Source organism: Adiantum capillus-veneris, chromosome 14 (assembly GCF_014529385.1).
Source record: "Adiantum capillus-veneris isolate H3 chromosome 14, ASM1452938v2, whole genome shotgun sequence".
In the NCBI taxonomy this organism is placed as follows: Eukaryota; Viridiplantae; Streptophyta; class Polypodiopsida; order Polypodiales; family Pteridaceae; genus Adiantum; species Adiantum capillus-veneris.
In genome coordinates, this window is record NC_140944.1 from 57,561,555 (window position 1) to 57,705,733 (window position 144,179).

The following is a 144,179-nucleotide window of genomic DNA, read 5'->3' on the forward strand; positions in this document are numbered from 1 at the left end:
GAAATAGTCTTTGAGAACCCATGTCTTTTCCTGTGAATGACTAGGAAACAATGCTCCCTTCATGAAAAGGTGCCCAGAGAGTGAAAAGAACCAAGCCAGATGAAGTGAAAACCCATTGGAAAGGTCGTGTTCCGACCTTCAAAGTGACCATTCCATTCTCCATTCTCACTGTAAGGAACACAAACGCTTATATATTTGATATAGCCAATCTTTATCCCATTGCTCTCTCATTTTATTTATTTTTTTCTTTAATTTCTGTTATCTTTTCATCAACAGCTATGGAGTAGCAGCCTATTGAGAGCTTAAGTGGTGCATTCAAAGCTATTCACAAAGGGATTGTAGATGTTATGGATGTTGAAAAATCATTCTCTCTTTACAAAACATTTGGTATGTTTGTGTATTTTACGGAGTACAAGGTTTCATCAAGAGAAGGTGCACATGAAGAACTACATAAGTTTCCTATTCCCACCATACAATCACTAGAATGGGAAGCCCCTGATCCAAGTATACAAGATCAAAGAATGGCTCCGAGCATGATTTCAACAAGGATGAAGATTTAATGGTTCTTGCCTATACATGTCTTGTGGCATGTTTCAAAACAATGGATTTGTAGAGGACAAGAATGATGTGGCTCAATAGAATACTGTATATAATTAAATTAGACACTGTACTTGGAGAAGACTGGGGTACCAAGGAGACTTTCCATATTGGCGACAATATCAATCGTAGAGTAAGCCCAAACTCTATGTCTATCTCATATGAGCTATGCCGTCAGTTATGACTTTTGGGCAATGACTACAAGGGATGGAGAATCAGGCTAGGTAGTTGGGTCCCTCTAGATTCTCAGGAGAATTGCCCAGAGTTTGAATTGAAAATCATAGTCCATCCATTCACTAATCCTAGAAACCTTATAGTAACATCAAACTAGAGACTACGATATGTCAAAGAATCTCTCATGTTTCTGGATGAAACATCTAGAAACATCCCCTGAGCATAAATTCAAAGTTGATGACATTGCTGTGAGTACAAGGATGGAGAATGCAACCTCATGCATCACATGTCTTCCCCCAAAAAGAGTTGTATTTGAGCCACTTGAAAGGACTTTATAAGCTGAAGTAAATTTCTCAAATATTGTAATGACTACATTTTGTAAAAATGCATGTCTTTTCTACATTGTTGATTGAACATTTAATGTACATTTAAATATAAATGACACAATGATACACAGTTGAGAATTGAATTGTTGATATTAAATATTTAAGTACAAAAATATAATCTAAAAAAGGGTGTTTGTTCATATGGACAAAATGAACAAAATTATATACAACTCTTGTGGAATAATGTAATCAGCCAGCCAAATCAACTTTTCTTTTTGTATGGGATGATTCAGGATCTTCAGAGACCCTTTGCCTTTTTTGTTTGTTGTGATTGAATGTTACTGAAAGAGGTTCACGAGGGTTTTGGTAACTTGAGCTCCTGAGGGGTTGGCATGGGAGACTGGGGGTGGTGAGTTGGGCTCCTAAGGGGTTGGATTGTTAGACTTGGAAATGGGTTCCCTGGGGGGTGGTGAGTTGGGTTTCTGAGGAGTTGGCTTGGGAGACTTGGCAACCATCTTCGCAGACATGAATGGAAGATTGAAAGGGGATCCAAGATTGGCCCCCTTACTTTCTGAGATGATCGATGCTTCTGAACTTTGAATTTTAGTGGTGAGTGGAATGAATGGCCGTGTGTCATCGAGAAGAGTTTAGTAGCCCAAAAAACATATGGGGGGGGCTTCTTGGATTCACAAACACCCGTTATCATTGTGTGGGGATGGGGGGAGAAAACTGAATGAGAAACATATGCTAAGTAGCCCACAGTGTCACAAAAAAGAGTGCATAAGCCTGAATAGCGCGATGACAGAGCTTCCAAGAGTCACAAATAAGTGCTATCACGTCGTACAGGGAACAAGGAATGTAGCCCAAACAGAGCAAATGGGAGGGGTTTAAAAATTTACGAGATGGTCCTATCACTTTGTTCGGACTATGATGAGAGAATGAAGCAATGCTTGAAAATCAAGGGTGAGAGTTTGTGGTCGGTGGAAAATGAGCACTTATAGAGGTTTTCATTTGCTGGTAAATTTTGAAACCCCTCCATTCGCTTTGTTCTTGGGCTACATTCCTTATTCCTTGTACGACGCGATAGCACTCATTTGTGACTCTTGGAAGCTCTACCATCGCATCATTCAGGCTTATGGACTCTTTTCGATGACATTGTAGGCTACTTAGCACATGTTTTGTTAGATGGCCCTATCGCTTTGCGTCGGACTACGATGAGAGACTGAAGCAATGCTTTAAAATCAAGGGGAGATTTCTCTGGTCGGTGGAAAATGAGCACATGCAGAGGTTTTCATTTGCTAACAAAAGATGTGCTAAGTAGCCCGCAGTGTCATTGAAAAGAGTCCATAAGCCTGAACAGCGCGATGACAGAGCTTCCACGAGTCACAAATGAGTGCTATCACGCCGTACAACATGGAATAAGGAATGTAGCCCAAACAAAGCGAATGGAGGGGTTTAAAAATTTACGAGATGGCCCTATTGCTTTGTGTCGAACTACGATGAGAGAATGAAGCAATACTTGAAAATCAAGGGTGAGAGCTTTGTGGTCGGTGGAAAATGAGCACATGAAGAGGTTTTCATTTGCTAAAAAACAAGAAAAAAATTTTATCCCAAAAATCATGATTGTCTAGTTCATAAACATGAAATCTAGATTACCTCACAATATATAAAACTATAAATTTCAAATAAAACAAAATTTGCTATTTTTGACATCATCGATGCATCTGGAGCGCCCAAAAACCTCGAGAACGACTAGCTACATGCCCCGTTTGGACATCATGAGAGGCCGTTTGGGCCTAATGCTAAGAATTTTAAAAGCTAGAATTTTACTTTGAGTCATTCAGAAGAGTTACAATGACATGAACGAGTAAATAGTGAGAGTGACGTCACCCATGTCATCTACATGGAGGTATTCACCTGCACTTTGGCTTTGTATAACAGAGCCAAAGGGGATATTGTTTTGCAAAAAGAGCCATACAAGGTATAATAGAGCTAGCAACACTAGAATTAGACGAGCGGAGGGAAGGTGAGAAGAGCCAAACAAAGGGTCATGAGAGAGAGAGAGAGAGAGAGAGAGAGAGAGAGAAGGGAATGAAGTAATTCAAAAGTGAAGAAATAACTTTTGTATTTGCCACCAAGTCACTTGAATGAGAACAAACTTCGAGGTGTACCACAAATAAATAGTGTGAAAATGATATCTTTTTTAAATTTGGAGCTGTTTTGACCATCAATGGCTCCGCTAATTAGCAAGTTAACCAATTTCTTACACAATCCTTTTTGAATCGTTTTTGGCCCTAATGCTATGATACCATGCATGTTCCAAATATTGTATACTACTCCAAAATGAGTATGAGCTCTTGGATAAGTTCTCCAAATGTGGCTCACAAAGTTTTAGAGAGGATGTACTTTATAAAAGGTTTCCCTACAAAGATTCTACGATACTTCTTTATCACTACACATATATAGAGCATGTTTATATCAAAATCTATAACAAGCTTGATGAGATGGCATCAAGTAACTAGAACAAAAAATGATGTGATGTGGGTTGTTTTTGAATCACTGGCAATGAAACAAATAAGAGATGTAGCACAAGCATTGAAGGAAGAGCCTCGTTGCCCCCGTCTCCTAGGGATTGTCACATACTAAGCCCATTTAAATTGTAGAGGTCAAATGGAGCACATGGTCAATCTACTTGGTGAACATCTTCTGCCATTGTTAGCCATCAAGGACAGTCATTTTCTTTTTTCATTAATTGTGCCAAGGAAATAGAAGCAAAGAACATGGATGTTTATCTATTAATACTCATAAAGGAGCTTCAAATCTTGTGGACAGAAATTGCGCAACTCTCAATTTCTACAAGATTTGAGTGCCACCCAAATTTACTTTTTGGCCCAATGACATATTTGCAGTGCCCAGCCCTCGTGGCCCCAACCGTTGATCCCCTCTCACCATCTGTGTCACTTAGAGAGGAGGTCAACCAGCTCCACATAAAACTTGCGACTCGAGAATGTGGGGTTCAAGTGCTCTTGAACTATGAGAGAGAGAGAGAGAGAGAGAGAGAGAGAGAGAGATGTGAAGTAAAATGTTATATTAACATCTTCATAAGGCCAAAATGATAGTATGAAACCATAAGGCTGCATCCATGTGTGACTCTAGTACAATGTTTGGGGAACATACAAATGAAAATACACAAGAGTACCTAGAGTGGGCAGCTTTGTAAGCCTACCCTTCATCCTCATCATCATCATCACATAATACATCATCTCAAAACATATGGGGAGGGGTACAATCATGTGAGGGTTAATGAGGTGTACAATGGTGATCATCCCACAGACTCTCTTGTGGTTTCTACAATATGGCTTTAGTGTCCTCCATAGTCAGCTCTTTGGGGCATGCTTGATGTCACTCAACGACAGAAATGAGATGTTATATTAACATCTTCAAGAGGCCAAAATGACCTATAAGACCAAAAGGTTACATCCATGTGTGTGACTCTATTATAGTGTCTGGGGAACATAAACATAAAAATAAATGAGGCCTAGAGTTGGTAGACATGTAAGCCTAACCTACATCCTCATCATCTTCAACATCCTCTCATATTATGCATCACCTCAAAACGTGTGAGTGTTGTTTGGGGGGGGGGGGGGGGGGGGGGGGGGGGGGGGGGGGGGGGGGGGGGGGGGGGGGTTATAATCACGTGAGGGCTAATGAGGTGCACAGTGGAGCAGACAATGGTGATGTCACGTAGGTTGTAATTCTAACGAAGGACCGATCGGATGGTTGGGGCCATGGCTGGAGGTCCACGACAAAATGCCATCCAGGGTTCACTGGGTGAGGATGCCCGTGCCAGAGTGCACAGGGGGCTTGGCTAGTGTGGACGGAAAGCCACACACTATAAATCTTGGAAATGAGGAAGTCTTCTTCTACAACTGGGTGGTGAACTAGGGTCATCACCCTCCTTGTGCATACTCGGAACAATGCCAGTTTACAAGGTTATAACATTGGTATCAAAGTCGAACATAGGTCTATGTGTGAATGGGTTCACATATACCTTAATCCACCAATGATTGGATAATAAGGGATTGAGAGGATAAGGAGAGTAAAGTTTTATGGGAAGAAAAATGAGGAAGCCTTCCTTGTTCCCGGGCTTTATAGTGTATGGCATGTCGTCCACACTAGCCCTGCCGTAGTGGCATGGGCGTCCTCACCCACTGAACCCCGGATGGCACTTCATCATGGCGCTCTGACCACGGTCTTGGCCATCCGATAGGTCTTCCATCACAACATTACACCCTATGTGACATTACCCCCCAAACCCCCCCCCCCCCCCCCCCCCCCCCCCCCAAAAAAGAGTTTTTGTCCTCCAAAAAAAAATCTCTTGGCAATCGCACTTCAGCGTTTCTAAGTTGCCACTTCTTCATCTAAGACTACAAAGAGCTTGAAGGCCATCGATGCGTAGAGAAGGGCTCTCCCATACTCTCTCTCTCTCTCTCTCTCTCTCTCTCTCTCTCCATTGTCAATCTCTCGCTCTCTTTCTTATCGCTTGCCTTGCATTGCCTTGGCGCTACTCTTGGGCATTGCCCCCATTCGTCGTCGTTTTTGCATTATTGCCCGCTTCTCACAATGCTGCCGCATGCCACTAGAGTAGCCCATGGCAGCCATAGCCACCATCAATGCTCCTCGATGTTGTAGGAACCTACACCTATCCCCTAGCCAACTACGCCACCACCTTTGTTTTTTGCCGCTAGTGCCCGCTACAACCTGCTACCATTTGTATGAACAAAGATCATTGCAATTCAAAGTTTCAAAATACTAAGCTCAATAAGAGGCTCTTCACACACATGGGCAGGGAGGTTTTCCAAGGAAATTTTTAGCAAGAAAACTTCGGCTACGAAGTCCACAACGGCATAGCAATATGAAGACATAGCTCTTGGCACAACCGACTCCCACATTGGATACTACAATGCATCGTCAACTTTGACACTGGTTTGTGACTCTCGCAAGAGAGGGGGTGAAAATAATTCTCTATTGCTCATTTGTTAGTGTGCGTTTGTGAAAATCTTCATTATTTCTGTTTTCCTCTCATTTCATTTGCTAGAAAATTGACAAAAAATGTATGTCTGTCACATTGTGTCCTCATTACCCTCTAATTCTTTAGGGTTTTTGAGTTTTCTCTCATCAGTAGTTGCGAGCCTAACTCCAATCAAATTGTCTGGCTATAGATGCCAGGTTCTCACCCTTTCTAGAGCGTGCTCGTGGGTTACATCACTTGACCCGCAAATGTCCTCCATGTTTGTAGATCTTGTCCTTGGACCAAGCGTGATTGTAGACGCTACCAACCCCGATGACCCTTCTTTGGACAATGAGCCAAACTTTATGGACACTAACGTTGCAGAGGGGGACGATGAGGATCCCTTGGATGACGAGGATGAGGACTACGACTGATCCTATCAATGTCCTGACAGAGATGGAGCTCTCTAGCAGGATGTTTAATATTTTAATTCAAAATTGATCACCTTACAGAAAGTCCAGGTTGATGTAGTCACGATCTTACATCGCATACCCACATGCCTAAATGCGTTGATAGCTGCTTAGTCTTGTAGTAGCAGGACGCTCGCGACACGACTGAGCGTAGCCTCACCCAAAGTCTCAAGAGCCCAAGCCGATGTGCCTATGAGGCCGTCCACCGTAGAGACAACCTCGTCCCTAAAGGATTTGTAATTGCATAGATTTGGAGGCGAGGAAAGAGAGGAACAAAGATTCAGTGAATATGTTCCTAATGAAATGGTCGAATACCCGTCTTTCCACTTGGGTGGAGTTCGAAACAATGTTCGAAGATAATTCTTGCCAAGTAACAAAAAAGAGAGAAGTTGGGAGTTATGGGATAAGTACTCGATATATAACAAGTCCCTAGCTCAATACATCTCAGATTATAGAGAAATAGTACTCAAGTTGAAAGAGATCGATGCATTCTAAACATTACAGGGCTTTAAGAGAGGCCTCACAACTGATTATGTTGAGTACGTTGAGCTTCTTCAGCCGAAAGAATTATCCGCAGCAATCAAATATGAGCAAATTTATGATGATATCAAGCGTCGTAGTGCACGAGATGAAGCGAGTAGGGCTCAAAATAAAGAGAGAAAGGGGTCGGAGTTTAAAAGAAAAGGGTTCTATAGTGAGAGGTAGCGGGAGAGGACGGATGAGGGGAGTCAAGGTGGTTGTTGGACTAAAAACCCACAACCATTCAAAAAGAAAAGAGGGTCCAAAATTCAGGAAAAAAAAGAATTATGTAAAGAGAAACAAAAGTTGATGCTTTAGCTGCAATGAGCTAGGGCACACCAAGGTCGAATGCCCAAAGCTCAAAGCTAGCACTAGTGGCAATGAGCCTCAGAGATATAGTAAAGTCCCTAAGTAGTTACATATGGTGCAGAGGCTTCCTCTGTGTTCCGCAAAGTTTACAGAGGTGATTGTGTGCCACTGTGGCAATGTGCCCAAGAGATATAGTAAATTCTCTAAGTAATTGCATACAATGTAGAGGCCTCCTCTGTGTTTTGAAGAGTTCAGGGAGGTGACTGTGTGCCACTGTGATGAGTGTCATTCTTGTTCGGTGGCACCAACCATGTGACAGCCTAGTATAGGTCCTCATGACATGGTGCACATGTATGTATGGCACCTTAGGTGGGCGTAGAGTTACTATTCTCATAGACAATGGAGCTAGCTATAACTTCTTGAACTACTCGTTAGTTAAGAAGTTAACACTAGGTTGGTAATGGGACACTTTTATGTCCTGTTAAGTGACCATTTTCCTTGAATTATGTCAAGAGTTTCAAAATGGATTTTGAGGTGCTATCTATCTAGAAAGTTGTCTCATGAGCTGAAAAAAACTCGACATTTTTTTGGAATATCAATTCCATCTTTAACCTTGTCCTTGCACAACATTTCACAACCTAAACTGTGTGAAAAAACGGGTCCTGTTTTTGGCTTTTTTCAACTTTTTGCAACTATACCACTCTAGAATTCATGTTTGTGAGGTTTATAATGCTAGAGAACTATCTTTAGTAGTCCTCAACATGTCCTGATGCTTCTAGGGAGAAATAAATGTTAAAGTTGTAAGTTATGACCAAATTACAAAAATTGTCAAATCCTGTTTTTTAGCCAATTTTAGCTCTTCTATGATTTTTTTGGTGGCTTTCATAATATCCAAATATAGTTTTGATTTTCTATGTCGCATATTGTAACATAAAGCTAATATTCCTTAAGTTTTAGGGCATCTAATACCCTATTTTGCATAGTAAACAACGATGGTTGATTTTTTCAATTATAGAAGAAAATGAAACATTCTAGTATATCAAGTATAGCTTTTTCAATATTGTTAGTTTCTTGTGACAACTACATGCATTTTGTAGGTAGTAACCATATCTAGTCATGAGGATCAAATTTGGCTAGATATTGAATAGTTTCTATGGGATTCCACAACTCATAATGTTGAACCCAGTTTTTTCATGTTTGCTGTATTTAGCACTTCATATTTGTCCCCAAGGTTCCCCTTGGTAAGAGATGTATTATTATTTTGACATGATCCATGGCTCCTTATGAACCTAAAGGACAATAAGGAACTAAGAAAACATGCATATATTATTTGTATTGAGTGTGGCTATAGAAACTTTGATGATAGGTTTGCAGAATGGTAAAAATTCAACTTTTTTGTACCTATTTCTTTTGGTAAAACAAAAAATAGTGAGTGAGAAGCAATCATATGTTCTGATCACCAACCCATTGAAGTTAACTAGGGAATTTATCTCAAGTCCTACAAAAATCCCTAATCTTATTTTTATGCAACAAAACGTAAGAAATGACTGTTTTCATGAAAATGTACTGGTCCATCAACTTTGGAGACTTGGTGTGACCAAAAGATGAGAAATTTTACAAGTTTCTTATTTTTTCCATGTGTAGTAGGCCTTGAACTATAACCTCATGAAAGGATTTTACAAAATGAGTGGATCTACTATGGTTTTGGAGGTTTTTTTCAAAACCCTGAAAGGACACTTTTATGTCCTGTTAGGTTACCAACCTAGTGTTAAGATTGATGCAGGCCGCGAGCCATGTAGGACTACGAGGATTTGCTTGATTTTTAGCTCATGCACTTGTTTACATGAGATGTGCATTTAGCTAGGGAGTGGCTGTATAGCATGAGCTCAAGTTTGCATAACATGCTATAGTTTGAGCACAGTGGTAGGGTCATCACCCTACATGATGACCGTAGTGTCCCCTCCGCCCCTCTCATTTCTTCCATGGAGCTACACAAAGCAGTCTGCAGAGGTAAGATAGCAGAGGTATTTGTTGTCAATTAAAGTTATGTAAATATTTTCTTCGTTGAAACTATAAGTAATCTTTGCGTAAACAAGCACGGTAAAAAAATGGCTTTAGACGAGACCCGTAGTTTGAGAACCCTGTTTGGCATGCATGAAACAAAAAGTATCCAAAGCAAAAGAGACACTTAAGAAAAAGTACATAGATGCTTTAATGAATTTATTAGAGTAGTTTCAGCATGTATCTCTCAGTGATTTACTGAATGGCTTTCCGCCATCTCCAGAAGTAGAGCATGGCATCGATGTTATGCTATGTTCAAAACCTATAAGTAAACATGTTTACAGATTAAGCCACTCCAAAACACATGAATTGAAAAACGATTGACGAAATACTTGAACAAAGGCTTTATCAAACTTACTAGTCCGTAGAAGGACAGATCTATACGGATGTGCCTAGATTATTGAGCTCTTAATTAGATAACGATTAAGAACAAGTATTCGATGCCGCGTATGGATGAGTTGTTTGATCAACTCTTTGAGTCAAATTATTTTTCAAAATGAGATCTGAGATCTGGTTATCATTGGATTAAAATTAGACTAGAAGATGTTGCAAAGACAACATTTTTTTAGATATTTTGAGTTCTTGGTTATGTCATTTAGGCTAACCAATGCACCATCAACATTTATGATGTTTATGGACAATATTTACATTCATACTTAGAAAAAACCGTAGTAGTGTAAATCTCAAAAAGAACACTTACAACATTTGCATTTAGTGTTCGAGTTATTGAGAAAACATAAACTTTTTGTAAAGGAAAGCAAGAGTGATTTCTTTGAGACTGAGATACAGTATCTTGCTCAAATTATATCCACAAAGGGAACGCGGACAAAACTTGAGAAAGTGGAAGCTAATCTCAAGTGGCCAACGCCAAGAAATCTCAAAGAATTACAGATTTTTGTTGGTATATCGGGGTTCTATTGACAATATGTGAAGGACTTTGCAAAGATCGCAACCCCAATGATTGACAAATTGAGGTAAAAAAGAAAGAGCATAAATTGAGGGGAATCTCAACAAATGGCTATAGCAGTTGCACCATCATTGATTATAGTTAATCCGAATGAACAATTTTTCTAAGAGACAGATGCAAGTAATGAAGCCGTTGGGAACTTATGCAAAGGGGGTGTCTGATTGCATCTGCAAGTAGAAAGTTAGATTGTGCCATTGAAAAGACATATGCACTAGTTAAAGGATAACTTTTTTCGCATAGTTTATTTAAGGACGTCCAAACTTATGTGTTTAATTGGAATTAGTGTGAAGTCAATAAACATGAGCGTCTCAAGGTTGGGGGACTACTCCATCCTTTGCAGATTCCTCAAGGAAAATGGAAAAGCATTTCCATGGATTTCATTACTGGCTCAATGTGGATGGGTAGTGGATAGGTCAACCAAAATGGCAAAGTTTACTACCACAAAAAAAACGATTAAAACACCAGAGTTGGCAAAAGTCTTTAACATCTCTACAAGTTATATGGCTTGCCCACAAATTTAGTATCAGATAGAGATAGAAAATTTAGTAGCCACTTTTGAAGAGAAGTCTTCAAAAACCTAGATACTACTCTGAGTGTGAGTACAATGGATCATCCGCAGTCTTATGGTCAACTTAAAAGAGCTAACCAAATCCTAGAGGACATGTTGTGTTCGTATGTAAGTAAGAAGCAATCTAGCTCGAAAGAGTATTTACCTGTTTTGGAATTTTCTTATAGCAATTCTAAACGATCAACAATTGGATTTACACCATTCATGTTCATGTTCATGTATTGTTTCCAATGGAGATCCCCTATGGCTATAGGCCTAGAGAAAGAGAAGATTCAATCTGTCAAGGGTTTCTTTGAAGATATAAATGATATGATGAAGGCAAAAAAGGAAAGCATTCGTAGTGCATTGGATTGTGCTAAGACCTATACATACAAAGAAAACGAAAAAAAGTTACCTTTGTAGAAGGTGACTTTGTATTCCTAAAGGTTCCTACAAAGTCAGAACCTTGAAAACGAGAAAGAGTGAAAAACTTTCTCTCAAAATTTGTAGTCCCTTTCGAGTCCTTAAGAAGATGGGGACGTAGCATATAAAGTTAAGTTACCTGAGAGTTCTCAAGTTCACCCCATCTTCCACGTTGGTAAATTCAAGAAATCATTCATAGGTTGGAGAACGTAGTTTCTCCAAAGATTTTGGTCGACTTGATAGAGCCAACATAGATACCACATTAACCAGAAAAGATTCTAGGGTATCGAAATATACAAACCCATCGTAAAGTATACAAGGAGGTACTAGTTAAGTGGATAGACCTAGATGTAGAAGCGAAAACTTGAGAACTTCGTAGAGCGATTACCAAGAGGTTTCTTGAGGACGAAAACTCTTTATAAGGGGGGATAATGACACATAGGCTATAATGTTGTGACAAACGATCGACCAGATGGCCAGAGCGGCACTGTGAAGTGCCATTCAGGGTTCACTACACCAGTGTCGGAGTGCAAGGACAACCGGCTACTAGTGTGGACAGTGGGCCATGCACTATAAAGCTCGGGAATGAGGAAGGCTTCCTCATTATTCTCCTCTACGGCTAGGTGATGAATTGGGATCGTCATCCTCCTCGTGCATACTTGAAGCACTATCAGATTACATGGTTGTAACAGGTGATCATCTCATTCATGGGTCTCTATAATATGGCCTCAAATGTCCTCCATGGTCAACAGGGAGGGGATGTTGCTCAATGATGCTCCCTAGCCTCTGATACCTTGTCTACGATGTGAAGATCCTCACATTATCAGGGGTTGCGAGTGGTCAAGCTAGATGGTTCGATCAAGAAGGATGCCCCAATGAGGGTGTGACTCGGTAACCTATGATGGGCAATCTTGAGTAGTCCCTCTATAAAAACTAGTTATATGCTTCTATATGGATCCTTTGTGAGTAGGTTATTTGTTGAGAGAGAGAGAGAGAGAGAGAGAGAGAGAGAGACTCCACCACTCGATTGCCAATTGCCAGAGGTTTTGAATGTGGGGCACCTCCAAAAATAAAAACTAAAGAGCCCTTATAGGGTTTATGGGGGAGGCTCTAACCAAGGTACATTTTGGACAAATAAAACACTCCTTTTTTGGTACTTGGACCATTTTTACAAGTAAAAATGTCAAGTGCCCTTCGAAAATTACCCCAAAAAAAAATCATGAAAATTTGTGGATTTGAAGGGCGAGGACAAAAAAAAATCAACCTTGATTCTTATTATCAACCCTTTCGATTACAACATTTGGTAAATTATCCTTCGGCCTCAATCTACCCAACTATGAACTCACCCTTCAAGAAGTTCGTAGGCTGTCTACGTCCACTCAATACATAAGAAACCAACATGACTATGGAAGCTCCTCATTGGTTATCTTTTCTTTTCATATCAATTTCCAAAAAATTTGCACTATACCAACTATTGAATTAGTCACAAAATACAAGTATGCTATGCTTAATATGATTTCACATGTAAGGATTAAACATTGGTAGTCCTTGTGCTCGTGTATAGCTTGCTAAAAGCTTTACACTGATTTTGGGTCAAACCAGATCCTCAACTCAGATATGCTAAAAATCCAAACACCTCAAATATGACAGATGTATTTACTTGCCATTGAACTCCTTTTAAGTCATTTCATGTATGGCAGCAATGGGTGCATTATTGTAACATAGAACCTTTGCACAATTACACTATACTGTAGCATATTTTTCCCTCAAATATGTTGATAGCTTTGCATGTATGATGATTGATGTGTTGCACATTTAACCTTGCCTCCAATTGAAGTTGTCTCCATGGATCCCCACACATCTAAGTGTATAACAACTAAGGTGCTTTTCCTTACATGCACGATTACTTGTCTCTACAAGATCTAATTTTCTTCGTACATGCATCTCTTTGAACCAGTTTTTGTGAGGCGTCTTATGTCCAAAGCATACATTGCAATTCATTTACCCTGAATTGCATCATGGGTTGTATTCCTTGTAGGTTTTTCATGTGATGATATTGCAGGGTGGAGTAAATGGCCAACTTGTCAACATAAAGAATGAAGGTTTGGATCTTGCCCCACACTACATGTTCAAAAAACAAATATTCTTGTATAATAATCCATGCTTGAAAATGGAAAACATTTTTTTTGTATTGTCAATTTGCTATCATTTATGTTCTCAATTCATTCTCATTAGTGTTGTCAATGAAATGGTGCCATTTTCTCAAAATACCAATGTGAAAAAGTGTCTTCTTCTCACTCAAGGATGGAGTGAATACTTAATTTGAAAAAACAAGGCTTTGCCTAACTTATAGCCACATTACAAGGCATCTGGAGACAAATGCAAACACTCTTTCACTACACGTGGAGAGAGAGATGAAATGAAATGAAATGTTATATTAACATCTTCAAAAGGCCAAAGTGATCTCTGTGATCTCGCGGCTCATTAGAGCCAAGGCTTCAGTACCACGTGCTATTGTACGATCAGAGCTAGCTGCCCCCCCACTGGTGGTTGAGGCGCTCACTAGATCTGTCTCCTTCATACACCGCATGTAGGAACTTCCCAGCAACAGATATGCACGCCTTGCACTTGAGTCCTCTCCATACAGGGAGATACAACATGCTGGTATGGGAAGATGACGTCATGGTTTCAGGTGCATGGGTTCAGCAGACAGATTGCCTCCCTTCAGTACTCACTGGATGCACCCTCTCTGACTCTTACGCAGTCCGAGATCACCAAGCTCATTCGCCAGGACTTGACTCAGCTAGACATCACGAGGACATGGATACAGCCAGTACAAGAGTTGGACACGAAGATGGCTTTCTACAGAGAGCATCTCCTCCAGCTTACGGAGGATGGGTTCGTGACGAGGCCTAGATACATGGACATCCACTTGTCTCATGGGATACGATGTGCTATTGGCTAGATACGCACATCTTCACACCAACTGCGGATCGAGATTGGGAGATACAACGGAAGCAAAGGCCAAGACATGCCCTCGTGTGACAACGAGCCTGAGACAGAGTTGCACTACACATGCCATTGCCTTGTCTACTATGAGATACGAGGCCGCTTCTATTGCTTGTTCAGAGAGGGCTTTGGACCATTCTCTAGAGTCATGCGATACGAGGATCAGAGATGATCATCCGTACCTGCTCCTTGATGACCTTGATCTCATCTATCACCGAGGGCTGAAATTCTTTTTCTTCCAATCCATTGCTTACTCTATCCGCAAGCTCTCGCTTGAGGGCTGTGACCTCTTCTCTAAGTGCTTGTGAATCCGCCTTAAATGCTTGTAGCTCTGCGTGCAAGTCCTCTTTCTCCTTCCATTGCGCGCCTTCATTGAGAAACATTTGAAGAAGGTTGGCCTTCTCTTTCCACCATCTCTCCGTCTCTGCTTTCCATTCTTTCATCTCCCTTTCCAATTGTGTTATCCGCTTGTTTGTAAGCACAAAAGTTGCCTTCGTATGGGGCTTACATACTAGCGAAGCGCTCATGGCCTCCATTGGCGATGCGGGTATAGCTCGATACTTTGACTCGGTTGAGTCCATGCGGACAGGGCACACTAGAAACCAATCCAAAAACAAGGATAGGCGAGCGAGGGTATATCCTCCTCAGCTCGACAAGCCCACCACGACTTACAATACAAAATGGTGAGGGACCGGAGTACACTGGCTCACCCAACTACTAACATACAAAGATGTGGGTTCATGGTCCACTCAAGGAATCAGCATAACCTCCAAAACAGCTCGACGCTCTGGCTCGGTAGAGTCCAGGCGGAGAAACAAAATACCACAACCTGATGCGGGTGTATACATCAACTCAGCCCATTGCGGGCGCTCAGCCAGTACCACCAAAGTCACAGAGGCTCAGCCCCTTGGTATTATGCTGTTGTCACCTGTACCTGCCAATAGAAACCAAACCACGCAGTTCTTGTTCACATACCTGTAGCTATTAATAGCAAACAGCACTCGGCCCCCTTGTTGGGTCAGCCAACAGCGAGAAGACTTCCAACCTGCCCAAGCCTCGCTGGTTCCCTGCGGGTACCGAACCTGCTGTGCCTCACTGTATCCACGCAAAGCCCCTGCGCAGTAGCCTGCAAGTAGGCAGTGCCAACAAAGTGGATCTTCACTTCGTGCACAACAGGGATGGAACAACCATCAAGGTGCTGCAAAGCCCACTCATGTGCAGAAATGGAGGCCACAGTTGGAGACGCACACCAAGAAACAGCAGGGTTTCTTTGAAAACAGAGCAGCCCAGGGGTAGGCAATGACGTTCTGCAGCAAAACAGAGGACCTGTTGGCACTGAACTGACGGTTTGAGCTGAGCAAGGGTACTGGCGCCAGGCTGAAATACGAAGTAGCAGAGGCGGCCTTGTAGGATCCCCAGGTCACGGCTCACCAAACCTGAAACAGCGCTGCTGCAAGTGCTTAGAAACCCCAAGGAGAAACGCTACAAGGTACGCGCAGACTTCACGGAGTGTGCAGAAACCCTAAAACTCGTTCGAGAGAGAGAGGGAGAAATGAAATGAAATGAAATGTTATATTAACGTCTTCAAAAGGCCATAGTGACCTATGAGACCAGAAAGATACAAGGTGGTGGATCTGATACAAAGTCACAGTAACAAAATAACCTAACAACAGTACAAAACAAAGATATATACTATGGGATCCTAGATTGGTCGATGTGAGCTAAGCAAAAATGGGCGGCTTGTTGGGATAGTTGAATCACAAAAGATCTAGCATCGGTCGTTGGCGAATCTCATCAATTTCCTCCATGGTTAGTAGTTTGACCGGGCGTCGTGCATGCTTGGCCAGCGTGCTCCGAATCTTCTGACGCAGCCTCCGTCGATGCTGTGTAGTCCTTCGCAGTCGTGCGCGCCTGGATTTCCCCAGTTCAATCGATCGGTCGATCAGTGTGCCTCTGGTGTGAGACGAGGGGGAGCTCTGCTGTGGGAGTGACTCTTGCGGCTGTCCCGTGTCTGCTCTGAAGAAGTCTGTGATCCGTCTTTGAGACTGGCTAGCCTCGCCATTCATCAGGCTCTCTCTATGTCTGCGCAGCTCGAGCAAGAACAAACCCAGGCATCTCTGATCTTCGTATCCCATTACTCTTGAGAGTGGTCCAAACCCTCTCTGAACAAGCAATGGAAGCGGCCTCGTATCTCATAGTAGACGGGGCAGCGGCATGTATAATGTAGCTCTGTCTCAGGTTCCATGTCACACAAGGGGCATGTCCTGGCCTCTGTTGGTACTCCGCTGTATCTCCCAATCTCAATCCGCAACTGGTGAGACGATGTGCGTAACTGGCCAATAGCACATCGTATCCCATGAGACAAGTGGGTATCCATGTATCTGGGTCTCATCACAAAACCATCTTCCGTCAATTGGACAAGGTGGTCTCTGTAGAAAGCTATCTTCGTGCCCAATTCTTGTGCTGGTTGTATCCATGTCCTCCTGGTGTCTAGCTGGGTCAGGTCTTGGCGGATGAGCTTGGTGATCTCCTACTGTATAAGAATGAGAGATGGTGCATCCAATGAGTACTCGAATGGTGGCAGCCTATCTATGCTAAACCCATGCGCCTGAAACCATGATGTCATCTCCCCATACCAGCATGTTGTATCTCCTTGTATGGCTAACTGTCGAGAGGACTCAAGTGCTATGCGAGCATATCTGTCTCTAGGAAGTTCCCATGTGCGGTTTATGAAGGAGATTGATCTGATGAGCGCCTCCACCACTAGTGGGGAGACCGCTAGCTCTGCTCGGATAATGGCCCGTGGTACTGATGCCTTGGCTCTAATGAGTCGCGAGATCATGGAGACGAGAGGTTTCTCCATGTTCCCCCATCCGTCTGTGCGACCCGGCCTCCCGTGGTGATCCAATGAAGGTCCCCATATCTCAGCCCCGTAGAGCAATGTTGAAACCACCAAGGTGTCATAGAGCCAGAGCTTCGTCCGGGGCTCCTGAAACTGAACCTGCGAACACATCCTCTCCAATCCACCCAATGCTGCGTGGGCTCTAGTCAATCTAGTCTCTGCTGCTCTTCTGAGTGAGAATGTACGTCCGCTAAAAACCACTCCAAGGTAAGTGTAAGCGTCTGTGTACTCCACAGTCTCCTAGCCGTATGTGAATGTAGGTGCTGACCTCCTGATCCACTGTGGAGTGGTATTAAACACCATAACCTTGGTTTTACCAAGGTAGACAGACAAACCACTTTCGTGGGCAAACGTATGCAAAGCATCCAATTCACGTTGCATTCCCTCTGGGGATTCGGAGATCAACACAATCTCATCAGCATATAACAAAAGTGGAATCCATGTCCGTGTCAACTGTGCACCTTTATCCCCATCGCTGTCAATGTAGTCAAAAACCTCATCCACATACATACCGAAAAGAGTAGGAGAGAGAGGGCAGCCCTGCTTCACCCCAATAGTGGAGTGAACCGGTGTAAAAAATCCCTCCGGGGTGCGTACATGCCCTACTACTGATCTGTACAATGCCATGAGCCCCCAAATGAGCTTTGTGGGTACTCCCATCTCCTGTAATCTGTGCATCAATCTAGCTCTGGGTACTGTGTCAAAAGCGTTGCGGAAGTCCACAAAGCTACAATAGATCCGTCTCCCATGATATCTACCTTCCTCGATGATGGCCCTGAGTGTCAAGATATGGTCAAGAGTAGAGAAGCCTCTCCTGAACCGTGCCTGCCCGGTTGCACGCATTCCTTCCCTCTCTGCCCATCTACTCAGCTGTTGCTCAAGAATGGATGCATACAACCATGCCAGTGTGTGCCCAATCATAATAGTGCGATAATTCCCAGGCTCCATGGGGTCTTCTGACTTGAAGATAGGTACGATCGTAGATAGGCTCCAAGTGTTCGGTAGGCCCTCACACATGGCACGGTTAAACATAACTGCTAGAAGCTTTGCTAGTAGGTCTTTGGCATGCATGAAATGCTCAGCGACTAAGCCATCATAATCGTATGCTCTCCCAGTCCTCATCCTATCAATAGCTTTCTTCACCATCTCAACGGTGAAGAAAGCACATGTGTGTGGGCATGGGTCGGGGGGGTTGGGGAGGGGCAGTTGTCCACGTACTGTGTACAAAGATGATGCGTATTGACCCCAGGTCTCTGTGGAGGAAATAGCGGGGGGGGGGACTGCTCATGAAAGAGCCTCCACGCCTCACGCGAGTCCTAACTCAAGAATAGCTGATATAGATCCTGCTCAAGTTGAGCCAAAAAAGCCCTCTTCTTCCGCCGAACCAGGCGTCGAAAGTCAATCTGTGACTGTCTGTGAGTGACGTCCCCCAAAACAACCTCCCTTTGAAGTCTGGCTCTAGTCTGGTGGCACTCCTCATTGTACTAGCTGTTCTGAGCCATGCTCCCTGATCGGCGGCTTTTCTCAGCCTGGGTGTGTGGGTATGCTTATGTTGCTGCCTCATGTAATGTCTGTGTCAGTATAGTAGGTAGCTCCTCCAGAGGTCGCCCCAGGTCCTCAGTGCATAGGCGTCAGTAGATCCCGTCCATGTATACAAAATCCGTCTCCCATGTGAATGTGTAGCGAGTAGGGGCTGCTACCCATGTCCTGTGTGCTATACTGAACTGGAAAGAGATGGTCATCGACACCAGAGCATGATCTACTGCTACCCCGACCGGTCTAAGCCCAATTGTGAGATCCTGGATACTAGAGATGAGATTCGGCCGTGCCATGACATAGTCCATTGTGTTGGCTCCCAACCTGTGTGGGAAGCATGTAAAACCTCCCGCAGCAAGAAATCTTTGTAGGCCGTTCAAGATGGCCAATCCATGTGCAGTGCCCATGTCTATCAAGTGTCGCCCATACTCAATATATTCCACATCGTGTGATAATCTGGACAAGCCCGTCTCCACAACATCTAGCTCTCTTATCATCTCTTCTGAAGTATCATAAAACATTGCCTGGTGATGGACAGTCCTAGCATTGAAGTCCCCTAGGATGATAATGTCACCATCCCGAGAGAACTCCCATATGTCATCATCCAAAATAGAGAAAGGGGACTCTCCTCTGGGTCATACATAAACTGATGTACTCGGGGGATGTCTTTAAGACCGCAAATTCTCACATGTAAAGCGCGCACCCGTCTCCGTTGCTCCTCATCTAGTGTCTGATTAATGATAGTGGGTGTGGACGTGGGCGTTATCTCCTTGCCTTTTCCTTTCTTGGCCACCCTTGATCCATTTTTCGGCTTCATCCGCCTTCTGTTGAGTTTTCGTAAGAACATCCACCCAAGAAGTTGTCATTTCTTTGTGTTGCTCTTCTCCCTCTTTGATGGCCCGTACTTGCTCCTTGATTGTGTTGATTTCTTCGATTATTGAGGGTTGCAGTTTGCCCTCTTCCAGTGTGTTTCTTGATCGTGCTTCGGTGAGATCTTTCATTAGCGACGCAATCTCTTCCTCTTAAGTCGTCACTCGGTCTTCCAGCGTACTTATCTTGCTCTCTTGGATCAGCTCACGCCCTTCGAGCATGTTTATTGTGCCAAAGAGATTGCGGTTCATCTTGGTAATGATCTCTGTCATTTCCTCTTTGCACTTTTGAATGGCATTCTCTAGGGGGTCCGCTTTGTCGTTCAGCTTCCTCATGCTTGATCGCCGTCTACCAAGGAGTCACTAAACGTATGTGTGCACCCACACTAGCAACGGGGACAGTAGTTGGGCGAGTGGGGGAGCGTGAGGCGATATGGCAAGGGAGGGGGGAGCGATAGAGAGAGAGAGAGAGAGAGAGAGAGAGGGGGGGGGGGGGAGAGGGAGTATCAAAAAGAAATAAAATTATATATTAACTTCTTCAAAAGGCCAAAATGACCTATGAGACCAAGCTGATACAACATAGTGAATCTGATACCATGAAAAAAAAAAATTGACTTCCTACGCGTAGAAGAAGGGGGGGGGGGGGGGGGGGGGGGGGGGGGGGGGGGGATAATACGCATAGAAGCAGAGAGCAGGGCTAGAGGGGGGGCGGGGTTGCAAAGGCAGCGCGAGGGGATGCAAGGCAACGTAGGGGTAGAGAGAGCGGGAGCGAGAGGACAAGGCAGCGAGCAGGAGGAGGCGCGAGCAACACAACAAGGCGAGGGGGGAGGCACAGCAGCACGGGCGAGAGAGAGAGAGAGAGAGAGAGAGAGAGAGAGATTGAGATTTTTAGGCTGATATAGTTTGCTCCCACATATCACGACTATGTCCTCTACAGTGGTGGGAGTGCAGAGGTGTTACCAAATAACGAAGTGCAAACACTCGAATCCACAGGACGAGAGAGAGAGAGAGAGAGAGAGGTTCTCTCTATGTGTGTTTAGAGAAGAGAGAGGCGTTCTGTTGCCGCTGTTGCGCATTGGAGAAGTTGAGGACTCTAGGTAGCGGGAAAGGGGAAAAGGGGGGAGAGAGAGAGAGAGAGAGAGGCCATCAATTTAAAATTAGAAAAACCAAAGATTTTTCATTGTATATGGACTAAAATTTTCTCATCATGCACAATATTTTGGTTGATTTCTACCATAACACCTAACATTCAACTCATTATAACACCTTTTCATAAAACAAAAGACCCCAAACATGGTTAGAAAGAACTTTGAGAGAGATTTATAAACATCTTCAAAAGGTCTAACTCGGTATATGAGACAAATCAATGGACATGAGATATATTCAATCGTTCCAAGAAAGCAAAAGCTGAATTGAAGATAAAGACTAGCTGAAGCGAACTAATAAACTAATGCTAGGACTCGATGAGGGATGTATAGTGAGTGGTGACCATGGATGGAGGCAAGATGGAGCTCTATTGCTAGGTGCTCAAAATGAGAAAGGAATTTTTATATTAACGACTTCAAAAGGCCAAAATGACCTATGAGACCAAAAGGTTACATCCATGTGTGACTAGTGCAATGTTCAGGTAACTTGAAAATAAAAATAAATTAGGGTACCTAGAGTGATAGGTATGTTAGCGTACCCTACATCTTCATCATCATCATCCTTAACACATATGGAAAGAATGAACGATCCTGTGGAAGTAGAGATATCTAGGTCTCTTGGTAGTCGTGAACATCTCGCTCGATTGAGGTTGCTCTATCCAAAATGACTCCTGTGGATGATGAAGGCATATGGTGGTGTGCCACTGCTAATGACTTGATTTTAGCAACTCCTACTTTGTCCTAAGGATAGGAAAAAATCCATGTCTGTGCTTTGCCTAAGTGTGCCAAGTTGCTGAGGTCTCCTCTCTCGCAAGATGGTTGTCTGACATCGTTGGCGTTTTCAAAGAAAAAATCAACATGTTTGGTCCTCAAAATGCATAATCTGTCTCAACGGCCCAAAACCACCTCAAAAGACGCAATGATATCTTCCTCTGATGTCATAGTACACTGTACATCGGCAAATGTAGTGTTCCTCTGTCTCGAGCACCCTCACAAAGCTGGCAAACTCTATCCTCCATGTATTGGGAAAGGACAGAAGTACAAAGTAACATGTGGTCCTGTGGCAAGGGGTTATCCATGGGACACTAGGATACAAGATAATGGTATATGAAAGAAGGAGGGTGGGGGGGGGGGGGGGGGGGGGGGGGTTGGTTAAACATTTATATGCTACAATCACGAAGTGTGTCAAGCTGACTAGCTCCATCCTATGTCGAATTGGGGGTGTAAGATCGGGTTCATGGGTGGGTTTGGTGTAAGGGCTACACGTATGATCCACATAAACTCCTTGCCAGGAACCCATCGTATATATGAGGTCTTCACCAGATGAAAAGATAGAGCAGACTCCAAGGAACCAAATGAGCTCAAAGCTGGCTCTACATTTGCTTTGAATAAACTAGAGCATGGACACCTCCTGCCACTGAGATGATGTTACAAGCTGGATCTATTGCAATACATTTGACAGGTTCATCTGGCACAACAAGCTGGAATGAGTCATCTTGATGCATTCACTAACAACAAGAGAACACCAAGTACAATTCTACCTTTTGATTGCCTAAGAGTCCCCATAACTACGCCACTCATCGTATCCCATAGAAGAACATGGCCATCATTTGTTCCAGCCAATCCCAATCTCTCTGATATCTCCACAGTACAGATCCTGCAATGCTTGGTTTTAGGTTAATTTACACCACAAGAGATGAAAATAATATGATCGATTTGATCTTTTTTATGCTCAATAATATGCACAAGCAGAAAAGAAATGAAATGAAAGGAATTTTTTTATTTACGTCTTTGAAAGGCCTAAACGACATAAAACCAGAAAATTACATCCTTGTCAAATAATAAAACTCTCCAGTATATAAAATACAAAAGACTACGGTAACAAACACTAAAAGTAAACAAAGAAGTGAAATACTAGAGCCAGCCAGTAGCAATCTCTGAAAGTCTCATCTCCTAGTGGGCTCCACTGTAAGTACCATCACATAAACTCTCAGAGATCCAGCTGCGATCACTATAACAACAAACTCATGGCATCAACTCATCCTCTGTCAAAAAACTTTGTAGGAGCTGCCCTGTGCTTCTCAAAAAATGGCCTGATGCAGCGATGGTAAATATATCGGTGGTGTGATCTGCAAGAGGGATGACGGCACAGACCTACTAATCTCTGTAGCTGTGTCCAAAAGAGTCCCATGAGCTGAACAGTGGTGTCCTGGGGTCTTGCTGAGAGCTGTTGTTTTGGAAGAAGTCTGTTACCTGCCTTGGATGGTCCTCTGCTAGAGCATGTTGAACTCCATAACAAAACATGTATGTGCTTGCATAACTCCAGCCCAGCAAGAATAACATAAGGTATCTGCGATCACTATAATGTGTCACCATCGCAAAAGCCTGAACCCCTCCCTAGAGAGACAATGATCTTGTCCCCTTATCTCATAATATACAAGGTAATGACATATGTAATGCTCCTCCCTCTCTGGCTCTAAGCCGCATAGCAGGCATATCTGCTGCTTCGAAGGTGCCAATAATATCTACATGTCTCTATCTACAACTGACAGGAGGAGGTGTGAAGCTGACCTCTGTTAGAGTTAGGGCATCTCTCTGGATCCGTCTAGTCGGTCCCAACATCTCCTACGGGCAGGTGATAGGGAGGGAGTGAGAGCTGTTTTGTGGCTATGCCCAACTGGAGTGAGGTAGTTTCTCCAGCCACGTGTAGCTTGGGGTTTTTGGTTCTTGTAGCCATGTAGGCTCTTGCAACTCCAAAGGATTTTCCCTTGCCTTCCGGGTGGTTTGTGGGTTCCTTTTTTTAATCTTCCATATATATTGACCTATTCGTCGTCGAGGGGGCAGCTATCTGGGTCGGGCAACCAGGGCGTTACAGTCTACAGTGAGTAACCTCTTTGGAAATTCTAAATATAGTCCTTTCCAGCAGCCTCCATTTTCATAGTACAGAGAGAGATATCATGGAGGTTGATTATCTATACCCAATCCTTGATAGCCAATTTGTAGACAAGGTTGCATTCCAAACTCGTAATTATTATTCTTCCCATACCGTACGATAAATATGCGTACTGGTATTAGTACTTAACGTAATAGTTGTTACTTCTACGCACTCGTCAATACACATACATGCGTGTATACATGCATGTATATTAGATCGTAGACATGTATGTATATATGCATACGTATGCATGTATGTGGTGTGTATGCATGCATATTTACATGTATACAACCATGCCTAAGTAGACATGTACGTCTATTTATAATCAGTATGTCGGTGTGTATGCATGCATGTTTACATGTATGCAACCATGCCTAAGTAGACATGCACGTCTATTTATAATCAGTACTTAACATATTTTTCATACTGGTAGCGACTACCCATACTGTACAACGGTTTTTATCGTACCGTATTTATCATACCTATCCACCTTGTTTGTAGGCACCCCAATTTGGCACAAATAAAAATTATCGGCTAGCACTCATTGCATGAAGCTATACAGCATGAAATTCTGAGGTTGAAGCGCCAATAAGTGGAAACTCAATGATGCCATGCTGATCAAGATTATAAACTAAGACGTCTTATAGTTCTCATAACAGCATTTTCTTATATAACAAGAGACATTGGGAAAAAAATTGTTCTCACATCGACTATTGAAGACTCTTGTCGTGGCTTGACCTCTAGTGCTTTTAATTCATTTCAAACAGTTAAAACAAAGCAAACCTTTAGAAGTGCAATAAAGCTTACCTTTGCAGTCGATCAAGATTGAACATAACAGAATTGCCATCTCTTTTCAAGACCTTCAAACTCCAGCTTTTAGATACACTTTGCCCAGCATAATCTTGAGGTGCTACACCATGGCAACTCAAGGTGCTGATGAGAAAAGAAGCAGTCACGTGCTCAGTAACAATACTTCCAGCTTCTGCCTGGTCCAGCATCCGAGAAACTTCAGTTGATTCCTCACAGTCACTGTGGACAATCAAATCCATCTTTAATATGTGCAGCTGTGAAGGTGCCTCCACTGATAGCTTTAAGCTTTTGAGGAGTTGTCGACTAACAAAATTCCTAGCATAAAATAGGGCACCATCAATGAACCATCACCTTGAGAAAAGAAAAACAAACAGTTGACACCAATTTTAGAAATATGATTTGTTAGCTTGATACCAAATTATTTGACAAAGGGTGGTGAAATAACATACCAAATGGCTATCAAGCCTTGGTCATCACAGCCAACAATAATCGAAGGCAAGGTTGATACTATAGATAGTTGAATAATGCAGGAGGATGGATCTCTATCAATCACAGGTAATGGTAACATAAAACTCTCCTTCCATGATCTGCAAATAAGCATCATAAGTTAAAACCGAGTACAAACAGTAATGCAACAATGAAGTCATCTGATATGTCCAACCTTGGATAATTGCACTATTTCTTGATTTGGAAGTCTAGTCGTTTTCTATGGATTTTTTCCATCTTTCTCACAAGTTGAGAAGAATAGCCTGGAACATTATATGCACTTTTCTCTCATTCTATGGATTCCTAACTTAAAGTTGTAATGATCCTTGTGAGGTCAATGCTACAGAGTTCTGACAATTTGTTCATTCTCTACATGACTTGGTTAACACTTAAAGATACCCTCAATTTGCTATGTATTTCTAGATTCAGTTTTATGAGCAACCTCAGCAAGCACCTAAAAAAATACTTCACTATGTCACATCACTGAAATTTGACCAGGGTATATCTTTTGTTGGTGGTGATATTCTTGCTGGCTATGGTGGATTGGTTGTGTTCATGCTTGAAGATGCACTTCTACTTATTGTCTTCTCTATAGTTCTTAACTCATAGGATCTCAAAAGCAACAAACCACTACCTCTTCTTCTACTTAAGCTGAGTATCAATCTTATTTTGATACTACCAAGGAAATTTTTTTGCAGGCAATGGATTACCTTGCTATCCCACCATTATCTCCTACCCTTACCAATACTCCGATTCTCAGATTGCTATTACTTTAGCGCATATTCATATTGTTTGTGGACAAACTAAGCAAATCAGCATTCACTGCCACTTTGTAAGGAACTATGATGAGGATGATTATATCAACTCCAAAGACAATGTTATGAACCTTCTCCTTTGGCATTTTATGAGTTTGAGCCTATCTATTACACAGGCACCACTAGTTTTGGTGGTGCATTTATATTGTTTCATTGAGTCTGGAGACCCAAATTTGGCCTAGCACATTTCAGCCTTTCTAAATCTCTCCTGCCCCAAGTCAGTGTATAACTGACGTCTGACCCTAGGGCATTGTGCTGATTCTCATGATTACAAACTTGACGAGTGAGGAGTTGAGCTAGAGTTAATGCCCTCGCATTCACCATGTCTATCTCCCTTTGTGTTTGTTACCATATCTGCATGCTCCTCTCGCATCTCCTTCATAGACTTGGGACACGCTTCTACATTTTCACACCATTCTCCACTTGATTGATAAATTGCTCACTCCTATCGGCAAGCCTGTATAGTTTGATCTTCCTGTTCACATTCCCGGTATTGTACTATCCTTTAGAGTCAGGATCTTTTAGCTTTGGCATCTTGATGGACTTATAATATTTTTCCCAAGTCTAAAATGGCGAGAGAGGCCTGAAGCCAGATGCTGATCTCTGCTCTGAAAGGACTGGCCAACAATCACACAGTCATATACTATTATGCGGGACAAAATGCTCATGTTTGCCTATATTTTTTCCAAGGAAATAGGCTAACGGAGGTGAGGCCACTGCCATGGCAAGGCAGATGAAACTACCGGTTGTCATCGTAGATTACTCCTGCACCCGCAACCTGCTGACATAAGGAGTATGCCATTGCGGGCAGCAAGCAGATTGCCTTTCGGCTCAAGAAAATTCCCAGATCTTTACTTGATACATCTGCCCTCTGCCCTAACGTTTTTGCAAATAACTAAAACATTAAGGGAGCAGGCTCAAAATCATTGCCAACCCTTCTTATAAACGAACATCCAGATTCAGCTCTTCTTTCATTGCTTGACATACTATCTAAAAGCAGGGCAAGAGAGTGATGAGCAGGAGCAGCCAGCAAGCCGCCGCAACTCATCAGCAGATGAATGCTTGACTGTAGGTCAGAGGGCAGCAAACAGTAAGGTTGGTGTTTTGTATTCTACCTAACCAAGCTTTAGAGATAATTATTTCTTACTTTCCTCTCACAACAATTGGCTGAATGGTTTGCAGCATTAGCTTTCTAAGCCTGAGGATAAGGAAGCAGCACCTACAAAAGGCACCACCACCCAAAACGCATACCCTTCGCTGTGATTTAGAAGGTAGTTTCTATGCTGAATTATGATTAGAGTGGGTTCAGAGGTTGACCTCCATAATGTATCCATAATCCATCCAATGACTAAGCCATTCTCTCCTCCAGCAATCACCATGTGTGTATCAACAGGCAGCACACAATATAGTTGACCTCCAGAAGAACTGAGCCTGGAAGCGACATGGAGTTTACCAGGACTGTAAGCTACCAATTGTATGTCACAAGTACTATTGTCTTTTTGATCAAGTGCAGATGCCTGCTTTTCTTCTGTCAATTCCCTGCAAAATCATATGTTCAAATACCTATTGCAGTATAAGATACAATTGGCAAGAAGAAAAAGATGCTCTCTAGAATCTAACATATGATAAGGCAATAAGTCTTTTATTTGAAATGAACAGGCATACCTCATGATAAATATGCAGACCACCGTAAAACTCTTACCTTATCTTGAACCTGCCCAATAAAAGAAGCTCCGGCCTACCAGGTATAAAGTGTAGTCCATTGGATTCAACAAGCTTCAAAAAGTACAGTTGGATACTTAGAAATGAGTTTATGATCATGGAAAGACAACAGCATCTCAGGGCTGAAACTTACCCCTCTACATACTGCATTAGAATTACAGTGCAGAATATCAAATGTGGTACTGCTAAATATCGATGGCAGGAGCTCCTTGCCTGCCATTTGATATACTAGTAGTAATCGTGTTGCATCTTGATATCCGCAACAGATTAGGAGTCGGACCTGGTCATCCTGAATTGTTAACTTCATGGCCAAGATTGGCATGGGGTGCTCTAAGCAAACCTTAGGCACATATGTTCCATTTTGAGGAGCATAATCTTTTACTTCAAGTTCAGAAACATCTGCAGTCCTCTGCTCTACAAAGAGGTCATTTGCATTGCTTGGCTCTTGATAAGCCAACTGTCCCATTAGTTCAGTTGAGATAACGGAGTGCTTTGGCTGCAATTCATTATGCTTTACTGCAAGGTCCTTAGCTGACACTTCTTGTCCAATGGTGGGCTTCGATGCACTTTCCATTGCATCAAAACCAAGAATGTGATCTGATGGAACTCTCATATAAGACTTGCTCACCTTCAGTGGTGAGGTGCCTTTCTCTACTTCTATTTGCATTCCCTCTACAAACGTATCCTTCATCTCCATCATTGTCAGGGAATTGGCCACAGGTGAGCAGATTCCTTCAGTTTCTGGGCTTTGCAAGCAATCCTGATCAGCAGGACTTCTCTCTTTTTCCTCAGGGTGGGGTGGTTGGAAAATAATATTCGAAGAAGATACGTCTTTTCTGTCACTAATATTATACAGCTGTCCTTTACTCAAACCATTTTTTGGAGTAGAGCCTTCTGGTACAGGATTTGTAGAAGGGATAGCTGTACAGTTCATGGGCTGGTGGCTAAAATCTTTTGTAGCCTGATGCTCATCAACAAAAAATTCAATACAACTATTCAGGCTATTTGGTTGTTTAGATTTAGACTGATCGTAGTTAGCTTCCTGGTCACACTGTTGCTCAAGTTGATGAGAACTTTCCACATAAGCTTCATGAGAGTTGTTGTCACATCCACTATCATCATTCAAGGGCTTGTTGAATTGACCTATTTTAATACTGTTCAGCTGATTCATATCCGTTCCTGCACAAATGTCATCACATGGAGCAAAGAAACCCCTCTTATCTTCGTTTTGAGAACCCTGTTCTTCTGAAATCTGCCTGTTCACCTCTTTGGGATTGACAAAGGACTCTTTTTCGTCCAGCTCTGCTGCAAGACTAGGTAAATCTACTTTCTCCACCTCACTCACAATTCGAGTATTTGGTTTTTTCCTTTTCCTCCCTTTCTTATCGTATATCTGCAGAGCTTGTGGAAGTAGCAAACTGATCATTGACTTCGTAAGCTCCTGGCCTAAAGAGTCTGACTCTCCCTTTTGTGTATTTCCTTCACTCGATTGACTTTCCTCTTTGGCACTATGGCTAGGCAAGTTGTCAGACTTGTCAAATAGAGCAGAAGCCTGATCCAAGACAATTTGTGAATCAACTACAGCCCCCTGTGTGACTGAATGTGCTTCATTTAGACTCTCCATATCAAACGAGTCTGGAATAATGGCATTTTTTAGATGAATTTCTAGTGGGACTTTTGTCAGTAAACTTAAATCCTGACTTTTGATATCACAAGAGTCTGGAACCACAACATTATTAAGTTGAATGTCTGATGCAGTCTTCGGTGCTGAATTTAATCCCGAATTTTCGCTCTCAAATTTCTCATTACTCTCTTTGTAAAAACTGATATGCTTCAAAGTAAGAGGTTCCTCAAACTCTCCAGGCTCTGATAAACTTACAGCAATGCCCGGCATGCAAGCAATGTCACCGGAGATTGGCACTAGGCCCTGATTCTTACTTTCGCTGGAAGTATGCCTTGACGGAAGAAGTTTTGCTTGCATCCCTTCCTGCTCAGCATACATCTGAGAAGGAAAGTCATCATATGAGTCTGGAATTACAGTACCTGTACAAATTTTACTCCAACATCAGCTGTGTAACATTCTATAGAAGTCTCATCGTGTCTTATGTATCTAAACTATGAGATGCTCAGTGTTCATCAAATCCAAGAATTTTGCAGCTTCCTCGATTCAGCATGACATAATGGATGAATTGATGTCAATGATATAGCCATGTAGATAATTCCAACATGACATAGTGATGAATTGATGTTCAATGATATAGCGATGAAGATCTCCATGAAAATATCACAGCATTGACCATCTATAAACATGGTGTACCAAAATCATAACAGTAATTCCTCCTACGTGCACCAACACTCCCAGTTCAATGACAACCTCAACAAATCAAGCTAGGCTTGTGCAGTTTGAAGAAGTGCTCAGCGGGTGAGTTTTCATTGACTTTTAATACAAATTTACAACTTTAGAGAAGCAAAAACACACTTTGTGAGCATGGAGACTCGAGAAAAGCTTGCCAGTGATTAATATCGAACGACTGATCAGGATGTTGAATAGAGCCATGAGACATCGGCACTACCTTGGAGTTCAAATAGCACACCCTTAACCTAGATATACGTATTCATTCTGTGTGAGATGAAGCCAGAAATTCAACAACACAATTCCAGCTGTAAAATGCTGAAGCAAGACCACCGCTCTTTGGAAGGACCCCAAGACAGTTCTTCACCAGATTGGTCAGACCATCCTCTCGAATGCCCTAGCTAGGAGTCAATAAATTTAACCTCCCTTTATGATTGCTGAGAACTCCAGAAATTCCAAACAAACCACACAGCTTTTCCTACTTTTCCAATGCGACTGTTTTTGGCAACCAACTCTTTGATATAGATTGTTAAGACTTTTTCCGATCTATGATTCACATAACAGGATTAAGACATGATGCATGCTGATGTTTGATTTGCTTGATACCTTTTAAAATTTCCTCCTTTGGTATTTCCTGAAAATCAGCCTTCGTACTTCCACATAAATCTTCCTGCATCTGCTCTCCCTTTGTACCACCTTGTAAACACCCTTCTCTAGCCTGACTTGATTTTGGAGATAATATCTGCGGTAAAGAGTGCTCACAAGGGCCAGAAAGCTCAGTTTCTGAGTTCTCCCTCGTCCTCTTGGGAGGCTTCACTAGTTTCAAGCGTTTCCTGTGTCCTTTTACATAGCCTGATTGCTTCAAGCTGCTTTCACCAGACACGGTGCTTCCTTTTGCTGTCACTGACAGTAAGAATAACAAAAAGAAACATAAATATATGACAGCTTCAAGATCTAATTTGTAGAAGGTTGCATAACATTAGTTGAGAACAATCTAGCCTCAAACTGCAAAACTTGCTAGCATACAAACAACACTTTTTCGCAAGTAATTGGACTTCAGACTTGCTTATTTGTACAGTTTCTTCGCATTATCTTATTTAGTACAGTTCTCATTTCAGTTTTTTAAAGACTAAAGACATGTGTGTGCTGGTGCTTGTGCCTAAAGGTATGCACTTTGAGTGAATGAGTGATTGGATGTGTGTGTGTGTGTGTGTGTGTGTGTGTGTGTGTGTGTAGTTGTTTTACCTAAATAATACAACATAAATGAACATTACGGTTCAAAAAACAGCTGGCTTTAGGCAAGTGACAATAATTAGTACAAAAATAACTCAATCTTAGAACTATTTTTGTACATTGCTATCAGAATGAGGTCTCATTCTAGTGTAGAAGCAGAGTGGTCGATTTAAAGTATACATTCCAAGAAATGACAAGCGCATGGTATGTCAAGGACAAACATTTGCTTTAAACAAAAACAAATCCAAGAAAGGATAGAGTCCTCACTTGCATCCATTCAAAACAAGACAACAAATATGTTAGCTTTGAATGCGTTTTACAGGTTTCAACGGACTATATCAATTGTTATCCATGTCCAACTTACAACTTCTTTTACTTAAACAAACGTCCGAAGTGTACTATGTATTTCAATTTTGTAAAAAATTCTTTTTAAAGCTTCTAAAAAAGGCCATTACCTCCTTGAATTATGATAATTATTATATGTATGGTTTTTATATAGCCCAATTTTTAATAGACCTTAAATAGATATTTATATATGTATCATTTTGATAAGAAGGCCACCACCCCTTCTGATCCAAGTGACTTAATCCAACATCAGCTCAAAGTTACTTTGTGCCTACTCCTGAGCCACACACCATCAAAATTTACATGGCAATTTTGCCATGCTCTTACTTAATGTGGCAACATAAGTCAAACAATTCATCTAGACTAATCAAGTGTACGTGGTAACCCTCTTACCACCTCCATCTTTAAAACCATCAGTCAAAACATAGTAGCCTCGTCCTTAGCATCAGATACGACGCCAAAAAACCCCATGTTATACCTCAAACAGTTGTCTGCTGCTTGGCTTAGGCAAAAAAAACTCAGCTAAGCATGTCAAGCCAAACAAATCCACTAAGATTGAATTGAGTAAGAGGAACCAAAATTCAAAAATACCGAAACTGTACAAACAAGTGTAATGAGGCCAAGCCTTAAGTGAGAAAACCCATTAAATCCAATCTGATCAGTCACGGCATTGTTTATCAAAAAACCTCCATCATGGTATGCAGTACGACCCAAACCATAGTACGCAATACATCACAAATGTGACACACTGATTACGCTAGCAACCCAACAAAAACCAGGTATCAAAAGCAACAAAGGCCCATTGGACCTGGGCTCATTTTTTTACAATGATCCCAATATACCCAACCAGTGCGTAGTTAAATCACTTGCCCTTTAATGGCATCAGCGGCAAAAACCGCAGCCAATAGCCCAAATTAGCAACTCAATACGCAGAAATATGAGCCCAAAACCTAGGCCTCAGACATATTACCATGCTTACCTGTGAAGTGCATGGGTACGACCTAATGCCAATTATCACTATACATAAAAAAGATGGCCAAATCCCAGTTTTTTCAGAGTAAACGTCAGCCAAAGCCTTGGTGCAGAGATACCTACAACTGTGCAGTCATAAAACATAAGGCATGTAAAAAAAGCCCTTCTTGATTATGCAGAGCATAGTTCAAACCTGGAGTATAAACAAAATAAGGTGCAATAAACCTTAGGTATTTTAATAAATCCAAATCGCACAAGTACATAATGGGTAGCTGTTAAACCATGGTGTATTAACACCAAATATATAAAATTATATAAGGCAGCGTAATGATAAAAACCGAGCTCGATATAATGTACACTTCATCATCCAAGCAAGAGCAGAGTCAATGAGATGTTTCCGGTAGCGTACCGACCCGCGACGTGGCCCCTTTTTCCACCAACTCCATAGTTATACAGCAAACACTTGAGCAAAAGATGCCCTCACATACACACACAAAACGCAAAGGACAAGGCTAAGTGAGGAGCGTAGAGCAACCCTCACCTCGTTTAGATAGTGGAGCATATCCGGCTGATGAACTCAGTAGTGCCAACAGGGAGGATCCATTCCATGCTTGGCCGTTAGTAGGTTAGGATCCAGAGGCTCATGCTCCAAGCGATGGTTGCCATGAGAGCTCCAATGGGAGAGGGCTAAAGAACTCGACGCTCGCATGTCTAGCAAAGAGAAGTTTATGAGCATGAGATAAGGAGTGGGGCTTAATGTGCACAATAGCCAGCAGAGGTTTAAAGATGTAATAAGAACACGTCAGCGCCTAATTGGGGGTAGGTGAAAAAAGTAATTTAAATGTAGTTTTTACCAAAAGAAGACAAGCTCTCTAATGAAGGGATTTATCCCACAGACTAAGTGGATGTCCTAAGGGGGGGGGAGGGGGGAATTACTATTTTTGTCAAAAAGGGGTTATGTCAAACAACGAGATCTTGTTTGTATGATGATCTAGTCGGGTGTACAACTATAATTGTATCAGTATTCAAATGTGTGTGTGTGTGTGTGTGTGTGTCTCGTCTGCAACTCTGACGCAAGACTGCCTTGGGCGTCCCTGACTCCCTTGCAATCTACACGAACTGTGTTTGGCCCTTGGGTCAATAGTCAACCTCCTCCGTAGGTTCTGTACAGCTCGTCAAGTCTTCAGTTTAGGTTTGGTGTGTGTGTGTGTGTGAGGGAGCATTTGCAAAAGTCTCCAATTTAGTGACAATTTTTGTTCTCAACGTGCTAGCTACTGTACAGAAGGGTCATTTCTCGTATTCTACTATGGACAGTGTACAAAGCTTCGTTTGATTGAATTCCTAGGGTGAATCGGTATACAATAGTGAGCGAGGACATAAAAGCCAAGTTCTCGATGTATGTCAGATTTCAGTGCGACTTTTATCAACTCATACAAACGCAGAAAACAAAAGGCTCCTGAGTCTTCGAAAATGGGTGAAATCTAAGCCTGTTTATTAAAGGATTTTGAAGGTGCACGGAATGCTTGGGAGGGACAAGAACTCACTACTAAAGTGCTCATTCATGTTCAAGCTTTGATGGACCCAGTGACGCAATATGCTCTAAATGCAGTTATTTTGTTCTTCCCGGGCAAGATGCCTACTGAGCAAGACGTGACTCAGTGAGTAGACTTCCTTCTTAAACGCCAAGCAATCCGAGGCGTTTACTTTGACGCCTATGAAGTTTTGTTGGCAGACACTGATGCCCGTAATATGTTTCTTGAGTTGTCTCCTTTGTTTTTTGGTACTCAGATGACAAATGCATTGCCATGGGCCCTACCCAAGGACTATGCAAGCCTAATCATTCATAAGTGCCCGGTATGGGTGGAAATCCTAGCTTTTCCACGCACTTGGTGGCACTTTCTTCCTATGCTCGCCTTTCATTTGGAAAAAGTGATTTATCCTCCCAAACTTGATGCCAATACAAATTGCTTTGTGTGCTTTAGGATATAGATGTTCCCACCCTTGAAGGTAATACTGTCAAGTATTATTGTCAACTGGTCACTTGAACAAAGGCTCGCTGCTGCTCCCGCACGCCCCCCTCGCCTGCACCTGTCGCCCCCCTCTCGCCATCGCTAGCTCTCCCTCCCCCGCCCTTGCGCTGCCCCTCCCTGTCGCCAACCTCTCGCCCTCTGCACCCCACCCTCAACCTTGCCCCTCTACGCACTGCCCTCACGCCGTTTCCAGCCCGCACCCCCCCCCCCCCCCTCTTGCCATCCTTTCCCTGAAGGCTTCTTTCGACTTGCTCCGACAGTTCTGGATTCTTGACAATGCTAGTCGGGGTTTTTTGCAGAGAAACTTCTTCTTCCACTCCTTTTCCACCACAACAGCAGACAAGATGGAGGCTCAAGCTCCGCCACAAAGGGACTCCGATGAAGTCCCCTCGCTCGACCCCGCTGAGCCCACCATTCGACTTGCTCTCACTCCGAGAGAGCAAGCGAGCCTAGCCGCAGAGGTGGAACACCTTCAAGCGACCTCCGTCATCTGCAAAATTCTCGGCACCAGACCCAACAGAGGAGAGTTGCGTGATCTTCTCAAGGCTTGCCTTCTTGCGGAGGTGGGCAAGATCTTGGATGTTCAGTTTCTCGGACGCGGCTACTATCAGATAGAGTTTGAGACCTCCGAGATGGCGTCCAAGGTCATCACGATGAGCCCCTTGACCATCCGAGCAGTTCGAGCCCACTTTCGACAATGGAGACATGGTTTTGACCCAACTTCAAATGTTCTGGTAGAGGAGGCAAACATCCCCATCTCCGTCTGCTTTCCTGGTTTGAGGAGGGAGTACCTACCACTTTTGTCCAAGATAGACTCAGAAATTGGGACTGTCCTAGAGACACCTCGCAAGGCAACCTCAGTAGCTGCCAAGGCGGCCAACAATCCTTCACTACGGGTTCTACTGAGGGACACCCACACTCTCCCAAAGGTCATCCTACTTCTTCGGGTAAGTGCGGGTTGGTTCCGACAGAGCGTGGAGTATTCAGGTCTCTCGAATTAGTGTCTCATTTGTCAACAAATGGGCCATCTTACGAAGGCATGTCCATGGAGAAGACCTCGACCTACACCGCAGGCCCAACCCCAGCCCTCAAGGGCTGGCCAACAGCAGCAGGCAGAGTCACAGAGTACGCAAGCAGAGCCACCCTTGGGGCTCAAGCGGAGGAGGGCTGGCAACAGGTTCGTGGTCGACGTCGACAAGGGCTACCGCGCCAACCTGGCACTCAGAGTGGTCCTTAGGCTCCTGCCCAACAACAGTGGGTTCCTACGAGGAACCGTTTCGACCCTCTTCATCAGGACAAGGTCCCTGCTCCAACCCCCACCTAAGCCTCAGCCTCACCCTTGACAGCCCCTCCCCCCCACCTCCTCCTCCTCCCTCTGCCTCTCCATTTCTCCCTCCTAACTTTGCCGATCCCCCTCGCCCCCCCCCGGCCCAGTCCCGCAACCGTCCCAAAGGGCAGGGCCTTCCTCGACTGCTAGGAGATCTCTTGGCAACACCTTTGCCACGAGTTGCTTCGCGAGAGAGGGACGGCCTTTCTTGCGACCCCCTCTTATGGTGCAGACGTCTCCCTTTGCAATAGTTCCTCGTGGTCTGACGAGCATCGACATTGTAGCGCGGATAGTGTGTCGTGCTCTCTACAGTGGGTGCTCCTCAATGCAATGTGCGTGACAATCTCACTCAAAACAGACTGAAAACAAAGGAACAAATCGACAACAACTGAGCTCACAGAGACACGACAACAGACCATAACATATGACTCGACTATCTCAAAGAACTGATACGGACTCTGGCGTGGCAGCACACTCGGCTCCAGTCCAGGACTCACAAGTACAAAGGAGTAGCGAGGCTAAGATGTGCAGGGATGGTGAAGCAGTGTTGTGTGTATAGACTCGCTCCTCCTAACGACGACGTTGGACCATAGAGCTAGCAGATGATCCAATGACCCAACAGTTATATGTACAACCATAAAGAGCCACCAACAGCTCATAAATGTCAGCCATCTAGATCTATCCCAAACTGAGTGGTGGTGACCTGGCCACGATTCCCACTAGACCACAGTCCGTATCCTGCTGCTAAGTCACTATCCAACCAAGAGAGTCCGTCCAGTGTGAACCAGACCAGACCAACTGTACTAACTGTGTGTCCTATGAAAGTGACATTGTAGCCTGCTACAGGTTGCCCGCCACAAGACCGCTCACCGTCTCGGTGAGAGGGATACTGAAAAACTGTGGTAGAAAACCACTAGGCACCGCATCCGTACATCTTTTGTGAAGCAGGTGTGAGGCCCAACCATGACTTTACATGCCTCAAAAGTGGTGTTAAAAACACTGCACTGCTTGCAAATGCCTTAAGCCTTTGAATAGGCGGGAAGCCAAAAGTGGGATTAAAAACGCTGCACTGCTTGCAAATGCCTTAAGCCTTTGAATACGTGGGAAGCCAAAAGTGGGGTTAAAAACACTGCATTGCTTGCAAATGCCTTAAGCCTTTGAATAGGCGGGAACCAGTATGCTTGCATAGTCCAAGAATCCCAATTGGCACAACAAAATGAGGCTCCACAGCAAACAGATATGCTCACTAGGCAGGGTGAGGTAGGGGGGGAGGGGAGACTAGGTAGGGGCGAGTGGGGAAAGGGGTGGTTAGGGAGCTAGATAGGGGCGAGGGCAAAGAGGGGGTGGGTAGGGGCAAGGGCAAGACAAGGGTGAGTAGGGGCGAGTAGGGGGTGGGTAGGGGCGAGAGTGTGCGAGGGGGTGGGTAGGGGCGAGGGCAAGAAAGGGGGTCGGTAGGGACGAGTAGGGGGTAGGTAGGGGCGAGTGTGTGAGGGGGTGGGTAGGGGCGAGTTGGGGGAGGGCAGGGGGCGAGGGCAAGAGAGGGATGGGTAGGGATAGGGGCGAGGGGTAAGTGCGTAGGGTCGAGGGGGTGTGAGGGGGAGGGTAGGGGAGAAGGGTGAGTAGGGGGTAGGGACGAGGCCTAGGTAGGTAAGGGGTGGGTAGGGACGAGGGCAAGATGGAGCCAGGGTGAGTGGACAAAGGGCGAGTGAGTGTGAGGAATTGGGTAGGGTCGAGGGGATAGGAGACAACAAACATTCATCTTCAATGCAAGGTATAGCCGAAAGAGAGCGGATAGGAGACAACAAACATTCATCTTCAATGCAAGGTATAACCGGAAGAGTTCGTGTTCCATTGTAGATGAATTCCGTGGTCCGCTGGCTGAGAGAGGGGAGCGCAGCAGTTGATGGAGAGCATGAGGAGGTATCATGAGCAAAACAGCTATCATGAGCAGGGAATTCATAAAACTTGAAAGCAACATCCTTTTGGTTGTATCCCGCCTTGAGGAAGCTAGACACAGAGGAGAGCTTTGTTCTAGTCGGAGAAGCAGGCACAGGGGCTGATGGGGCTGATGGTGAAGGGTGGTGAACTCCCGTACAGGGGATTTCTTTCCGCTTCTATGATTCTTCATAGGCTCACCAAATTCAAAGGCTTCCACCAAGGGCGCATCAGGAGTATTCTCTGTGACCTGCAAACTTTGAGCTGGCTCAGGTGGCCCATTAGGTTTAGTTACTGTGGAAACATTGGAAGAGGGTGTAACTTCATGCAAAGAGTGTATAGAGACTCCATAACAAGGCATAGATTTGGTAGGCATTCAACCACTCCAACAGATCCTCATCTGACCCGTCAGGTGGAGTAGGCTGTTCATGTTCAGGGTTGGTTTCCATTGACAAAGAAACTTGCTGCACCACGGGATCCATACCTGCTTCTAAGAGAATGGGTTGCATCGAGGAGCCAGAAGTATGTATCCACATTGCATCGTTTCCCCAATCATGAATTGCTTCAGTGTGTCGCAGCCATGGTCTTCCAACAAGCAAGGGAAATCCACCCTCCACTTGGGGAAGACGAACCACAACAAAATCCAAGTTAAAAGTAAAGTCTTGTACCTGCAGAGGCACATTGTCCACTATGCCCATTGGGTAGACTGTCCGTTGGTCGGCCAATGTAACTGTGAAGGGAGCAGGGCAAGTAGGTTGTAGACCTAGAGCTAACATAGTGAACTGGGGCATCAAGTTGATGCTAGATCCACCATCCACTATCACTCCGGAGAATTGCCGACCCAAGACGGACACTGTCAGGCGAGGGCTTCTATAATCAGTGAGTGGAGCAGCGGGATTGGATATCCTATAGGACTCTGACGGTCGCACTGGGAGGTGCCCGCCACTAGGATCTGCTCCAGGGTAAAGTGACTAGATAACTGAAAGGGTGTCACTTCTGAAACTCCCATCTAGCCGCAACATCTCATAGAGGGACACTTGTTGGAAAATGTTCTTCAAGACTGTCTCTGTTGTAAGCTTTTCTTGTTCTACCAGTGGTTTCTCTGGTACCTTGATCTTGTGTAGATCTGAAACTGCTTCCAAGAAAGCTTCATCAATATCGGAGAGCAAAGATTTGGATTCCTTCATGGCACTGGGGGATGGCTTGTTAACAGCTGAAGGCACGGTATCCACTAGTGTGAGAATGTGTGGGGGAGTTGAACTTGCTCGAATGCTAAGACCGAGAACGGCTCTCTAGGCCCAGGTGAGGACGCCCCATGGCTCCTCTACCAACTGCGGCGGCTTATTTTGAGGGGTAACCACGTGGGTAGAAGGGGGCGGCTGAGAAATGGTGCTAACTGCTATCAAATTGAGCTTGGGAAAGGCAAACTCATTCTAGCTTTGACTTGGGTTCGAAGCCGTGGATGCACGAATTTTAGGGCAATCCTTACTGTAGTGATCCTTCGTTTCGGGGCAATGACGGCAGGGAGGGGACCCTTCGGGTAGAGGGAATTTGCTTTGGTAATGACCATATTCCCCGCATCTGTAGCACAAAATGGGCCGATTCAATGGGCGAGACGAAGGGCGAGGTGGTCCTTGCTCGTGGTGCATGGAGTTGGAGGTGGAGGCATAGAAGTTTTGAGGTGATGAGGGAGCGGGGTGATGAGGGAGCGGGGGTATGATAAAAGCTCTAAGACGGAAAAGTACTTTGCATACCTTGCATAGGAGGGGTTGTCAACAAAGGTGGCATATGGTGTGGATGGCCACAGGGAGAAACCATGTTGGATGCAAGTGTTGGCCCTTGTTGAAGAGTAGGACCAAGACTTTGTTGTATTTGTCGCAATCCCTTGAGGTAGTAACAGTCCTTGTCCTCATGTCCAGATTTTTCACAATAGTGGCAGTAAACCCGAAGGGGGCATTCCTCTGGAGGGTGCCCTGGAGAGCGGCATGAGCTACACCAAACCGTAGCCTTAGTCTCTTGCTGACACTTGAGCTCTTCTAGCTCGCGCTTGATCTGTTCCAATGCCTGGTGATGTGGAGGCTTCTCATGTCTAAGAGAGAAGGACCTCTCCTCTTGAATAGCTCGTTGTAACTTTAGGACTTCCAGTTCCCTGAGTAAATAAGTTAAAGGATCAGAAGGACTTTCTAAAGACACTGAGGGGGTCTCTACCCGAGGAGAGTTGGTGAACAGCTTCCTAGCTCCCTCTATCCTAGTAGCAGCCGCGACAAACTCCTCCAGAGTGGCATCAGGTCGGAGAGTCTCTCGGAGTTTTTGCTGGGAAGTTTCTGGAAGAGCCTTCTCCACCCACTTCTTAACCATAAATTCTCTTGGTTGTTCAACAAGCTTGGCAACCAGAGGCTTGGTTTTATTCATGAGTTCGGCAAAAGTCTCCTCTGGCTGGAGCACCATGTTGGCCAACTCATCCAAAACCTTCTCTTGGTAGTCACCTGGCCTGAATGCTGCACAGAACTATTGTCTTAAGGTTGCCCAAGTTGCAAAATGGTTCTCTGCAAACTGGCTGTACCAATTGTTTGCTAAGCCATCCAAGGTAGATGGAAAGAGTACCAAATAAGCATCTTCTCTGTTAAGACCACGACCTCTACAGAGAGAGATAAACTTCCTTGCATGGTCGTCAGCATCTTCTGAAGAGAGACCTTTGAAGGTAGGGAACTTGATGTTTACCTTGGCCAAAACACTAGCCAACGCCTCCATGGCCCCTTGCTCAGGAGCCCGTTGCTCCATAGCCTGCTGTAACAGAATAGGAGAGAGCTTTACTAGGGAAGTTGATCCGAAAGATGTGGAACCGGATGGAGGAATGGGTGATGTCGTCTGTGGAGGTATGGGTGATGAGGTTGATGGACTTCTACTAGGTACCAAGGGTCGTCTTCTGTTGTAGTACTTCAAAGGACTCAGTAGTGCGCTTTGACGCTCGACTGACCGCCTTGTATGTGTCATGCAGCGACCACCAATCCACCCAAGCTTTGGGCAAGAAACCTTGAATTGGCTGAAGACTGGTCTAGACTCAACTAGACCAGGCAAGTGACAGGCTGGACCAGAGACAAGGAGGACTAGACCAGGGTCGAGGAAGGACTAGTCTAGGGACGAGGGCTGGTTGGGCGAGTCCAGACTAGGGCGAGAGAAGACTAGACCAGTTGGACCAAGGCGAGAGGAGAACAGTGCAAGGCAAGGTAGGTGAAGCTAGGTAAAAACCACTAGCTTCACTATTTGTATTCTCAACAGAGAGTGAGACTTCAATTGAGGTCCCATCGTGATCGCCAAAAGGAGAGCACCTGTAGCGCAGATAGTGTGTCGTGCTCTCTACAGTGGGTGCTCCTCAATGCAATGTGCGTGGCAATCTCACTCAAAACAGACTGAAAACAAAGGAACAAATCGACAACAACTGAGCTCACAGAGACACGACAGCAGACCACAACATATGACTCGACTATCTCAAAGAACTGATACAGACTCTGGCGTGGCAGGACACTCGGCTCAAGCCAAGGACTCACAGGTACACTAACGACGACGCTGGACCATAGAGCTAGCAGATGATCCAATGACCCAACAGCTACTACTCATATGTACAACCATAAAGAGACACCAACGGCTCATAAATGTCAGCCATCTAGATCTATCCCAAACTGAGTGGTGGTGACCTGGCCACGATGCCCACTAGACCACCCTCTATATCTTGTTGCCACGTCAGTGTCCAGCCAAGAGAGTCCGTCCAATGTGAACCGGACCAGACCAACTGTACTAATTGTGTGTCTTGTGAAAGTGACACTGTAGCCTGCTACAGACATTCGTCGTCGTTGGGATTTCTTTGCCGCGACTTTACACGGTTTCTCGACGACCCCTCACCAGACCTTGAGGCAGCCTGCTTCAGAGTTCATGTATTGTTCATTGCAGTTAGGGGGATAGAGGCCTTGGACTCAACGGTTGGCTTCTCTTTTCCCCTATGCGGCAGGGACCTGGCTGAGTGGACTATAAACTTAGTGTTAAAGTGGCCGCAGACACAGGCCCTAGAGTTCTCTCATCACATGGAAGACCTAGGGCTTACAGACTTGCTTCAGACTCTATGGCCATTGGCCAAGTTTGTTGTGACACCTACAGACGCAGCAGGATGTAGACACATTGTGGTTCACTTTTTTGATGACACGCAAAGCCCGCCATGCTATGTACACATACATGAGGACTCTTAGACAGAGGAGGTTGCTTTACGCACGGCTCGGTCTACTTGGGCTTGGGCTAGATACTCTTTGCAATCACGCCTATCTCAAGGACGCTCGGATGCGGATTACTCCCCATCCAAGCCTGCCTCGAAGATAGCACGGTTAGCTGCTGCAGCAGCATCAGTTCTCTCTCGATCCCCATGAGGATCGTCTCATGGAACGTACACGGATTAGGTGGGCCCCAGTTTCAACGTCAAGAGGGGTCGATTGCGTCAGGAACTTCAACGATGCCTTGTGGGAGGAGAGATTGACCTTCTTATGCTACAAGAGCATCATCTGTGTGAGAGCTACAATAGACATTGTGGTCAGCTTTTGCGCGGACGATATGAGACTTTTTGGTCAACTGCATTTGGATCTGGAGGCATCCAGGGCGGGGTATGTATGACTATTGTGGATTCTCGGATTATTGTGCCAGGCAGGGCTCAGTGCATCACTATGCACGTTCAGGGTTGTCTCGTGGGCTTCCCGAACATCTATGCGCCCAATGCGGCGAGTGCACGTGCAGTGTTTTGGTCTCAGATTGTTGAGTCTCTACCGTAGGCAGAGCAATCATGCATAGGGGGTGACTTCAACATGTTGGAGGGCCCCTCTAACAGGATTGGTGGTAGCCATACTATTGTGCATGGAGTTGAGCTGGCAGCTTGGGAGAGGTTTTGTATGACTGCGTGTTTCACATGTGTGACAGCATTCTAGCTTTGTGAGGCCCCGAGACAGCCTGGCCTTCTCTCGTTTGAACCGTAGAGTGGGAGGCATGAATATATCTCGAATAGATCGCTTCTACACTAGCTACCACTATTGTGACTTGGGTGGGACAGTTGGCATTCTGGTAGAGACTTCCTTTTCGGACCATGCACCAATGATCCTTACAGTGATTGATAGGCAGAGGAGGGGGAGCACGATGCTCCCCTGAGAGGGTCTTGCTGGACTCTGCGCTCAGAGAGCGAGTGGAGGCTCTTTGGACAGAGAGCTTAGACATGCAGGATTCTCCTGCTGGCAGAGTAGCATGAGGACTTGCTCAGCTTAGTCGATTCTTTCTTCAGGAGTCTTCGACTCGCCTAGCTGCAACGAGAGAGGAGGAGCAACGTCTCCAACGGGGCGTTGCTTCCTTGCAAAGGATGCAAGAGCCAAACAGTCCTTGGTTGGAGTAGCAATTACAGCAGGCTCACCAACAGCTCGTCAACACACAGAGGAGAGGTGCCATGAGCTTGCTTTCCATCGACAGGCATCTCAGTGGACCCAGGTGGGTGACAAAGTGACAGGACCTTTCATTGAGGCAATGGGACCCCGGCATACGCATGCCAAGGTCAGCCAGTTGAGGAGTCCCGACGAGTCAATTGCTTTAGAGCCAGAGGACATGCGTGCAGTTGCTACTGACTTCTACCGTGATCTACTGTCTGCATAGCCTCAATCAGAGCGTCAAGACGCATGCAGAGAGCAGGTGTAGGCACAGATGCCTTTTCTTGTGACTGAGGAGATGCGCCAGAGGCTTGGGCTTCCTCTTCAGCTAGAGGAGCTACACATGGCTCTTAGAACACTCCCCTGTGGTAGTTGTCCAGGTGAGGACGGCTTGACTCCCATCTTTTTCTTGGAGTACTGGGACTTGCTTGGCACAAATCTCTACAGTGCTTTTCAATTCATCCTGCACACAGGAGAGAAGCTTGGCAACATGAGCGAGGGCCCGATTTACCTCATTCCCAAGGAGGGTGGCTCCTTGGATGAGATTCGACAATGGCGCCCCATCATCATCCTCAACTCAGCCTACAAAATTCTTGCCAAGGCTCTAAGTTTGAGGATTCAACCACTTCTAGAGAGCATTATACATGGGACACAGAAAGGTTTTGTCAAGGAGTGTAGTATCCTTGACATTATCTTTACTTTTTGGGAGGCTTCTACCCTCGCACGGCTCCGTGGTGAGGATCTGGTGATTCTTCTTCTTGATTTTGAGAAGGCCTACGACAGAGTTGACTATACTTTTTGGAGGGCACTCTACGCAAGATGGGCTTCTCAGATGCTTGGATCAAAGGGGTGTCAGCTTTGTACAGACGGGCACACAGTCAGGTACTTTTGTCAGGAGGTAGAGGGGATCGTTTCATGCTCACACACTCGGTCAGACAGGGCTGCCCTCTTGCCCCCTTCCTCTTTCTGTTCTATGTTGAGGCAATGAGCAGGTTTTTAGTTTCACAACAGGTTGGTTTACTTGGCTTAGCGTTCCCTATTCCGGGAGATAAGCTACTAGACGTTGAGTTTGCAGACGACTCAGCCTTGTACTTGGATGGCCAAGAGGCCAACCTTCACAGGTGTGAGCAGGCTCTTGAGACCTTTTGTTGTGCATAAGGCGCACTAATCAACTGGAGAAAGACAGTGGCTTTCTCGGTTGGTAGTGCTCCTACGCTTGATTGGATGCCAGGTGAGGGTTTCGGGTGGATTCCCCCAAGGACTACAATTCGGTACTTGGGCTGTTAGGTTGGTTTGGACTTGTCTCCCGAGCAGCAGATTGCTCCCCTCCTCCTGTCTATCAGGAGGAAGTTGTTACATTAGAGCTCCGCACGACTCTCTCTGGCAGGTAGAGTTGTAGTGGCAAACCAAGTGTTGTTGGCTACTATGCGGTACATCACTTCTTGTTGGATCTTTTCGAGTTCTTGTATAAGCAAGGTAGAGAGGCTGACCAGTAGAGACTGTTCGGGATCTTTGCCAAGAGCTGATCCATACTCTCAGAGGACATTTTGAGAGACTCTAGGGCAGCTCCGACCGCATGCGGGAGCGTAGAGAGGCTTTCCTTCAACTCTGGCGTCCTAGGCCTTTTTTCACCATGGTCCAGGGTGTGCTTAGATGGCACTACCGTCCACCTGTGTGGCTTTTCCCTCCTCCCATCTCTTGATTTAGCCTCATTGTACATATGTTGTTTTTTCATTCGGAGAGTCTCCCCATCGTGATTCTTGTAGCCCTCTCTTGTAGAGGTGGTTGTAGCCCTATGGGCAATTTCATTAACTAATAGAAGGATCTTTTTCTCGGAAAAAAAAAGTATTATTGTCAACTCCAAGGACATGCTTATTGGAAAACGCCCTTTTAAGCTCAAATGGGGAAAAATTGCAAATTCATGTTTTCGCTATGGAAAATTTGGACATGTGCAATCTGAACGTTCTGAGCCTATTTTGCAACCTCCTCCTTCAACTGTCCCTCAACTTACGGTTTCTAATGAGAAAGAAGCTAACGCTCTGTCTTAAGGACAATTAAGCCATAAAGAACCACACAAAAAAAAATGCGTGTTTGCGATCGCACGTAACCCAAGACCACTTGGACGTGTTGATCCCTAATCTGTGTTTTTGAAGAGTGACAGGTAACCCAAAAAAGAAGGCTTTGTCCAGTCTCCCTCGTTCCTCTTTTCCACTCATTGAGAGCAGACCTTTTGCACTTAGCGGCACGCCGATCAACGTGAGGTGGGAAAAAGAAACCTTGGTGTGAGCGCAAGGCCACCAAGGGGTGCACCCGTAGGAAGGAGTTGAGCTTGGGTAAGAGAAAAGCCTTCTTAAACGTAGATTGCAAGCAATACCGAGTACTCAGAACCCCTAGTATCCAATACCCCAAGTACCCCACAACCCAAGTTCCCCAAGTACCCAAGCACCCAAGTACCCAAGTACTCAGTGCATGGTCATCAGCCAACCAAAACGGATGCTTTGCGTGAAGGTGATGAGAGTGGAATTGGAGAAGAAGAAGTCCCTACACCGGGACGACGGTTTCCGATCCTCCCCCATCCCCATCTACGTCACGGATTGCACCAAACCCTATGGAGGCTTTGGTCAAGTCGATGATGGAGATGATGCTACAACAAGAGGCTCAACGCGCCACCATGGACAAAGAAAGTGAAGAACGGAGGCCTACTATGGAGCTCGAGCATGAGCAGCACGTGAAGCTCAACGCATAGCGGCTGAAGAAAAGAGATCGGCTATGGAGCTGGAGCGTGAGCAAGCACGCAAGCCCAATGCATAGCGGCCGAAGAAAAGAGAGCGACTATGGAGTTGGAGCGAGAGGTGCAACACGATCAACGCATGAAAGAGTTGATCCTACAAGTATTCTCCCTGAAGAGTAAGCCACTCAAGGAGGTATGCATAGTACTTTTCCACCTCACCTCCTATGCAAGGTATGCATAGTACTTTTCCACCTCAAGGTTTTTATCATGCTAATGCTCCGAAGAGTTCACATTTCCAAAGATTAACTTGATAGCGGTAAGCACCATCTCTCAACCGTCACCTGCTACTCATGTGGTTACCGCTAAGGATAGACTGCAGCACGTAGAGGAGCCCGCTAGCGTCCTCACTCGAGCACAAGCAACCCTCGGCCTCACCTTCTAGAAGGTCCAACTCTTCCATCCCCCCTTTCCACAACGTAATCTACTCGCAACAACTGACAAGCCACCCATTGGTGCCAACGGCCGACCGACCTCCATGCTATTGGATAATGATTGGGCCTTCTTGGAAGCAATGGCTGACTTGCAGCAGATCAAGGTACTAGAGAAACCTTGATCAAAGGAGAAAAGCCTACAGCAGAGACTATCTTGAAGAACACCATCCCGCAAGTGTCACTTTACGACATGCTCTGGCTGGATGCAAATCTTCTAAGCAGCACACTTACAGTCATTCAATCTCTGTACCCAAGTGCAAGGTCTGGCAAGCACCTCCCAATGCAGCCCTTTGAGTCCTACATGATCTCCTATCTCGTTGCTCCTCTCACAAATTACAAGAGTCCTCGTCTAACTATGTCTATTCTAGGGCAACAATTTTCAGGTGTCATAGTTGATGGTGGATCTGGCATCAACTTGATGCTTGAATTCACTATGTTGGCATTAGATCTGCAGCCTACCCGGCCCACTCCCTTCAAAGTTACTTTAGCCGACCAGAGGACAATCTACCCATTGGGCATAGTGGACAAGGTGCCTCTACAGATACAAGATTTCACCTTTAACTTGAATTTTGTTGTGGGTCGTCTTCCCTAGGTTGAGGGAGGATTTCTTTTGCTCATTGGTAGACCATGGCTACGACACACTAAAGCACTACATGACTGCGACAATGACGCCATGAAGATACTTACTCCTGGCTCCCCAATGAAATCGAAGGAGAAATGAATCCAATGGTGCAACATAGTTCTTTGTCAATGGAGTCAAACCCTGAATTGGAACAGCCCACTCCACCCGACGGGTCAAAAGAAGACCTGCTAGAGTGGTTGGAAGCTACCAAGTCTATGCCTTGTTATGGGTTCTATTCAATGTTTGCCTGACAATAACCCATCTTCTGATATCCTTACAGTAGTTGGCCCTAGTGTGCCACCTAGCCAAAAAATACGTGTAGAGGTCATCGACGTTGATGACTCGGATGATGCTACCGTACGAGCCTATGGGCTTGGGTGAGCCTATCAACCATAGAGGAGGAAAGAAATCTCCTTTGCACCACTTCATCCAACCCCCAACCTTCTTTGTGCCTGACTATCCGACCAAGTCAAAGCTCACCTTAGCATCTAGTGAACTACACTTGGACGAGCATCCCCAAGGATGGTTACAAGAAGCATATGCAGATTTCTATATTGACAACAACCAGCTCTAGCTCATGATGTCTCTACGCTCCAAAAAGTGGCAACCTTTTCACCTACAGAAACACCCTCTGCAATATCCTCTCCAGACCCAGTTCAAGAAATAAACTTGGGCGACTCTGACAACCCCCAACCTATTCTTCCAGATCCATCGTTGGGGGATCAACTGATGTTGCTACACCAAGTATTGCACCAACCGAGACGATGTTGAGCGGACAATCGTAATTGTTGTGTCCAATGTCTCAAAAGATAAGATTAGCCTCTTCCAGATCGACAAAAGATTCATGCACTAATGATTTTGGCAGTGATTGCTTTGTCAAATTTCTGGTCAGCCCAAAGATGGTATAGCTCACAAATCCTCCTATTTGGATTCGGCACGAGAGGTTGCTTGCAAGGGCCTTCAAATGGGATAGGTCAGCTTAAGCGTCATCCACCAAATGTTGTCTGTCAATTTTTCAAAGAACCCTACCTAGTTTTTGAAGTACCTTGTGAACTAACAAAAGGGCTACAAATTAACATCAGAGTTATATGATGGTCATATATCTTCTATGTACATTGCTATTGTGCCTAAATTCTCCACTCTCAACACATATATTGACCTCTTGAGTATATTTTTTTGTTGTCTCTGTAGAAACGAAGGCCTGATTTGACAATACTCGCCTTGTTGCCTTACTACATGAGGATTTTGAATTTGATACCTCCAATGTCCAACTTTCTCGTGTAGAAGAATTGGCACCATGGCGAAATAGAAGCTCTATAGGAAGGGAACCTCAAATATTGTAACTACCATTCGGCGTTCCATTTCAGGCAGAGTCAACAAAAGCAAGTCAAAAACTCACCAACTGTAGTACTTGAGAGCACGTCTTCAACAAGCTATTTTGACAAATGGATCAGTGACCTCAAGGGCTCGCCCCCTAGCCTAGCAGTTTTCCCTCTTTGCCAATCGCCTTCTCAACCTCTTGGTCTCTCTGCTAGTCACCCAATCGCACCCCTCCCATGGTGTTCCAGCTTTTACATGGGTTATTTTTTCGGTTTTTTATCAGTGTATCATACTTTTAAATAACCAAGCCTATGGAAAATTCTAGAATTTGACGACATCTTGCCTCTACCCAGCTACCCCTTGCCCCTACCTATCGGCCCTCGCACCTACCCACCTAGAGACTCACCCCTATGTAACAAACTGCTGACATGTCGATCTACTAAAGAACGGAGCTACCGGCCGAGGGGCCTAAACCCTAAGAAGAACAAGTAATAGAAGAAGTCCTATCGACTTATGGGGACCCCGTTCAATGAGGCTCCAAGTGACAAAGGATTAAAATAAAGCAAGACCTACACACGCACATGTAAAAACTGATGACGTGGCAGATTTCCGAAAATTGCGCTAGCATGATGACGTGGCAAGCTGAACGGAGTTCCGCGTTTTGCGTTGGTTGATGACGTGGTAGGCTATACGGATTTCCGTGATTTACGCTGGCAGCTTTTTGGCTTTGCTTTTGGACCAGATGCTTTTGAGTTTTAAAGGCTTTTTACTATAACTGCTTTTCAGGCCAAGGGCCTTTAAATATGAGGCTAGGGCTCATTCTCTGGCATGCTTCATGGAGAAGGTGCAGAGTCTGGAGTTCCGGCTTGTACTGTGTTGATGCAATATAAATAAATACCGAAAGGGGCGCCAGGGTTTGGGGCCAATACTCTCTGGGGTGGAATTCCGCCACTCCTTGTAACGTGTCCTCTCTCTCTTTCAGTTCAGTTGTTATTGAAGAGTTAAAAGTCTGTTCAGTCTATTCTTTTCTACTGGCACGTGGTGCCCGCCTTGTGACACCCTACCTACCGAGCCCTTGCCCCTATCTATGTATTTAGTTGTGGGTGTAGGGAATGTAAGGCCTTGTGGAATTTGTTTTGCTACACAACGGATGAGTAGCGTTAGTCTACTCAACAGTTTTGAGTTCAATTTGCTGCTATTTTCATTCAGTGTCATTAGTCTAAGGTGACAATTTTTTTATTGAACTTGGTGACATTAGTTGCTTGTAATACGCATCAGGTCCTCACTCTCAATCAAAGCACAACTCCAAAGTCTCCTTCTGAGTTTGCAATAGCTACCTCCACTCTTCGCGACGGTGAGTGGTCTTATGGCTAGCAACCTGTAGCAAGGCTACAGTGTCACTCGCATAGGACGGGCAATTAGTTACGGTTGGTCAGGAGTTCACACTCGACAGACTCTTGCCTGGGCAGTGACACGAGGCAAGTGATATTCATGGTGGTCTAGTGGACCTTATGGCTAGATCACCACCATCGCAGTTTAGAGATAGGCTTAGCTGGATTGGTATATTTTTCTAGTTGTTGGTGGCTCTTTATGAAATACATATGTGTGGTTGGTTCGAATCGTCGAAGACACCATCATCATCCACTTTGTATGGTCAGTGTCTTGAGTCTTGAGCGTCTTGAGTCTTAAGTCCATCTGCACCCTCTCGGCACATTGGAGCCTCGACATTCCATTGTACCCTTGAGTCCTGGGCTTGGAGTTGAGTGTGCTGCCAGCCAGAGTCTATATGGTTCTATGAGTTTGTCAAGTTCCAATGAGTTCTGAATTTTTGTGCTTTGAAATGTTGTTCCATTTCTGTGTGATGTTTTCTTTCTGTTGTAATGAGGTTTCTCGCATACTACACTGAGGAGCACCCACAGTAGAGAGCACGACATACTTTCCCTACTACACTCCAAATCTAACGATAATGTACACCCAACCCAAAGCGTACAGCTACGTGAGAAAAAGGATGCAAATTCCAAGATAAATCTACCACATCATCCACCGTGCATATGCCTCGGCAAGAAAGGAAGTAAGCTTGGCGAGGCGACCGGTCAACAAGAGTAAGAGAGATTGCCCTACTCTAGTGAATGCTTTCCAAACGCAACGAATTCCCATCTGTTTGTTGTTTGTCATGCCAAGATAGATGATCCGTAAAGATTTTCCAAGCAAAGAGCAAACTAGAGGTGACCGAGCAACCACGAATATGGCCGACCATCTTGCCAAACACAATCTCCCAAAGGGAAGTTTGCCAGTGACCAAAAGAGGGAGTGGTAGAATGTTGACATAGTGCAACAATCATAATTGTCCATGTTGAGACTGTTGTGCAAAAGTAGGGAATAACATGGCCTTCCTCGCTAATGCATGTGTTTGCGACCCTGGGCAGCCCCCTTGCAACTAAGTTATTGGGATAAGGAGAGGCAACGTTACAACTGCCTTCAGCTACTTGGAAGCACCTTGTTTGGTTGTGTTTTTCAGCCTTGGGCAGCCATGTTTTTCCCCATGCTTGCGGCTTAAGAGGGGTTAGTATGGTGCAAGGTTTATAGGTGGTACTTTCTTGGATACGTGAGGGCGGTATTCAGCTGCAAAGATCTCCTCTTGGGACGTTTGTTTGCTTTGCTTTCGGCAATGATCACGGGCATTCAACAATCTATGGTCAATATGCATCCGACTTAATATGTCCCAAAAAATAGTTAAAGAGTAAAGTCTCACTGTCCTTTTCTGGTCTCATACCACATTGGCCTCTTAATTAAATAATTTAGCCCGGTATTTCTTTCTTTATTTAGCCAAGTTTCAGTTACACGGCTTTGATATGGATCAGCTACCCCCATTTCAATACTCTCTAGATGCACCCTCCATCTCCCTCACTAGGGAAGAGATTACCAAGCTTATCAGACAAGACTTGATTCAGTTGGATACGAAGAGGACATGGATATAGCCTACACATGAGTTGGGTACGAAGATGGCTTTCTAAAGAGAGCATCTTCTCCAGCTTACGGAGGATGGTTTCGTGATCAAACCACAATACATGGATACTCATCTATCCCACGAGATACGATGTGCTAATGGTCAGATACGCACATCCTCACATCAGCTAGAGATCGAGACGGGCAGATTTAGAGGAGTACCCGCTAAGTCCAAGATTTTTTAGGTGTGCAAGATAGAGCCCGAGACAGAGCTACATTACCTATGTCAAAGCCCAGTATACTATGAGATATGAGGCCACTTTCACCATTTATTCAGAGGGTTTTGGACCACTTTCTAGAGTCATGAGATACCAGGATCAGAGATGCCATGGATTATACTTACTGGAGATTCGCAGACACAAAGAGGACCTCTTGAAGAAGGGCACAATGAGAGAGATCCAACGACAACGGCAGATTACAGATTTCTTTCAATCACAGACAGAGGAGTTTGAGCAGGCCCCACAACATAGCAGCACCAGAGGCACCAGCGGCATACTGCTTGATCGGGCAATAGAGTTGGGGCGGTCCCGTCGCCCACGAATGAGGGGACCCTCTCGACATCGATTCAGATTGCGATAGACGATCCCATATTGGCGCAACATAGGAGCCATCTCAACAGAGTGCTTACCTTGGAGGACATTGAACCTCTATAGCCTTTTGGATACTGATGTATATGTATATGATGCCTCTACTTTCAGAGAGCTCCATTGTATACGCTCACCCCCCACCCCCCGTATCCCCTTTGTATCAGTTTTCACCCCACCCCTACCCACTATTTTCTTTCCAGTTCTTTGTACTTTTTGTACCCAAACCTCTTTGTACTTTTTGTACCCAAACCTGGTATTACATTCACCACACGTAACCTTTTAGTCTCATAGGTCATTTTGGCCTTTTGAAGACGTTAGTATTACATTTCATTTCATTACATTTCTTTGTTCCCCTTATGTTCTTTCCTCACTCTCCCTCTCTCCCTTGTGCTCAAAGCTTGTCATCTTCCATTGCCCTTTAACATAGAGCACACAAGCTATCTACCCTGCGCTTGGGATAGAATTTGCTAGCACTTTCCAAAACGAAATTGATCATCTCCTGTTTGCCCATCGGAGATGCAGTTCACTTAGAGAGGCTGGAACACATGTGATAGGTCGCCTTGACTCAATTGCTGAGAAAACAACACAAAGCTTCCGCAATAACAGGAGGATTCTTGTCATCAATTTTCTAGACAACAGTCTGCTTTTTCTCTCCAAATATAGTAAGGCCCCTGTCAGACACAGGCAACGAGAAAGGCCATAAAAGGCTCTTTTGGGCATGACAGGCAGCTGGATATTTTAAAATCTCCACATTATGCATGTCAAATGGGCGTAGCCCAGCTGGAAAAGCTTCAGCCTCTGCAGGATGAGGTCAACGGCTCAAATCCAACCAGCGATCTTCGTGCCTCTGCTTTTGTGCAGGTCCACAATATAGCGGGGATGGGCGAGGGGTCTGCTTCAGTTGCATTCACATAGCAGCGGACACACGCTTCGACCAACAGGCTTTTGCCACCTCATTCTCACACGTGTCTGTGACACAGGCCTAAGTGGTCACAGGCATGCAATGAGGCCTGATCAATATGAACCCTTCACCTGGAATCGAATATGGATTCCATTAATGAGTAAATTATCCCTGCATCAAGGTTTGGTTTAACTGAAATGAACTTCTGACTTCAATATTAACACGTCCCAACTAGTATTATGCAGACTTCAACATTGCAACATTCTAACTATTTTATGTCTGACTACAATCCTCATTTGAGTGATAAAAAATTCTTTTTTTGTGAGCCCTCCTTCACAAACACTTTTTTTTTCCTTGGGTGGATGTTTAGGACATACCGGAACGAACAATAGATGTTCTTGACTTCCTAACTTGCACAGTTCTCGTTGAATCCCAGCCAAAGCCTTCAGGGCAGCCACCCATTGTTGATTCTGGCTTCAAGACATCATCAGCTTTGTTTTTTGAACAAGAAATGTCATCTGGTTGGGCCTCTCCTTCGTGCGCTAAGATAAGCTCTCGAAACAGGCGTTGAACTAAAGGATCCAAGAACCCAAAGAGCTGAAAATTTCAACAGTAACAATGTTCAACTGGAACAGAGCATAAAAGTGAAACTTAGAAGTCAAACAAATTCTACAGAAATCAGAGAAGTCCAGACTTCAACTTGTAGGCAATCACTGAAAACAGCTTTCAAAAGATAGATCCTGATTCAATAAATTTAACCAGTTACTGGTCCTTTTCTTCATCTTTTCTTTTCTCCTTTTTTTTTTTTTTTTTTTGGGAGGGGGGGGGGGGGGGGGGCGCGGCGGCTGCTGTGTCACTTGCCAGCTGCCTGTCGAGCTTTGCACCATCCTCTACAGACAGCTTTCTATATTCTCAAAGATCAAATTCCTTTCAAGACCTCGGGTATGGATGGACCCTCTGCAATCTCCAGATATCTCTAATCGATTTGTTATTGAATTAAAAACAGGTAGATTCTTCTGGAACACACAAAAACTCTTGTAGCTTATTGAGTACATTGGTATTGGCTGCTTTCCGTCTTACTCTAGATATGCGTCCAAGGTGAGTCATTATGTATGCCATTATGTGAGGATATACGCTTCAACATGGGAGATATCTTGTGTGTTAAGGATTCCAATGCATGCACGGGTAATATGCAATCAGCAATGTATAATATGGAGGAGCTTATGTATCAAGAGATTGCTGCAGATGACATGGCTATACAAGGACATCCCAGAATATGGATAATGTCCAAGATTATGGGAAACATTTCATAGCTCTCGGATGTGAGCATGGACTGCTTATTTACAATGGAATGTCATGGTGGCCAGGATCTTATTCATTTACATGTTACATAGCAAGAAGTGCTAGTATCCTTGTGTATCAAGGCTACAGTGTCACTTGAACTGGACAGGCAGTTACAGTTGATCTTGGGTTTACACTGAGTGGACTCTCGTTCGGCAGTGACACATGGTAGACACAGGGAGTGGTAGTCTGTGACCAGTTCAACGCCACCACAATTCGGAGATAAACGTAGTTGAATTGTCAAGGATATTTTATCAGCTGTTTGCTCTTTATGGTTATATATATATATATATATATATATATATATATGTTTAGTTGGCTCTAGTTGTTGGGGGCATCATACCTTCCATGAGTCTAGAGTCTTGAGTCTTGTGTTCGATCTAGCACTTACACACTTGCATTCTCACTGCACCGACGGAGCCTTGACACCCCCATTGTACCCGTGAGTCCTGGGCTTGGAGCTGAGTGTGCTGCCAACCTGCACATCTAACCCTGTGCATATGGACAAGCTATACTTACTTCTAGGGTTTAGGTCAACCTAAGAAGAGTTTTGGCACCTTTGTGAGCCTATATGCGCGACGTGCATGTAAAGTAGCTGCATACCCTCTCATTGCACAACACATTAGCACTAGCATCAATACCCTACACCAAGCATAAGCATTTTCATTGAACTGGACCAATTTCCGCAACTAGGCGTGAACCCCCTCTTGCAGGCAATTTATTAATTATGTGACTTTTCAATTCCCAAATCGTGGGGGCATCTGAAAGGCTGCTCGACCCAGAGCTTGGGACCTATATATGTGGCCCTTGGGCACTAGAGATCAGCAGAGGAGCAAGAAGAAGAGCCTCTCAAAACCAGCAACACCCAATACCTGGTGATCACCATCATCATAGCAGTTTTCCCATCAGTACCTAGCGTTTTGCATCAGCGTTTTCAGCCAGTAGCGTTATTGCTTTGTCATCAGCATTCCGCCGCAGTACCACAGCAAATCAGCCTTCCCTCATCGCGGTCACCATTCCCATCACCGCCAAGACAACAGTTCAGTTTTCAGCCAGTAGATCGGTTAGCATTTTTCAATTTTCAGCCATCATCATCGCCGATGACAACAGATCAGCATGTAGCCTCGCCGCACTTGCAAGATTCCATCAGCATCCATAGCGATCTCAGTTTTCAGCCTCAAGCATCAGTAGCATTTTCAGATCTCAGCCATTAGCCTCGCCATTACCTCTACAGAGACTTGGGGTCAGTACGCATCATCTTTGTACACAATCTCTGGACAGCTGCCTCTTCCGGACCCCGCCCTCCCCCCCGACCCATGCCCACACACGTGCGTTTTTCACCGCTGAGATGGTGAAGAAGGCTATTGACAGGATGAGGATTGGAAAGCATATGATCGTGATGGCTTGGTGGCTGAGGATTTCATGCATGCCAGAGATCTACAAGCAATGCTTCTAGCAGTCATGTTTAACCGTGCCATGTGCGAGGGCTTGCCTAACACCTGGAGCCTATCTACGATTGTACCTATTTTCAAATCAAGAGACCCTATGGAGCCTAGGAATTATCGCACTATCATGATTGGACACACGTTGGCACAGTTGTACGCATCCATTCTTGAGCAGCAACTGAGTAGATGGGCACAAAGAGAGAGAGAGAGAGAGAGAGAGAGAGAGGGGGGGGGGGGGGGGGGGGGGGGGGGGGGGAATGTGTGCAGCTGGGCAAGCAAGGTTTAGGAGAGGTTTTTCTACTCTTGACCATATCTTGACACTCAAGGCCATCATCGAGGAGGGCAGATCCCGTGGGAGACGGATCTATTGTAGCTTTGTGGACTTCCGCAAAGCATTTGACACAGTACCCAAAGCTAGACTCATGCGCAGATTACAGGAGATGGGACCCACAAAGCTCATTTGGGGGATCATGGCATTGTACAGATCTGTAGTAGGGCATGTACGCACCTTAGAGGATCTATTTAGTATCTACACCGGTTCACTCCAACTATTGGGGTGAAGCAGGGCTGCCCACTCTCTCCTGCTCTATTTGGTATGTATGTGGATGAGGTTTCTGACTACATTGAGAGAGGTGGGGATAGAGTGCACCGCTGGCGAGGACATGGATCCCGCTATTGTTATACGCTGATGATATTGTGTTGATCTCCGGCTCTCTGGAGGGGATGCAACGTCACTTGGATGCTTTGCATAGGTTTGCCCATGAAAGTGGTTTGTCTGTCACCTTGGTAAAACCAAGATCATGGTATTTAATACCACCCCACAGTGGATCAGGAGGTCAGCGCCCGCATTCACATACGGCCAGGAGATGGAGTATACAAATGGTTACAATTACCTTGGAGTGGTTTTTAGTGGACCAGCATTCTCATTAAGGAGAGCAGCAGAGACTAAATTAACCAAAGCCCATTCGGCATTGGGTAGGTTGGAGAGGATGTGTTCACAGGTTCAGTTTCAAGAGCCTCATACGAAGCTCTGGCTCTTTGACACTTTGGTGCTTCTGCATTTCTCTATGAAGCTGAGATCTGGGGGCATCCATTGGACCATCACGGGAGGACAGGTCGCACTGATGGATGGGGGGACATGGATAGGTTGGAGAGGATGTGTTCACAGGTTCAGTTTCAAGAGCCTCGGACGAAGCTCTGGCTCTTTGACACTTTGGTGGCTTCTGCATTGCTCTATGGAGCTGAGATCTGGGGGCATCCATTGGACCATCACGGGAGGACAGGTCGCACTGATGGATGGGGGGACATGGAGAAGCCCCTGATCTCTATGATCTCGCGGCTCATTAGAGCCAAGGCTTCAGTACCACATGCCATTATCCGAGCAAGGCTAGCTACCCCCCACTAGTGGTTGAGGTGCTTACCAGATCTGTCTCCTTCATATACCACATGTGGGAACTTCCCAAAGACAGATACGCCCGCCTTGCACTTGAGTCCTCTCGACAGTTAGCCATGCAGGGAGATACAGCATGTTGGTATGGGGAGATGACATCATGCTTCGAGGCGCATGGGTTCAGTATAGACAGATTGCCCCCGTTCCAGTACTCACTAGACACACCCTCCATGACTCTTACACAATCCGAGATCACCAGGCTCATCCGCAAGGACTTGACTCGGCTAGACACCAAGAGGACATGGATACAGCCAGCAGAGGAGCTGGTCACGAAGATGGCGTTCTATAGAGAACATCTTCTTCAGCTTACGACGGACGGTTTTGTGACGAGGCCCAGATACATGGACACCCACTTGTCTCATGGGATACGGTGTGCTATTGGCCAAATACGCACATCTTCACACCAGCTGCGGATCGAGACTGGGAGATATAGCGGAGTACCAACAGAGGCCAAGACATGTCCCCCTATGTGACATGGAGCCTGAGACAGAGTTACACTACACAGGCGACTGCCCCGTCTACTACGAGATACGAGGCCGTTTCCACTGCTTGTTCAGAGAGGTCTTTGGACCACTCTCCAAAGTCATGAAGTACGAGGATCAAAGACGCTTGGGTATGTTTATGCTCGAGCTGCACAGAAACAGAGAGAGCCTGCTGAGAGGAGAGGCCAGCCAATCTCAGAGACACATCACAAACTTCTTTAGAGCAAACACTGGACACCCAGAGGAGCTACTACCACAATAGGCCTTGTCGCCTCACACCAAAGGCACACTGATCGATCGAGCGACTGAATTGGGGAGATCTAGACGGCCACGACTACGGAAGACACACAACATCGACGGAGGCTACATCAAAGGATCCGGATCACTTTGGCCCGACATGCACGACGCCCAATCAGACTACCGACCATGGAGGAGATTGATGAGATCCGCCAGCGACAAATGCTGGATCTCTTGTGACTTGTGGTTTAACTATCCAGACTTGCTGCTTAGTTCACACCTACCAACTTAGAATTTCATAGTATTTATAATTATATTTCATTATTTGGTCATTTCATTTTGTTATTCTGACTTGTATCAGATCCACCACATTGTAACGCTCTGGTCTCATAGGTCATTTTGGCCTTTTAAAGACGTTAATATAACATTTCATTTCATTCATCTCTCTCTCTCTCTCTCTCTCTCTCTCTCTCTCTCTCTCTCTCTCTCTCTCTCTCATGGTATCAGAGCTTTTGGTGAGGCTCGGGGCTTGAAGCTCTCTCATGGTATCAAGGCTTTTGGTGAAGCTCGGTGCTTGAAGTACCTTGGCGTGGAGGAGCAACCCCTTGGGAAGAAGAGCATTACTAAAACCAGCCTGTACATAGTAGAGGGCGGTACTATTTCAATTACCTGCTAACTTTACAGAAAGCACTGAGAAGAAAAGAGAGCACAGATGCGTCCAACAACTAGAATGTCATTGCCCACACGAAGTCCGACACCCTGTAGGCCCCCAAGACTAGCACCCCTTTCGGTATTTTTTTATTCGAATGAAAGTAGACGATCCAAACACTTAGATCAAACCCTTCTCACAAAGCTGTCCAAACTTGGCGAGGGCTGAAAATGTAGGTTTCCGACCTGATTTTGGCAACATAACGACGCCAAAACCCTTGTAGATCAAAAGTACTTGTCTAGGACGGATTCCCTCGCATTTAGAAGCTTTTTGGTGAGCTGTAACAAAAGTTCAGCGTGTTGTAATTGTAGCACGGATAGTGTGTCGTGCTCTCTAGAGTGGGTGCTCCTTAGTGCAATGTGCGTGACATCTCACTCAAAACAGAATGAAAACAAAGGAAACAATAGATAACATTTGATCAACACAGAGACAACATATGGACTCGACTATCTCAAAGAACCGATACAAACTCTGGCATGGCAACACAGTCAGCTCCAGCCCATAACTCATGGGTACAATGGGGGTGTCGAGGCTTAGATGTGGAGGGATGGTGTAGACGTGCTGTGTATAGACTCGCTACTCTAGACGACGACGTTGGACCATATATAAAGAAGATACTCTTGATGACCCAACAGCTACTACTCATATGTACAACCATAAAGAGCCACCAACGGCTCATAACAGTCAGCCATCTAAGTCCATCTCCAAATTGAGTGGTGGTGGTGACCTGGCCACGATGTCCACTAGACCACCATCTGTATCCCTGCCACGTGTCACTGCCCAGCCCAGAGAGTCCGTCCAATGTGAATCAGACCAGAACAACTATACTAATTGTGTGTCCTGTGAAAGTGACATTGTAGCCTGCTACGGGTTGCCTGCCACAAGACCGCTCCCCGTCCCGGAGAGTGGAGAACTGAAAGATCTACAACCAGGTCTACTGTTGGTGAAGACTCCAAGAGGTGATATCTACTGGTCGGATGATGGAGGGGGAGGGGGAGGCTTGGTAGAAAGGTGGGTAAGGAGATGCAGGCCAGGTGTATGGCGGAAGTTGGTGGCCATGAGGAGGGTATATTAGATATGGAATAGCAACCCCATGAGCAACAGACTGAGTAGGGTGAGAAGGTGGGACAGTTGGTGGAAACCCAGAGAAGCTGTTGTAGAAGGGAGGAGGGAAAGAGGTGGACTGGGAGGGGGAGGCCATTTAGGGTCCATGAAATTGTGAGGAAGCCGACCCTGCTTGTTTAGACTCCATAGTAGGTTGTCTTTTTTTGGCTACTTGAGAATCCCTCGAATGAGCTTTGGAAGCGTCTGTTCGTAGTGCCATAGCAAGAACTTGCATAGAACTTGGAGCTGTAACTGTAGTTGTTGTGAAACGGCTATAGACTGATGTTGGGCACATGAGGGACACTGAATTTACCACAGGAGAAAGTTCCTGAACTGCGGCCATATCATTTGCCTCTTTTAGCTGCATTTGTAAAGTGCGGACTATGTGTTTGAGCTCTTGTACCTGAGTGAGAATACTTATGCGATCTTGAGCCTAATCAATTAACATATCCTATCCATCGATCGTTGAAGATGGTTGCACACTTCCCTTTGCATACTGTCATATACAGCGCGATGCAGGCTGTTAGTACCTTGCAAGGAGATGGCTGCATCTATAATAGTTGAAATTGCTCTTCTGTCCGCATCTAGAAGTCTGTCGGCTTGAAGCGAAAAGTTGGCAAACATGTCAGGTTGCCCAGGGCTAGGTGTCCCTGCAGTACTCCTATGTGCCCCTACACTAGGAGTAGTAGTAAGTGGTACTGCCGACACAACTAGAGCGTGTGTTTGGGCGCCTGCAACACTACTAACAATAGGTGGTGTAAATGTAGAGGTGGCCATGCAAGTGGTCGTGCTCACAAGTGGTCTTGGGTTTGTGGTATTGACGTCAGAGATTTTAACCTGTGATTCATAGAATGGTGGTGGTGCTAGCTCTTCCATTGAATCCTTTTGTACTTTAGCCCTCTTGCATGCCTTTCCCATTGGACATTTTGGATCGGCCTTGTTCTTTGGCATCATCTTGCAAAGTGAGAACAGCAGTTGCATCTACTTTCTGCTGCATAGTTTGCACTACCTAATACATAATAGGGGTTGCATAGCAATTGAACCTCTCCGCTTTTCCTTTCTGTTGAGTCTGAAATCGCTTTGCCCTGTCCTGTAGCGCCTTAAAGAGCAGATGGTGAAACGGATACGGCAGACAGTGGTAGAGACAAAAAAATGCATCACATATAACTTTTACTGCGAGCTCCGAAAAGAGAAGTGGTTCCCTCCTCTCCAATAATATGTGATGCATTTTCTTGTCTCTGCCACTGTTTGCCGTATCCGTTTCACCATCTGCTCTTTAAGGCGCTGCAGGACAAGACAAAGCGATTTCGGACTCAACGGAAAGGAAAAGCGGAGAGGTTCAATTGCTATGCAACCCCTATTATGTATTAGGTAGTGCAAACTATGCAGCAGAAAGCAGATGCAATAGATGTTCTCACTCTGCAAGATGATGCCAACAACAAGGCCAATCCAAAATGTCCAAAGGAAAAGGCACTTTACGCAAGAGGACTAAAGTACAAAAGGATTCGATGGAAGAGCTAGCACCACTACCATTCTTTGGATCACAGGTTAAAATCTCTGACGTCAATACCGCAAACCCAAGAATTGTGAGCACAACCACTTCCGTGGCCACCTCTACATTTACACCACCTATTGTTAGTAGTGTTGCAAGCGCCCAAACACACGCTCCAGTTGTGTCTGCAGTACCACCTACTACTACTCCTAGTGCAGGGACACATGGGAGTACTGCAGGGACACCTAGCCCTGGGCAACCTGACATGTTTGCCAACTTTTCGCTTCAAGCCGACAGACTTCTAGATGCGGACAGAAGAGCAATTTCAACTATTATAGATGAAGCCATCTCCTTGCAAGGTACTAACGATCTGCATCGCGCTGTATATGACACTATGCAAAGGGAAGTACACAGCCACCTTCAACGATTGATGGATAGGATATGTTAATTGCTCAGACTCAAGATCGCATAAGGATTCTCACTCAACAGGTACAAGACCTAAAACACATAGTCCGCACTTTACAAATGCAGCTAAAAGAGGCAAATGATATGGCCGCAATTCATGAACTTTCTCCTGTGGTAAATTCAATGTGTCTCTCATGTGCCCAACATCAATCTATAACCGTTTCACAAACAGCTACAGCTACAGCTACAACTACAGCTACAGCTCCAAGTTCTACGCAAGTTCTTGCTATGGCACTACAAACAAACGCTTCCAAAGCTCATTCGGGGGATTCTCAAGCAGCCAAAAAAACACAACCTACTATGGAGTCTAAGCAAGCAGGGTCGACTTCCTCACAGTTTCGTGGACCCTCCATGGTCTCCCCCTCCTAGTCCACCTCTTTCCCTCCTCCCTTCTACACCAGCTTCCTTGGGTTTCCACCAATTGTCCCACCTTCTCACCCTACTCACTCTATTGCTCATGGGGTTGCTACTCCATATCCAATATACCCTCCTCATGGCCACTATCCTCCACCGTACACCTGGCCTCCATCTCCTTACCCACCTTTCTACCAGCCTCTCTCTCCATCATCCGACCAGTAGATATCACCTCTTGGAGTCTTCACCAGTAGTAGACCTGGCTGCAGATCTTTCAGTTCTCCACTCTCCGGGACGGGGAGCAGTCTAGTGGCGAGCAACCTATAGCAACCTACAGTGTCACTTTCACAAAACACGCAGTTAGTACAGTTGGTCTGGTCTGCTTCACATTGGATGGACTCTCTAGGGGGCAGTGAAACGTGGCAAGGATATGGACGATGGTCTAGTGGACATTGTGGCCAGGTCATCACCACCACTCAGTTTGGAGATAGACTTAGATGGCTGACATTTATGAGCCGTTGGTGGCTCTTTATGGTTGTACATATGAGTAATAGTTGTTGGGTCATCAAGAGTATCTTCTTTATATATAGTCCAACGTCGTCGTCTAGAGTAGCGAGTCTATACACACAGCACGTCCACCATCCCTGCACATGTGAGCCTCGACACCTCCATTGTACCCGTGAGTTCTGGGCTGGAGCTGAGTCTGCTGCCATGCCAAAGTCTATATCAGTTCTTTGAGATAGTCGAGTCCATATGTTATCTCTGTGTTGATCAGATGTTATCTATTGTTTCCTTCGTTTTCATTTTGTTGAGTGAGATGTCACACACATTGCACCGAGGAGCACCCACACTAGAGAGCACGAAACACTATCCGCGCTACGCGCTACAGGTGCTCTCATTTTTGGCACGCCCAATGGGTCGTGCTCTCTAGAATGGGTGTTGCTCGTTGCAATGTGCATGACATCTCACTCAAAACAGAATGAAAACAAAGGAAACGATAGATAGCAACTGATCAACACAGAGACAACATATGGACTCGACTATCTCAAAGAACCGATACAGACTTTGGCATGACAGCACACTCAGCTCCAGCCCAGAACTCACGGGTACAATGGGGGTGTCGAGGCTCAGATGTGCGGGGGTGTCGAGGACGTGCTGTGTATATAGACTCGCTACTCTAGACGACAACGTTGGACCATAAATAAAGAAGATACTCCTGATGACCCAACAGCTACTACTCATATGTACAACCATAAAGAGCCACCAACAGCTCCTAAGTCTATCTCCAAACTGAGTGATGGTGGTGACCTGGCCACAATGTCCATTAGACCACCGTCCGTATCCCTGCCACGTGTCATTGCCTAACCCAGAGAGTCCGTCGAGTGTAAACGAGACCAGACCAAACGTACTAACTGCCTGTCCTGTGAAAGTGCCATTGTAGCCATGCCCAGACTTTTTGCAAAAGTGGCAATAAGCCCGAAGGGGACAATCCTATGGAGGGTGTCCTGGAGAGCGACACGAGCTGCATCATACCATAGCCTTAGTCTCCTACTGAGACCGAAGCTCTTCTAGCTCTCTCTTGATTTGATCCAAAGCCTCGTGATGTGGGGGCTTCTCCTATCTAAGAGAGATTGATTTCTCCTCTTGAAGAGCGCGTTGTAGTTTTAGGGCTTTAAGTTCCCTACGTAAAGAAGTCAAAGGGTCAAATGAACTCTCCAAGAGTACAAAGGCAGTCTCTACCTGAGCAGAGTCGGTGAACAGCTTCCTTGCCCCCTCTATCCTAGTAGCAGCCGCAACAAACTCCTCCAAGGTGGCATCAGGTCGGGATTCTCTCTGAGTTTTTGCTGAGAAGTCTTTGGAAGAGCCTTCTCTACCCATTTCTTCACCATGAACTCACCTGGTGGCTGAGGAAGCTTGGCGACCAGAGACTTTGTTCGAGTCATGAGTTCTGCAAAAGTCTCTTTGGGTTGAAGTAGCAAGTTGGCCAACTCATCCAGAACCTTTTCTTGGAAATCGCCTGGTGTGAAAGCTTCACCAAATTGTTGTCTCAATGTAGCCCGAGTAGTAAAGTGATTCTCTGCAAACTGACTAGACCACTTGTCTGCTAATCCATCCAAAGTTGATGGAAACAACACCAAATAAGCATCTTCTCTATTAAGACCACGACCTCTACAGAGAGATACAAACCTCCTTGCATGGTTGTCTGCATCTTCTGAGAAGAGTCCCTTGAAAGTAGAAAACTTGATGTTTACCTTGGCCAAAACACTAGTCAATGCCTCCATGGCCTCTTGCTCAGGAGCCCGTTGCTCAATAGCTTGCTGTAACAAAATGGGAGAGAGCTTAACTGGGGAAGGTGACCTAGAAGATGTGGAACCGGATAGAGGAATGGATGATGCCGTATGTGGAGGTATGGGTGATGAGGTTGGTGGACTTCTACTAGGTACCAAGGGTTGACGTCTTGTTGTAGTACTTCAGAGGACTCAATAGTGCGCTTTGACGCTCTAATGTACCGCCTTGTATGTGTCATGCAGTGACCACAAACCCAACCAAGCTTTAGGCAAGAAGACCTTTGACTGGCTGAACATAGGTCTAGACTCTACTAGATCAGGGCAAGTGACTAGACCACCTGGCTGGACAGGGACGAGGAAGGACTAGACCAGGACGAGAGGTTGGTTGGACCAGGGCGAGAGAGGACCAGACCAGCAGGGCGAGAGACTAGGTCAGCTAGAGTAAGCTGTCTAGGGTGAAACTGGACCGGACCAGTAGGCTGCACTGGGCAAGGCGAAGTAGGCGAGGCTAGGTAAAACCCAGCTAGCTCCTCGATTTGTACCTCAACACAGAGAGAGACTTCAGTTGAGGTCCCACTGAGCGCGCCAAAAATGAGAGCACCTGTAGCGCACATAGTGTGTCGTGCTCTCTAGAGTGGGTGCTCCTCAATGGTGCAATGTGCGTGACATCTCACTCAAATTAGAATGAAAACAAAGGAAACAATAGATAATAGTTGATCAACACAAAGACAACATATGGACTCGGCTATCTCAAAGAACCGATACAAACTCTAGCGCAGCAACATACTCAACTCCAACCCAAAACTCACGAGTACAATGGGGGTGTCGAGCCTCAGATGTGCAGGGATGGTGTAGACGTGCTGTGTATAGACTCGTTACTCTAGACAACGACGCTAGACCATATATAAAGAAGATACTGATGACCCAATGGCTACTACTCATATGTACAACCATAAAGAGCCACCAGGGCTCATAGATGTCAGCTATCTCCAAACTAAGTGGTGGTGGTGACCTGGCCATGATGTCCACTAGACCACCGTCCGTAGCCCTGCCACGTGTCACTGCCACGCCCAAAGAGTCCGTCCAATGTGAACCAAACGAGACCAACTGTACTAATTGTGTGTCCTATGAAAGTGACATTGTAGCCTGCTACAATAATCCCTGTTTTGCCATTGCCAGGTGCCCAAGGCCCTCTCTAAGCATGCCAAGGCTCCCCCGGTGTTCCCTCGCCGTTTAGGTGCGAAACCCTAAACCTGCATAGAAACACAGAAGGCTCTTATTCTCTGTTTTGGATCGTTTTTAGCAGAACGAACACGTCTACGCATGTCCGAAGGGCTCCCGCACGCAATGGGACAGTTCCCTTGTAATTTGGACAAGTTCTCACACAAGAAAACTCTCCAATTCGCAATCTTTCGCGATGGAATTGTGTACCTGTGGGGGATTAGCAATTAGCTAATCCGGTTCTTGTTCAGAAGGCTCTTGCCTTGGCAAACGCGCATAAAAACCTTAGAACTATAATAGTCAATTGACTAGCCCAACTTGAAGCAAAAATAAGCATGCATTCTCAAAATGGGCACCCCCTCTTGGCTGATGTGTCTTGCAGGTGGCTCTGCTACTGCCAAGAGTCCAGTTAGCCCCTTTGGTTTAATTTCCTAATTCCCACCAACTTATAAAGTTGTAAGTGACTTGCCGAGTGGCCCAAATTCCTTATGGCGCACATAGGCTTCAATACTCATTAGAATTCAATGCTAACTGGCCTGACCAGTCCAAGACTGACTGACCTAGATTCCCAATGTGAGAAACCTGTTCGGCAGCAACCGTTTCACACTAACCCAAGGTTGGATCAACACGTACGTTCGGCTTTGTTCCGTACCGTACGGAACGATCCATACGGTGCTGGTTTTTTTTTTTTTTTAATGTCCGCCTTTAAGCGTGGTTGAGGGTTTCACATAGCCTAGGCGAGCAGTTTTTGGGGTCATAGTTTTAAGGCATTTGAACACCAGGAGCAATTGCAAAAACTCTTGACTGCACAAAAAATTGCAAGTAGCAGAAACAGGTGCGCAGGTAAATTCTCTCTCTCTCTCTCTCTCTCTCTCTCTCTCTCTCTCTCTCTCTCTCTCTCTCTCTCTCTCTCTCTCTCTCTCTCTCTCTCTCTCTCTCTCTCTCTCTCAGTCTTGCGCTGCCTTGCAGCCCCGCCTCCCCCTCGCGCCACTCTCTCTCGTGAAGGACTGCTGATGGCGGGCTGCTCTTTGCGCGCGTGAAGGACTGCTGATGCCCATGCTCTTTGCACGCGTGAAGGAGACCATGGCGGGCTGCTGATGCCCCTGCTCTTTGCGTGCGTGAAGGAGACCATGGCGGGCTACCGACACCTCTGCTCACACTGCCCTGAGGCTCGCACACAAGCCCTCTCCTTCTACGCGTAGAAGGACTTCCTACGCGTAGCAAGTCCCCGGCACCCCTTCTTTACCTACGCGTAGAAGGACTTCCCATCTCCTACGTTAAAGTTTAAAGGTTTTTAAGCTTTGAAATAAACTTTTAAAGTTTAAAGGTTTCTAAGCTTTAAAATAAAACTTTCAAGTTTGCCTTATTCTCAGTCCCTCACCCTAGTACCCTACCCCACATTTGTGGGGCGGGTTCGATGGATCCGCCTATCGAAGGGGAAGGGCCGGGTGTAGATAGCTACACCACCCCAAAAAAAACGACGGCTACTTTCAAACGGAGAAATAGAGATACTGTACTATCACCAGGTTCCTTACGAGTTGGGAAAACCTCCAAGATACATGATGAGCTACTGAAGGAGAAGGTCCAGGTGATGCTCAAATCAGAGCTAAACTATATGAGGGATGACATCAAGAAGGAAATGCACGCGAACGCTGAGAGCTACAGGAACTCCAAGTATGGAGACATGATGCGAGAACTAAGGAGAGAGATCCGGGGGGTACAGAATGAGGAAATTCATATCGTGAAAACGGAATTACGAAGCCTAATCAAGGCCGAAGTAAATGTAACAAGATGCGTTATGCACAAGAAACTCGATGAGGCAGTAGCAAGTTTTGAAGCATGGAGAACGAATATGGAAAAGCACATGGGGGGAAAAGATGCAATAATCGAGGAGCTAAAAGGAGAACTTGCGGCTTGCAAATCTGCAACTAAGGAGAAGGGAGACGACCAACCTTCGGTGCTGAAGGAGCTCGAGGGCATGAAGGATCATATGAAAGCTCTACGGGAAGGAGATGAACGAAAATCGAAAACGGCATCTTCATGGGCGGAACGTCTTGTTAAGACACAAGAAAAGGTTGATGAAGCAGAGAAATGGATTGAGGATGCGAAGAAAGGGAAGGCCCACATGCCTGAGACCACACCTACCTCCACCATTATTAATATGACCATTGAGGAAGAGCAGAATAGGAAGAATCGGGCTGTGCATGTGCGGGTCACAGGGGTCAAAGACAAAGAGAATGTAGATGAAGAAGTCAGGGAACTGCTACAACGCATGGGCATCACAAAGCCTACTCACACAAGTGCATGGAGAGTGGGCAAGAAAGGAATCAACGAGAAGGGAAACGTAAAGGATAGAGCACTTATTCTCCGCTTCCCGAATATAGAAATAAGGAAAGAATTTCTAAAGAAGAGGCCAACTCTTAAGAAAACCGGTATTTTCCTGGGAGATGACCTTACATTGGCACAAGTGGCACACATGCAAGAGTTGATGCCAGAGATCAGGGCAGCAAGAGAAAAGGGGAAAATCGCCTTTTATAGAGGAGGGAAAGTAGTGGTTCTGGAAAAGCGCTCATCATGACGGTGCGAGACCTATGGGGTGACGCTCCGGATAGCGGCGTGGAATTGTAATGGATCATATAGGCTAGATGTAGGTGCCTTTGAAGACAGCTTTAGGGACAGAGACATAGTTTTCTACTCAGAGACACACCAGATACCGGGACAGCTTATGCCATGTGAAGGGGTATTTATGGGAAACAGTTGGTCGACCAGACAAGAGATCTCTGCGAGGTAGCCGAGGTTCAGGAGGAGTAGCAGTCTTATTTAAAGAGGAGCTGAAACCACCACTACAGATTATCAGGAAAGATGAACAAGCAAGGTATATGTGGGTGAGAATGAGAGCCAAGACAGGTAGATTTCTATATATCGCTATATGCTACTTCCCTCCAAGTACATCAGTCTACTCCTCACCTAAAGGACAGTCCCCTTTCTCCATATTGAATAATGACATATGGGAGTTCTCTAGAGATGGAGACATCGTTCTCTTAGGAGACTTTAATGCCAGAACGGCCAACTCTCAAGCAGTATTCTATGATACTTCTGAGGAAATGCTCAGAGAAGTGGATTTATCACAGGAGGGGCTTCCTAGAAACTCAAAGGATAAAGAACACACTGAATATGGGAGACATCTCATGGAAATGGCAACTACACATGGTTTGGCCATGCTTAATGGTCTAGAGAATTTCCCTTTATCTGGGGGATTCACATGCTTCCCGCACAGGCATGGGGCCAGTACAGTGGATTATGTCATGACTTCACCAAGCTTTATTTCTAGTATCGAGGACTTTAAGGTGGGACCCAGACCGGTTGGGATTGCAGTGGATCATGCTCTCTTGACCTTATCAATCTCCTTCCAATACAATGCCTCTCAAGTACAAAGGAAGAAGACACACACAAGATATACTTTCACGCCAGAGACTGATTCGGTCTATGTGGAAAAGATCTATGATAGGATGTGGGCAGCCGAGCCAGTATATACTGTAGAGGAGATTACTTTTCAGCTAACAGAGATACTACATGGAGCAGCACAAGAGACATACCCACATACTCAGCCTGATAAGAAGAGAGGATCTCGGAACATGCCTCAAAACAGTTGGTACGACGAGGAATGTAGAGAGATGAGAACCCAGGTCCATAAAGAGCTTACACTTGGGATCATCACATATAAGCAGTCTCGGATTGCTCTTCGGCGTATAGTACGTCGCAAGAAAAGGGCATTTTTAGCCAAACTGGAGAAGGATTTATATCAGCTCTTCTTGAGTCAGGACTCACATGAGGCCTGGCGTTTATTTCACGAGCACTCATCGCCTCCGACAATTACTTCTCCTGAGATTTGGGGTCAATATGTAACATCATTATATACGGTATCTGGACAACCTCCATTACCAGACCCGCTAGAGCCATGCCCTGCTACTAGTACTTTCTTTACTACCGAAATGGTGGAAAAAGCCGTTGATAAGATGAAGCCAAGAAGAGCATATGATCATGAGGGTCTAGTAGCAGAACATCTGATCCATGCAAGGGATCTACTTTCAGAAGTCCTTGCTCGTCTGTTTAATCGGGTCATGTGTGAAGGATTACCTGAATCTTGGAAATTATCTACTATCGTACCTATTTTCAAGTCAAGGGATCCTATGATATCCGGGAGCTACCGTACCATTATGGTGGGTCACACATTGACCTGACTGTACGCATCCATTCTGGAACAAAAATTGAGTAGATGGGCAGAGAATGAAGGCATAAGGGCAACAGGACAAGCTGGATTCAAGAGGGGTTATTCCACTTTAGATCATATTCTTACGCTCAGAGCCATTATTGAGGAAGGAAGAGCAAGCGGGAGAAGGATGTATTGTTGCTTTGTGGATTTTCGGAAAGCTTTTGATACAGTACCAAGGGCCAGATTGATGCGCAGAATGCAAGAGTTAGGGGTCCCCAAAGAGATTATCTGGGGGTCATGGCCTTATACGGGTCAGTAACTGGTTATGTACGTACTCCAGAAGGGGATTCCGACATTGTTCATTCCACCGTTGGAGTAAAGCAGGGATGCCCACTATCCCCTACTTTATTTGGTATGTATATAGATGAGGTATCAGATTACATTGATAGAGAGGGTGACAAAGGTGCTCAACTTGCAGGGTCATGGATCCCTTTGTTGTTGTATGCAGATGATATTGTATTGATAGCAGAATCACCAGATGGAATGCAGAGGCAGTTAGATGCATTGCATAAATTCGCGGAGGACAGCGGACTGTCGGTAAATTTGGGTAAAACCAAAGTTATGGTGTTTAACACCACACCGCAGTGGGTTAGGAGATCGGCACCTACATTTGCATATGGCCAGGATACACTAGAGTACACAGATGCATACACATACCTTGGTGTGGTATTTACAAGACCGAAGTTTACTCTTAAGAAAGCAGCGGATGCTAGATTGTCCAGAGCCTCTGCGACCTTGGGAGGGTTGGAGAGGATGTGTTCACAAGTGCAGTTTCAGGAACCACGAACAAAACTTTGGCTCTTTGATACTGTGGTGGCTTTATGCTTTATGGGGTCCAGATTTGGGGACCATCTGTGGATCAGGATAATTGGAAGTCAATGGAGACCTTTGGTATCTATGATTTCCCGAATGATTAGAGCCAAGGCCTCCGTACCACACGCGATTACCCGAGAGAAACTAGCTGCCCCTCCGATAGAAATTGAAGCTCTTACCAGATCAATGTCCTTTATACATGGTTTATGGGATACAAATAATTGCCACTATACTAGATTGGCCCTCGGATCCTCTCGACAATTAGCAATGAAAGGAGATACATCATGCTGGTATGCGCAGCTATCCTCATGGTTTCAGAGACACGGGTTCAGTATGGAAAGATTACCCCACTTCCAATACTCTCTTGAGGCTCCATCACTGGCAATCACACAAACGGAGATTAATAAAATCATCCGCCAGGATCTTATACAGTTGGACACTAAGAGGACATGGGTAGACCCTACACAAGAATTGGGCATGAAGATGGCCGACTACAAAGAAAACTTCCTACAGCTATCTGAAGATGGTTTTGTGATTCGCCCGAGCTACATCGATACCCACCTGTCTCATGGTTTGAGATGTGCTATTGGTCAGATTCGTACATCCTCACACCAACTCGAAATTGAATTTGGCAGATTTAGGGGAATCCCACCTGAGAGCAGAATTTGCAAGTTATGCGGAATGGAGCCGGAGACAGAATTACACTACATATGTCACTGCACCGTATACTATGAGATACGTGGGCGTTTCCATTGCCTATTTAAAGAAGGCTTTGGACCTCTAGATAGAGTCATGCAATACCAAGATCAAAGGTGCTTAGGCCTATACATACTGGAACTACATCGGCACAGGGATAATCTAATGAGAAGACAAAGAGCACTGCAGCCTCAGAGGCAAATCACAGATTTCTTCGGATCGAGAGAAGCAGGAATGGAAGGAGAAGCAAGAGGCCAGCAGCGAGCACAAAGGAGTACCCACATTCATACCAAAGGCACCCTCATTGACAGGGCGATTGAGCTTAGGAAATCGAGACGACCATGATCGAGATGCAGAAGCACACTTCACCGGAGGAGACTACAACAAAGGATTAGAAGCATTCTAGCCAGACACCCAGAATGCTCCTAAGAAGTTTATCTAATACTTTGTATTTAGTTTTTTCGCATTTATTTTCACACTTTCACACTTTTCAGACATTGTAACAGATTCACCACTTTTGTATCAGTTTAATCTCATAGGTCACTCTGGCCTTTTGAAGACGTTAATATAACATTTCATTTCATTTCATTTCTCTAGGGCGAGGGCGAGGGCGACGGCGAGGCCAGCCAAGGCGAGGGCGAGGGCTTGGAGGCAACGGGCAGAGGCTACTCGAACAGCAGACAACACTACATGGAAAGCAAGCAGGGCTGTTACAGCAGGTAGCAAGCCCACTGTGTCTCTGCAGAAACTTACATTGCTTTGTCACATCAACACCAGTGGCAGCTGATGAGGGCCTTGACTCAGTGCTCGCTCTGTTCTTCTCTCTCGGATGGACCAACCAGCCGAGGATGGTGATGCAAGTGGCTTCACAACCCCACAAAAAATGAAAGACACATTCAAGCGGAGGAACAGAGATAGTATACTCTAGCCAAGCTCTCTACGGGCAGGGAAAACCGTCAGAGTCCAAGATGATTTAATGATGGAGAGGGTTCAAGTTGATGATTAAATCGGAGCTCAGCTTTATGAGAGATGACATCAGGAAAGAGATGTACGCAAACGCAGAGAGTTATAACAATTCTATGTATGCAGATATGAGGAAAGAATTGGATAAAGCGATGCTTGGTAAGCATGATGAGATGTATCTATCTATGAAAGGGGAGATGCAGGCTCTAATGCGGGCAGAAGTGAATGTAATGGAATGTATTATGCAGAAAAAGTTGGATGAGGCAATTGCAAGCTTTGAATCTTGGAAAACCAATGTGGACAAATGCATGAAGGAAAAGGATGCAGTGATTGAAGAGCTTAAAGGGGAACTTGCAGCTTGCAAAATTATGCCCAAAACAGAAGGGGGAAATCAGCCCTCGATGTTAAAGGAGCTAAAAGAAATTAAGGAGCAGGTGAAAACTCTACGCGAAGGGGAAGAACAAAACTCGAAAGAGGCTTCCTCATGGGCGGAGCGCCTTTTTAAAACACAGGAGAAGGTTGACGAAGCAGAAAAATGGATTGAAGGTGCAAAGAAAGGGAAGGCCCGGATACCAGAAGCCGCACAGACTTCTACCATCATCAATATGACCATTGAGGAGGAACAGAAGAGGAGGACTAGAGCCCTCCATGTGCGTATTACCGGTATCAAAGAAACCGGAAATGTAGAGGACAAAGTGAAGGAACTCTTGCAACGAATGGGCATCCCGGAACCTATGCACACACGTGCTTGGAGAGTCGGAAAGAAGGGAGTGGATGAGAAGGGAAACGTCAAAGAGACAGCACTTATTTTGTGTTTCCCGACTTTGGAAACAAGGAAGGAGTTCCTGAAGAAGAGACCAGCACTCAAGAAAACTGGAATATTTATGGGGGATGACCTTACTTTAGCACAAATAGCACATATGCAAGAGTTGATGCCAGAGATCAAGGCAGCAAGGGAGAAGGGAAAAATTGCCTTTTATAGAGGAGGAAAAGTAGTGGTTTTGGAAAAACGCACAGCATGACGATGCGAGACATATGGGACCACACTCCGGATGGCGGCATGGAATTGTAATGGATCATATAGGCTGGATGTGGGTGCCTTTGAGGATAGCTTCAGAGATAGAGACATTGTCTTTTACTCAGAGACGCATCAAAAATCTGGACAGTTGATGCCAAGTGTGACTGGCTATTTATGGGAGACAGCTTGTCGGCCAGACGCTAGATCCTAGCATGGGAGTCGAGGTTCAGGAGGGGTAGCAATCTTATTCAAGGAGGAGTTGCAACCGCTATTACAGATTGTCCGGAGAGATGACCAGGCGAGATGCATGTGCCATGTGGGTGAGATTGAGAGCTGAGACAGGCAGATTCTTATACATTGCTATATGTTACTTTCCCCCTAGGACATCAGTCTATACCTCACCTAGAGGGCAATCCCCTTTCTCTATACTTGATGATGACATATGGGAGTTCTCTAGAGATGGAGATATCATTCTCTTGGGAGACTTTAATGCCAGGACGGCCAACTCCCAAACGGTATTTTATGATACCTCGGAGGAGATGCTTAGAGAGATGGATATATCAGAGATGGGGCTTGACAAACACTCACAGGATAGAGAGCACACAGAGTATGGGAGATATTTCATGGAGATGACGACTACGCATGGTTTGGCCATACTTAATGGTCTAGAGATTTTTCCTTCGTCTGGGGCATTCACATGCTTTCCACACAGACATGGGGCCAGTACAGTGGACTATGTCATGACTTCACCGAGCTTCATCTCTAGTATTCAAGATCTCAGTGTGGGACCTAGAACTGTTCAAGTAGCAGTGGACTATGCTCTCTTGACTTTTTCAGTCTCTTTCCAGTATAGTGCCTCTCAGACACCACGGAGGATTGCACACACACGGTATACTTTTACACCAGAGACATTTACACCAGAGACAGACTCATTTTATGTGGAGGAGATTTACAGGCGGATGTGGGCAGCCGAGCCTGTATATACCGTGGAGGAGATCACCACTCTATTGACGGAGATCTTGCATGGGGAAGCAGCAAAGGCATACCCACACACTCAACCAGATCAGAGAAGATGTTCTGGGAACATGCCTCAGAATAGTTAGTATGATAAGGAGTGCAGAGAGATGAGAGTTCAGATTTAGAGCGAGCTTATACTTGGAGTCATTACATATAGACAATCTCGGATTGCCCTTCGGCGTTTAGTGCGACGGAAGAAGCGAGTCTTTTTAGCCCAGATGGAACGTGATTTGTATCAACTCTTTTTAAGTCGAGATTCAGGTGAGGCCTGGCGTCTCTTCCATGAGCATTCGACTCCTCCAGTAATTACTTGTCCCGAGATTTGGGGTCAGTATGCAGCATCATTATATACAGTACCTGGGCAACCACCATTACCAGACCCTTTAGAGCCATGTCCAGCCACTAGTACCTTCTTTACCAATGAGATGGTGAAGAACGCCATTGACAGGATGAGGACTAGGAGAGCATATGATCATGATGGTTTGGTGGCAGAGCACTTGATACATGCTAGAGATTTACTGTCAGAGGTTCTTGCACGGTTGTTTAACCGTGTCATGTGTGAGGGACTACCCGAGTCTACTATTGTACCTCTCTTCAAGGTAGGGGACCCCACAGTGCCAGGGAACTACCGTACTATTATGATAGGGCACACATTGGCACGGTTGTATGCATCCATTCTTGAACAGCAACTGAGTAAATGGACAAAAAATGAGGGCATACGAGTAGCAGGACACGCTGGATTCGGGAGGGGTTTCTCCACTTTGGATCATATTCTTACACTCAGAGCCATTATTGAGGAGGGTCGAGCACATGGGAGACGGATGTCTTGTTGCTTTGTGGACTTCCGCAAAGCATTTGACACAGTGCCGAGGGCCAGATTGATGCAAAGGCTTTTGAAGTTGGGAGTACCCACAGAGATCATATGGGGGATCATGGCTTTATACGGCCGAATGACTGGCCAGGTACGCACTCTTGAGGGGATTTCTGACATTGTTCATTCCACTATTGGAGTGAAACAGGGCTGTCCTTTGTCCCCTACACTTTTTGGTATGTATGTAGATGAGGTCTCTCACTACATTGACATAGAGGGTGACAAGGGCGCTCAGCTAGTAGGGCGATGGATCCCTTTATTATTATATGCTGATGATATTGTGTTGATATCAAAGAGTAAAACCAAGGTTATGGTGTTTAACACCACACCACAGTGAGTCAAGAGATCGGCACCTACACTCGTATATGGTCAGGACACTGTGGAGTACACAGATGAATATACATATCTGGGGGTGGTATTCACGGGACCAAGGTTTACTCTGAAGAGAGCAACAGAAACTAGACTGTCCAGAGCCTATGCGGCATTGGAAGGGCTAGAGAGGATGTGTTCGCAGGTTTAGTTTCAAGAACCACGAACAACTCTTTGATACTTTGGTTGCTTCAGCTATGCTTTATGGGGTCCAGGTTTGGGGACCATCTGTGAATCATGACAGTTGGAGGAGCATGGAGAGACCCTTGGTATTTATGATATCCCGGATGATTAGAGCCAAGGCCTCCGTACCACATGAGATTATTTGAGCGGAGGTAGCCGCCCCTCCTATAGAGATTGAGGCTCTTACCCGATCAGTGTCCTTTAAGCACAGTCTATGGGATACACATAGAGGCAGATATACTAGATTGGCTCTTGAGTCCTCTAGACAGTTAGTGATGCAGGGAGATGCATCATGTTGGTATGCGCAGATGACCTCATGGTTTCAGAGGCATGGTCTCAGCATGGACAGATTGCCTCCCTTTCAGTATTCCCTGGATGCACCCTCCTTGCCAATCACACGGACGGAGATCACTAGACTCATTCGTCAGGATCTTATACAATTGGACACCAGGAGGACATGGGTAGAGCCGATGCAGGAGTTGGGCACGAAGATGGCTTTCTACAAAGAGCACCTTCTCCAACTTTCGGGAGATGGGTTTGTGACTCGTCCGAGCTACATGGACACTCGTTTATCTCATGGTCTGCGATGTGCTATTGGTCAGATTCTCACATCCTCACACCAGCTGCAGCTTGAGACGGGTAGATTCCAAGGGATACCACCGGAGTCTAGGATATGTCAACTATGCGGTAGAGAACCAGAGACAGAGCTACACTACATATGCCACTGCACTGTGTATTATGAGATACGAGGGCGCTTCCATTGCTTATTCAGGGAGGGTTTTGAACCCCTAGATAGAGTCATGAGGTATCACGATCAAAGATGCCTTGGCTTATATATACTTGAGCTACACCGACATAGAGATAGCTGTAGAGGAGACATGGAGTACGACAGTCACAGAGACAGATCACAGACTTCTTTGGATCGAGGGAGCCAAGAGACCAATCAACAACACAGGGTTGTACCCGCATTCATACCAAAGGCACCCTCATTGACAGGGCAACTGAGCTCGGAGATCGAGACGACCACGACCGAGACACAGGAGCACACTACATCAACGGAGACTCCAGCAGAGGATCAGAGGCATTCTAGCACGACACCCAGAGTGTCATTGAGGGCCTATTCTACATTTTCACATTTCACATTTCACACTTCATTTTCAGTTTTCATTTTTTACATTCAGTACTTTTTGTACTTGTACTTCAGACATTGTATTAGATTCACCACTTTGTATCTGATGATCTCATACGTCATTTTGGCCTTTTGAAGACATTAATATATCATTTCATTTCATTCTCTCTCTCTCTCTCTCTCTCTCTCTCTCTCTCTCTCTCTCTCTCTCTCTCTCTCTCTCTCTCTCTCTCTCTCTCTCTCTCTCTCTCTCTCTCTCTCTCTCTCTCTCTCTCTCTCTCTCTCTCTCTCTCTCTCTCTCTCTCGTGTGTCTGTCTTGCTACTTGCGACAGAATCATCATGCCTAAGCCATGCAACCCGTACTGGAAGGAGCATACCAATGTCATCCGCATTATCAACACTCCAAGCCAAACGGGTTCAGGCACTCGACGATGGCAATGCAAGTACTGCAATTTTAGCTGACGAGTACAATTTCTCGTGTCGTCAAGCACCTGATAAGCATTGGCACGACCAACAATTGTGGTGTTAGACTTACACCATTCTGTTGCTTCACAAGTCTAGGGCATACATGTACGGCTACTATGTCTCCGGGGTGGCCACCCATAGTCTAGGTTGTACCTAGTCCCACCGCCCCAATTTAGGACCGATTGCCCACTTTTGTCCGGGTGCCCACATATATTTCATTTTTCTGTTGGGTCGTGAGGATTTTTATCAAGCCTTGCCCTACCTCCCCTTGGGCACCTATTTATGGGGCCAAGGGGATACCCACTTTCATATCTCTCATCTCACAAAGATCACACATTTGATATATTGACAGGGTCTGCTCATGGTAGTCATGGGGGGCTGATCGCCCTCTCTCTCTCTCTCTCTCTCTCTCTCTCTCTCTCTCTCTCTCTCTCTCTCTCTCTCTCTCTCTCTCTCTCTCTCTCTCTCTCTCTCTCTCTCTCTCTCTCTTCTCCATATATCGCACACGCGCAATCTCACATGATATCAAAGCTTAGGCTTTCCATGGCCTGGGACAACGCATCTTTGCCTCAAGTTCTCCTCCCAAGATCAACATAACCAACATTTCATGCAAATTCTGCCAACGTTTTGCAAACAACCAGGCGCGCTATAACATTTGCGTTTTTCGTCGCGGAGGATCCCCCTCCACCTACGTTTTTGCAGATCATCTCGGCGTTTTTTGCATCATGCTACTAGCGCTTCACTTCTGGGATCATTTCATCGCCGGAAACTTCCTCTGCTCCATCTGCGTTTTTCAGCTGGATCTGCGTTTTTGGGTTTTCAGCCCATTTTCGGCGGTTTTATTGGTCACTTTGTGTCGTTGACACCTTCCACAAGTTGTTGGGCACCTAGGGTACCCATCAAGCCTTTGTTTTTTCAACAAACAGAAGGTTTTTGGTGCCAACAAGTGCAGCAAAAGTGGACTACAAATTGACCTGCGTTTTTGCAAACAAGAGAGGAGCGTTTAGCTTCTGGACCCCGGATCTCGCCACCACCTACCGACCTTTGCATCAAGTGCATTGCCGGCGACTATCCTCTACGTTTTCATTAAATTTCAGCCATTACCCCTTGCTGTTTTCTCTGTTTTCAGCCAATCTGGGGCATTGATAGTGATTCACCACCCTTCTCTACACCCTCTACACCGCTTCGGACCAAGCCGGGAGCGTACGAGCACGCTGAAAATCGCTGAACACTATCATTTTCATCACCTCGCAGTTGTGTTTTAGAGTGGACAACAGCCACATGGTTTGTGTTTTTCACAAAGGATGAAGTTACCTCCTACCAGGACATCATCCGGTGGTGGTCCATGCGGTCTCTCAGTGACAGCTGCTGCAGTACACGATATCTTCGACATCGGCTTGATCATCTCCAAGCGCACGATCCTTGGGAGATCCATTCATTCCAGCCATCATTCGGCAGTTGCACACTCTAGAGGGAGTGGTGACTTGTAATTTTCGATGGACACACCTATGCACTCATCAAAGGAGTTCACACGAGATATGGCAATACTCATGGCATATGGGATTCCGACATTCGCAAAGAGGACACCACCATCTTGGGTGGACAGACACTTACCACTTGACCTCGACACGTCAGATCACTTGCTTACACAAGAGCATCTACATGGACTTAGGGAGAGGATCTTGGATCTCTTCTTGGACAAGTTCATTGCTTGGATCTACAAACTGGAGTGGAACTTCAGTGCTTTGGACTCTCTTGGAGAGTTCACCAACGAGATGCGGGAGATCATGCATCCCGCAACTACATCCGGAGTCACCCGGAGCTTGGCTTGGATGGTAGTGCAATTGCTCTTCTACACTCCTGATCATTTGGATTGCTACCTTCATATATCATTTTTCTGTTGGGTCGTGGGGATTTTTATCAAGCCTTGCCCTACCTCCCCTTGGGCACCTATTTATGGGGCCAAGGGGATACCCACCCCCATATCTCTCATCTCACATAGATCACACATATGATATATTGACACGGTCTTCTGCTCATGGTAGTCATGGGGGGCTGATCGCCCCCTCTTCACCATCTCTAGCGTTTGTGTTCTCTCTCTCTCTCTCTCTCTCTCTCTCTCTCTCTCTCTCTCTCTCTCTCTCTCTCTGCCCTGCAGAAAAGCAGTAATTGCAAGCAAAATTCAAAAATTTACAGAATTTGCAGAACTAACAGAAATTGCAGAATTGGCAGTTGTAGAAAGCGGTAATTTGTTTTTATTTGTAGAAATTGCAGGAAAGGCAAAATGTATGCCATGTATGCTTAAAGTGGGGAGAGCATGTATGCATAGTGTGGTGCATGTAGTGCGGTCTCCTACTACCATCGCAAATTTCCCTCTCGTTTTTTGCGGCGACCAAGCATGAGGAAACAGATTGATAAGCTTGATCCTTTAGAGGATGCAATTCAAAAGTGCCAAGAAGAAATGACCGAAACAATTAACAAGATCAACCGCAACTTATTGGGCACAATAAAAATGCTCGACGAACGCGTGTTGGCCCAAGAAAGCAAGATAGCTACATTGGGAGATCGTGACGGCCCAAGCCAAAGAGAGTGCGTCACTCAAGAGAGAGCTCGCAGAGGCACGATCACGAAATACACTTGAAGTGGGAGAATTGCAACCTTCAGTAATAGAAGAGCTAAACACGATCAAAGAGCAAGTGCCAGCCATCAAAGAGAGGAAAGAGCAGCACAAAGAAATGACGACCTCTTGGGTGGACGTTATTACAAAGACTCAAAAGAAGGCAGTTGAGGCTAAGAAATGGATTGAGGTTGCCAAGAAAGGGAAAAGCAAGGAAACAACTACGTCCACACCCACCATAATTAACCTGACACTAGAAGAGGAGCAAAGAAGGCGTGTGCGCTCTCTACATGTGAGGATTTGCGGCCTTAAAGACAAAGATAATGTGGACGAAGAGGTAAAAGAACTCATGGCTTTGATAGGGGTTCATGAGCCGATGCACTCAAGAGCTTGGAGAGTGGGCAATAAGAAAAATGGAAGCAAGGGGGAAACCTCGAAAGAAAGGGCACTCATCCTCCGTTTTCCCTCCATGGAAGCGAAGAAGGACTTCTTGAAGAAGAGACCAACTCTTAAGAAAACGGGCACTCTCTCACAGATAGCTCATATGCAGGAGGTAATGCCAGAGATTAGAGCGGCAAGGGAAAAAGATAAGATTACTTTTTACCAAGATGGAAGAGTGGTGATATTAGAGCCACACTCTACATGACGGTGTGAGACCTATGGGACCACACTCAAAGTTGCTACCTAGAACTGTAATGGATCTATGCGTCTTGATGTGGGTGCTTTTTAGTGGGAGAGATATCATCTTCTACTCTAAGACACATCAAGCCCCTAGGCAGTCTATGCCTCACATTAGTGGATATAGATGGGAGACCGCATGTAGACAGCAGACACGATCAGAGCATAGAGGGCGGGGGTCAGGCGGAGTGGCAGTGTTATTCAGGGAGGAGTTGCAACCACTGGTACATATAGCTTGGTACATATAGCTCGCAAGGATGAGCAAGCTAGGTACATGTAGGCGAGATTGAGAGTAGAGACGGGCAGATATCTTTACATTGCTATTTGCTACTTTCCCCCGAGTACGTCAGTGTATGCACCACCCAGAGGACAGTCCCCCTTTTCTATTTTGAATGATGACATCTAGGAGTTCTTTAGAGATGGTGACATCATCATTCTAGGGGACTTCAATGCTAGGACTGCCCATCATCAGTCAATTTTTTATGATACTTTAGAGGAGATGCTGAGAGAGCTGGATGTTGCAGAGACGGGCCTATCCAGACTATCACAGGATGGGGAGCATACTAAGTATGGACTACACTTGATAAACATGGGGACTGCACATGGATTGGTCATCTTGAATGGCCTTCAGAGATTTCCCACTGCGGGAGGTTTTACATGCTTTCCATAGAGACATGGAGCTAGCATAGTGGATTATGTCATGGCACAGCCGAGTCTCATCTCTAGTATCCAGGACCTCAAGGTTGGACCCAGACCTGTTGGTGTGGCAGTGGATCATGCTCTTGTGTCGCTGACCATCTCTTTCTAGTTTAGTGTAGCACACAGGCCACAAGCAGCAGCCCCTACTCGCTACACCTTCACGCGGGAGACGGACTCTGTATACATAGATGGGATCTACAGACGCTTGGGTACGGAAGAGCCACGGCGACCTTTGGAGGAGCTTACTACTATACTGACCAGACGTTACCTGATGCAGCAACAGATCATACCCACACACACACTCTGAGCAGAGACGCCATTCTGGGAGCATGCCCCAGAACAGCTGGTATGATGAGGAATGCCGCGAGACCAGAGTTAGACTTCAGAGGGAGGTGCTTTTGGGGGACATCACTCACAGGCAGTCACAGATTGACTTCCGACGCCTAGTGCGGCGAAAGAAGAGGGTATTTTTGGCTCGCCTAGAGCAGGCTCTATACCAACTATTCTTGAGTCAGGACTCACGTGAGGCATGGTGGCTCTTTCATGAGCACTCCCCCCCCCCGCCACCATTACCTCTACAGAGGCCTGGGCCAGTACGCATCATCTCTGTACACAGTTCCTGGACAGCCGCCCCTTTCGGAACCCCCCCCCACCCCCCCCCCCCCCCCCCCATCCATGCCCCCACACATGTGCTTTTTTCACCACTGAGATGGTGAGGAAGGCCATTGATAGGATGAGGATTGGGAGAGCATATGATCATGATGGCTTAGTGGCTGAGCACTTCATGCATGCCAGAGATCTACTAGCAGAGCTCCTAGCAGTTATGTTTAACCGTGCCATGTGTGAGGGCTTGCCTGATACTTGGAGCCCATCTACTATTGTACCTATCTTCAAGTCAGGAGACCCTATGGAGCCTGGGAATTATCGCACTATCATGATCGGACACACATTGGCACGGTTGTATGCATCCATTCTTGAGCAACAGTTGAGTAGATGGGGGCAGAGAGGGAGGGGATATGCGCAGTCGGGCAAGCAAGATTCAGAAGAGGTTTTCCTACTCTTTACCATATCTTGACACTCAGAGCCATCATTGAGGAGGGCAAATCACATGGGAGGCGGATCTATTGTAGCTTTGTGGACTTCCACAAAGCATTTGACACAGTACCAAGAGCTAGATTGATGTGCAGATTACAGGAGAAGGGAGTACCCACAGAGCTCATTTGGGGGGTCATGGCACTATACAGGTCAATAGTGGGGCATGTACACACCTCAAAGGGCCTATCTACAACGGTTCACTCCACTATTGGGGTGAAGCAGGGTTGCCTGCTCTCTCCTACTCTATTTGGTATGTATGTGGAATGGATGAGGTTTCTGACTACATTGAGAGAGATGGTGATAGAGGTGCACAACTGGCAGGAACATGGATTCCACTATTGTTATATGCTGATGATATTGTGTTGATCTCCGACTCTTTGGAGGGAATGCAGCGTCACTTGGATGCTTTGCAAAGGTTTGCCCATGAAAGTGGTTTGTCTGTCAACCTTGGTAAAACCAAGATCATGGTATTTAATACCACACCACAGTGGATCAGGAGGTCAGCGCCCGCATTCACATACGGCCAGGAGACGGTGAAGTATACAGATGCTTACACCTACCTTGGAGTGGTTTTTAGTGGACCAGCATTTTCATTGAGAAGAGCAGCAGAGACTAGATTGACCAGAGCCCATGCAACAATGGGTAGATTGGAGAGGATGTGTTCACATGTTCAGTTTTAGGAGCCTCGGATGAAGCTCTGGCTCTTTGACACCCTGGTGGTTTCTGCATTGCTCTATGGAGCTGAGATTTGGGGACCTTCATTGGACCATCACGGGAGGACAGGTCGCACTGATGGATGGGGGGACATGGAGAAGCCACTAGTCTCTATGATCTCGCGGCTCATTATAGCCAAGGCTTCAGTACCACGTGCCATTATCCGAGCAGAGTTAGCTGCCCCCCCCACTTGTGGTTGAGGAGCTCACCAGATTTGTCTCCTTCATACACCGCATGTGGGAACTGCCCAAAAACAGATATGCCCGCCTTGCACTTGAGTCCTCTCTACAATTAGCCATGCAGGGAGATACAGCATGCTGGCATGGGGAGCTGACATCATGGTTTCAAGCACATGGGTTCAGCATAGACAGACTGCCCCCCTTCCAGTACTCACTGGATGCACCCTCTCTGACTTTTACACAGTCCGAGATCACCAGGCTCATCCGCCATGACCTGACTCAGCTAGACACCATGAGGACATAGATACAGCCAGCACAGGAGCTGGGCATGAAGATGGCTTTCTACAAAGAGCATCTTCTCCAGCTTACGGAGGACGGTTTTGTGACGAGGCCCAGATACATGGACACCCACTTGTCTCATGGGATACGATGTGCTATTGGCCAGATACGCACATCTTCACACCAGCTGTGGATCGAGACTGGGAGATACAACAGAGTACTAGCAGAGGCCAGGACATGCCTCCTATGTGACCTGGGGCCTGAGACAGAGTTGCACTACACATGCCACTGCCCCGTCTACTACGAGATACGCGGCCGCTTCCACTGCTTGTTCAGAGAGGGCTTCGGACCACTCTCCAGAGTCATGCGGTACAAGGATCAGAGATGCTTGGGTTTGTTTTTGCTCGAGCTGCGCAAACACAGAGAGAGCCTGATGAGGGGAGAGGCCAGCCAGTCTCAGAGACGGATCGCAGACTTCTTTAGAGCAAACATTGGACACCCAGAGGAGCTACTACCATAGGAGAGCTCGCCGCCTCACACCAAAGGCACACTAATCGACCGAGCAACTGAGCTAGGGAGATCCAGACGCCCACGACTACGGAGGACTACACAACATTGACGGAGGCTGCATCAAAGGATTCGGATCACTTTGGTCCGACGTGCAGGACGCCCGATCAAAGGCTATTGACCATAGAGGAGATTGATGAGATCCGCCATCAACCGATGCTGGATCTTTTGTGATCTGTGATTTAGCTATCCCACCTAGCTACTTAGATCACACCTAGCTGTTTCGGATTCCATAGCATTTATTTTGTCATTTTTGTTACTCTGTCTTTGTATGAGATCCACCACATTGTAACTTTTAAGTCTCATAGGTCACTCTAGCCTTCTGAAGAGGTTAATATAACATTTCATCTCTCTCTCTCTCTCTCTCTCTCTCTCTTCCGCACACGTGCACCCTCACATGTGGAGGGTGCCAAAAGGTTCCACAAGATTAGGGACAAGCTGATTGCAGAGAATTTTTTGGCAGTACCAACGCCAAAAAAACATACAAGTGGACAGCACACACAAGACGCTCTTCATGATGCTCTTATTGGGGATTTTGGTGGTTCATCTTCCGAGGTTCAAGAGGAGCAGCCCATTGCTAGTTCTAATAGAGAGAGGGCTAGAGTTGTGCAGGAGGAGGATGGAGGTGATATGGATGCACGTAGACAAAGCACCTTGGCATCGCGTGTGAACTCTATTTCTTGGGTGAAGAAGCGTCAAAAGGTGGCTGAGATGGAGATTGCTCGCACTCTCATTGAGTGCAACATCTCCTTCAATGTTTTGAGGACTGAGCAATGGACGAGGATGGTCCAGGCTATAGCTGATGTTGGCCACACACTTTCTGGTCAAGGATGGAGTATAAGAAGATGTGCACTACAGTGCTTGATGAGCAGAAGGCTTTGATAGATAAGGCTCTGGTCCCGGTCAAGGCCGGTTGGCAGCAGTTTGGGTGCACCATCATATCAAATGGCTGGAGTGATGTTCGTAGGCGGCACATCATTAATATTCTTGTGTCTTGTCTTGGCACATACTTCTTACGCGTTGTGGATGCAAGGAAGGCCGAAGAGCGCATCAGTGGTGAGTTTATCTTTGGGCACATCAAGAAAGCTATCGATGAGATTGGGCCAAAGAATGTGATAAAGGTTGTAACTGACAAAGCCTCAAATTGTAAGACTATGGGTGAAATGGTCGAGGAAGCTTACCTTCGGATTTCTTGGACTCCATATGTTGCGCATTGTCTTGACTTACTTATGGAGGATATAGGCAAGTTGCCTTGGGTATTGCCTATTGTTACAGATGCCGCTAAGATGACCACCTTTTTCCGCAAAAAACATCAAGCTTTAGCTATCTTCAGGAGCTACAGTACACTTGACATGGTGCGGCCCTCGAAGACCAAGTTTGCTTATATGTATTTAGTGCTACAGAGACTCTTCAAATTGAGGGATCCACTTCTTCAGACAGTCGTGGACCAAAAGTGGAGATTGATGCATCACTCACAGACGGAGCCCACTAAATACATACAATGACGAGTGCTCGATGAGTCCTTTTGGACACAGGTTCAGAGTTTGACAGTGGCATTGCAGCCAGTGTGTGTGTTTCTTCGAGTCACAGACATGGAGGGCTCTACATTGGGCTTAGTCTATCATCTCTTCATGGAGATGAAGAGACATATTACAGAGTGCAAGTCTTTGACACAAAATTGATAAGTACTTGTCTTTTAAAATTGATTATTCCTTTCGTTGCAAATCTTCTTGTTGTCATTTGAATTTGCCAATTCAACTTTGTTTTATTGCTGAAAATTTCAGCCGAGATGACATCATGGCCATTGTAGAAAGGAGATGGACTTTCATGAGTCGTCCCATTCATGGGATGGTTGCATTGCTTCATCCTTCCTACAAGACGCCAGAGCTTTTCCATGAGAGGAGTCTCTTGAAGCTCAAGGATAACTACATCAATATGATGTATGACATTGACGATCAGCTGGAGATTGATGCAGAGATGATCAACTTCATGAACAATCTAGGACCATCCTTGCTAGAGCTGTGGTGTTGAGGCCAAAGGCTACAAAGTTTCCTCTTACATGGTGACAAAATCATGGAAGACGTCTTCCAACGCTTACACATCTGGCTTTACGAGTACTTTCACACGTAATTGAAAATGTTGAGACTTATCGTTTTTGTACTTACTATTGCCATATATTAAATCTCAATGCTCATTGCTATAGGATTGCTCAATTGGTGCATGCGAGCGCAACTGGAGCGCTTATTCCTTGATACATACAAAGATCCGCAATCGTCTCAACATTTCTCAACTAGAGAAGTTAGTCTATTGCCAAGCAAATATGAGGCTTGTGCGAGCCTACCACGCTCTGGGAACACCCAAGCAGATCCGCTATTAATTTTCACATGAATCATTGAATCATGAATCATGATACACTCGACCATTGAGTACTTAGTACATACTAAATAATATTTCCTCAATTTTCAACAGGCGGACCCAACACGCGTGAAGACGGTGGTAGATCCTAGTGCTATGGATGAGGTGGATCTGCAGATCAAAAATAAGCAAGAGGAGATTATTCGGCTGCTTCACAGCGTGAGCATGCTCTAGACCCAGATAGAGCTCGAAGGGAGAGCATTCGTAAAGGGAAGCTTCCTGTTCTTCTCCAAAACGGACAAACGAGGTTGTTCGTCTCATTGAGGCTTCGACAAATGCAATAGAGGATGATCTACATCAGGCACAGGTGTCCGTGATGGCAGAGCCAGAGTACGACGAAGAGGGCAATGTCCTGACGCATGGGGACTTGGTCTCTTCGGCAGAGTCTTCATCTGCATCTGATGATGATTTTTGAGGATGGGGCCATCATGTGGATGATGGGCTAGCCATTTAGTGCTTTCTACTACTATATAGACAAACTTTTTGACTAGGAAGGTTTCATTTATGACCTTGTAAGCTCTATGATGAGCCTTTTGTTATGACCTGGGCCTTGTAGGCTATCACCTATGGTACTTTGTCATTTGATGTTTTCAGTATTAGTGTGTTCATTGTTCACTGTTATTTCAGATCTCATATGACTCTTGAGCTTTGATGTTCTTGTTCAATTATCAATGTCATCTTAACTTTTAAGTCTCTTGCAGTTTTAACACAATATGTGGTTGTCTTGTAAAAAATGTCTTTAAATGTGTGTATAAGTTGTTGGCTTCTCTCTTGTTTTTTATTGGAAATGTCCTAGAAAATTTTGTACTTTGCGGTTTTTTTACAAGAGTAAGTATTTTTACCTACATGAAATTTTTTCTTGTACGGAACAATGTAGAGTACGTACATATACGCCACGTACAGTACATTTGGCACCACCTTGCACTGGCCATGCAATGTCCAGTTGCATCTTTTCAAGGGTTCCGAGGAAAATAAATAAAAATATATAGTACATATTTAAAGAAGGCAATAGGTAAAATACACCTCCTGATGACAATTACCCTTGCTATCGATGTTTTTCTTCCCATCCCTCTCGGCGTTCTAAAACACAGCATTACAGCGACGTCGCTAGCATCTCAAAATGCTAGCTATCAAAGCCTGTTGGTGACATCGCCCCTTGTTGCCCTGCTGCACGTTTTAATCGCTACCGCCTGCAAGCAATTTAATCCCCTGCTACTGCCGATGCCACTAACCCCCATCAGACTGCGTGGTAAAACGCGTTGCTGCATGGCCCTCCTTGGTGACGCTGCCCTATGGCCTCCCCCTACCTTGACGACAGTGGATCCCACCCCCTTGTGCCCCTTGAGTTTTAAAACGCCCTGTCTGGCCCTCCTTGATGACGGCCCATTTGATACCCTCCCCACCCACCCACCACCCTCCCTTTGCTTCATCTCTTGAGTGCCAACTTGGCACTCCACTAGTGATCAACCATGAAAAAGAGGAGTTTGAGGGCCTAACCTCCCCCTACTTGCCTTTACCCACCCCCTCAAAACCCTTTCGCCCCTATCTACCCCCTATCCCCTTGCCCCTACTCGCCCCTACCCACCCCCTCCCTTGCCCTCGCCCCTACCCTCCCCCTACTCGCCCCTACCCACCCCCTCCCTTGCCCTTGCCCTCGCCCCTACCCTCCCCCTACTCGCCCCTACCCACCCCCTCACTCTCTCGCCCCTATCTACCCCCTATCCCCTCGCCCCTACCCACCCCCTCCCCTGCCCTCGCCCCTATCCTCCCCATACTCGCCCCTACCCACCCCCTCTCTTGCCCTCGCCCCTATCTAGCCCCCCACGCCCCCTACCCACCCCTTTCTCCCCCTCGCCCCTATCTAGCCCCACCTTGGCCATACCAAGCACTTTCCCTCCCTCGCCCCTATCTAGTTCCCCCTCGCCCCTACCCACCCACCCTTCTCCTCTCACGCCTATCTAACCCAACCCGCTCACCCCTCCCCTACCTACCCCTTGCCCTCCAAAGTGAAATCCATGTATAAAAGGCAGCCCATAGTGAATAAGCCATAAGCACGCATTGTTCAGTCTTCCGTTTCTACTTTCTGGTTAGCTTACCTCATTGAGCCGGGGTCATTACTTCTTCAGCACATCTTGCAAATATCCGCATTGCTTCATTGGTACTTCCTCCAAGGAACTCAAAATCTTCTCCAAACATCACCTTCTTCAGTCCGAGTGTATTACGCTTTTCCTTGTGCTTCACAGTTCTCTCTAGTCTAACTATTCTATCTCACCAGGACGGTGAGTGGTCTTGTGGCGGGCAACCTGTAGAGCAGGGCTACAATGTCACTAGCATGGGACAAGCAGTTAGTTGCAGTTGGGCTTGGACAGATCACCACCACATCAGTTAGGAGATAGACTTAGCTGGATTGGGATATCTGCCGGCTATTGGTGGCTCTTAGAAGATACACATGAGTGGTTGGTTTCAGTCGTCGGCACGCATCATCATCTCCTTTTGTGTGGCCTGTCATCTAGGGGTCCATTATCGTCAGTTATACTCATCACCTCTGCACCATCCCTGCACAGTTGAGCCTACTGTACCTATGAGATATGGGCTGGAGCTGAGTGCACTGCCATGCCAAAATCTGTATCGGTTTCTTTGAGTTTATCGATGTTCATGGTGTTCATGTTCAGGTTTTGTTGAGTCGTACTGTTGTTGCTATGTTGTTCTTTGTCTTCTGTGTTTGCGTTTGTGGAGTGAGATACCACGCACATTGCACTGAGGAGCACCCTCTATAGAGGGCATGACACATTATCGCCACTATAGAGTTGCAGAGAGGGTGTTAGAGTTTTGGCATCTCAAGTGAACTGCCCAATGTGATCCCGTTATTTAGTTTGGCTTTTAGGCAGTTATTTTACTTATTTGTCAGAGTTTGGGTAGGGCAATTTACTGAGGTTGCTCTCTCTCTCTCTCTCTCTCTCTCTCTCTCTCTCTCTCTCTCTCTCTCTCTCTCTCTCTCTCTCTCTCTAGAATGCCCCGCATACACCGACATACGCGCTGATTTTCAGCAGCTTACAAGGGGATGCACTACTCTTGAGGAATTGCTCTCTAAAACCGAACCATCTCCTACAGCTCTAGGCATATACCTAGCCAGTATTCTAGAACATCACACACTACTCATGGAAAAGGCAAAGGGTGCTACACACCACACACCCCCGCAAGGGGAGTTTGCTTAGAGTTTTCGAGGGTCCCATGGGTCATTTTGGCCCCCCGAGGACGTAAATATCAAATCAAATCAAATCAAATCAAATCTCTCTCTCTCTCTCTCTCTCTCTCTCTCTCTCTCTCTCTCTCTCTCTGTGTGTGTGCTGAGGCGAGGGCGAGCATGTCTGAGGGGAAGGCGAGCAGGTCTGAGGCAAGGACGAGCTGCTGAGCTTGCTGAGGCGAGGGCAAGCAGGTCTGAGGCGAGGACGAGCTGCTGAGTTGGCTGAGGGCGAGCTGGTCTGGAGGCGAAGGTGAGCAGGTCTGAGGCAAGGGCGAGCTGCTGAGCTGGCTGAGGCGAGGGCGAGCAGGTATCTGAGGCGAGGGCAAGCAGGTTCTTGGCGAGGGCGAGCTGGCTGAGGCGAGGGCGAGCTGTCGCTGCCAACCTACTGGACGAGGGACGAGGGGCGAGATCTCTCTCTGCTGGACGAGGGTCTTGGGCGAGGGCGAGCTGCTGATCTTGGACGAGAGACGAGCTAGACTGGGCGAGGGGCGAGCTACTGGTCGAAAGGCGAAGGGCGAGCGAGGTACCTGGTCAAGGGCGAGCTGCTCCTGTGTCAAGAGGGCGAGCTCCTGGGTCGAGGGCGAGGAGCCTACCAAGGGCGAGGACGAGTTGCCTCACAAGGGCGACGGCAAGGGTCCAGACCTCTGAAGGACGAGGGCAAGCTGCCTGCCAAGGGCGAGAGCGAGCTGCCTACCTAGGGCGAGGGCGAGGAGAGCCAAGGGCGACGAGACAAGACCTACCCGGGCTAGGACGAGGAGTCAGCCAGGACGAGGGCGAGGACTTGGTGACGAGGGTGAGGCCAACCAGGGCGGGTGCTCGCTTTGTTCTTCTCTCTCTCAGATGGACCAACCAGCCGAGGATGGTGATGCAAGTGGCTTCACCACCCCACAAAAAATGAAAGTGACTTTCAAGCGGAGGAACAGAGATAGTATACTCTCGCCAAGGTCACTGCGGGCAAGGAAAACCGTCAGAGTCCAAGATGATTTAATGATGGAGATGTCACAAAGTGATGACGTGGCGGACAGCAGAAACCCTAATTTCTGCCAGAAACCCTAATTTCCGAAAATCGCGGAGACTGAAATTTTTTTTTTTTTTTAAATGGAAAATGATGAGCGACGCTTCTCTACTTAAATGAGAAAGAGAGAGAGAATGCTTTTGCTTTCATGTTTTGACTCTCTGTGAGAGAGAGAGAGAACAATTGCTTTTGATTTGAAGCTTTTGGGGCTCTCCTTTTGAGCATCCCTTGTAACCTTTAAATTAGTGGTGAGGGCCTCACTTCTCAGGGCATTTGGACGCAGAGTCTGAGAGTGAAACCCTAACCGCTCTTTTGTACTTTGATGATTGATTAATATAAAAAGAAATATCGAAAGGGGCGCCAGTCTTTGGGGCCAATATCTCTAGGCACGGAACTCCGCCGGGCCAATGCAAATCTATTGTGATCTGTGAATTGTTTTGAAGTGGTTATTTGGTGCTGTCGCGGTTGATTCTTGACTTGGAGTGTCCAAGTCTATTACAGTGGTATCAGAGCACGGCCAATTTCTCTTCTACGGGAAATCCGATCCCCGAATTTTTTTTCCGCGGCACCTATGGCTTCAGGCAATGATCAGTCGACTCCCTCTGCATCTGGAGATGCGGGCTGGGATCACAACGAAGATTCCGACAGAGAGTATGGCCCGCCTCGGCCTACTCAGGCGGAGCAAAGCGAGATGGAGCGTCGTCAATTGATTGGCGATGCAACAAAGATGATGCTCAATTTTGCCAAGGACCCGAAGATGGCAAAATATATGAACCAGGCCTCTTTGGAAGAGGTACAGATGGAGTGGCACAGAACCACAACACCACTCCCGAAACCCGCTCTCAAGAAACCTTCTGCCTCCAAGAAATATACGGAGAAGGAACTGGAGAACGTGGTTGATGCACGGATTGCTCAGCTTTTCGACGTGCAAAAGAAAGACAAAAAGCACGGCAAAAAGCAAAAGAAAGGCACTGACTTCCAGGGATATTTGGGTCGTCGGTCGACATTTGACAAGGCAAAGAAATTGAAGAAGCACGTCAAGTTTGAAGACCTACCCACAGTTCTTCTTCTTCTTCTTCTAACAGTTCTTCTAGCTCCTCGGATTCGAGCGAAGAAGACAGAAAAGGTAAAAAGCGAAGCAAGAAGCAACGCTTTGGAAAGGGCAAGAGAAAGGCAAAGAAGGCTAAATCTCGCCCAGAGACTGACAGTTCTACTAAGGACTCGTCTACAGATAGCTCAGATTCCGATGACGGAAAGTTTTATGTGAACAAGAAGAATTTTTTTTACAAAGCCAACCAATATGACTTTCTCGAAGATAAAAGCAACAAAGTCCGAGAGTTTAAGGAAGGTGGCCACTCGATCAAGTTTGATACTTTTCAGGATACTCAGATGCTTCGAAGGCTTTGTCTTTTATACAGCAATTTGACATCGCTTTCGCGGGAGGACGCTATTCAGAGCACTCCAAGATTCGGAGAGCTGCCTCTTACTTTAAGGGGAATGCTCGTACTTGGTGGTCCACGCTTCTATTAAGCAAGACTGTGCCAGTTACATGGCTGAAATTCAAGAGGCTTTTTATTTCTTCTTGGTTGACTCAAGAGTTTGAGCGAGATATACGAGCTGCCTGGAACCATCTCCGGATGACCAAGAGCGATACAGTGAATTCTTATTGTGAAAGATTCTGGAGCTCTTTTCTACCCGCCTCTTCATTCAAGAAGATCTCGTTCAGAGAACAGATTGAGCGGTTTACCTTGGGTCTACCTACAGAGATCCGAAATCACTGCTTGGAACAGAAGTCAGCTTCTATTCAGGAGTTGATGAGTCATGCGAAGCGGGGCTTTGCCATTCACTATGGCAATTTGACCTACCCCACAGATAAGGCCATGACACAACGAGCCGAACAGACTTCTGGGAATGAAAATAGAAAGAAAAAGAGCAAGCCAGAGAAAAAGGATGCACAACCCAAGCTTACTCCTGAGGAGAGAGCTCGCTTCATCAGAGAGGGGAAGTGCTTTGGATGCGGGGAACATGGACATATTTCCGCGAAGTGCCCTGATAAGGCACAGAAAGAACAGAACGTTAAAGACAAACGACAGGTCTGAGAGTTCGAGAGCAGCTGAGGAATGTGGTAGAAAAGGCAGATAGAAAAGCAGAACTGGTACCACATGGCGTGGGACCTGCACCGAATCTAATGAATGTAAGTACAAACTTTGCCGCTTTCGGGGCAAAGTGAAGGATCAAGAAGCTCTTTTGAAGGAGCCAAGGCCAACTTCTTTTCACTTGGAATTGGCGGCTCGATTTGGAACTACGCCCGACAAACTGACGCCACAGGCGGAGGTAGTTCGACTGGCACCCGGATGGGATGTTGCCATTACACAGAGCATTGGCAAACTTCGTTTGCAATGACAGGGGTGTTCAGGGCACGCGAGTGACGTTCTACTCGGGATCCCTTGGTACCACAAGAACTACGCTGTGGTTGACTACCGGGCCGAGAAAGCGACTTTGATAAATGAAGGGCTTAGAGATTGTACTTGATGAACTTCAGTTTTCTTACTCATTCTTTTGGGAGAACTGAACGATGGATAAAAGTTGAATACGTTTTGACCTGAAGAAAAGAACGCCAAGATTTTTTTCTCCACGCTCATGCTGATTGCTTTTGAGAGGGCCTGAAGATCATACCATTGATCTGATATCTGGAAGCATGCCACCGAATCGGCCACCTTATCGTGTGAGCCGAGTACAGAATGAAAAGATTATGAACTCAGTGAAAGACCTCTTGGAAAAGGGTCTTGTCCAGCCTAGTACTTCACCCTATTGCTCTCCAGTGTTGTTGGTTTTGAAGAAAGACGGATCTTGGAGAATGTGCATCGATTATAGCACTCTCAACGAAATCACCATCAAGAACAGATTTCCGATTCCTAGGATCGATGATATACTCGACAGGTTACAGGGATCCTCGTGCTTTAGCAGGATTGACTTGAAGAGTGGATATCATCAGATCAGGATAGCGCCAAGAAATGTCTACAAGACAGCTTTTCGGACGACTTTTGGGTTATTTGAGTTTTTGGTGATGCCTTTTGGCTTAACCAATGCTCCTGTGACACTTAACCGGATGATGGATAGGATTTTTCGAGAGTACAGGCTATTTGTTGGCACTTTCTTTGACGACATCATTGTTTTCTCGAAGAATGAGGCAAAACACAGAGATCATCTGCTTCAAGTCTTTCAGGTATTACGAGATCACACGCTAGTGATTAATGCAAAAAAAAAAAAGTGAATTTTTCCTAACAAAGATACACTTTTTGGGACACATTGTGTCAGTAGCAAGAGTGCAAATGAGCCCGGCCAAGATAGAGACTATCCGTGATTGGCCCGATTTGAGGAAGGTCCATGAAGTTAGAAGCTTCTTGGGACTGTGTTCGTACTACAGGCGGTTCATACGAAAGTTTGCAGAGGTTGCTTCCCCTTTGCATACCTTGACACAGAAAGGAGAACCTTTTTCGTGGGGACCCACAGAGATGACTGCCTTTCAGACATTGAAAGAGAAATTCACTACAGGACTAGATTTGACTTTGCCGGACTTGCAGAAGTCATTTCAAGTATTTTGTGATGCTTGTGGTCGTAGTTTGGGTACGGTCTTGATGCAAGAAGGCCATGTCATAGATTACGAGAGCCGTTTTTTCTCTAGGCCGGAGATGACAGCACAGATCTATGGGAAAGAGCTTTTGGCGGTTATCCACGCTCTTACTCAGTGGCGGCATTACCTACTCGGAGCGGATTTTACTGTCTTTACAGACCATCAGAGTTTGCGCTACTTCTTGTCACAGAAGCAGCTTTCGGAAAAGCAGATGCGGTGGGTGAACATCTTGTCACAGTTCCACTTCAAGATTGTCCATGTGCAAGGACAGAAGAATGTGGTGGCAGATGCTTTGTCTCGAAAACCGTTGGTACTAGCTATTTCGCGATACATCATAGGAGCTTCGAGGATATGGTCGATCAGTGTGCCACAGATACAGATTTTGCAGACATTTTCACACGGATACGGGATGGGGAGACAGTAGCTGGATACTCCCTTCGGGAAGGCTACTTGATGAAAAAGACTATGTTGTGCGTTACACAGCCGTTGAGGAAAAAGGTTATGACCGATTGCCACTGTCCACCTTTTACGGGTCACCGCGGCATTGCTACCACCATGAAAGGCGTAGAGAGAGATTTCTTTTGGCGGAGACTGAAGAAGGATGTGGAAGAGTTTGTGCGCAATTGCTTGGTATGCCAGAAGGTCAAGTTTGACAGGCATAAGGCTCAGGGATTGTTACAGCCTTTACCCATACCCACCCACCCCTGGGAAAGTATTGCAATGGATTTCATTTTTGATCTCCCGCGAATACAGAATGATCACGATGATTTTCCGATTACATGGCACGCCCGAGACGATTGTCTCCGACAGAGACCCCAGATTTATGAGTTTGTTTTGGAAGGCAATTTGGGAGAACATTGGCACGCGGTTGCAGTTCTCGTCATTGTTCCACTTGCAAACTGACGGGCAATCTGAGATTGCCAATTCAGTGATTTTAGATTTATTGAAGTCTTGTATCTCGCATCAGAAGACTCAATGGGAAAAGAACTTACCTTTGGTGGAATTTGCCTACAATAACACGATACACTCTTCGACGGGGAAGATGCCATGTGAGATTGTTGAAACTGCTGCGAAGGTTCCATCCTTCCTGAGCACGAAAGATTAGAAATTTGAAGCGGATGAATATTCGCAAGATTTGGATACGGCTTTTGCCAAGGTTCGCGAGACTTTGCAGGAGTCTCAAGAACGACAGAAAAAGGCAGCGGATCGCCATCGTCGCGACTGGAAACTGAAGGAGGATGATTGGGTGCTCTTACTTTTGAGAAGGAACGCCTAAGAAAGAAAAAGGGAAAGGAGAGGCTTTTTCCAAAGCTTAGTATGTGATACTACGGACCTTTCCAGATTACTGACAAGATAAATGATGTCTCCTTCCGATTGAAACTGCCAGATACTTGGAGGATTCACAATGCATTGCATGTGAGTCTCTTGAAACCTGTTAAGGGTGATGTGCCTGATGATGGGGAGCCTGATGAGCAACCCAAAGTGGAAGAAAATGAGGAGATCCTTGTTCCTGAACAGATTTTGGCACATAATGATGCGAAGAAAGGTAAAGTCCGAAGGCGGTTCTTGGTTAAGTTCAAGAACTTTCCTGCATTTGATGCGAAGTGGATGGAGGAGGAGGACCTAGCAGATACTCCTCGGATTGTGAAACTTTACCTCGATGTTTTGGTGTAGCATAGTCTACTCCAAACGGAACCCAGAATTCAGCTTGGCCGGAGATCTGGTGCAGTGGGATGCACAAGAGGGGAGTCACTCCACTCCTTTGTCAACAGATGCCTTGATTTTGATACTAAAGTCACTGATGTCTCTTTGAGCTTCAAGGATACTGAGAGCTGACAGTATTCTGCTGGATGACTTTATGAAATGGAATTCCTGATTATGATACTGATTTGTTCTTGACTTCTTGTGAGTGCAGGAACTGATAGCCGAAATGACTGCAGCATTTTGGTCTGATTGATCTCGAATAGACATGGTTGCAATAGGGGTTAGTCAATCGGACATCGTTGAGGTCCCGATTGGACCTAGATGTGATTGCTAGCTACATTGCCGATAAATCATGGTCTAAGATCCGAATGAATGTTGAATGTCATGTGATGTCCTGTGATGTCCTATGATGTCGTGTGATGTGACTGTCGATTTTGTACATGTGCTAGATGTGTGTTCCTAGTACGTAGGTACTAACAGTCAGTGTCTGCTAAGACGGTTTATGGCTTTTGTCGGTTTTGCAGGCGTAATCGCGGTCGATTACAATGCTTTCAAGAGGGGGGTATGTCACAAAGTGATGACGTGGCGGACAGCAGAAACCCTAAAATTCCTGCAAACCCTAATTTCTGCCAGAAACCCTAATTTCTGAAAATCGCAGAGGCTGAAATTTTTAATTTTTTTTAAATGGAAAATGATGAGCGACGCTTCTCTACTTAAATGAGAAAGAGAGAGAGAATGCTTTTGCTTTCATGTTTTGACTCTCTGTGAGAGAGAGAGAGAGAGAACAATTGCTTTTGATTTGAAGCTTTTGGGGCTCTGCTTTTGAGCATCCCTTGTAACCTTTAAATTAGTGGTGAGGGCCTCACTTCTCAGGGCATCTGGACGCAGAGTTTGAGAGTGAAACCCTAACCGCTCTTTTGTACTTTGATGATTGATTAATATAAAAAGAAAACCGAAAGGGGCGCCAGTCTTTGGGGCCAATATCTCTAGGCACGGAACTCCGCCGGGCCAATGCAAATCTATTGTGATCTGTGAATTGTTTTGAAGTGGTTATTTGGTGCTGTCGCGGTTGATTCTTGACTTGGAGTGTCCAAGTCTGTTACAGGAGAGGGTTCAAGTGATGATCAAATCTGCGCTCAGCTTTATGAGAGATGACATCAGGAAAGAGATGTACGCAAACGCAACTAGTTATAAGAATTCTATGTATGCAGATATGAGGAAAGAATTAGATAAAGCGATGCTTAATAGGCATGATGAGATGTATCTATCTGTGAAAGGGGAGATGCAGGCTCTAATGCGGGCAGAAGTGAATGTAATGGAATGTATTATGCAGAAAAAGTTGGATGAGGCAATTGCAAGCTTTGAATCTTGGAAAACCAATGTGGACAAATGCATGAAGGAAAAAGATGCAATGATTGAAGAGCTTAAAGGGGAACTTGCAGCTTGCAAAATTATGCCCAAAACAGAAGGGGGAAATCAGCCCTCGATGTTAAAGGAGCTAAAAGAAATTAAGGAGCAGGTGAAAACTCTACGCGAAGGGGAAGAACAAAACTCGAAAGAGGCTTCCTCATGGGCGGAGCGCCTTTTTAAAACACAGGAGAAGGTTGACGAAGCAGAAAAATGGATTGAAGGTGCAAAGAAAGGGAAGGCCCGGATACCACAAGCCGCACAGACTTCTACCATCATCAATATGACCATTGAGGAGGAACAGAAGAGGAGGACTAGAGCCCTCCATGTGCGTATTACCGGTATCAAAGAAACCGGAAATGTAGAGGACAAAGTGAAGGAACTCTTGCAACGAATGGGCATCCCGGAACCTATGCACACACATGCTTGGAGAGTCGGAAAGAAGGGAGTGGATGAGAAGGGAAACGTCAAAGAGAAAGCACTTATTATGTGTTTCCCGACTCTGGAAACAAGGAAGGAATTCCTGAAGAAGAGACCAGCACTCAAGAAAACTGGAATATTTATGGGGGATGACCTTACTTTAGCACAAATAGCACATATGCAAGAGTTGATGCCAGAGATCAAGGCAGCAAGGGAGAAGGGAAAAATTGCCTTTTATAGAGGAGGAAAAGTAGTGGTTTTGGAAAAACGCACAGCATGACGATGCGAGACATATGGGACCACACTCCGGATGGCGGCATGGAATTGTAATGGATCATATAGGCTGGATGTGGGTGCCTTTGAGGATAGCTTCAGAGATAGAGACATTGTCTTTTACTCAGAGACGCATCAAAAATCTGGACAGTTGATGCCAAGTGTGACTGGCTATTTATGGGAGACAGCTTGTCGGCCAGACGCTAGATCCTAGCATGGGAGTCGAGGTTCAGGAGGGGTAGCAGTCTTATTCAAGGAGGAGTTGCAACCGCTATTACAGATTGTCCGGAGAGATGACCAGGCGAGATGCATGTGCCATGTGGGTGAGACTGAGAGCTGAGACAGGCAGATTCTTATACATTGCTATATGTTACTGTCCCCCTAGCACATCACTCTATACCTCACCTAGAGGGCAATCCCCTTTCTCTATACTTGATGATGACATATGGGAGTTCTCTAGAGATGGAGATATCATTCTCTTGGGAGACTTTAATGCCAGGACGGCCAATTCCCAAACGGTGATTTATGATACCTCGGAGGAGATGCTTAGAGATAGATGTATCAGAGGTGGGGCTTGACAGACACTCACAGGATAGAGAGCACACAGAGTATGGAAGATATCTCATGGAGATGACGACTACGCATGGTCTAGCCATACATAATGGTCTAGAGACTTTTCCTTCGTTTGGGGGATTCACATGCTTTCCACACAGACATGGGGCCAGTACAGTGGACTATGTCATGACTTCACCGAGCTTCATCTCTAATATTCAGGATTTCAGTGTGGGCCCTAGGCCTGTTGGAGTAGCAGTGGACCATGCTCTCCTGACTTTTTCAGTCTCTTTCTAGTATAGTGTCTCTCAGACACCACGGATGATTGCGCACACACGGTATACTTTTATTGTAGAGACGGATTCAGTTTATGTGGAAGAGATTTACAGACGGATGTGGGCAGCTGAGCCTGTATATACAGTGGAGGAGATCACCACTTTATTGACGGAGATCTTGCATGGGGCAGCAGCAGAGGCATACCCACACACTCAACCAAATCAGAGAAGACGTTCTGGGAACATGCCTCAGAATAGTTGGTATGATGAGGAGTGCAGAGAGATGAGAGTTCAGATTCAGAGCGAGCTTATACTTGGAGTCATTACAGATAGACAGTCTCGGATTGCCCTTCGGCGTTTAGTACGACGGAAGAAGCGAGCCTTTTTAGCCAAGATGGAACGTGATTTGTATCAGCTCTTTTTGAGTCGAGATTCAGGTGAGGCTTGGCGTCTCTTCCATGAGCATTCACCTCCTCCAGTGATTACCTCTCCCGAGACTTGGGGTCAGTATGCAGTATCATTATATACAGTACCCGGGCAACCACCATTACCCTCTAGAGCCATGTCCAGCCACTAGTACCTTCTTTACCACTGAGATGGTGAAGAACACCATTGACAGGATGAGGACTAGGAGAGCATATGGTCATGATGGTCTGGTGGCAGAGCACTTGATACATGCTAGAGATTTACTGTCAGAGGTTCTTGCGCGGTTGTTTAACCGTGTCATGTGTGAGGGACTACCCGAGTCTTGGAGATTATCTACTATTGTACCTCTCTTCAAGGTAGGGGACCCCACAGTGCTAGGGAACTACCGTACTATTATGATAGGGCACACATTGGCACGGTTGTATGCATCCATTCTTGAACAGCAACTGAGTAAATGGGCAGAAAATGAGGGCATACGAGCAGCAGGACAGGCTGGATTCAAGAGGGGTTCCTCCACTTTGGACCATATTCTTACACTTAGAGCCCATATTGAGGAGGGTCGGGCACATGGGAGACGGATGTATTGCTACTTTGCGGACTTCCGCAAAGCATTTGACACAGTGCCGAGGGCTAGATTGATGCACGGGCTACTGAAGTTAAGAGTACCCACAGAGATCATATGGGGGATCCTGGCTTTATATGGTTCAGTGACTGGCCAGGTACGCACTTTTGAGGGGATTTCTGACATTGTTCATTCCACTATTGGAGTGAAACAGGGGTGTCCTTTGTCCCCTACACTTTTTGGTATGTATGTAGATGAGGTCTCTGATTACATTGACAGAGCAGGTGACAGAGGCGCTCGGCTAGCAGGGACCTTTATTATTATATGCTGATGACATTGTGCTGATATCAAAGTCGCCAGAGGGCATGCAGAGACATTTGGATGCATTGCACAACTTTGCAGAGGACAGTGGACTGTCTGTGAACCTTGGTAGAACCAAGGTTATGGTGTTTAACACCACACCACAGTGGGTCAAGAGATCGGCACCTACACTCGTATATGGTCAGGACACTGTGGAGTACACAGATGAATATACATATCTGGGGGTGGTATTCACGGGACCGAGGTTTACTCTGAAGAGAGCAGCACAGAATAGACTGTCCAGAGCCTAAGCGGCATTGGGAGGGCTAGAGAGAATGTGTTCGCAGGTTCAGTTTCAAGAACCACGAACAAAGTTATGGCTCTTTGATACTTTGGTTGCTTCAGCTATGCTTTATGGGGTCCAAGTGTGGGGACCATCTATGAATCATGACAGTTGGAGGAACATGGAGAGACCCTTGGTATTTATGATATCCCGGATGATTAGAGCCAAGGCCTCCGTACCACATGAGATTATTTGAGCGGAGGTAGCCGCCCCTCCTATAGAGATTGAGGCTCTTACCCGATCAATGTCCTTTATGCACAGTCTATGGGATACACATAGAGGCAAATATACTAGATTGGCTCTTGAGTCCTCTAGACAGTTAGCGATGCAGGGAGATGCATCATGTTGGTATGCGCAGATGACCTCATGGTTTCAGAGGCATGGTCTCAGCATGGACAAATTGCCTCCCTTTCAGTATTCCCTGGATGCACCCTCCCTGCCAGTCACAGGGACGGAGATCACTAGACTCATTCGTCAGGATCTTATACAATTGGACACCAGGAGGACATGGGTAGAGCCGATGCAGGAGTTGGGCACGAAGATGGCTTTCTACAAAGAGCACCTTCTCCAACTTTCGGGAGATGGGTTTGTGACTCGTCCGAGCTACATGGACACTCGTTTATCTCATGGTCTGCGATGTGCTATTGGTCAGATTCTCACATCCTCACACCAGCTGCAGCTTGAGACGGGTAGATTCCGAGGGATACCACCGGAGTCTAGGATATGTCAACTATGCGGTAGAGAACCAGAGACAGAGCTACACTACATATGCCACTGCACTGTGTATTATGAGATACGAGGGCGCTTCCATTGCTTATTCAGGGAGGGTTTTGAACCCCTAGATAGAGTCATGAGGTATCACGATCAAAGATGCCTTGGCTTATATATACTTGAGCTACACCGACATAGAGATAGCTGTAGAGGAGACATGGAGTACGACAGTCACACAGACAGATCACAGACTTCTTTGGATCGAGGGAGCCAAGAGACCAATCAACAACACAGGGTTGTACCCGCATTCATACCAAAGGCACCCTCATTGACAGGGCAATTGAGCTCAGAGACCGAGACGACCACGACCGAGACACAGGAGCACACTACATCAACGGAGACTCCAGCAGAGGATCAGAGGCATTCTAGCACGACACCCAGATTGTCATTGAGGGCCTATTCTACATTTTCACATTTCACACTTTATTTTCAGTTTTCATTTTTTGTACTTTCAGTACTTTTTGTACTTGAATTTCAGACATTGTACTAGATTCACCACTTTGTATCTGATGGTCTCATAGGTCATTTTGGCCTTTTGAAGACATTAATATATCATTTCATTTCATTTCTCTCTCTCTCCCTGCTTGGTCTCTACGCTTCCACATCGTTGACTTTGACAGGGTAATCTCCTAGGAAGTTGCACCCCCCATGCCATATCAAACTGATATCAAAGCCATTCAAAGTCAAACCTCTGAGTCACTAGGAAGGGGCTCCTGAGAAGCGGTGCCCTTATGCCATAGCCACACTTACGAGGGACATCCAATGTTGGTACACCCAGATGCGCACGTGGATGGCTTTATATGGCCTCAGTATTGAAGCGCTCCTTCCTTACAACCTTCCCAACATTGGGTCATTTGTATGGATATTGTGAAACTAGATACATAGCAAACATGGATCATGCCCTCACAACCACTCAGCACAAAAATGGTGCACTACCATAGGCATTTTCTATACATCTCTCCGAACGAGTTTATCATACACCCCAAATACAGGGACACATCTCTCACATGGTATCAATGGCGCTATTGGCCAGATGTGTACCTCCTCACACACTCTGAGATTGGAGACAAGTAGATATGAGGGTATATCACAAGATCGCATATGCCACATGTTTCATCAAGAGGTCGAGTCAGAAGAGCACTATGTATGCCGTTGTACTATTTATTATGAGTTTCAAGAGAGGATGCAGACCATTGAAAAAACACAAACTTCTGAAAATAAAAACATTTTTTGGTATTCATTCATTCGAGGTCACAGATTTATGGATGCATGCTAGGAGAATGCAAGAATTTCACGATTAAGACCAGATCAGAGAAAAAGCATTGGATGGCATTATACGGCTCTTCTGAGAAATTCCCATCTAATTTTTAAGTACCTCGGAACCATTGATGTCTGAGCTCAATAATCTTCCACATGTCCTCTTTGAAAATGAGCTTGTTTTTTTCATTACATCTTGCCATGCAATGGTTGGGGTATCAGCAAAACACTTCTTCCCTTGTCCAGACGCTACCTGAACAAAACAAATTGATACAAGCCAATGCCTCGACTTACCTCATTGCCCTTTCCTTTAAATTTGTTAAAGTTTTGGTAACTCTAAAACTTAAGCAAAAAGCTGGTGAAGAAACTTTGTAAAGAAAAAATACACAATGTAATCGAGCTTGACACCTAAGACTATACACCACGATTAAAACCCTTCCTTATGTCATATATGCATCATGCAATTGGATGCATGCATTTTTAAGCATTACTGGCACGCAGCATTTCTCCATTACATTTATTTGACAAAAAACAATATACTCAACTATCTGGGCAAACCAACGCACCACAAACAAAGGTCCTCGAGCTCCCTCCTGAACTTCCATATGGTATGAGTTCCCATTTAAGCAACGAACAGCTTGATAACCAACTGGATAGGGATATCGATCCTTTCCCTGAAGCATTATCAATATAGAATTAGACAACACGCTCAAGAAGAAGACAACAAGATAAATTGGTAAGGCCTTTATTTAGAATTTGAAAAAAAAAAAAAAAGGCTATCCTTGATGTTTAGTTAAGAACATAGAACATGTGCTGACAAAAGCAAGTTCTTCACAGGGCAATTTACAAAAACAACTGCCTCGCATACCCGACATACAAGAGCTATTTGTGGAGAAAGGTTTACGATGCATCTGGTCAACTGGCTTGTAAGCCATGGCAGATTGTGTTCCTTATAGGCGCCTAAATGGGACTTCTTCAAAGAGATTTCCCCTATACCCCAGTAATTATTTTCATACGCATCATTAAGGATGAACAAGATCAAGGAAAATGCCCAATTTCTTTTGCAAACCCCTGATTCATAGAGATCTAAAAACTATAAAGCCGCAGTCCTAAGTCATGTTCTTGTTGTCGGTTGAGAATATAGAATTTTGTTTAGAGCAAGCATACCTTGCACAGACTAGATACTTCCTTAGCGTCAATTAGCTCAGAGTAAGCTCTTTACTGATCTTGATTGAATATCAGTTTGAAAGTTTAATTACGTAGAGAGAAGGACAATGGTTAATCTCTGACAGGCATCGAACGATACATTCATTATTGTTCAACTGTAACTACTACATACAGCCAGAAGTTTCCTCAAAATGTCAGCTTGCTGCAAAAGATATGGGACCCCCCATGAAAGAGCATGCACTGTGAGATAGAAGTTTGCTTTACCTGCTAGAGGGTATTATACACATGTTTTGACATGTGGCTGCAAGAGGTAATGCATCTAACCGGGGGTACACATGATATGGTTTCATGTTTCTACATATATCATGCAAATGTGCCTCTTAGGGATTTTGCGTGCTCTTCACAACAAGAACCAGACACAAGCATCCCATAAAACTTGTAAAATCTGATTTCAGAGAGCACCGTCTCCCATTATGCCTCCAGTGTCTCGGCAAGGCAAGAAGACAAAGAACACTCACAGATGCGTTATCACCATGTTCACATTTGTGCGCACACTTTCCTGGAGGGGTGGGTGTGTGTGTTTACAACAACAAAAAGTGTGTGTGTGTGTGTGTGTGTGTGTGTGTGTGTGTGTGTGAGAGAGAGAGAGAGAGAGAGAGAGTGTACGCGAGAGCTGCTCCAGTACTTCTTCTCCCAAGGACCTTGATAGAGGACACCGATGCAGGTGACTTCCAAGCCATTGCGCTTTCTCTTCTCCATCTGCCTCGCTCATGCAATACTCTTGCCGCCAAACATGCCATTCAACTTGAAATGAGTTTTTGTTCTCTTTTTGCCTACAGATTACTTCTCTTTTTGGTTGGCTAAAAATAGGATTAATTTTTGGTGGAACAAAAAAAATTGATTGGTACTAAGTTAGTGGTCACTCATTGTTGCAAAAACTTGTCAAGAAAAAAAATGATGAAGCATGTTATTTTTTTAGCTAAGAATACTTTTTTTGTTAAAAAATGATTTATTTATTTTTTAAATCATTGGTTGAATGAGGTAATAGTAAGCATATTTATGGCATAAGGAAGACATCGTGTTTTTGATAGCACATGAAAAATGCATGAGGTTATGCAAATTATGAATATGAGTTTTCAATATGAAGAAGCTCATATAGGCAAGCCTTTGGATCATGGCATATGGAAACTTGAGTTGGGTTTTTGTGAGAAGAAGTTAATACATGAGAATGAAGCAACCTGTGATTGTATGGAAGATGATATTGTAGCTGTAATGGATATTTGTCATGTGGATTTAGATGCTACAAATTCATCTAGTCATCCTTATTTTGAGCATGAAGGTGTTGATTTAGATGATCTTTATTATGAACTAGAACTTTATTAGGATACATGATATTGAGAAGGAGGATTTTCTATCCACATGTTGTTTGTTTGATGACAACGTAAAAGAAGGTACTAGTGTGGAAGAAAATTCTATAGCTGTCTATCCACGTGTGGTTTGCTTGATGACAATGTAGTAGAAGGTACTAGTGTGGAACCAAATGCTATAGTTGAAGCTCACAATATGAAATCTTTAGACTCTAATCTTGACTATGAAAATGCAGATTTTCATGCCCTTGAAGGCTATGAGAAGCCTCTTAGTACACATGATGTGATTCTTCTTGAAGATGATGTTTGATGACATGTCCATTGATGTTTCTTATTACGAATATTTTTTTTCAAAATATGAAACTTTGAAGAATAAAGATGAGTTTTATGATGCAAAGATGGTTTCTTTCCATGTCAATGAAGACATCAAGGGTATGCATGATATTTTGGTACATGAAGATTATGCCTCTACCTTTTGGTTTATTTGATGAGCTGCATGTTGTCACAAGCTCCCATAATGACTCGAAGAGCCTTTCTAAGGAGGTTAAGCAAGTAAAACAAGAAAATAACATGCTTGAAAGTGTTGATCATATGGTTTTCCCCATTCATGATTATGTTGATTTTGAGATGCAGCCAAAGGTGGATATCAAACATGACACTATGAATAATTCATGTAGTGTATGCTTGACAAGAATGTGCAAGAAAGAAAGCCTTAGACAAGGGATTCAAGATGCTCTTGGTTATTTATTTGATGGTGAGAGTTTTCAAACGCATGAAAGGAGAGATGGTTCCTCTCTCTATGCTTTTAAAAAGAACGAGTTGGAAGTGAAGGGTATGCAATTCTATGTGTTTGATAGAGGTAAGAGGGATGCAATGATGTCAAGAATGCATGGGCTTTTGCTTCGATGGGAGAAGCTCTTAGTATCTTATGTGTGTGGCTCTTGGATGAAACATTTCTATGGGTGGTGAGAGCATCTACAATTTTTCTACATCTCTTTGTATGCATCTACACATGTATGGATTGAGACATTGAGAATTTCTATTATAATCTAGAATGTGTACATGAAACACTTGAAAGTGTTCCATGCTTGTTTGGAAGCCAATATGTGACGTGTTTTTGAGGAATGATGCAAGCTACCCCAAACACTTTGAGAAGTTCTTTTTTGTGCTTTTGGGCCCTTTGGATGTAAATGAATCATGCTTGTACAAAGTGTACAACTACGCTGTCTGCTAGTTGTTTCTATGCACACGGCCAGTTTTACAGGGTACATAGTTTTGCCATTTTTGTACATAGAAGTTTCACAAATTTAATGAGTGAGTAAGTACTTTGAAAATATGGAAACGAGATAAACTTTAATTAGTGTTGGGTCATGAGTGATGTGGGAGTTTTAGCAGAGAACAGGAACTTGCTTCTTGTGGTGAAGGGTGGGGGTTTTGTGGTGGAGATGCCCCTCTTGCTTTGCGAGAGCCCAATATGATTAGTTAAGAGTGTGTCTCTGCTTAGTAGGCTGATGAAAGTGGGTGCTTAGTTCTACATACTGACCTTTCATCATCTGGTATGTTAGTTATATTGTGTGCAGCTCCCTCTAGAGCAGCTAGTCAAGGATAGACTATATGTTGCAATACTTTGGTTGTGCATATACAAAAGAAAAAGATTTCCCAAAAAGTTTTCCATCACTTTTTAAAATATTTTTTTTGAAATTTGTGAGTTTTCAAATTGGGCTTTTTTTTAATGGGTTTTGGTCAAGCTATGTGTATATATGGGAGCGCCTATGGAGTGTCTACTAGCACATGAAAGGGCGTATGAAAAGGCATTGATAAACAACATTTGGCATGTGTAGTGTAGTGGTTATATGCGTGGAAAAATGTACATATAATGTGAGCGCATGAAATAAGCTTTTCCAATGTGACATTGGGTTTCATATTATAGGGTGGATAGTGTAAGTCATGTTCACGTGCCGGCAAGCGTACATATGTAAATACTTGGACAGGGTGCTAGAGCCTTGGATGTGGTGCCAAATGGCTTCTTTTGTTTCTAGGGTATGGTTTTAATCTTTCTTGAAGTGGTAAGTGTAGAAATTCTCATCTCGCCTCGAAAGTTTAACACATGCGATAACTATCTATTTGCAACACCCAATATGCAGTGATGTGCAAATCACCTTAGAAGTGATCAAAAATATAATTTTGGTAGGTGGAAATGACTTTTGAGTATCAAGGATCAAGACTACAAAAGTTGGAGAGATTTGGAGGCCGTTTGTTATTTTTCCCTCAAAAATGCATGCAGGGGTCAAAACTAACAAAAAATGGTAAAAAATGAGTCAAAATGGTGTGAAAAGGCTGAATTTTGTCACATCACTCGCATTGGTGTGAGTTTCCAAGCTGAGGGACTATGTGCAAGACCATAGATGAGAACTTTCACCTCTCTATGTGGAAGAAGAAGCAGGGTTTCTACATAAGGTCCTATGTAGTCCCCTCTTGTTTGCGTCCTAGTTTTGAGTGCGTGGAGGAGTGAATGAGGGTTTCTTCTCTTCAATTTTGCACGAGGAGGATTCTATGGATGTTTTGAGGTTTTCATGGATATGTGTGTCAAAGGAAGTAAGGGAATAAGGTGCGGTTTTTGCAAGACTATGTGAACCTGTATCAGTGCCATTAGCGTTGAGGCTACACAAAAGAGTTCAACAAAGTGGAGTTTGGTGAAGCCTGCAATGGCTTGAGAGAGGCCTTTTGTGGCTGGAATTTTTGTGTTTTTATGGTCTTTCTTGTTTCTTTTGGTATCCATCGACTGTGATACCAAGCTTCAATCAATTTGACTCGCTATGTAGCGTCTATGATAGGCAAGGGCTTGTAGTTTGAGACATTTGGAGCTTAATTTGAGTTTGAGGGGAGGTTTTTCATTGAGCTCTTGAGTGTTTGTGTGTAAGGAATTATTTTTGTTGTGTTAAGGGGCAAGGGTGTGTGAGTGTGCACACTATGTCTTTTGCTCCATCATCTTTTGGCCATTTTGTTGGGGAGCGAGATGTGCCGATTGTGCACTGAGAAGTTGAAGTTCAAGCAAGATTTTCCAATCGGGCACTCAGAAGTTGAAAATCAAGCAATGATGTTTTCACATTTTGGCTGTTGAAGGGAATGCAATGATGGTGGTGCCATTCCAACCATCTATTTTCATAGGTTGCAAGGATGGAGAGGATTGGATTCCATCTTATAAGTTTGACTTGACATGTTTATGCCAAACAATTCCAAGTGAGGCACAAAAACTTGTACGTATCGATTTAGCGGTCAAAGGAAATGCAAGAGATTAGTTTGAGGTCTCGTTATAAGACGAGAAAGGAAATTGGGACACATTTAAGAGATGCTTTCTAAAGTGGTTCAAGAGGGTGATTCCGCACCAAGATGCCTGAAAACAAATTACTAGTTTTCTTATGCAAGAACATGAGTATGTTACAAAATTTTGGTCAATATTTGATGATGGTTGGAGGTTTTAAAAAGATTTTGTGTTGCAAGTGGAAGCTAATCTCTAGAGTCATTGAAACAACACAAGGTAAAGGAAGCTTCCTTAGTGAAGCCAAAACAAAGCCCCAACAATCAATTCAGGAGGATCTATACTAGTAGACAAGGTTTTTGAACTGCTAGATGCTATATTGCAAGCATATGAAGCTAAACCAAAGACTAACCAAATACTAGAGTAAAGATGGAGGAGATATCCCTGTAAAAAGATGGAGGAGATGTCCCTGTGAAAAAATATTAGAGTAAAGATGGAGGAGATATCCCTGTGAAAAATTTGAGAAACAAAGGTTTGAAATGTGTCAAAAACTAATTTAGGCCACTCATGCTTTGATAGAGCTTATACCATCCATCCTGTCTCCAAAAACAAAACAGTTGAGAGTTGAACCTAAAGCACCTAAAACAAAGACAGTTGAAGCATACTCTAAAAAAATATAGAAATAGAATCACAAAAAGATGTGGGCCTAGAAACTCCACCACAAATAGTCACTTGACAAAGAGAAATAAACATTGAACTGTAATCACAAAAAGAAGTGGGCATAGAAACTCCACCACAAATAGTCAACAAACCAAAGAGTCAACTTGACAAATGAGTGTTCATACACATCACAAATGACAACAAATCATATCTAATGGCACCTATTCTAGAAATTGAGGAGACATGGTCAAATGAGAAATGGAAGTGATTAGAAGCACTAAGGAAGGAAGTGCAACCTACCAATACATCCCAATCCCTAAAATAAACATGGAATGTGAGCATCTAGACCTTGATATATACTCACTTTATAGTGATAATGAATCTATAATGTCCGAAGAGAGTAAAACGCCACTCATTGAAAACTCTACCATCGTATACGACGGAGTATGAAGTCAAATTGGAAGTGATAGTTGTGCCCTCATAATGGAAACAAATGTCAAGAGGAATCAACCCAAGAAGCCCACAAGAACTGTTGTCTACTCCCATCTAGGGCATGATAACGCTAGCAGAATCACTTAAGATCATACTATATATGCTGGAAAAAGTAGGTAAGAACTTATAGAAACTCAGAATCAATTTTCCATTCAAAAATATGGAATTAGAGTTGAAGGAAAAAAAAATACACAAAAACAACAAATGACCACCGAATAAACAAAATGGGCAATTATTGTGAAGGCAAAGAAGGAAACACCACCCTGCTAGTGTAATATGCGAAAATCAAAACAATGGCTATTCTTGATAGTGGAGCAGCAATAGCTACAAAAGAAATTTGGGAGAAGTGGGATGCCCATTCCTGAGATAACTTAAAATTGTTCAAGATCGGGGTTATGACCACATCTATTTAAGGCAACCTATAATGTCATTCCTATAGAGATGTCGTGAAGACATATTGAGGAGTTTGGCTCGGCCATGATAGATGAACCCAAAGCTCGTGCATGGTTTCAAACAAAAAAATTACATTCAGATTTGTGGTTTGATTGTGATGATCTACTCAAGGAAGATTCTAAATTGAAGAGGTCAATAAGTGACAATGCATGTATCCTAAAACCCTTTCCCAAACATCTTTTTCAATTTCTTATATGGGATTAGATACTAGCCACATTGGACGTTGTTGTGTTGTGGCACGTACATAGTGGGAACAAATGCTAGGAGATTTATTTTGTGATTTTTTAGATACATAAGCTTTCTATCTCATCCTATTATTTATCGCAAGGGTAACATATTCTTACTTTATCGTTACTAAAGTATTATGGGAAAAAGCGTCAATAAATGTGTCTCTTTAACTTGGGGAAAAAGTATTGGTTCTTTCTTTTTAATATCTCATTATCACCCACACTCTAGCTATATCTTATAGCTAGCGTGTTTTTCAAAAAATATATATATTCTATGTATTTCCCATATTTTTCTTATATTTCTTTTTGATAGCTACTAGGAAGGTACCAAATCCTAGTGGGACACTAGCTAGCATAATTTTCAAAGATGCACCTATTTTAATCCATTATTGGAAGGATGCTTTAAAAACTTTGTCAAGGAGAAATTTCGTGCTTTCATATTGCATGAGGTGTCCATTGGAATCAAATGGAAGTCTATGCTAAGGGGACCACAAGTAGACTTTTGCTACCAGAAAGATACCCTATTTTCATAAATTTTTAGCACATAGTTCCCATCCAAATTGGAAAAAGTATATAAAATAGGGATTGTAGCTCATGAGTTGAATTTTTTGCTCCTATTTCCTAACCTAGCTATTATACACCCACCCTTACCTCTATCTCTACATCTACTTCTATCTCTATCCCTAGCTCCATCTCTCTTGCATCCTAATTATTTATGGCATTCAAGCTACAACACTCCGCCAAAGCTATGATCAACCTTCTTGGAGAGCTATGATAATGCACAAGGTGAGTAGCCATATCTTTAAACTCTCACAAATATCTCTCACTCTTAGAATCTCATTCTCTCTACAAACTCTAGGTTCTCCTTGCTACATGTACATCTCTCCTTACAGTATCCTTATTGCCTACCTGCAAGAATAGGGCTTGGGAGGGAAAATTCTCTTCTCTTGACTTCTCTCACATCTTCATTTTGCACATACTAAAAATATCCTAGATGAATAATCCACATGATGTGAATTTCTATCGCATCCACTCCGTGCGATCTATTACAATTAACGTATGAATTAGCCGTAAGATACACTTCCAACAACATATAGTGTTTCTCTTTGGCCTAGAAAGGCTCAATGAAATACTTCTTTCACCGGATCCTATCATATTACCCCTTCTAGACTATAACTTTTCTTTTCTTATAAGTGTAATTATTTTGCTACGAACCAAAAGGATTTGTACACACAATTAATCCCAATCACTAGACAAAACATATATATCGAGTAAGCACAAAATTACAGCTCCAAATAACAATTTTTAGCTTGTTTGGTTGGCAAAGGTTGAATGTCATTAACTCATCTATTAACCCTTTCGTCCTACCCATGATAAGATATGACCAACGCCTTCACGTTTTCATCTTTGTGTTGTTTTGATTTTCTCTTTTGTGTACTTTCTTTGTGCGTGTGAGTGCAAGAGAGAGATAATCGGGTTTCTTTGTTTGCACTCCCTACCAAACTCTAGACTTCATGGCATCTATGGCATAACTCCTTCATATAGTTTATAGAGTTACCTGACAACGTCTCACAGCAAGAATCCCGGTGCTTTCTTGGCAAGACTGCAAGTTTCTCGACATATTTTTGGTGAACGTGAGGCGAACCTGCCATGGTAAGAGTTTGTGGGAGTAATGGGTGATCACATAGGGCAACATGGTGTGAAATTTTATTCGGCTACAATGAAAATGTTTCAAGCATTTGCCTCATTCATGAAACATCAACATGCTACAAAAAGACGGGAGGTCTCAACAACCAAAGCTATTCAAGCCGTTGCCAACAAAATGACTCAGTTTGATGGGAAAGATGTGACAAAGTACCTTTGCGGATATGTGAAGAAAATGGAACTGCATCGAGTACCAGAAGGTGAGATTATTCAAAGCTTTGAGTTGGTTGTGACTCTTGAAATTAGGGAGCATGTAAGAGCAATTAGGGAAGGGCATGGGGCAAGCGGGGAAACATTAAAATTGGCCTTAAAGGAGGAGTATTTCATGGAAGATTCAAAGCGAGTGGCAAAAAAAATATAAATGAAATGGATAGCCAAGCCAAAGGAGAGGCTCTCTCCAATAGAGTTTCTCAAATAATTTGAGCAACATTATTCTCAACTAAGAAGTAGGAAAAAGGCCACACTGGAGTTAGAGAAGACATAGCTTTTCCTACAAACAGTTGGAAAAGAACTTCAAGAAACTTGGAGCTTCTACTTGAAGACAAAGATGCTAAGCAAGGGCTAAAGACTAACTGGAATGATGTTGAAGATGCAACTCACTGCTTGCAAAGCGGCAAAGAAGAAGAGACAAGATGGTAATCAATACTTCTACGCCGACCTCCTTGGCTCCTAAAAAGATGGTAAAACCTTCTACTGTAGCTCCAAAGGTGGATGAATTAATGCTAGATGAGATTTGAAAGGCATGCATGAATTAAAGCTAAAAAACTTGCAAAGCTTGAAGAAAAGGGACAACCATTAGCATGGCCTTCAAGGCAGACAACAAGCCAAAGAAGGGTTTGTTCACAGATGTATATGGTGTGATAGCATAGATTATCTAAGAGGTATTGTGATAGTTTTAATGATGCTTTAAGAAAATATATTGTGTTTTTTAAGGATGGTAAAATCCACTTAAGAGAGATAGATCTACCCTTCAAAACTAACTTTGGCAAGGGGGAATGCAAACCTTAGTTGAAAATATGGCAACTAACCATGCCACCTCTTCAATTGAGCCAGCTATTTATGGAGTGAAAATTGAGCATGTTAGTGATGAAGAGGCGAATGGTCACCATGGTAGAATTTGGCCAAATGTCATGAAGTTAGCTAAAAAAGGAAAGCTTATAAAAGAGATTCTACTTGAAGCAGGTGACTGTATATGTCTAGAAACAGGTTGGAGTGATCTAGTGGACTCAATGTCCGTGCATGCCCACATTACAAACTGCCAAAGCCATGAAGCTATTGTAGAAGAAAAGCGTAGGCATGAAAATGGTATGAAGGGCCTTCAAAAAGAGCTACAAAAAGTGGAGGAAGTAATGATGTAACACCTTCACGATCGTCACCAACACAAGAGCCACCTTCACTAGAAGTGACCATGGAAGATTCTACAATAGGGAAGAAAAGGAAGCCAACAAAAGGCAAGCCAAAAGGACTAGCTTACAAACTACAATTTGACATTGAGCTTGCTAGAGACTTGAAGAAAGTGCTAGAAGAGAGGATTTTGAATAGCAAGGTTGAGTTTACTTAAAGGGAGGTGCTTGGCATAGCCAAGCATGAATTCCATGAAGAAATTATCGACACCCTCAAGATTGAAAGAGGCAAAACACTTGGAGAGGATATTCTTCCACAAGTTAAAGGTGATGATGTAAAGACACAAGGAGTATAGGTGCAAGCTAAAGAAGGTGATGAACTATGGTAGGATCTTACTAGTCTTCTTGAATTGTAAGACAAGTGAAATTTGTTGATGATGGAGAAGAAGCTCAAATCATTCCTAGGAGCCACTATTCTAGAATCCATCGGGCTACAGAGACATTGGTCAAGGTAGGTGACCTTGAAGAACCATTTGTTGCCTTAATTGATCATGGGTCTGAAATAAATATACTGTCAAAAAGTCTCTGCAACAAATGTAAATGGACAATGGACACAGAACGTGGTTGGATGGTCAAAGTGGCAAACAATTCATCGGGTGAATTGTATACAGTATGCCCAAGTGTAAAGGTGACAATAGGCGATGTAAAGGTTGAACAAAATTTCTTTATAGAGGGCACATCTTGTCATAAATTCTAATACCTAATATCTAACCAACCCAAATGATTCTCTCATATTAAATTGATCACTTAATGTGGGAGAATAAACGGGAACAAGTGTGAAGATATAGACATGTGCTTATAGATCTATCTCAACACGGGGCCAATGGTAAAGGGGCCCAAATCAGAGATGGTCTATCAAAGAGAAAGGCTAACAAATAGAGCATAAGACCTTAGGGTTAGCTTCATTGAAGACCTCCAATAATGTGTGTAAAAGGCCTTTGACCTTAGGTAAGCTAGGGCTGAGCTTGAGGCGCAGGAACTCGACCCAGCTCGAGGTGCTTGTCATGCTTGATGACTAAGGTTCTTGAGGTGCTTGAGATGCTTGAGGTGCTTAATTATTGAGATACTTGATGTGCTTGACATGCTTGAGATGCTAGGGTTACACTTGAGGTGAGAACTTAACCCAAGCTTAAAGTGCTTATGAGCCAAGCTTGTGGTGGGAAGTGGGCCTATGCATGAGGGGCTTGAGGTGTCAAAAAGTCAAAGATTCAATCCCTACAAGGAGGGGGCGAGCCCTACATGAGGGGGGATGAGAGAGAACACCCACACACTCACACAAGGCATGCATGGTACAAAGAAAGCAAAAGGGACTCTTGTCAAGTTCCTCCTCATGTTGCCCTCATGGTGTGCCTGAAGCCTATTGGTTAGCCACCCAAGGGGTCCAATAATAATTTAGGAGATTTAATTAATTGATTTAGCATTTATCTAGCCCTCTCTCTCAAAAGGGAAAGGGGGAAACTTGTCTCAAGGCTACCCTTGCTACTTGTAATGCCTCCTGCTTGTGATTGGCTAGGCCTGGAGGGGTCCAATGAGCTTCAAGCATGAGCTACAAGGGGGGGTCGACCCAAGCAAGCTAGGGGGTTGCTTAGGGGGTATACTCACCCACACACACTCACAAACACTCTCATTGTGTGCTATGCAAAGTGCAAGAGCTCCCTCTCCTTCTCCAAGCAAGTAGAGGTTGAGAGCCTACACCAACACTCTTGGATATGGAGTGCAAATCCAACCAAGAGCCATGCTTCAATGCTTAAGCTTGCCATCTCCTTCTTCTTCATTACTATGCTATTATGTATGCTAGCAACAAGAGTTATGATAAGCGAGGAACTAATTCTTTCTCCTACGAAATGTTTCTTCTTCCTCTTTCCTACCCTCATTCCCTGCTAGCTCTCTCCACCTTCAAAGGTGCTTGAGGTCTTGGGACTGAGGCTTGGGATAGTTAAAGCTTTCTTCAAGTTTATGTTATGTTTGTGATGCATGAAGCTTTCCATCTTCATTGCATCACCTAGGTCACAAGGAACACAAAGATTGTATTGTAACAAGTCTCTCTTAACATAATACAAATGCCTATTGGAGGGGGGACCGGCTCCACATAAATCCGGTCCTCAACTGTTGTCATGTTCTCTAAATTCTCTCTCTTGCAAAAGTATTGTTCATGCCAAGTTAACTAATTGCTATGATTATGTTGCTATCTTCAACTATGTTCACCTGCTATGCTCACAAAGTCAGTTCTCAAAAGTACTTTCATTAATTTCCGCTACTCTCAAGTTAAATAGGCCAATTCCATTACATTGGTATCAGAGCATTTGGTTTCTCTTTTCTTGCTTAAGAAGAGAGGTCCTTAAGTAGCTTATAAATGGTTGATGTTGTTAATTATATTAGGGTAAGTGGAACTGGGATCTATTATTGGTTTTGTTGAGCCCACTATGTGGGGGATGGTGCACACCTCGGGAGCTTTGGACTTAATAATGGAGTCTTTTTAGACTTGCCTACGGCTTTACCATTATTGAGCCATAAGAAGTCCGAAAGGAGCTAGCCCTTGGCAACTTTGCTATGTTAGACCTACTCCTCTACTCTCTATAATTAACCACTTCGAGCCGTGGGTGTAAATACTTAAGAGCCGATTTTCAAAGGCTAAGAGGAGTGGCAACTAAGGTTTTGAATTGCTAAAGCATACACTAAGTACATACATAAATTTTGTTAACATGGTTGACAGTAATCAAGAGAGTAGAATGAACATTGATAGCTTTGATTTTGCACATGAAGGTGCTAATGATGATGCTCCCATGTTTCTGAATTATCTCGTCACTAGGTTGCAGCAAACTATGGGCAACCTTGCTTTGCAAGCCGAAGTTACTCAACAACTTCGTGCTTATGGAATTTCCCTTCCTCTCCAAGAGGAGAGAGAGCTTAGGAGGCCTCTTGAAGAGACCCCCAAAAGAAGACTCTCTCCCATTCGAGAGGAGGAATCCAAAGAGCAAGAAAGCAATGAAAGTTTAAGTTCCTCTGAAGATGTGGCTCCACGAAGACGGCGGTCTAGACGATCGCCCACTCCTCCCAAGAGGAAAAGATCAACACATAGTCCTTCTCCTCATCACTCTAAAAGGAAAGAGAGGAAACAAAGGAAGAAAAGGGCTAGGAAGAGGTCACCCTCTTCTCCTTCTTCTTCACCTTCCTCCTCTTCCGACGAAAGTTATGGCTATTTGCCTAGAGAATACAAGAGGGGAGGACATCGCAAATCATTTCCTGCATGGCGAAGGTCACAAAAGCTAAAGAAGTTCAAGGAGGGAGGAAAGAGTATCTCTTTTCTCACCTATGATGGCACCTTTGGTGCTACCGACAAAGTGTTGGCCTTCATCCAGCAATTTGATGCGGCCTTTGGAGATGAGGGCTTCACAGAGTCCTCCAAGCTACGCCATGTAGCTATGCACTTCCAAAAATCAGCTCGTCAATGGTGGGCTAGCCTTCGTGGCAATGGTGAAGCCCCAAAGACATGGAAAACTCTACGAGTTTCCATCATGAAGCAATTCCTTGCAAGCGATGCAAAAGACAAAGTGCTTACTGAATGGCGCAGCTTGAAGCTTCTCTCTCATGAGTCTATCCACAAGTACGTAGACAAGTTTTGGGATTACATCTCAAGGCTACTGTCTTTCAAAAGATAGACTTTGCTGAGCAAAGGCAGCAATTCTGTGCGGGATTACCTGAAGAGATGGCCGAATACATCAACTCTCAACGGCCTGGTACTATTAGCGAAGTAATCCATCATACCATGGTTGCTTCACGCATCAATTTCCATCAAGGGGCTAGACGTAATGTCAAGCCCATGAAAAACAAAGACAAAAATGATGCAAAGGGGAAAACCAATGTTCAAAATACTTCCCAAGTCACTTCCAACAACAACAACAACAATCGGTCCAAGGAGAAGGGAGTTTACAAAGGTAAAAAAAAACTCTCTCCTGAAGAGCTTGAAGCTTTTCGCAAGGACCATAAGTGTTTCAAGTGTGGGGAGCAAGGACATGGCTATCGTCCTTGCCCCAAGAAGAATACTCGCAATGAGACTCCTAGGGCTTCCACCATCGAAGCTCCAAAAGAGGATGCTCATTGCAAAGGATCATCACTTTCCTATGCTTGGGGAAAGGTAAGAGAGCATGATGCCTTCATCTTGTTTGACCCTGGCTCTACTCTTAACTTCATATCAATGGAGTTGGCCACCAAGTTGGGCATTCAAGCTTTTGAGATGGGAGATATAGTAGTGGCTGATGCAGCTTTCAAGGGACAACAAGCCTCTGTTATAGGAAGTTGAGGCTTCATGTCCAAAGCTATGTAGACAAAGAAGACTTCTTCATCTCTCCTCTCCAACATGAGGATGTCATCCTAGGGGCACCATGGTTTGATCGCATGGCTGCCAACATGAAGTTCCATGAAAGGAAAATCTACTTCACCTACAGGGGAAAGAACATGTATATAGATGCTAGTGAGCGTGGTCGCACTATTCCACTTGTAAATCCTCTTGCTTTTGATAAGTCAATGAAGAGCTCAGTTTCTACGTACATGATTTTTGTCAAAGAGTCTCTAAAAGATACTAATGTTTCATCAAATGTAAATGGTAGGAATCAAGAAGAGTTATACTTGTCTAATTTTCTAAAAGGATTCCAAGATGTGTTCATCGATGATATCCCTATGGACTTACCTCCAAAACGAGGGGATGATGACCATCACATTGAGCTCCTTCCTGGAAGCTCACCACCTAACAAGCCTCCTTATCGAGTCTCACGAGCTCAACAAGAGGAGATCATGAGGCAAGTACAAGAGCTGGTAGACAAAGGGATGGTGAGGCCTAGTTCCTCTCCCTTTTGTTCTCCAGTCCTTTTAGTGCAAAAGAAAGATGGTACATACCGTATGTGTGTGGACTATCGAGCACTAAACCATATCACTATCAAAAACAGATTTCCCGTACCTCGGGTAGAAGATCTGTTTGATAAGCTACAAGGCTCGACCTACTTCAGTAGGATTGACCTTAAGAGTGGCTATCATCAAATAAGGATAGTGGATGAAGATATCTTAAAGACCGCATTGAGAGAGAACAAGCATTTTCTCAACATCTCCAAGTGATTTTTCAAGCATTGAGAGAGAACAAGCTTTATCTCAACCAAAAGAAAAGCGAATTCTTCCTAGAAGAGATTCAATACCTAGGTCATATTATCTCTAAAGATGGTATCCAAATGGATCCATCAAAGTTAGAGGTAATAAAAGCATGGCCTAACCCAATAAATCTACATGAGCTAAGAAGATTTGTTGGTATGTGCGCATACTATAGACGCTTCATAGCAAAATTCTCTCAAGTAGCAGGACTTAACTAAGAAGAACGTTAAGTTTGTGTGGACTGCTAAGGAGCAAAATTCTTTTGAAAAGCTCAAAGAGAAGCTTACTTCCCAACCAGTGTCATAGGGTAAAAAGGGATCCTCTACCCGCTAAGTAAAATTGACTAATGACTAAGGCTTTATCTCTTCTACCTCATAGTCGAGGACGACTATGATTTCAAGAGAGAGGTAATGTCATAAAACCTAATATCTAATATCTAACCAACCCAAATGATTCTCTCATATTAAATTGATCACTTAATGTGGGAGAATAAACGGGAACAAGTGTTAAGATATAAACATGTGCTTATTGATCTATCTCAACACGGGGCCAATGGTAAAGGGGCCCAAATGAGAGATGGTCTATCAAAGAGCAAGGCTAACAAATGGAGCATAAGACCTTAGGGTTAGCTTCATTGAATACCTCCAATAATGTGTGTAAAAGGCCTTTGACCTTAGGTAAGAGCTTGAGGCGCGGGAACTCGACCCAGCTCTAGGTGCTTGTCATGCTTGATGACTAAGGTTCTTGAGGTGCTTGATGATTGAGGTGCTTGAGGTGCTTAATTATTGATATGCTTGAGGTGCTTGACATGCTTGAGATGCTAGGGTTGCACTTGAGGTGAGAACCCAGCCCAAGCTTAAAGTGCTTATGAGCCAAGCTTGTGGTGGGAAGTGGGCCTATGCAAGAGGGGCTTGAGGTGTCAAAAAGTCAAAGATTCAATCCCTACAAGGAGGGGGCGAGCCCTACATGAGGGGGGATGAGAGAGAACACCCACACACTCACACAAGGCATGCATGGTACAAAGAAAGCAAAAGGGACTCTTGTCAAGTTCCTCCTCATGTTGCCCTCATGGTGTGCCTGAAGCCTATTGGTTGGCCACCCAAGGGGTCCAATAATAATTTAGGAGATTTAATTAATGGATTTAGCATTTATCTAGCCCTCTCTCTCAAAGGGGAAAGGGGGACACTTGTCTCAAGGCTACCCTTGCTGCTTGTAATGCCTCCTGCTTGTGATTGGCTAGGCCTGGAGGGGTCCAATGAGCTTCAAGCATGAGCTACAAGGGGGGGTCGACCCAAGCAAGCTAGGGGGTATACTCATCCACACACACACATAAACACTCTCATTGTGTGCTATGCAAAGTGCAAGAGTTCCCTCTCCTTCTCCAAGCAAGTAGAGGTTGAGAGCCTACACCAACACTCTTGGATATGGAGTGCAAATCCAACCAAGAGCCATGCTTCAATGCTTAAGCTTTCCATCTCCTTCTTCTTCATTACTATGCTATTATGTATGCTAGCAACAAGAGTTATGATAAGTGAGGAACTAATTCTTTCTCCTACGAAATGTTTCTTCTTCCTCTTCCCTACCCTCATTCCCTGCTAGCTCTCTCCACCTTCGAAGGTGTTTGAGGTCTTGGGACTGAGGCTTGGGATAGTTAAAGCTTTCTTCAAGTTTATGTTATGTTTGTGATGCATGAAGCTTTCCATCTTCATTGCATCACCTAGGTCACAAGGAACACAAAGATTGTATTGTAACAAGTCTCTCTTAACATAATACAAATGCCTATTGGAGGGGGGACCGGCTCCACATAAATCCGGTCCTCAACTGTTGTCATGTTCTCTAAATTCTCTCTCTTGCAAAAGTATTGTTCATGCCAAGTTAACTAATTGCTATGATTATGTTGCTATCTTCAACTATGTTCACCCGCTATGCTCACAAAGTCATTTCTCAAAAGTACTTTCATTAATTTCCGCTACTCTCAAGTTAAATAGGCCAATTCCATTACACATCTTCCTATCGTCTTATCCTTGGGCAGCCGGGTACATTATGGGAGTTCAAATGGAAACAAAGGTAACGGATGATGGTTCATTTTATGCCAGGATACGAAGCAAAGATGATAAACGTGCTGTTCAATTTCTCAGTTTGTGTAAACCATGAAAGAAATCATGACAACCATCCTTTACCTAAGGTGAGTAAAAAATTTCATGATCATAGGGAAATGATGGGTTTTGGCCTAGTACCATTGTAAAGTGGCATGAAAGAGTGTGGGTTGTTAGAGCCTACTAAAAATGTTTTGGGTTTATGTGAGGAAGTTTCTTTTGTAGATACTATGAGTGAGCTTGATGCTATAATGGAGTCTCTTGTGTATCTTGCGAATGAAGTTATGGAAGTCTGCTCTGTGGAAATGTATCAATTCATAGAAGCCTTTAAAGAAAACCAATGTTTCAAGAAAACACTTGGCCTAGAGGTCCATGTTGAAACCAAACACAAGACTGTAGCAAAGAAGGTGGAAACAATAGCTTCACCCTTACCACCCAACAACAAGGAAAAGATTGAGCATGCTTTTTGTAACCAAGTTTGAGGAATCCTAAAAAGATTGGGCATAACTTTACAAAGGAGTTTTCAGGAGTTGCAAATTGGTTGCGAGGAGTTTCTAACACAGGAAGAGACAAAGTGCTTCAAAGAAATGGTTTCAAAGCATGGTAAGGATTTTGCATTTGAACCACATGACATAGGATGTGTTGATCCTTCTGTTGTAGCTCCTATGGTAATTTTTACAATACCTCATGTACCTTGGAATCTATGGCCTATTTAGGTTCCAAAGGCTCATTTGCCAAAGTTAGTAGAGCTATTAAATGAAAAGATTAAAATGGGAATGTTGGAGCCTTCTTGAGCTCCATACTCAAATAGGTGGTTCAAAAGTTCCAAAGAAGAATGGTGCTCTACGCCTTATCCAAGATATGCTGCCAAAGAATAAGGTGACAATTAGGAATGTAGGTATAGGTCCAATTGTGGATGAGTTTGCAGAGGCATTTGCACCCGGGGGATTCACTATGGAAAACTTACCGCACCACGTAAGTGCAGGGGCAGGGGTTTTTTTACATGTTACATAAGCATGTTACATAAGCATATAAGTTAGGGATAGGCCCCCAATAATTTATCTCCCAAGCTTAAAAAATAAGGGAGGGGGTATCATATTTAGGAGGGGGGGGGGGGGGGGGGGGGGGGAGTGAGAAAAGAAAAAAATGAGAGAAAGTCTTTGTGTTTCAAAATTATGGCTTCCCAAAAGAGTCGGCCCTCCAATTTGTGAGTCAATAGCTACAAAGATACATGCAAAAACTAACATTACTTTGTATCAATTGATTGTTTTGTGATTATAGTTTATTTGTTGAGGGGTAAAAGCTATAAGAGTTTGTACAAATGGAAATTTACACAAAGAACCTAACACATCTTTATAACCATGTCTTTTGAGTAATTTAGATGGGTCATAATTAGACGAGTAGGTAGAGTGCAGGCTGAACGGGCACATAGTTTGAAAGTCAAACTAAAACACATTGAGTGTACATCTAGTTATCAACATTAGTGGTTTCTTAGTACGTTTCCAACACTATGCTACACGTTGCTTGCTTAGTTTTACTAAGTTAGATCATGTGAGACCTAAATTTTATATATAAGATAGGGGTATTATAGTTTTCTACATTGATTGCCGTATAAGAGTAGAAAGGGGGGTCATATTCCCTAACATGAGTCGTATATAGGGGTTTTATCAAATTTGTTCGCTCGCAGGTGGCGTCCTATTTTGTATATAGAGTGAATCCCCCGGGCATTTGCAGGGAGGGCCATCTACTCAATGGGGGACCTCTTCTCAGGGTATGATCAATTTCAGCTTGCAATTGAAAGCAGAGACTTGACAAGCACGAGGACACCTTTAGGTTTGGTAAGAATGTGTACCTTGCCACACGGAGCAACCAACTTGGTTGCACACATGATGAATGGGATGAATAAGGTCTTATGTGACTTTATTTCTCAAATCACAATGCCTTTCATTGATGATTTGCCTATCAAAGGATGTGAAGAAGATGATAAAGATGAAGCTTTGGATCTTAGAGGGAGCAACAAGTTTGTGACAAATCACATAAATGATTGGGATAAACTTTTGTCTAGGTTGGAGGAAGTGAATCTTACTCAGTCCATGTTTGGTGTCAATGAAGCACACATGTGTGTCCATATGGTAGGAAACCTTTTCCAACAAAGGTAGATGCCATCCAAAGAATGAAAGAAACATACTAACATCATTGAAGTTAAAAGGTTTTTGGGAGCATGTATCTTTTATGTTATTTGGATTCCACATTATGCACATGTAGTTGATCCTCTTTATCAATTGCTTAAAAAGAATCAAAAGTTTAAATGGACATATGCAAATGTAAAATCCATGAAAAAGCTAAAGGAGTTTCTCCAATAGGCACAAACTTTAAGAAAGGTAAACCATGAGTGTAAAAGGCCAGTAATTGTGACAATAGACACCAGTCCTACAAGAGTTGGATGGGCAATAGGGCAACATGATGAAGAAGGACACATGTATGTGGTGAGATTTGGAGCAAATGAACTAAGTGCTTGCCAAATAAACTATCCACATATGAATAGAGAGTTACGGGGTATGGTTACAACTTTGAAAAGTGGGAAAGAGTACCTAATTGGTGCATGTGTGGTTACAGAAACAGATTGTCTACCACTTCTTAGGATGATTATAAGCTTCTCAATGCCAAACATTGCTATGTTGCAGTGGATTGCCTACATTAAGTCCTTATATTTTGAGTTTAAGCACATTGCAGGTAAAGACAATACAATGGTAGATATGCTATCAAGGGGAAGCTATGAAGATTAGTCATAGATGATTGATGAGGGAAATGATGTGGGCACAAAGTTCAATTCCATCTCTCATGTCAAAGATAACAACGTTTGCATGTCTAAACCACTTGAATTGTTCTCGAAAGAGCTTTATGAAGGTTATTGGCTTCTTATTGGAAGCTACTTGAGTACTCTAACAAAACAGGATGATTTGTATGAATAAGAATTCAAGACGATACAAAGGAAAACATATGGGTACTTTTTGAGGGATGGTTACTTGTGAAAGCATCCAAACTTAAAAGGGTGTTACACCACAAAGGGTTGTATGTAATAAAGAGACTCAAGTAGAGCTCATGCAAGAGTTTCATGAGAGTCTATGGGCTGGACACAGGGGTGTGAAAGAAACCTTCCAAGTTGAAAGAAAAATACTGGTGGAAAGGTATGTATAAAGATGTATTTCAGTTTGTAGAGTTTTCATGTGTAACTTGTCAAATGTATTCAAATGTACAACATTGTGATGGGTTGCACCCTACATATCCACTAGCCATGCACTATAAATGGGTTGTGGATCTAATCACAATGCCTTTAGGACTTTGGCAGATGAGATACCTAGTTCTTGCATGAGAGGACCTAACTAACTAGGTTGAAGAGCAAGCATTAAGAGCAAAACCCAAAAAAGATGTACGCAAAATTCCTTCTTGATGATGTGATCGTTATGGTTGTGTGGAAACAATCACTGCAGACAAAGGTGAACTAGTTGTCGGGAAAGCAAGGGAGCTCATTTCCAAATTAGGAATCAAGCTTTCCCTTACTACAATTTACAACCTTGAAGGCACTGGAAAGAGTGAAAGAGGACATCTTGCGAAGGAAGAGTTGGTGAGTGGCCAAAATTATTGCCATATGCTTTATGGGCTGATCATACAACACATAGCTCAGTAAATGGCTATATTCTTGTGGAGCTAATGTATGGTCAAAAGCTAGTTATGCCAATTGAAGATACAATTCCCACATGGAATGTACTACCTTGGCAAGAGGGGGGAAGATCTCCTTGCATTACACATATAAGGCAACTAGAGAGAAGACATGGAGACACTGAGGTTGTAAAAGAGCAACTAAAAAATACAAGGCTGAAAAATAAGGATTACTTTGATAAGCGACATCGGCTCAGGAGAAAAGAAATTGACAAAGGTGACTGGGTTTTCGTGTATGATAATAGCCTTGCGATAGCCTACACACAGTCATGTGTAAGTTCTCAAAAAGATGGTTTGGACCGTATGTTGTAAAGCATGTGCATAAAAATGTTACTTACAACTTGTCTAAACTAGATGGCACAAAAATAAAGGTTCCCATCGCAAGGAAAAGGATCAAAGTGTTTTAGGGAAGAGAAGACAGTGATCTAGAAGATGTCGAGGAAGAGGAAGAGAAAAACAGAGGTGAAGGTCAAAGTAAAGATGAGGCGTTGGACTTCTATCAATGAAGATGAAATCATGAAAGATCTACAATGGAATTGAAGCTGCAAAAAAACAAATGTGGCACATACTAGCAGATGTGCAAGTTTAGAGGCGGTGGATGTCGTGTTGTGGCACGTACATAGTCGGAACAAATGCTAAGAGATTTATTTTGTGGAATTTTAGATACATAAGTATATTTCCCATAATGTACATATTCATATCTATAATCTTCCTATCTCATCCTATTATTTATCTCAAGGGTAATATATTCTTACTTTACCAATACTAAAGTATTATAGGAAAAAGCGTCAATAAATGTGTCTCTTTAACTTGGGAAAAAAAGTACCGGCCGGTTCTTTCTTTTTACTATCTCATTATCACCTCACACTCTAGCTATATCTTATAGCTAGTGTGATTTTCAACATATATATATTCTATGTATTTCCCATATTTTTCTTATATTTCTTTTTGATAGTGTAACATTTAATGGCCTAGTAATGATACCGGTTTAGCCACACCGCCCTCTAGCCCGGCCAAAGAAACTGAAGTTGGCCGGTTTTCGAAATCAAGGCCGCAAGAATCAACCCATTCAGGCAGCCAGAGGTAAAAACAACAAAAAAAAGACGTCTTTTTGTATTATTATTGCCGCCACCAACTTGCGTGTGTGAAGTAGGCCACTGCACCTCCTTTTGGCACCACACACTCCCTCTCATCTTTCATTTTCCTTGCTTCTGTGTCACCCAGCCCCGCGGGCGCATAAAACAAGCCGCCACCCTCAATCTTCCACTGGCGAGCCGCCATGTTTTACAAAAGTCTCCCTCTCTCCCTTCCATTATTCATATTAGCTCTCTCTCTCTGTCTCTGTCTCTCTCTCTCTCTCTCTTACCCCTCCTCACTCGTCCATACTTTCCCCCGGCGGGCCGCCATATCACCCTCTCCCTCTCCCCTCTCGTGCACACTCCCTCGACCTCACTCTCCCCTCCCTTTATCCCCCCTTGTCTTTCTCCTACTGGCGGGCCACCACTCTCCCAAGCTCTCTCTCTCTCTCTCTCTCTCTCTCTCTCTCTCTCTCTCTCTCTCTCTCTCTCAAGTCTCTCTCTCCCTCCCTCGTTTTAACACTCTCCCGCTCTCTGTGTGAACGCCCCGCAAGGGCGCAATACAATAAGTCTCTCTCTCTTTCACACACACACCCCCTCGTTCTCCTCCTTCTCTCACTCTCACCCCCCTGGCCCGCTATTCCCCCTCCCATTGACTTCCTTTCCCCCCCTTCTTGTCCCTATCGATAGGCTCACACTCGAGCTCTCTCTCTGTGTCAAGCAACCCGCAAGGGCGCAGTAATAAGACTCTCTCTCCCTCTTTCACACACACACACACACACACTCATCCACACCACACACCAACACACACTCCCACCCCTCACACACTCAGCCCCCCCCGCCGCCATCACCAAGCTCTCGCCCTCTCTCTCTCTCTCTCTCTCTCTCTCTCTCTCTCTCTCTCTCTCTCTCTTCGTACGAGCAGGCCCGAAGGTGCAGCATGCTAAAACACACACTTACACACACCCACACACACCCTGTCCCTCTCAATCCCTCTCACACCCTCTCTCCCCCCCCTCACGTTCTATGTCGCCATTCCCAGGATGTTACAATATATATATATATATATATTATATACATATATATAATAAAATTACCCCCCCCCCTCTCTCTCGTTCCCACACACACACACACACTCTTGCCACCGAACAGACACACCTATACACACTCATACAACCCCACATACATACGCACACATACTCACAACACCCACACCCTCACACTATTACAAATAGCACACACATGCATTTACGCACCCGAACATACGCACCCATATATATATGAGCACACACGCATACATGCATGCACACATTCAAACAAGCACATGCACGTCCTACACACAACAAGAAGAAGAAGAAGAAAAAAGAAATACGACATCGACACCATCAACAAAGACGGCCAGCTCACACAAAGCCGACTCCAAATCAAGGAAATACGCCTAAGGCATGCCCCGGCCGGCACTGAAAGGAAGTGACACGTAGCATCTCGGATTCACGCAACAAAATACCAATTCTGGCAGTATTAAACCTCACACCGACCACCCGAACCATCAACAAAACCCCTTGTACATGCCCCGAACTTCATTCTTCCCTAATAACCTAGCCAGTGGCTAGTGGATTGTAAAAAAACTCTCCCCACCCCACTCTTTCCTCTCTCTCTCTATCTCTACCTTCTCTCCCTCTCTATCTCTCTTACTAGAAAGGCATCTAGACTCTCTACAACGACCAATGGATATTTGCAAGGACCATTAGGTAAGGACCACCTCTCAAGCCTATATAGAGAGGCATCCGCTAAGCACAAAGGGGGACACAAGGAGGGAAGAACACACTAGCTCTATGCACTCTACACTTCATGCACCAGTAGGCACATAATGCACCTCCCACGCTAGGGAGCTCATGGCATCATGTTTTGTTGCAAGCATGGGCATTTTAGCATTGGCAACATCACCATCATCCCAATCTCCACCACACCATGGTTGAGTTACTAGTCATGACCACCCCATGCATAAAAGGAATCCACTATCACCCCCACAAGGCAACATGAGCATGGTAGGATTGAATGCACCGACACCATGCTACCCCGAGCCACTCTCGATGTTGGTGATTGACGTCGTCGGTGCCTCCATTGTCTTGATGTTTCCCTCAACTAACCTCCCACTAACGTGCTAACCTCCCGATAACTTCAAAAGTTTGCCATGCACCATATGGCGCTCGCATTCCATCATGCATCCCCAATGCCAAGAGCAAGATTGGAAACAATCAAGACCACCGTTTGTAAGTATCATCATCATCAATAAAAGTGTGCAATGCTACCTTGATCTTTGAGTCCGTTCTCTGTTCTCCTTAGCTTTGTTTTCCCGACATTCGTGGGATGTTTCATCTCTTGTATATCACTCTGCTTGTGCTTCATCACGTGCGACCTCTCCAGTCAGTCAGTATGCTCCATTCAGTCAGTATGCTCCATTCCGACCTTGTCACATACCTGTCTCGTACACACACTCTTGAATGTTGACTAGGCATTTTCTACATCTGGATAAATTTTTATCACCATTTCATGTTGGATACCTAGAGGGCATCTCACTTTTGCTACCCTAGGTCATCTATGTCTGCGTCCTAGCCGCACTTATGCTAGGTGGTGCCCTCTCTAGTTATAGGATTACTCCTACCTTGAGATGATGCTTGGGGATGTGTAGGCTATGTGTGGTGTAGAGGCCACCCCATATGGCTTGTCCTTTCCGGCTATCGGTAACTTGTGTGTAGCACAAAATAGCATAAACATAGTAAGCATTTCATTAGAGTAGATTCCTAATGTGCATAACAAGAGTGCTTGGATGGAGAGAGCAACAAAAGGCATAACACCTAGTTAGATAGGCATAAACAATACTTCAAAAGAGAGAGAAATTAAGCTATTGACAATAGTTGAGGACCGGATTTACATGGAGCCGTCCCCCCTCCAAAAGGCTTTGTATTATAGGTTTCCCCCATCAAAGGAGACATTTTACAATACAATACTTTGTGTTCCTCAGTAACCTGCTCGTGCAATGAAGATGGAAGCTTCAAGCACCATGCACACACTTATAAAACACAACATCAATTCCCTCGCGGTCTCAGACCCAAGACCTCACACACCTTCAAAGATGGTGAGAGCTAGCGGGGTATGAGAGTAGATTGAGAGGAAGAAGGAGTAGTCTTACGAGAAAGAAGTATATCTCCTCCCATAATCACTCATAAAAGCTTAGCATAGATTAGTAACTAGCATGATAGAGGAGATGAGCATGCATTGAAGCTTGGATCTTGGTTGGATTTGCATTACAAAGCCAAGAGTTGTTGGTGTAGGTCTCCCTTCTCACAAGCTTGGAGTAGACGATGAGCTTTCCATTAAAGCTTGAGAAGGAGAGAGAGAGAGAGAGTCTTCTTGCTTCACACATGAGATTGTGTGAGTGTGAGTGTGTGTGTGATAATGCCTTGTCAAAATCAGCCCTCTCTCTCTCTCTCTCTCTCTCTCTCTCGGTCGACCCCTCTTGGATTTTACTCATGCTGGCACCCCATTGGACCTTGCAGAGCTTAGCCAATGATAATTGAGAAGCATAAGCGATAGCCTTTTGACATGTGTCCCCCTTTCCCCTTTTGTGAGAGTTTTAGGTCATTAATTAGTGCAATTAAACTCTCATTGGACCCCTTTGTCTTCTGGCCAATAGGAATCAGGCAAGCCATTGGGCTGTTGAATGCTCATTGGACCCCTTGGGAGACTGTCCATTATTCTTCTAAAGAGCTTAATTCCTATTGGTTCTTTTATCAAGTGTTTTAAAATGAGTTAAACTAAATGTACTCTAGCCTAATTCTCATTGGTCCACCTCTATGGCCATCCAATAGGATTTGAATGCACCTTGGGGGCAACTGGGCTAGGGAGATGACAAGTGTCACCTATTCCCTTTGTGTAAAGGGAGCATGAGTGTGTGTGTGTGTGTGTGTGTGTGTTTCTCTCTCCTCCCCTACTAAGAGGGCTTGCCCCCTCCCATCTAGGGATTTGACTTTTAGGTCTTCCAAAGGCATCCAATTTCCCTAAGGTTTGACCATTGGACTTTTTATTGAATTTTGGAACCTTAGCATTTTAGAAGTCTTAATGGGTTGAGCCTAAGTGTCTTTGAAGCCCATTGATGCACATTGCTCTTTTGCGAATGGTCCCCCCCCTTTGGATCCCTATTGTGGCCGGTCTGCCAGCTTAACCAATATTCTACCTTTTTCTCCCCTAGTACTTCCCCATATTAAATGATCATTTTAACATGAGAAAATCATTTAGGAGAATTACGTATTAGTTATTATGACATTATCTCTCTCTTGAAATGATAGTCGTCCTCGACTATGGGGTAGAGAAGATAAAGCCTATTCATTAGTCCTTTTCCTAATGGGTAGAGGATCCCTATCTTACCCTACAACATCGTTCCAGAATGGATGACTAATCCATTTGGTGCTTGAGAGCCTGAGCTGCCGCAAGCATGTCTGCGCATTAGTCCTATCGATCTTCCACAGTAGAGTGACAAGCTTTACTTGGTGTTTGGAAGATGTCGTCTCCACAAACTTGGTTCTAAGCATGCATACTACTTAACATTTGTGCACAATAAAGAAAAAGATAGTCTTATAAGACAAAAACTTTGTTCATTTTAAACATTTGTATATTTGCTTACTCTAGGGAAGCATTGTAAGCATTGACAAGGTTTAGGTTATCCTTAAATTTATGTCTTGCATCCATCTAGCATCATCAAATGGATAGTTCTTAAAATTAATAAGATACCATCGGATACTCTTATCGCCTCTCAATACCTTGTCTTCATGTCGGAGGATAGACTCGGGCTGCAACACCTCTTCTTGGTTCTCAATCTCCGGTGGGTCAGTTGGTTCTTGAGGTGGCTCTCCTTTGTAAGGCTTTAGTAGGCTCACATGAAAAGCATTGTGTATGAGCCAGTGACTGGGCAACTTGAGGTGATAGGCCATCTCATTGATTGGTCTAAGAATTTGGAAGGGACCATGGTACCTTTTTGCTAACTTAGCATAGTACTTTTGGTGTCCCGTAGGATTCTTGCCCGTTGTGTGCCTTAATCGAGCATTGGGAAATTTAAGCAAGATCCAATAATTTTCTTTAAAGGCTTGGGCTCTTCTGTCCTTATCAGTAACAACCTTTTGCCTTTGCTGTGAGATAGAGATAGCATCCTTAATCTTTTCGAAAGATTCTTGTAGGTCTCGGCTATACTCATCTGCAACAAAATCTTCCCGTGTACCTTAAGTAGTAGGGGACTTTTAGATCTTCCCTCAATTACCTTGAAAGATGCTTTTCCCATGGAGATATGTACAGTATTATTGTAGGCGTACTCCACTAGGGTTAAATACTTCTCCCATTGGGACCTTTGATCTACTTCCCTTACATAGGCTTTTAGTAGATCAAGAATTTTTAGGTTAGCTATTTCACTTTGGCCATCCGTTTGCGGGTGATAGGCCGAAGAGAAATTTAGCCTTGTCCCTATATTCTCAAAGAGACCCTTCTAGAAATTATTGGTCATTCTAGGATCTCTATCCGACACTATGGACATTGGCAAGCCACGGTACTTGAAGATTTGTGATATAAAGAGGGTTGCCATTTGAGGGCCTTGATAGTCTTTTTGACACATATAAAATGAGCTTGTTTGTTGAACCTGTCTACTATCGTTCCGTACCTAATGGTCCCTCTTGGTTCTCTGGTGGTGCTTCAGATTGTGTCAATCTTTATGGATCTCTCAGGATGAGTCCCAACACTTTGATTCTACTGTTGATCTCTTTAGCTGTTCTCGTCTCTTCTTCCGAGGTGGTCAAAGAGTCACTGGTAAATTCATCTTCTGATGCCTCCAAGATCATGTTGCATTGCTTCCGAGTCTTCATGTCATAGAATATGGGCTTTCCCTTAGCATCCTTTATCTAGATCATCCCAGTACTCCAGTCTTGATTAGCCATGGTCCTCTGAGAATGATAGGGTATCCCTCCCCTTTGTGTGGCATGGCAAAAGTGTCTATCTCCACTTTTCTGTTGAATGCCTTCACCTTGACTGCATTCACAATGCCTACACACTGCAAGGGATTGACAAAGGTTGAAGCAATCCAGGTTTCTTCCCTCTATCAAACTTCGTCTTTTGGCATACCACACATTTAGAAACATACTCTTTAATGTTTGTTTTCATGGCAGGCCAATAGACATATATTTCAATCCCTTTTAAGGTAGACTGAATCCCTCTATGCCCTGCATAAGGAGGAGCATGAGATTCATACATTACTTTCTCACGTAGTGAGCTAGTAACACATAGTCTATTACCATAGAGAAGATAACCATCTTGTAGGGTAAATGGTTCTTCTTTCTTCCCTAGTGCAAGGGCTGAAATCGCATCTCTAAAATTGGGATCACTAGTGTACTCATCTATCATAATAGATAGATCATTGTGAGTTGCTATGGAAACCACATTCACTCTCGGCCGTCTTGAGAGTGCATCAGCTACTTGATTATGCTTGCCAGCAATGTGAGCAATATGAAAATGAAATTGCAAATGGAAATTTTCCCGCCTCATTTGTTTGTCGGAGAGCTTGGTCTGCGTCATGAAGTACTTAAGGCTTTGGTGATCCGTATGCCCCAATAAATAGTGCTTCCACGAGTCTAAGGCATGTAGAACTGCGAGGAGTTCCTTTTCATATATGCCTAGAGCTTGCTCAACAGGGTCGAGCCTTCAACTTTCATAGGCTATGGCATGCCCTTCTTGGAGCAAAACAGCTCCAAGGCAATCACCACAAGCGTCACATTGGACCTCAAATGGCTTTGAGAGATCCTACAATGTAAGCACAGGTTGAGAAATAAGCATTTCTTTAAGCTTTTCAAAAGCATTGTTCTCCTTGGCAGACCATGTATACCTAACATTTTTCTTTGTTAGGTCATGTAAACTCACTTTTCTTTTGATTAATATAAAGTTTATTCTCTCGTAAGACTTGAAATATTACCTGGAGGTGTTGCTTGTGTTTGTCTGTGAATTAGAGTAGATGATGATATCATCAAAGAACACTCAAGTAAAGGTTCGGTGAGGTCTGAATAGCTTCTCCATCAAGTGGTTGAATGTGGTTGGTGCATTGGTCAAGCCAAAAGGCATGACAATGTATTCGTAAAGACCAAACATAGTGCAAAATGTGGTCTTTACAATGTCTTGATCAACTATCCTTATTTGATGGTAGCCACTTTTTAGGTCAATCCTACTAAAGTAGGCTGATCCTTGTAGCTTATCAAATAGGTCTTCAACCCGTGGAACGGAAAACCTATTCTTGATAGTGATCCTATTTAGTGCCCTATAGTCGACACACATACAATATGTGTCGTCTTTCTTTTGCACTAACACGGGTGAACAAAATGGAGATGAGCTAGGCCTAACCATGCCCTTCTCAACTAACTCATGCACTTGTTGCATAATCTCCTCTTGTTGAGCTTGAGAAACTCTATAAGGAGGTTTATTAGGCGGTGAACTTCCTAGAAGAAGTTCAATTGCATGGTCATCATTGCCTCGTTTAGGAGGTAGTTCACAAGGGATGTCATCAATAAAAACATCTTGAAATCCCTTGAGAAAATTGGATAACTCTAATTGCTTGTGATTGTTTATATTTTCTTTTGCTAAAGCGTTAGGTTCATTTTGAGAATCTTTAACAAAAATCACGTACACAAAAATAGAGCTCTTTATTGACTTATTGAAAGCTTGCATATGTACAATGGGTATGGTGTTACCCAATTCCTTAGCATCTATGTACATACCTTTTTTCCTAAACCTAAAGTAGATTTTCCTTTTAGGGAATTTAACATTGGCAGCCATGCATGGTGCCCCGAGGATTACATCCTCGTGCTTGAGAGGAGAGATAAAGAAGTCATGTTTGTCCACATAGCTTTGGACATGGAGCCTCAATTTCCTAATTAATGGAGTGACTGAAGCTTCTTGCCCCTTGAAAGCACCATCGGAGGGTAGGACATCTCCCAACTCATAAGCTTGGATGCCTAGCTTGGTGGCCAACTCTGTGGATATGAAATTGTGAGTAGAACCAGGGTCAAAGAGAATAAAAGCATCATGTTCTCTTACCTTTTGCCAAGCATGGCTCAGAGAAGATCCTTTGTGGTGAGCTTCCTCTTCTTGGATTTCGACCAAGGTAGCTCTAGGAGGCTCATTTCTTGTGTTCTTATGGGGGCAAGCACGATAAGCATACCCTACCTCCCCGCACTTGAAACAGTGGTTATCTTTACAATAACTCTCAAGCTCTTCATGAGAGAGTTTATTTTTACCTTTATAAACTCCTTTCTCCTTAGCTTTGTTGTTGTTGGTGTTGCCTTTAGGAGACTTTTGGACATTGTCCTTCCCCTTAGGCTCGTTCTTACGGTCCTTGTTCTCCGCGGGCTTAAGGTTTCTCTTAGCCCCCGTTTGGAAATTGATTTGTTAAGCCACCATGGTATGGTGTATGACCACAGATATGGTGCGTGGCCTTTGAGAGTTGGCATATTCCGCCATATCTTCAATTAAGCCCACACAAAATCGTTGTTTTTGCTCTCTAAAACCCATCTTTTTTAAGACAGTGTCTTTGAGATGTAAGTCCCAAAACGTGTCTACATATTTGTGAATGGATTGGCAGGGATAGAGCTTCAAGCTTCGCCATTCGGTGAGTACTTTGTCTTTGGCATCGATAGCCAAAAACTGCTTCATGATGGAAGCTCTTAAAGCTTTTCACGTTCGTGGAGCTTCACCATTTTCCCGTAGGCTAGACCACCATTGCTTGGCGAACTTTTAAAAATGCATAGCTACATGGCGTAGCTTAGAGGACTCCGTGAAGCCCTCATCTCCAAGCGCCGCATCAAATTGTTAGATGAAGGCAAAGACTTTGTCTGTAGCACCAAAGGTGCCAACGTAGGTAAGGAAAGAAATGTTCTTTCCTCCCTCTTTGAACTTCTTGAGGTTGGATGACCTTTTCCATGCGGCATAGGATTTTCTATGGCCTCTTCTTTTTGGTGGTTCGAAAGTTGCACCATCACTTTCTTCAGAGGAGGAAGGATTTGAAGAAGATGGAGAAGAGGGTGACCTCTTTCTCACCTTGGTCTTCCTTGTCTGCACCATCACTTTCTTCATAAGAGGAAGAAGATGGATAAGAGGGTGAACTCTTTCTCGCCTTTTTCTTCTCTTGTTTTCTGTCATCCCTCTTTGAATTATGGTGTGGAGAAGTGTGCGATGGTCTTCTCCATTTAGGGGTGTTGGAGAGCGTTTTGCGCGCCGTCTTCATAAATCCATCTCCACCGAGGTGGCAAGAGACTCCCTTCTTTCTCGTTCTTTTGGTGGGAGCTTTTGAGTTCTCCTTTAGGAAGGAGATGCATCGTCAAGTAGTAGAATTTTGAGCCCTTCATACGAATCCTCTTCTTCTTCCCAAATTGAAGAGAGGCCTCTTTTGGAAGTCTCACAAGGAGGCTTCCTAGGTACTCTCTCTTCTTGGTGGGGAGTTTGGAGAATCCCATGAGAACGAAGTTGCCGTTGCACTTCACTTTGGAGGGATGAATTGCCCATGGATTGATGAAGCCTAGAAACAAGTTTGTTAACAAGGATAGGGGCATATTAGTAGCCTGCTCATTAGCAAATCAAATTTATCAACATTAATTTCACTCTCTTTACTTTGGCACTTCAAGCCCTAGTTGCTACTCCTCTTTACCCCTTTAGAAAAGCACTCAAGCTCCTGTACCCGTGGATCAAATATCATTAATTGCAAGGAATTGCAAGGAATAGAAGAGAGGGTCTTTCAACACCAAAACAATACTGGCTCCTATCAAGCTTCTAATAGCTCAATAATGGCTAAGCCATAGGCAAGCCCCGCAGGACTCCACTATTAAGACCATAGCTCTCGATGGTGATGCCCCGTTATCTGCACGAAGCAAGCACACTGCAAGTCTGAAAAATCCCTATTCTACTTACTCAATTGCAATTAATAATACCAACCATTTATAGCTAGCTCGAGGACCTCCCTTTGTGAGCAAGAAAAGAGAAACCTTGTGCTCTGATACCCATGTAACAATTAATGGCCTAGTAACTTGTGTATAGTGGAAAATAGCATAAACATAGTGAGCATTTTATTAGAATAGATTCCTAATGAGCATTGCAAGAGTGCTTTGATGGAGAGAGCAACAAAAAGCATAACACATAGTTAGATAGGCATAAACAATGCTTCAAAAGAGAGAGAAATTAAGCTATTGACAACAGTTGAGGACCGGATTTACATGGAGCCATTCCCCCCTCCAAAAGGCTTTGTATTATAGGTTTCCCCCATCAAAGGAGACATTTTACAATACAATACTTTGTGTTCCTTCAATAACTTGCTGGTGCAATGAAGATGGAAGCTTCAAGCACCATGCACACACTTATAAAACACAACGTCAATTCCCTCACGGTCTCGGACCCAAGACCTCACACACCTTTGAAGATGGTGAGAGCTAGCGGGGTATGAGAGTAGATTGAGAGGAAGAAGGAGTGGTCTTACGAGAAACAAGTATATCTCTTCACATAATCACTCATAAAATCCTAGCATAGATTAGTAACTAGCATGATAGATGAGATGAGCATGCATTGAAGCTTGGCTCTTGGTTGGATTTGCATCACAAAGCCAAGAGTTGTTGGTGTAGGTCTCCCTTCTCACAAGCTTGGCATAGATGATGAGCTTTCCATTAAAGCTTGAGAAGGAGAGAGAGAGAGATTCTTCTTGCTTCACACATGAGATTGTGTGAGTGTGTGTGTGATAATGCCTTGTCAAAATCAGCCCTCTCTCTCTCTCTCTCTCTCTCAGTCGACCCCTCTTGGATTTTACTCATGCTGGCACCCCATTGGACCCTGCAAAGCTTAGCCAATGATAATTGAGAAGCATAAGTGAAAACCTTTTGACATGTGTCCCCCTTTTCCCTTTTGTGAGAGTTTTAGGTATTTAATTAGTGAAATTAAACTCTCATTGGACCCCTTTGTCTTTGGCCAATAGGAATCAAGCAAGCCATTGGGCTGCTGAATGCTCATTAGTCTTATAGAGAGCTTAATTCCTATTGGTTGTTTTATCAAGTGTCTTAAAATGAATTAACTAAATGTACTCTAGCCTAATTCTCATTGGTCCACCTCTATGGCCATCCAATAGGATTTGAATGCACCTTGGGGACCACTGGGCCAGGGAGCTGACATGTGTCCCCTATTCCATTTGTGTAAAGGGAGCCTGAGAGTGTGTGTGTGTGTGTGCGTGCGTGTGTGTATGTTTGTGTGTGTGTTTCTCTCTCATTCCCTACTAAAAGGGCTCGCCCCCTCCCATATAGGGATTTGCAAAGACTTTCAGGTCTTCCAAAGGCATCCAATTTCCCTAAGGTTTGACCTGTGAAGACAAGGGTCAAACCTAAGGACTAGGGTGGTCATGGACTTCAGCCAGGGGCCGGGCTAGACAGTGTGGACAGGGGATCCGTCTAGGGCAAGGGGCTAGGAGCCCGCCTATCTAATGGGGGGTTGGGAGGAGGATCCTATGTCTAGTTCCCCTAGTTCTTACACTGGTATCAGAGCTAAGTTTAGAAGAAAGGGCGTGGTCTTTTTTTGCATGTTGCATGCAACCAAGCAAGGTGGGGGAGGAAGAAGGCCGAAGCATGGCACGTGCGAGTACCCTAAGTCGGGAACAGGAAGTTTTTCGCCTTGCACAGAACTGAACGAGGTTAGGCTCGTTGGGAGCGCTGTGGAAAACCAGCCAATTCATGAGCTTGCACCGGCGCCAAATACTTTATCCATCGTGATCTCGGTCGTCATCTTGAATAGCACAGTTGGCCGATTTCGGCTGCAAACACAGTTCGTCAAAATTTTTTTAAACCATAGGTTGGCTCTCCACACTTGGCCAACCCTAGTGGCCATTGCAAGAGCCTCTACATACGCTGTTTTGGGTGGCAAGCCTCCCTCAGTTCTCTTGATCCGATGGAAGGCAAACGAGCACAAATTTTTGTTGATCAGGAATAACTCAGTATTCCGAGCCGACTGCAAACCAGATTTTGTAGTTTTGAAAACTCGAAAATTAGTCAACAAATTCCAACCGATTTGGCGTTTGCATAAGATGCAAACCTAGTTGTCGGCCACTATGAATTGATCGGCGTTTTCAAGTGCATCCTCGGCTGCAAGTCAATTGTTGATTTTGCGGTTGCTTGGGATTTACAATCCGACATCGAATTCGGCGTTCGGTTCAATTGAAGGCATAATTACCCAGTTAATTATCGCAAACTGCTATGAGCTCGTTATGAATCAGGGTTTAAAAACCAGAACTTTGGATCAAAAATTGTCGACGAACGTCTGCAAGATCGTTCATCAAGTCTACATTCGACGACTTGCAACTTGCTGGACTGCACACGATGCGAGCAAGTTATTTGGGACACTCCAATTTTTCAACACCTTCAATTTCATCGGCGATTTGGAGTTCACAATTGCAGGTGTAATTAGCACGGCTAATCACAGGCCTCTGCTATGAGTTTCTGCGTTCGGTACGGCTATGCACATTTCTGTACTCCAAGGTATTGTTTTCTCTTTTGTTCGCACACCACGTTTTCGCCATGAGTGCGGAAATTGATGATCAACACACGTTTGACTTCAAATACTTGGAGTCGCCTCGACCTGTGGATGTCTGTGGCCGGATACTCACATGGAGGGTACCACAGGGACAGATAATGCATGAGTGCGGAAATTGATGATCAACACATGTTTGACTTCGAATACTTGGAGTCGCCTCGACCTGTGGATGTCTGTGGTCGGATACTCACATGGAGGGTACCACAGGGACAGATAATGCATACACCGGCAGTCTATCTCCTCTTCCACAGAGTGTGTTTGATATTCTAGAGGATGACAGTAACTTGTCGGATGCCAGGGAGTTTGTTACTCGACAGGACTGGCAAACTTTTGATGCCCGATTTTGCAAGCTAGCTGTACGGGTCCAAATATTGTCTACGCAAGTGGAAAATCTCACACAATTAATTTACAAAATGCTACCAGAATCAACTTCCCACTTGCCAGCAACCCAAGGGGTTGTCGACCCACCAGTTATGACCAAAGAGGTCCAACATGCCCAAAATAATTCGGTTGTAGGAACAGATCTGGTCATGACCAACGTGGTCAGGAAGCGACTATCACAATCCGACTTTCGACGTGAAAAAAGTAAAAAATTATGCTTTATTTTCTTAGGAACGCATCAAAAAAATCAGTGTCCACATGTCCGACAATGCAAGCATGATGAATTAGTTGGCGATTAGACATAAACTCCAGTTTTGCTGCAGGGCACAATAGTTATATGTCTTCATACGTGCATTTGGCTTTTCAAAGCATTGTCCATTTTTGGCATTGGGTAGTGTTATGCACCAATTTCTTTTCTAAAATAATCATTTTTGGTACAACTAGTTTCATAATCGGCATATACGATCAGCCGACAACATTATAAGATGCATACAAGATCAATGCATTAGGGTATACGTGTCACATTATGGTTTGTTGTGCACCGCCAAATGCTTGACCAATTTCACGTGAAACACGGCTTCTAAATTGTGCTACCATTGAATTGGCATGAAGATCGGTGGAAACCAAGTTTACCAGTCCAATCGATGCAAGGCACTTCTGGTGTTAATGTTTATGTTTATGACTGTCACGGTAGCCACGGGCTTCCACTTTTGTATGCAAGGCATGCTACCCAGGTGGTATCAAGTACGTTCTCACACAATCACTCTGTCCAGGACAATATTCATTATGAATGGTTTTGGATTGCTGTCCAAACACAACACCACTAAAAAGAACCCAAAAACTCGGACTTAATTCCAAGGCAACGTGCTATCATTAAGTCACACTGGTGTCGTCACAACCACATACAAGATAGGTGGGTTAGTCTGTGACTTGTTTTTTCTAATCCCTCTCTCGTTAAGAGTGAGTCATAGTAGAAAACTGTTGCATGCTTATAGGATAAGCTGCACATTAGGCATAAGATGCATAGGAGCATGGCAATCAACTATACACATCATAGTCGTATAAGGACAATTTCTCAGCCCAGCATGCTCTTCTTTTTTCTCTTTCTTATTTCTCTCAAAAAGAATAATGAAAACTTTTTAAGAATTTTGATACATGTTTTGCTCGTGAGTTAGCATGAGCCAAGGTGCTCTCACTCTTAGCTAGTAAGTGGTCAAGATGCCACTCCAATTCATCTTCATCAGTTTCTCGATTGAACACTAATTTGTTATTCGCATAAGGGCTATAAGCCACACATGCTAAGAGCCATTGTCAGACCTAGGGTAAGACCCAAGGCTGGTATTTCTTGGGAGATTGTTCTCTAGCTTGAACAGATCTATCCCTCGAAGTTCCCATTGATGTTAATGGCCAAGCAAGAGTCTTGCCATTACAAATCTTTTGGGTATTTCGTATGCACTACATGTTTTGGTGCGTCGATGGAGCCGAGTTTTCAATATTTTGACTCTCGCTGATCTATAACATGGTGTATAGATGCAACAATAAATTGAGACAGCATGGCTATCCATATGAATGAGGTATTTCACTTGTGTGGATCTCCTGCTCTCTCTATAGCACTACGAGTGTCTGTGGGGCAGCACAGTTTTGGGGGTAAGACCCGGCGGTTAATTGCTAAATCACCCCCTAGTCATGGAGGATCACAGTTTGATCTATTCTTGTTATACTTTCAAGGAAAGAAGTCCGCAATATACCACACGGTAGCGGACAAATTCAACTTCTCAAGTTGATTCCAATCATTCTGTACATGGTTGACTATGTTGGTGACTGTTACCTGCTAGTTGAACAGTTTCTACAAAAGAGTCTTACCTAGGGGTTTGACTACGTAGATTCTAATCCACGGGCTTGGATTGCAAAGGCAACACCCAAGGTTCCCAGTGCAATGTTGTTTGTTTTTTTTAGGTAGGGGACGTGCTCCTCTCCACTTGAATACGAGTAAGTGAACATTACGTTCAAATCTCCAGGTATCCATCTATTGATTTGGTGTTATTCCATTTTTAGTATACTTTGCTTGGTTTTTCAAGACGTATAAGTACGCTTGAATGTTACAGAGCCATGCCAAGGGCATGTCAGCACACAGTATTTTGGGCCAAGTGTCCAATCTATCTTTCTGCCTTATGCTGTTACGAACCTACTAGTAGGGTTCAATTTGGCACATGTTGTCACATGGGATACAACATGGTCTACGAACTCAAGGAGTTTGGTTTCGCCAGTGTGGAGCAACGATAATGGGGGTCCCTCTCATTCGCGTCGCGGAGTGTTCATAGTTTCCTCCACACACAAGTACATCTTGTACTTGATGGATGTCGCTTTTTCGGCCATCCTTATTTGAGACATATTCCACATGTGGAGAATATGATTCTCTGGGACTAACACTGGCGCCTGATTTTTATTGATGTGTCGCGACGAAGTCCCTATGTGTTGGTCGCATCCGTTTATTAGACCATTTGGAGCACACCGTATCAGGAACGATTTCAGTGGCCAAAAATTGTCGGGTACTAAGTACAGACTTGTTGTGATTACAAGTGCTGTGAAACCACCTTAACGGAGGGTCGTTTCTACATATAGCAAAGTATGCTATGTTCATGAGAATGTCTCATGGTTGGTACCTAGGTGTGACCGGGTTGTCACATTCTATTATGGTCCAACTTTTGTTGCAAGGCTTTCACGTATGTATCGTGGAAAGTATCATCATGAAATTGCGGTTCGGATATATTTGTGTTAAATGCATGCACACTAGGTGTTATGGGCCCTAGTGTTTAACACTGATTTATTTGGAGCGGCATGCTAATTCATGGACTTTTTTGTTTCTGCAATTTTTTTGCACTTCAAGTGCAACTTTTCACGCAGATTTATGAGTTTACACCCTACCGTACAAGGTAACGGCTACGTATGGGTGTTTGAGTCCTAGTTTATCGACAGTCAACGATTGAGTCCTAGTTTATCGACAGTCGTGGAAGACTGTCTGTAAGCGGTTGGGGAAAAGCACCTCACTCTTACTACTGCTGCTATTCATCCCGTGTTGGATGGGCAGCTTACGAGTATTTTTTGCTAAAAGGATCTGTGGAAGAGCATACGTAGCACAACGCATTTCTGAATAGGTGATTTTCTCCCTATTCTAGAATTTGCTTAAGTAAGGTTTTCAACTTTGAACACATATTGTGGTGGGGTTGGATATTGTTTCAATATTTTCATAAGTCAAGGACTTGCTAGGTGTGCTGATAAAGAATGTTGGCAAGTAACCTTCACTAGGGATGAACATGTAGCTCTTTGTGTTCCAAACTATTCAGAAGTCTGACATGAGGACACTCCCTATTCTATCCCTCAGTAGCTATGACCTTTTCAAGATACTCACGCGAGTAGGAAATCTGGCTCACAACTGCATGAAAAGTTACGCCAAGGTTTTGTTGCATTATTCCAATACCTTCAGAAGATCTGAAAACTGGTTATGCCTTTGGATAACTCTTAGTTGTGGTTACTCCTTTCAAGTACTCAAGTAAGTTACAAATTGAGTTACCAATTCGATACAAGTGGTTGCAAAAGGACAACAATGTTTAAAATCAAGATGTTGCTCTTGGTTTCATTGAACCTCCTCACTACACCAATTATTGGACATACAGACAACTAGCCCACGTATGGGACATCAATAAAGAAAACATCAGTATTCTTAAGAAGATATTACTGCTTGTGTTTTCGAGGACAAAAACTCTTCCTTAAGGGGGGAGTAATGTCAAGACAAGGGTCAAACCTAAGGACTAGGGTGGTCATGGACTTCGGCCAAGGGCCGGGCTAGACAATGTGGACAGGGGATCCGTCTAGGGCAAGTTAGGAGCCCGCCTATATAACGGGGGGTTGGGAGAAGGATCCTATGTCTAGTTCCCGTAGTTCTTACATGACCATTGGACTTTTTATTGAATTTTGGAACCTTAGCATTTTGGAAGTCTTAATGAGCTGAGCCTCAGGGTCTTTGAAGCCCATTGATGCACATTGCTCTTTTGCAGATGGCCCCCCCTTTGGATCCATATTTTCCTTCCTTTGGATCCCTATTTGGCCGGTCTGCTAGCTTAACCAATATTCTAGCTTTTTCTCCCTTGGTACTTTCCCATATTAAATGATCAGTTTAACATGAGAAAATCATTTAGGAGAATTAGATATTAATTTAGTTATTATGACATATAGCTATTAGGAAGGTATCAAATCTTAGTGGGACATTAGCTTGCAATATTTTCAAAGATACACCTATTTTAATCAATTATTGGAAGGATGCTTTAAAAACTTTGTCAAGGAGAAATTTCATGCTTTCATATTGCATGAGGTGTCCATTGGAATCTAATGGAAGTCTAGGCTAAGGGGACCACAAGTAGACTTTTGCTGCCAAAAGATACCATATTTTGATAAATTTTTAGCACATGGTTCCCATCCAAATTGGAAAAATTATACAAAATAGAGATTGTACCTCATGAGTTGAATTTTTTGCCCCTATTTTTAGTTTTTATCTTGAGTCACGGTTTAGGAGATATGATCAAAATAGAGGACCCTAGTCTGCCCACATCATGTAGGGATAACCCATTTCAAAATTTTCTAGCTCATGTTCACACTGGCTCTTCTCTTGCTTGTGTAATGTTTCCCTTCACCTATAAAAAGGGACCTCTTCTTCGTTTAAAACCATTCATTAGAGAGTGAGAGGATTAATGCCTAATTGTACTTAGCTATAAACATAAGCCTAAGCCTATACTTGCTCCTTGAGGAGCCTAGCCAATCTTGTAAGCAATCTTTGTAAGATCAACTATAATCAAAGAAGGACTTGGATTTGGTGCATCATTCAAAGCTGGAAGTCTTCCCTCTTCTTCTCTCCCCATCAAATTGGCGAATAATTCTTAAAGAGTTTATTAAACAAGGCATGTTTTGATTTGTGATTTTGTTGTCTTGATGTTTTTCTTTTCATCTCTAGCCAAACCCTTACCTCTATCTCTATTTCCAAATCTATTCCCTAACCTAGCTATTATCCATTTCTAATTCTACACCCACCCTTACCTCTATCTTGATATCTACTTCTATCTCTATCCCTATCTCCATCTCTCTTGTGTCCTAATTGTTGAAGGCATTCAAGCTACAACACTCCGCCAAAGCTATGATCAACCTTCTTGGAGAGCTATGATAATGCACAAGGTGAGTATCCATATCTTTACACTCTCACAAATATCTCTCACACAATTAATCCCAATCACAAGACAAAACATATATATCATAGTAAGCACAAAACTATAATTCCAAAGAACAATTTGTAGCTTGTTTGGTCGGCAAAGGTTGATTGCCATTAACTCATCTATTAACCCTTTCATCCTACCCATGATAAGCTATGACCAACACCTTGACGTTTTCATCCTTTTTTTTAAAACTTTATCTTTTGTTTTCTTTCTTTGTGTGTGTTAGAGCGAGAGAGAGAGAGAGAGAGAGAGAGAGAGAATGTGCTTCTTTGATTGCACTCCCTACTAAACTCTAGACTTCATGGCATCTATGGCATAACTCATTCATAAAGTTTTTGGAGCTACCTCACAAATTCTTACAGCAAGAAGCTCAATACTTCCTTGGCAAG

At 44.4% G+C, this 144,179-nt stretch overlaps 2 protein-coding genes across 4 annotated transcripts; both read right to left on the bottom strand.

Annotated features, from left to right (window-relative positions):
• Window positions 1-13,819: 13,819 nt before the first annotated feature.
• Window positions 13,820-16,118, bottom strand: LOC147442433 (uncharacterized). Its single transcript, XM_086529663.1, has one exon. It carries the CDS (start codon window positions 14,992-14,994, stop codon window positions 14,560-14,562), a length of 435 nt encoding a protein of 144 aa, XP_086385789.1. The 5' UTR covers window positions 14,995-16,118; the 3' UTR covers window positions 13,820-14,559.
• Window positions 16,119-21,100: 4,982 nt separating this feature from the next.
• LOC147442434 (DNA binding protein) lies at window positions 21,101-104,725 on the bottom strand. Of its 3 annotated transcripts, XM_086528599.1 has the most exons (12): window positions 104,577-104,725; window positions 103,310-103,417; window positions 102,862-102,996; window positions 53,310-53,529; window positions 30,593-30,889; window positions 27,767-29,676; window positions 27,614-27,687; window positions 27,229-27,450; window positions 25,060-25,197; window positions 24,608-24,925; window positions 22,407-22,522; window positions 21,102-22,333 (listed from the first exon to the last, which is right to left on the bottom strand). In XM_086528599.1, exons 1-12 carry the CDS (start codon window positions 104,667-104,669, stop codon window positions 22,239-22,241), a joined length of 3,726 nt encoding a protein of 1,241 aa, XP_086384725.1. In that variant the 5' UTR covers window positions 104,670-104,725; the 3' UTR covers window positions 21,102-22,238. The 3 variants fall into 3 exon arrangements, with proteins under 3 accessions (XP_086384726.1, XP_086384725.1, XP_086384727.1); XM_086528600.1 differs by lacking the exon at window positions 102,862-102,996 and having other exon boundaries at window positions 21,101-22,333; XM_086528601.1 differs by lacking the exons at window positions 21,102-22,333; window positions 22,407-22,522 and having other exon boundaries at window positions 24,826-24,961.
• Window positions 104,726-144,179: the final 39,454 nt, after the last annotated feature.

What these genes read in the sequence shown, in the direction of transcription:
- LOC147442434 (XM_086528599.1), bottom strand. Translation starts at nt 104,669, where the DNA reads ATGGAGAAGAGAAAGCGCAATGGCTTGGAAGTCACCTGCATCGGTGTC. An exon ending in CAGACATCAATGGTTCCGAG is followed by an intron (nt 53,530 to 102,861) that starts GTACTTAAAAAT and finishes TGAAATTTTCAG; the next exon opens with CTCTTTGGGTTCTTGGATCC. An exon ending in GACTCTTAGGCAATCAAAAG is followed by an intron (nt 22,334 to 22,406) that starts GTAGAATTGTAC and finishes TTGTTGTGCCAG; the next exon opens with ATGAACCTGTCAAATGTATT.
- LOC147442433 (XM_086529663.1), bottom strand. Translation starts at nt 14,994, where the DNA reads ATGGACTCAACCGAGTCAAAGTATCGAGCTATACCCGCATCGCCAATG.